This window comes from Oncorhynchus masou, chromosome 20 (assembly GCF_036934945.1).
Source record: "Oncorhynchus masou masou isolate Uvic2021 chromosome 20, UVic_Omas_1.1, whole genome shotgun sequence".
NCBI lineage: Eukaryota > Metazoa > Chordata > Actinopteri > Salmoniformes > Salmonidae > Oncorhynchus > Oncorhynchus masou.
In genome coordinates this window covers 17,134,046-17,278,224 of record NC_088231.1, presented here as the reverse complement: position 1 = coordinate 17,278,224, position 144,179 = coordinate 17,134,046, and the positions used below count along the sequence as shown (strand labels likewise).

General features: G+C 44.6%; 6 protein-coding genes and 1 long non-coding RNA gene across 11 annotated transcripts in view; 3 read left to right on the top strand and 4 right to left on the bottom strand.

Annotated features, from left to right (window-relative positions):
* Positions 1–3,902, top strand: part of LOC135506541 (uncharacterized) — a 55,309-nt gene extending 51,407 nt beyond the window's left edge. The window contains exons 2-3 of the long non-coding RNA XR_010450538.1: positions 3,363–3,514; positions 3,661–3,902. This is a non-coding gene — a long non-coding RNA (uncharacterized LOC135506541). The remainder of the gene's footprint in view (positions 1–3,362; positions 3,515–3,660) is intronic.
* A 38,767-nt stretch (positions 3,903–42,669) lies between these two features.
* Positions 42,670–78,281, top strand: LOC135507058 (calcium uniporter protein, mitochondrial-like). 2 transcript variants are annotated; one of them, XM_064926579.1, is made up of 8 exons: positions 42,670–42,963; positions 71,830–71,902; positions 72,197–72,367; positions 72,662–72,793; positions 75,600–75,766; positions 76,031–76,234; positions 77,629–77,745; positions 78,011–78,281. In XM_064926579.1, exons 1-8 carry the CDS (start codon positions 42,853–42,855, stop codon positions 78,086–78,088), a joined length of 1,053 nt encoding a protein of 350 aa, XP_064782651.1. In that variant the 5' UTR covers positions 42,670–42,852; the 3' UTR covers positions 78,089–78,281. The 2 variants fall into 2 exon arrangements, with proteins under 2 accessions (XP_064782651.1, XP_064782652.1); XM_064926580.1 differs by having other exon boundaries at positions 42,671–42,963; positions 72,662–72,766.
* A 172-nt stretch (positions 78,282–78,453) lies between these two features.
* LOC135507059 (caspase-6-like) lies at positions 78,454–83,775 on the bottom strand. 4 transcript variants are annotated; one of them, XM_064926581.1, is made up of 8 exons: positions 83,668–83,775; positions 83,145–83,186; positions 82,480–82,522; positions 82,093–82,245; positions 81,886–81,962; positions 81,588–81,763; positions 81,161–81,311; positions 78,454–80,817 (listed from the first exon to the last, which is right to left on the bottom strand). In XM_064926581.1, exons 1-8 carry the CDS (start codon positions 83,696–83,698, stop codon positions 80,579–80,581), a joined length of 912 nt encoding a protein of 303 aa, XP_064782653.1. In that variant the 5' UTR covers positions 83,699–83,775; the 3' UTR covers positions 78,454–80,578. The 4 variants fall into 4 exon arrangements, with proteins under 4 accessions (XP_064782653.1, XP_064782654.1, XP_064782656.1 ...); XM_064926582.1 differs by having other exon boundaries at positions 82,093–82,242; XM_064926584.1 differs by having other exon boundaries at positions 82,093–82,242; positions 83,145–83,180; positions 83,668–83,753.
* An 8,548-nt stretch (positions 83,776–92,323) lies between these two features.
* LOC135507060 (group XIIA secretory phospholipase A2-like) lies at positions 92,324–97,316 on the bottom strand. Its single transcript, XM_064926585.1, is given in 5 exon segments — positions 92,324–95,132; positions 96,030–96,195; positions 96,559–96,635; positions 96,929–97,168; positions 97,171–97,316. Coding segments are annotated over 5 exon segments (624 nt in total). The 5' UTR covers positions 97,193–97,316; the 3' UTR covers positions 92,324–95,013.
* Positions 97,317–98,497: 1,181 nt separating this feature from the next.
* Positions 98,498–112,086, bottom strand: LOC135507057 (dnaJ homolog subfamily B member 14-like). Its single transcript, XM_064926578.1, has 8 exons — positions 111,902–112,086; positions 109,068–109,251; positions 102,470–102,615; positions 101,300–101,488; positions 101,045–101,130; positions 100,468–100,577; positions 99,905–100,077; positions 98,498–99,456 (listed from the first exon to the last, which is right to left on the bottom strand). Exons 1-8 carry the CDS (start codon positions 112,032–112,034, stop codon positions 99,332–99,334), a joined length of 1,146 nt encoding a protein of 381 aa, XP_064782650.1. The 5' UTR covers positions 112,035–112,086; the 3' UTR covers positions 98,498–99,331.
* Positions 112,087–114,169: 2,083 nt separating this feature from the next.
* Positions 114,170–130,259, bottom strand: LOC135507056 (tetratricopeptide repeat protein 39B-like). Its single transcript, XM_064926577.1, has 18 exons — positions 130,045–130,259; positions 122,696–122,736; positions 121,993–122,097; positions 121,588–121,719; positions 121,069–121,145; positions 119,860–119,989; positions 119,167–119,272; positions 118,848–118,913; positions 118,445–118,553; positions 117,836–117,903; positions 117,696–117,755; positions 117,275–117,436; positions 116,131–116,222; positions 115,798–115,918; positions 115,588–115,699; positions 115,311–115,428; positions 115,036–115,152; positions 114,170–114,940 (listed from the first exon to the last, which is right to left on the bottom strand). Exons 1-18 carry the CDS (start codon positions 130,075–130,077, stop codon positions 114,826–114,828), a joined length of 1,764 nt encoding a protein of 587 aa, XP_064782649.1. The 5' UTR covers positions 130,078–130,259; the 3' UTR covers positions 114,170–114,825.
* A 748-nt stretch (positions 130,260–131,007) lies between these two features.
* Positions 131,008–143,877, top strand: LOC135507055 (snRNA-activating protein complex subunit 3-like). Its single transcript, XM_064926576.1, is given in 10 exon segments — positions 131,008–131,268; positions 131,568–131,651; positions 131,787–131,868; positions 132,270–132,374; positions 132,616–132,765; positions 133,723–133,737; positions 133,739–133,806; positions 137,249–137,407; positions 143,407–143,514; positions 143,644–143,877. Coding segments are annotated over 10 exon segments (1,149 nt in total). The 5' UTR covers positions 131,008–131,038; the 3' UTR covers positions 143,792–143,877.
* Positions 143,878–144,179: the final 302 nt, after the last annotated feature.

The window sequence follows — 144,179 nt, the reverse complement described above, 5'->3', positions numbered from 1 at the left end:
TAACCAGGCCCTGTGCCCCCAGGTCTATCTCTTTCACCCCCTCCCATCTCTCCTGTGTTGGAGACATTTTGGAAGGAGGGGAGACACCACCTGCTTTGATTTATGGACCTGGGCCTCCTCCTGGATTGGGACGGATGGTGTGAGTCTAGCCAGGGACTTCAACAGAGCAACGTCCTCCTGGCCTTCATTGCTAGCGTTAGCCATTATATAGTCTTGTCACGGTGCTGGGGTCACTCAGTATTTTGAGAGTTAGTAGCATGTAGTGTAAATGCTACATTTATGGCATAAATCCAAACCTTCTTCTGAATTCTTTAATCCGGGTTGTGGTAACCACATCCACCTGTCATCATGCCCACAGCCTTCATCATACATCAGCTATTGATGTGGAAAGGTGTGAGGAGGTGGGGAGGTGAGGAGATACTGAGCCTACTGTCGAGCTAGGAATGATGAAAACCACAGCTTTACTTTCTTAATGATTGCTGGGTCCTCTCTGCTTCTCTCTGCTCCTCTCTGTTCCTCTCTACTCCTCTCTACTCCTCTCTACTTCTCTCTGCTCCTCTCTGTTCCTCTCTCTACACCTCTCTGTTCCTCTCTGTTCCTCTCTACTCCTCTCTGGTCATCTCTACTCCTCTCTACTCCTCCCTACTCCTCTCTACTCCTCTCTGGTCCTTTCTGTTCCTCTCTACATCTCTCTGATCCTCTCTGTTCCTCTCTACTCCTCTCTGGTTCTCTCTGCTTCTCACCACTCCTCTCTGTTCCTCTCTACACCTCTCTGGTCCTCTCTGTTCCTCTCTACACCTCTCTGGTCCTCTCTGCTTCTCACTACTCCTCTCTGGTCCTCTCTGTTCCTCTCTCTACACCTCTCTGTTCCTCTCTGTTCCTCTCTACTCCTCTCTGGTCATCTCTACTCCTCTCTGGTCCTCTCTGCTTCTCACTACTCCTCTCTGGTCCTTTCTGTTCCTCTCTACATCTCTCTGATCCTCTCTGTTCCACTCTACTCCTCTCTGGTTCTCTCTGCTTCTCACCACTCCTCTCTGTTCCTCTCTACACCTCTCTGGTCCTCTCTGTTCCTCTCTACACCTCTCTGGTCCTCTCTGCTTCTCACTACTCCTCTCTGGTCCTCTCTGTTCCTCTCTACACCTCTCTGGTCCTCTCTGTTCCTCTCTACACCTCTCTGGTCCTCTCTGCTTCTCTCTACTCCTCTCTGGTCCTCTCTGTTCCTCTCTACACCTCTCTGATCCTCTCTGTTTCTCTCTACCCCTCTCTGGTCCACTCTGTTCCTCTCTACCCCTCTCTGATCCTCTCTGCTTCTCACCACTCCTCTCTGCTTCTCACTACTCCTCTCTGGTCCTCTATACTCCTCCTGGTCCTCTCGGTTCCTTTCTGTTCCTCTATACTCCTCTCTGGTCCTCTCTACACCGCTCTCGTCCTCTCTACACCTCTCTACTCCTCTCTGGTCCTCTCTGGTCATCTCTACACATCTCTACACCTCGCTGGTCCTCTCTGTTCCTTTCTGTTCCTCTCAACACCTCTCTGGTCCTCTCTGTTCCTCTCTACACCTCGCTGGTCCTCTCTGCTTCTCACTACTCCTCTCTGGTCCTCTCTGTTCCTCTAAAAAAACCTCTCTGGTCCTCTCTGGTCCTCTCTGTTCCTCTCTACACCTCTCTGGTCCTCTCTGTTCCTCACTGCTCCTCTATACTCCTCTCTGGTCCTCTCTAGTCCTCTCTACTCCTCTCTGGTCCTCTCTACACCTCTCTGGTCCTCTCTGTTCCTCACTGCTCCTCTCTACTCATCTCTGGTCCTCTCTAGTCCTCTCTAGTCCTCTCTACTCCTCTCTGTTCCTCTCTACACCTCTCTGGTCCTCTCTGTTCCTCACTGCTCCTCTATACTCCTCTCTGGTCCTCTCTAGTCCTCTCTACTCCTCTCTGGTCCTCTCTGGTCCTCTCTGTTCCTCTCTACACCTCTCTGGTCCTCTCTGTTCCTCACTGCTCCTCTATACTCCTCTCTGGTCCTCTCTATTCCTCGCTGGTCCTCTCTAGTCCTCTCTACTCCTCTCTGTTCCTCTCTAGTCCTCTCTACTCCTCTCTGGTCCTCTCTAGTCCTCTCTACTCCTCTCTGGTCCTCTTTAGTCCTCTCTACTCCTCTCTGGTCCTCTCTAGTCCTCTCTACTCCCCTCTGGTCCTCTTTAGGCCTCTCTACTCCCCTCTGTTCCTCTCTATTCATCTCTGCTCGTCTCTGTTCCTCTATACTCCCCTCTCTTCCACTCTACTCCTCTCTACCCCTCTCTGGTCCTTTTTGGTCCTCTCTGGGATCTGCATTCGAAGCTAATTCTCTCAGGACCTCAAGGCAGCTCCCATTGTTTCACCTCCTGTACTATCTCGACACCCACCAACTAGAAGAGAGGCATGCCGTACCACACTCTACCGCACTTAACCCTGGGATAGTTCTGTGATCCTGCCACCGATAGGCAACGGCAGCGCCACAGATTCATTAAGCTGAGAATTAAAGCAGACACATCAAAGAGTCAGAGGGGAGAGGCAGCATGGAGACGTGACACGGGGAGAGAGAGGAGAGGGATCAGAAGGCAGAGAGGGGAAAGGGAGTGCTGGGGAGAGAGAATGAATGGGGAGGGGGACAGAGTGAAAGGGGGAGTCGAGAACGCAAAAGAGACGGAAATGGTGAAAGAGAGAGGGTACAAAGCCTCATTTACGCAATCCCTGAACGTGACAGAAACGAATCCAAATCAATATCTGTGAGTAGAGCATTGTTACCATGCTGGCGTAGCGGAGGCTGTTAGCTGATGATGAAAGCATCAAAGCGGTTCACTACAGATGAAATTAGAATGTCTTTTACATCATGGGAAATAATTAGAAAATCGGGCCAACTGGATATTTGACATAGATTCTTTGCTATGGAACATCATGGTCTTGTTGGGAACCGGCTACACCTGAAGTAAGTGGTACCAATCATTTATTTTGGCACCAGAAACAGGACATTATGTATAAAAACTGTCAACGATATGACCTGAATGACAAGTCATTGTACCTGCCAAAAGAAACCACCCCAAAATACACAGCACTAGTGCCAGTCACTCTCTACCCTCTGGAACAACACACACACACCCACACACCCTCACCCACACACACCCACACACACACACCCACCCACACACACCCACACACACACACCCACACACCCTCACCCCCCCCCACACACACACACCCACACACCCACACCCACACACACCCACACCCACACCCACACACACACACACAGACACACACACAGACAAACAGAAGATCTGAAATGTAGATTTGGTCTCAACCATAACTTCGTCATCCGTGTCTTACTATTCCCCACAGCACACAGCTTTTACAGAGACGTGCATCACATCTATGGACCCCATCCATGGACCTCAGAGCGCTTTCACACTACCGTCCAACCCAGACCATAACTACAGTGTATAAGTAACCAGGCCAGCGCTGAACAGCTCGGCACGACTCGGCTCAGTAAGGTGAAAAATGGTACAGGTGTTTTCCTGGAAGAACGAGACTCTGTATCTGTTGTTCCATCAGACTGTACAGTAACTTAACAGTAACTGGTTGACCCACGGGAGTTGCTTTGTCTCTATAGATCATCTCTGTTTATTTCTCTGTCCAGGGTGGAAAATTTCAGGCTGATCCCTTGGGTTCCTCTGATATCATTCAGAGATTCTTTGAGAGATCCCCAGATGTTCTCGGTGATTGGGAAGACTCTCTACATTACACGCTCCGCACGAATCACAAGCCTCCAGCCTCCCCAAGCCCATCCAGGATCTCCATCCAGGATCTCCTCCCCAAGCCCATCCAGGATCTCCTGTCCTGTCTCTCCTGTTCAATCTACACATCTGCACAACCAGGGACCTTCTAGGTTCAGATCCAGACGATGGTGAGTTTAAAAAGGGTGCGTGTGCGAAAGTGTGTGTCTGTGTGTGAGCATGTGTGTGTGTGTGTGCATGAAAGTGTGCACGTGCGTATGTGTGTGGAAGAGTTAGAGGGCGATGTTTGTGAACCTACAGCGGTCTGCCTGATTGCATCGCCACACAAGCGTGGCTTCAAAGCCGTCTGTCCGTTCCCCCACCGCCCAGTTTCAACAGATAAGAGCAGTCAGACCATGGTTCAGTTAGCGGACAGGAAGACTACAGAGGGGTCAGCGTTAGTACCATCTGCTCCCCGCTCACTCTGTGTACCAGATACATCAACAAACGTTGTGTGTGTGTGTGTGTGTGTGCGTGTGTGTGTGCGTATCAAAACAGACCATCCTGCCTATGGACCATACTGTATTGTATGATCAGGCTATAGTGTTTTTATATGAGCATATGATGTGTAATACATCTGGGGAATGTTTAGAAACGTTTGTCCGGGTGTTTCTATGTGTTTTAAAGGGGAGGTGTTTAGAAACAAGTTTGTCCGGGTGTTTCTATGTGTTTTAAAGGGGAGGTATTTAGAAACACTTGTCTGGGTGATTCTATGTGTTTTAAAGGGGAGGTGTTTAGAAACATTTGTCTGGGTGATTCTATAGGTTTTAAAGGGGAGGTGTTAAGAAACATGTTTGTCTGGGTGTTTCTATAGGTTTTAAACAGGAGGTCGTCAGTTGGATGGAGAATGTTTGAATGTTTGTTCCTCTTGATGTACTGTGCATCAGCTGTGAGTGACTGGGACTTTGATGCGGTAGGGAGGTCAGTTGCCAGAATTCAACATTTGCTCATTCAGTAGACACGATTCCATTTGACACACACACACACACACACACACACACACACACACACTGTAATGTATGACTTGATTTCAAAGGCAAATGGAATGGCGACCCTGTGACCCCCTCCGTGTTTGCGGGCTGTATTGACGGCTTGCTGAAAGAGGGTCGCCCTCAGATGACATCACATTCTGCAGTGTCGCGAGTCGCGAGCAGATTGACACGTGCAACACTACCCCGCTAAGCCTCTCTAGCCATTCCTAGAGTTAAAGGACTTGTGAATACTTTGCAAACCAACTCTGTCAATACTTTAAAAAAGGGGAATGGTGATTCACAAGCCTGGCATGGAGTTCTCCCCTCCCAGACCTCTCTAACCATTCCCCTCTAGACTGTGGCTCCTCAACCTTTGAACCCTAACATCAATACTGTGTCAGCACCTGCCAAAGATCCTGTATCACCTGTAAGAGATAGTATATCATGCCGTGCAGACGGCCAGGCAGGCCAAGCCCTCTAGGCTGGAGCGTTAGTTCAGTGTGAGATGTCTCTCTCTCTCTCTCTCTCTCACGCAAAGCCTTTTCATTCTCTCTCTCTCTCTCTCTCCCCATTTTCTCTCTCTCCCTCCCATTTTCTCTCTCTCTCTCTCTCCCATTTTCTCTCTCTCTCCCATTTTCTCTCTCTCTCTCTCTCTCTCTCTCTCTCTCTCTCTCTCTCTCTCTCTCTCTCTCTCTCTCTCTCACATTGTCTCTCTCTCTCCCTCTCCCTCCCCGTATCTATCTATGTCTCCAACTCCCTCTCTCTAGCTCTCTTCCACTCCCCTCTTTCTCCCCCTTCCCCCCTTCTCTCCCCTCTCTCGCTCTCTTTCTATCCACCCCCCCCTCTCTCCCTCTGTAAATCATAATGCTAGGTTGACTCCTCCACCTCCCCTACCTCCCTGGCTGCTTACAGAGATTATCAAGACAATCATCAGACAATGACTATCATCTGGATTCATGCTTAATTAAACAGAGGCTTTCCAACCGATCCTAACAACACACCCCTCTTTCTTCTGTCTTCAATCACCTCCTACCACAAAGAGCAGCTCCAGGATGACTTGAGGTACTTTCAGAAAGGTGCTTTCCATTTTTCGGTGTAGGGCAGGTATTAGGTAAGACCTCAGGCATGTTTGACAGATAGGGCCCCCCGGAATTAATGAGGTGGAAGGATCATACTAAATAGGCCAATTACGTCTGAGTGCGGTAGGAACTGTTTGATAGATTAATTTGTTTCCCTTTGGAACGACGCATTTGTTTTTTTTTGTCCCCGAATTCTATAAATACTCAACGTTCTATGCTCAATTTCTTGCATCCTACGACTTTGATATCAAAACTCATTCGACTGTCTAGTAAATATACATTTTTGCAGCATAGCTGTACAACTGGATACAGTCTACAGTCACAAAGGCAAGGTGATTTGTTCCCTGTCTTTCACTGTCTTTCACTGAGGAAACTATCACGTAGGACCTCAAAGAGCCAAAGACAACACACGACTCCGCTTATTGCACAAGTACCAGTTACACAATACCTGTTAAAACAAACTAGTGATTTATGTGTATGAATACAATTACCAACTGGTTTGAATAGGAGAGAGGTACCACAAATGTTTTAGATGGTATTTCTAGGAGCGCCGGGCAGCAGAGGGGAGATATGGAAATGATCCTCACCCTGCAGTAATCATGTTGTGTTTGGAAAAGTCTCTCTTATATTATAAGTAATGGGAAACAAATTGAGCATGTTTTTCCCTTCAACCACGGGATTCCCTAATCTAAACTCCACCACTGGCACAGTCAGTGAGAGAGAAAGAAAGAAAGAGAGAGAGAGAGAGAGAGAGAGAGAGGAGAGAGAGAGAGAGAGAGAGAGAGAGAGAGAGAGAGAGAGAGAGAGAAAGAGAAAGAGATAGCATTGGCTCCTGGCATGGGAACCACAACATGAATAAATCACTTCATAATCCTTGTCACCACAAGAAGAACGAAAAAATATTAAACAGGGCCAGTCATATGGCTGAGAGAGAGAGAGCTACAGTAAAGTTGGAAAGAGAGAGAGAGAGAGAGAGAGAGAGAGAGAGAGAGTTTTCAGTGATAAGCACAATTAATATTGGCAGCACAGATGTGTAGCACGGTTGTGTTCAGCAGTGGGAAGGACCCGCCACACCCAGCCTACATCCGCTGGTGATCTGCGGGGGAGCAAGCGGTGAGCGTGGGCAGACAGGCTCCGCTCTGACACCGCCTCCGCTCTGACACCGCCTCCGATCATACACATCACACAGGCGACTCTCTTGCTTCCCCACAGCTAACCAGTCTCCACCAGCCATCTAGTTAGATACCCTTTGCCTGGTCAAGAAACACAATCTGCTTTACGAAATTAAACACAATAGCAGCATTAAGTTTAATATTAAAATAACATTCTAGCTATGTTTTTCTCTCCCTTGAGTATAGAAACGTTTCCGAATGTGTAACCTCGCTCAACCCCTGCACTTTCCCCACTGCATTTCATAGCCAGGTTTCTTAGCCAACGTACGAGCCAATTCGTCTTCCTTTCCTCAGAGAAAACAGATTTGATTCTAGCCATTACCGTTCAAAAGATATAACCCATAACACCGGTGGTACCTGTTTATTGGCAGGCCGCATTTTACATTCATATAACTAGTTGTGGACCGGACAGTTAACCATTTGTTTAGGCTATACCATGTTCAGTCATGTTAGCTCATTAGCTATATAGAGTTAACAACCTGGGGACCTTCAGCCATAGGGACTAGTGACTCGACTCATGACCCATTCGTGACTCGGACTTGGACTCAAGCACAGCGGACTCGATTCAGACTTGAGGTTTAGTGACTCGACTACATCACTTGCCGAATCAGTCATTAGCTCCCGTTGAAAGTCATTAGCCCCCAATCTACTTTTGTTACTGTGGCGTCTGTGGAACGATGATAACAACGGCGATGACGCCACCGAGTGATGGAGGTCCAACCCGTACTACCTTGTCACCATCTGGTGACTGTGCTTCTGTCTGTCTGTCTGTCTGTCTGTCTGTCTGTCTGTCTGTCTGTCTGTCTGTCTGTCTCTCTCTCTCTCTCTCTCTCTCTCTCTCTCTCTCTCTCTCTCTCTCTCTCTCTCTCTCTCTCTCTCTCTCTCTCTCAAATAGTACAAAAGTAAATAAACATAAATATGGGTTGTATTTTCAGTGGTGTTTGTTCTTCACTGGTTGCCAGTTTGTTGTGGCAATGGGTCACAAATATTGCTGCTGTGATGGCACACTGTGGTATCTCATCCAATAGATATGGCAGTTTATAAAAATTGGGTTTGTTTTCGAATTCTTTGGGGGTCTGTGTAATCTGAGGGAAAAAATGTGTCTCTAATATGGTCATACATTTTGCAGGAGGTTAGGAAGTGGAGCTCAGTTTCCACCTCATTTTGTGGGCAGTGTGCACATAGCCTGTCTTCTCTTGAGAGCCTATGGCCCAACAGCATTCTAGTTTGCTCAGTTTTTTTGTTAATTCTTTCCGATGTGTCAAGTAATTATCTTTTTGTTGGGTCTAATTGTGTTGCTGTTATGGGGCTCTGTGGGGTGTGTTTGTGAACAGAGCTCTTGGCCCAGCTTGCTTAGGGGACTCTTCTCCAGGTTCATCTCTCTGTAGGTGATGGCTTTGTTATAGAAGGTTTGGGAATCGCTTCCGTTTAGGTGGTTGTAGAATTTAACAGCTATTTTCTGGATTTTGATCATTAGTGGGTATCGGCATAATTCTGCTCTTCATGCATTATTTGGTGTTTTACGTTGTACACGTGGGATTTTTTGCAAAATTCTGCTCGCGGAGTCTCAATTGGGTGTTTGTCCCATTTTGTGAATTCTTGGATGGTGAGCGGACCCCAGACCTCACAACCACAAAGGGCAGTGTGTTCTATAACTGATTCAAGTATTTTTAGCCAGATCCTAAATGGTATGTCGAATTTTATGTTCCTTTTGATGGCATAGAAGGCCCTTCTTGCCTTGTCTCTCAGATCGTTCACAGCTTTGTGGAAGTTACTTGTGTCGCTGATGTTTAGGCCAAGGTATGTATTGTTTTCTTGTGCTCTAGGGTAGCGGTGTCTTGATAGAATTTGCATTCGTGGTCCTGGCAACTGGACCTTTTTTGGAACACCATTATTTTTGTCTTACTGAAATGTTATTTCAGGGCCCAGGTCTGACAGAATCTGTGCAGAAGATGTAGGTGCTGCTGTTGGCCCTCCTTGGTTGGGGACAGAAGCACCAGATCATCAGCAAACAGTAGACATTTGACTTCAGATTTCTATAGGTTAATGAATCAATACAAATGTGATGTGGCTAAAATTAAAGGGCATTTACTTGACTGAAAAGTGATCTCTGTTTTCACCATTTTGACAATAATTAAATAATTATTAAAATGACAAAGATGTGACTAAGACTTAATAACATTTAATCAAAATTACTAAATCTAGAGTTCCATAATTTAGACTGGTGTGTGTGTGTGTGTGTGTGTGTGTGTGTGTGTGTGTGTGTGTGTGTGTGTGTGTGTGTGTGTGTGTGTGTGTGTGTGTGTGTGTGTGTGTGTGTGTGTGTGTGTGTGTGTGTGTGTGTGCGCGCGTGGTGACAGGGTGGGGTGTTCGTCAGAGGAGGCCGCTCTAGCCCAGACATGAAAAGGCATTCTTTCATCACTGCTAATCTCCCAAACATAAACATGAGAGCATACACACACACACACACACACACATGCAGACACACACACACGCAGACACACACACACACCACAGCTGGGGATAGGTGTGTATGTATGTGTGTATGTTGCATGAGAAAGCCTCAATGTTAGTTTACTCTTAAGGAGAGTCACACTGTATCAATCAACAAGTAAATGTTATTACCGTTTAAGTGCTTGTCGTGTGAGTCATCGTGAATAAGTGTCTAGTGTCAGTGTTTGTGTGTGTATGTGGGGGGGATTAGGGGTTAAGGGTTAGGGTTAGAATTAGGGTTAGGGTAAGAATTAGTGTTAGTAGTTAGGTTTAGGTTTAGGTTTAGGTTTAAGGTTAGAGTTAGGTTTAGGGTTCGTCCCAGTGTGTTTTTGACACAGTGGTACACAGTGGTAGTTGCTGTGTAATTCAGGGTTCGGAGCCGGGACGCGACTCAACTTGTGAGGCAGACAGTTTCATCCACAACAACCCACAATTAGTTCTTTTTCCACACTAATCATGTAAACCATAATTACAACTCGGGTTCAGCAACAGGAAAACGCGGTAAAAGCGTATTAGGCAGAGAGACAGAGAGACACAGAGACTGACTGCATAGAGATTTGATATCTCACTATGCCGATTGGTTGGACCAAATTCCAAAAAGCCCAATCATTCACTGCTGCCATCAGAAAAGTGAGGATGGAAACTGTATACTCTGGGAATGACCTTCCTCCCTTGGAGAGAATGGCCATTGTTGGGGCTCGGGGAGAGGTTGAGCCAGAATGGAGGCTCAGTTAACGAAGGGCTACTGAGACTGAGTGGGTCTGGTGGTGGTGGTGCTTTCCTCAATATGGGGACACAGTATGCCTGTCTGACACTGACTGTATACTGCTGGCATAAAATGAGCCCAGCTCTCCTACACACACACACACACACATGCATGCACACACACACACACGTCAAGCCTCTCCACCGCCACACTCCCCCTGTACACGCCAAAGCTGTTTTTGCAGCAGAGTATTGAAGAGATAAGGCCACTGAGTTAATGCAGACGTGCTGCCGTAATCCAGTTTTCCCCTCTTCCCACTCTCATCCCCCTCTTCTCTCCTCTCCTCTCTTCCTCTCTCCTCAGCGATTCAGCTCCTCGTATCTGTGGCAGATTAGGACAGATCACTGAGGATTACCTTCTCCAGACACAGCCCCTGTATCACTGACCGGGAGCCCCCATTTCCCCCCTCCCTCTCTCTCTCTCTCCCTCCATCCCTCTCTTTCTCAATGTCTCCTCTTTTCTCCTTTCCTCTCTCCCTCCATCTCTCTCCCTCCATCCCTCTCTTTCTCAATGTCTCTTCTTTTCTCCTTTCCTCTCTCCCTCCATCCCTCTCTTTCTCAATGTCTCTTCTTTTCTCCTTTGCTCTCTCCCTCCATCTCTCTCCCTCCATCTCTCTCCCTCACTCTGCAACACAGTAAGCAGGCGTAATGCGGTCTTGGCCGGTGCCACAGTCACGGCCTCGTCCTCCACACAGCTGGTGCTGGTCAATGTGTTTGTGAGTTGCCCTTTTCTGCCCAGTCAATAAGAGGATGGAGACACAGTGGCTTGCAGGCTGCAGCCACACGACTGCCTGGGCTTCCGGAGGCTGCAGTAGGGAGAGGGATTATCCTCTCTGTTGTTTGAACCATTTAGAAGGCTCCCTACCAGGGCCATGCCTGGTCTTGGACACAGTCACAGAGTCCTGTGCAAGTGCTGCTGTCTGGGGTAGTGTAGCGTACTGAGGCTGGGAGCTGGTAGACTATCCTAGTTCATCATGGTAATCCAGCCAGGCACAATCATTATCTCTTTCCAGCTATTCACATGAGGCACACTACGGCCAAAGCCTAGCTACCTTTCTTAGGATAGTGTGTGTGTGTGTGTGTGTGTGTGTGTGTGTGTGTGTGTGTGTGTGTGTGTGTGTGTGTGTGTGTGTGTGTGTGTGTGTGTGTGTGTGTGTGTGTGTGTGTGTGTGTGTGTGTGTGTGTGTGTGTGTGTGTGTGTGTGTGTGTGTGTGTGTGTGTGTGTGTGTGTGTGTATATAACTAGATCAGAGCCCGTTGTTGCTGTTAGTGGTGTTTGTCAGCAGGTTTCACAGTGCCCATGTCTCCCCCTGTTCCTTACTAATGATCAGCCATTATAAAACACACTAGAAGCACCTGGCCCCAGCAGCCAAATATCTGACAGACAAATCATTACTGGGCTTCTCTTTGTTCTCTCCTCTACAACTTCATCAGTTCACCTCTGTGTAGAGCACGTGTGTCAAACTCATTCCACTAAGAGTCGAGTGTCTGTGGGTTTTCGCTCCTCCATTGTACTTGATTGATGAATGAAGGTCACTGATTAGTAAGGAACTTCCCCTCACCTGGTTGTCTAGGGCTTCACTGAAAGGAAAAACCTAAAACCAGCAGACACTCGGTCCTCCGTGGAATGAGTTTGACACCCCTGGATTAGATGAACATCTATTGGTCACACAGGAGGTTGGTGGCACCCTAATTGGGGAGGACGGGCTCGTGGTAGTGGATGAAGCGGAATGGGTGGAATTGTATCAAACGCATGTTTTAAACGTGTTTGATGCCATTCCATTCCAGCCATTATTATGAGTCGTCCTTCACTCAGCAGCATACACTGAGTGGTCATGTAGAGGGACATCTAGTGGTCATTCTCTGTACTGCAAGGCATACAGCCAGAGAGACGTAGGGCTTGTTCGTCATCGCAGCCAGTGCAGTGCAGTCGACTGCAGACTTACTGATCTACAAATCACCTTGCATCATAAATAACTACTCATTATTATTTGTAGATCAGTCAAGTTAGTCAGTTGTCATTTACCCACAACGCATCGTGGAACGGATGTTCTCGAACACGGCCGTAGGCTCTTTCTCAATTGACTAAAATGTCTGTCCTCTCCCTTCTTCGCCTCCTGTCCTTCATTGCACTGACCTGAGAGAACTGACCAGGTGAAAGACTAGCGGTGGGATCCACCATATTGTTTTTTCAGCTGTCAACTCTTTTCCAATCAGTGCAGATGAAGATGGCGTGACGAGGAGAGGATTGATTTGGAAGTAATTCAGAGCTAGAGCCTTATCGAATCACAATGATTTGATGAAATTGGGAGATTATAAGTTGATTCTATATCTCTCCAATTTGAAATAAGTAGCTTTCGGGCATTTTGGGGACAAGTTCAACTGATCTGTAATGATATTTAAAGCATCCAGATTTAAAAGGAATAACTTTGAACTTACAACATTGAGCTTTGCAAATCACAGAATAGCCCTGGAAGAGACGTTTCCTCTCTTAACCATCCCTGTCATCTCTTCAGAGCTGTGACCCTAACACATACATACGTAGTGTTCATGTGTGTGTTTACATTGTATGTATGTATGTATGTGTGTGTGTATGTATGTATGTATGTATGTATGTATGTATGTATGTATGTATGTATGTATGTATGTATGTATGTATGTATGTATGTATGTATGTATGTATGTATGTATGTATGTATGTATGTATGTATGTGTGTATGCATGTATGTGTGTATGCATGTATGTATGTATGTATGTATGTATGTATGTATGTATGTATGTATGTATGTATGTATGTATGTATGTATGTGTGTGTGTGTGTGTGTGTGTGTGTGTGTGTGTGTGTGTGTGTGTGTGTGTGTGTGTGTGTGTGTGTGTGTGTGTGTGTGTGTGTGTGTGTGTGTGTGTGTGTGTGTGTGTGTGTGTGTGCGTGCGTGTATGTATGTACAGTGCTGTGGAAAACTATTTGCTCCCTTTCTGATTTTCTCTATTTTAGCATATTTTTGATACTGAATGTTATCAGATCTTCAACCAAAACCTAAAATTAGGTAAGGGGAACCTGAGTTTACAATGAAGAAAAAAATATTCTTATTTTATTTATTTAATTAGCAAAGGTATGCAACACCCAATGCCCCTGTGTAAAAAGCAATTGCCCCCTTACACTGGTTGTGCCACCTTTACCTGCAATGACTGCAACCAAGTGCTTCCTGTAGTTGTTAATCCATCTCTCACATCGCCGTGGAGGAAATTTGGTCCACTCTTGCATGCAGAACTGCTTTAACTTTTCAAGCATGAACTGCTCGTTTCAAGTCCTACCACAACATCTCAACTGGGATTAGGTCTGGACTTTGACTAGGCCATTCCAAAACTTCAAATTTGTTGCTTTTTAGTCATTTTCCTGTAGACTTGTTGTGTTTTCGATCATTGTCTTGCTGCATGACCCAGCTGCGCCCATGTGAATATGTGTGTATGCGTGTGCTTAATGGTGTATGTGTGTGTGTGCCTGAGCGTAAGCACGAGTGTGTGTATGCGCTTGTGGGGTTAGGTGTGTATGTGTGTGTGTGTGTGTGTGTGTGTGTGTGTGTGTGTGTGTGTGTGTGTGTGTGTGTGTGTGTGTGTGTGTGTGTGTGTGTGTGTGTGTGTGTGTGTGTGTGTGTGTGTGTGTGTGTGTGTATGTATGTGTGTGTGTCTGTGTCTGTGTCTGTGTCTGTGTGTGTGTGTGTGTGTGTGTGTGTGTGTGTGTGTGTGTGTGTGTGTGTGTGTGTGTGTGTGTGTGTGTGTGTGTGTGTGTGTGTGTATGTATGTATGTATGTATGTGTGTGTGTGTGTGTGTGTGTGTGTGTGTGTGTGTGTGTGTGTGTGTGTGTGTGTGTGTGTGTGTGTGTGCGTGTGTGTGTGTGACCACCAGAGAGACCAGACCCCACCTGGACCCAGCCAGAACACGGAGGGGACTGACTGGGGACCAGAAACACAAAGCGAGACGAGACGAGACGCACGAACGCCATAACACCAACTCAGTCCCATTGTTCTGCCTCCGTTTCATCTCTCTCCGTTCTCTCCAAATATTTGGACGAATGCTCAGAATAACATGCTGGTACTGAGAATATTGCCCTCTGTATATTGTTGAAAGGAACCCGATGTTTTTCTTCAAAGATCTTTTTCTTTGTTTTGTTTTGAGGGTTGTGTTCTCCTGTACTTGAAATGCAGAACTATGATTTTGTGGATATCTCATTGTTCCAGGAGAGTTTGGTGTTTTTGGACAACGGAGCGCCCCATTGGCTCATTTATTTTCTAAAGATCATGTGATTCATTGTAATTCCAAGATGCTGGGAAGAACCTGAAATGAGGCATAAAAATAAGAACTACCGTATTTATGTCCCAGATGGAACCATATTCACTTCTTAGTGCACTACTTCTGTTCCCTATACTGGGAATATGGGGGCTGTTTGGGATGCATCCTATGTATCAGCTCAGTGCTGTACAAAAAAAATAGTCCTTCCAAGAAGAGGATCAATAGATTCAGATTCACTCTAGATTCAGAAGGAAGGTTCCCTAGTAATAGATTTCCAGAATGTTTACTACATACAGTGTCTCTCCATTGAAAAGCTAAAAGGAAGCCAATGATTATAAAACCAAAGAACCCTTTGTGAAACACCATTGAAGGGGAAGAAGACCGGAGCAGACTGACTGTAAACTATTAATCATGTGATCAATTGGAGAGCCGCTCTGAGTGAAGTTGAGAAACCTTACGGACCCGGCTGCACTGTGGTATGGGTAATGGGCGCCTTCTCTCCTGGTTAGGGCGTTTGATGGCCTGTTCCAGGGGACCCCTGCATTGATTGGGCCCTGAGGGCGCCCTGTGGCACGGCCCCTGTCACCAGGGCGATGACTGACAACGCTAATGATGCATGCTATCGCCGGGCAGAGTCAGGCACTGCGCCAGAGCTGCTGCAGCAACTTCAATCGGCCTGCGTGACTTCCAAAGAGTTTCTGATTTCTCCTCGGGTGCGGCGGTGAGGAGAAGAACGGAGGACCCTAGTGGGAGACAGAAGGCAAGGCCCCTGCCCCAGCCCCATCCCCTGCCTGCCTTTGAATATTTCTCAGTTTACCACACATCAGTTCTCAGCGTAGGAGACATAGAAGAGAGAGGGATGAGAGAGGGGGCTGTGGTGAATTTTTCATAAGCTACAGATGAGACGGATGGAGCCGAAAGGGACCGTACCCCCCGTGGGAATTTTAGATGCTGTTATCCAACCGCAGTCATTGTACAGTAGCTGCCACTGAGACAATTTGCAATGCAATGTATTCATGGGACAATTTTTGGTGGAATCTTGGTGACTATTTTGTTGAAATTATACATGAAGAACATGATGCTTTTCCACTTCACTTTTACTCTTTAAAAAATATTTGTCTTGTTTATGGAAGATGAATGAAGACGTTGTGCTCCGTCTCTCTCTCTCTCTCTCCCTCTCTCTCTGCCTCTCTCTCTCTCCCTCTCTCTCTCTCTTTCTCTCTTTATCAGTCTCTCTCTCTCTCAGATAGATGAAGATGCCTTGCTCTCTTCTCCTCCTCTCTGTCTCCCTTCCTCTTTCCCATAGATGGATGATGAAGAGCAGTGGAACCTCTGAAGGCTGCGTCCTCACTTTGTTCTATTATTCACCATCTCAGGCTTCACAGCTCTCCAAGATCTCCATCTCTCTCTCTCTCTCTCTCTCTCTCTCTCTCTGTCTCTCTCTGTCTCTCTCTCTCTGTCTCTCTCTCTCTCTCTCTCTCTCTCTCTCTCTCTCTCTCTCTCTCTCTCTCTCTCCATCTCTCTCTCTCTCTCTCTCTCTCTCTCCATCTCTCTCTCTGTCTCTCTCTCTCCCTCTCTCACTCTCTCTCTCTCTCCATCTCCTTCTCTCTCTCTCTCTCTCTCTCTCTCTGTCTCTCTCTCTCTCTCTCTCTCTCTCTCTCTCTCTCTCTCTCTCTCTCTCTCTCTCTCTCTCTCTCTCTCTCTCTCTCTCTCTCTCTCTCCATCTCTCTCTCTCTCTCTCTCTCTCTCTCTCTCTCTCTCTCTCTCTCTCTCTCTCTCTCTCTCCGCTCTCTCTCTCTCTCTCTCTCTCCATCTCTCTCTCTCTCTCTCTCTCTCTCTCTCTCTCTCTCTCTCTCTCTCTCTCTCTCTCTCTCTCTCTCTCTCTCCTCTCTGAAAGACTCCGCTCCCCATCGCGCTGGCTCTGTTAACTCCCTGGCCCAGCTCCCCTTGGCCCACTGGAGTATACAACCAGTCTCTTCTGCCTCCACGTTTCACAACGGAAGGTCCATCAAAAGTCAATCAAAACTATCCATTGGCACTGAGTCATTTGTTAATGTTGTTCACTGAGACTTCACTGACTGCTACTCCCATTGGCTGCATCACTCTCAGCAGCCGCAGCCTCCAAATGCACCCCAAACGCCTCGTCTCCCGTCTGAGATTGACAGTCCATCGAAGTCAATTGGTGTCTGTTTAAGACGACACCATTGGGGAACAAAATGAATAACGGTAGACTTTCGCCTGGGACCGTCTGACTCTAACTCCCACCTCGACAATGTTCCTTGTCCTCCTTTTGTCCGACTGATTCCTCACATCTTCTCCTGCTCCGACACAATCTAGAAAGTTCCTCAGCGTGTTCATTTGCATAAAGAGTTATTTGAGCGATAAAAGCAAACATGTTTGTTTTTAGTTTTTTCTTCAGCTAAATCCCCAAAGGCATTTATGAGCACTTTGGTAATAAGTACCAGAGAAGGATGTAGCTGAAGACGCAGCCGAGAGGTGCTTTGATGTGCTCTTAGATGCTGTGAAGTCTACAGCGATGTCTACAAAAATACTGGATATACACTGAGCACAACTCAACCACCCCTCTGTGTTGGTCCTTCCTCTATGGTCCCAAACGTGTGAAGCATGAAAGACTGACTGGGCCGTCTGTGCGCTCCATGGTAGCTGGAGACTAGTACGGACCTTGTCGACGACTTCTGACGAACCAATCCCCAAAGAAAAGCCAAACCGAAGACAGTCTCGTGGAGAGATCTTTTTCTAACTTGTTTTTTGTCCCGACAGAAATGCACCCCACTAAAAACGAACTAAACTTTACAGTAAAAGATGGGCTCAGAGCGGTACTTCTCATGTTGCTCTGCTTAAAAGAGATTCATCAACTAGCCAAAGCTCTGAGGAGAAACACTGCAGAAATGTCCTCTTACATTACCAATGTTTTGAGATCCAACCGTTACCATCGACACTTACAGAACAGACCTGGGCCCCTAGTCACAGAGCGTCTTAGAGTAGGAGGGCTGTTCTAGGACGAGTTTTGCCTTAATGAATACAATTATATGGACAGATAGTAGATCATTACTCCTGCTCTGAGACACTTTTTTAGGAGGATTTAAAAAAATATTTGTATTATTCTTCATTTTCACCAAATTTACAAGGGAAGTCAGTTCTGTTCACCCTTTCCTACCTGAACAGGCCTCAAATGGTGCGTATGTTTACCTGTCATGTAAAGTTTGATAACAAACAGGCTTGTGAGAGCACGATAGGCAGGACTAAACTATTTAGACTGGCTTGAGTAGGAAAAGCACACCGGAGTCTACACGGTAGTCTATCACATATCACAAGGCAGACATTTTCTTGTGGAAATATAAGCCTACGCTGGCTGGCACAGAGTGTTGCTGCTTTGATTCCCCCAATGCTGTGCATTTTGTATTTGTTTAGAGTGTTAATGAAAGGGTGCATTAATAATTCAACATAAACAAAGCATGTGACTCCAACATAAGAGCAGCTGCTCACACAACACGAGACAGACACCAAGAGAGAGGATAGACTCTGGTCTATTACTGACCTCTAGTGGAAGACTTAGATATAGCATGTCCATCTGCCATACTCTGCAATATGGAAGACTGGGGACAAATGAAACACCCTTTTGGATCTTTTTTCTCTAACACTGATTGGATGAATTTGCAGGCTTTAGTTCCAGCCCTAATAAAACCCCTGATTCGCCGACTAGAGGGCTTGATGAGAATTTGTTAAATGTGATGTGTCCGTGCTGAGCTAGAACAAAACTGTGGAAGTCCGCAGGACCAGGATGGAAGAACGAACATTTCCATATACCTGCGGTGTTTACTTCAATGGTGGGCTGTGTTCTATTGGTACTGTAACGGCCTTTTCAACAATGACACCTTTACAACAACAAAAAACCGATACAAATAGAAGCCAGAAAACAATCCCAAATCATTGGCTTCCCCCCACCACACTTCTAAGTGTCTAAGTTCATCATCTATCTACCCCAGCTCAATTAAAAGTAGCTCTACATACCACACACATACATCCCGCCTGCCTTTCCAGGGTGTGAATTATTTAGCTGTGAATTATTAATAAATAATAACAAAGGACTCGCGGGAGACGCGGACGGTCAATTAGTCTAGGAGCAGAGCGAGCGCGAGCAGCGGGGGGGCATGGCGCATTAGGAGCAGAGCAAGGGGATCTTCAACACTGATCTGAACAGCGTCTCTGTGCGCCTCATCATTATCACCACTGCCCGTCAGACACAATTACCTCTGCCGCCCGCGCTCCATCTCAATGTCGGTTTCTCTCCACTTCAAACAGCAGCCCGTCCCTCGATCTCGTAGCTCTATCCTGACTGGCACTGACGCCTTGGCTTTGACATCCCTCCATTTTCTACTCCTCCTTCTCCTCGCTCTCTCTCTTTTTCTGTGTGTCTCTTTTACTGTCGATTGATTCAGTGTTTGTGTCTTTCAGTTATTTCTTGCTTTGGGTTGCTTGTCTCTCTCTCGCTCGATCTCTCTCTCTCTCTCTCTCTCTCTCTCTTCCCTCTCTCCCTCTCCCTCCATCTCTCTCTCTCCCTCTCCCCTCCCTCCCTCTCTCTCTCTCTCTCTCTCTCTCTCTCTCTCTCTCCCTCTCCCTCCGTCTCTCTCTCTCCCTCGCGCTCACCTTCTCTGTCTTTCTCTCTCTCTCTTGGACTAATTAATAAGAATTTGACTTATCATAGTTTGTCTGTGATGTTCCACAAACCTTTGATGTCTCCCACCTCAGTCAGTTTCTAGATATAATTAGACATTTCTGTTTCCTGTGTTCACCCCATTTTTGTGTGTGTGTGTGTGTGTGCAATTGTGTGTGTGTGTGTGTGTGTGTGTGTGTGTGTGTGTGTGTGTGTGTGTGTGTGTGTGTGTGTGTGTGTGTGTGTGTGTGTGTGTGTGTGTGTGTGTGTGTGTGTGTGTGTGTGTGTGTGTGTGTGTGTGTGTGTGCGTTAGTGGGCATTTGTTTGTGTGCATGCGTTAGTGGGCATTTGTTTGTGTGTGTGTGTGTGTGTGTGTGTGTGTGTGTGTGTGTGTGTGTGTGTGTGTGTGTGTGTGTGTGTGTGTGTGTGTGTGTGTGTGTGCGAATACGTTAGTGGGCATTCGTTTGTGTGTGTGTGAATTTGTTTGTGTGTGTGCATTTGTTTGTGTGCATGCGTTAGTGAGCATTTGTGTGTGTGTGTGTGTGTGTGTGTGTGTGTGTGTGTGTGTGTGTGTGTGTGTGTGCGCGAATACGTTAGTGGGCATTCGTTTGTGTGTGTTGTGTGTGTGTGAATTTGTTTGTGTGTGTGCATTTGTTTGTGTGCATGCGTTAGTGAGCATTTGTGTGTGTGTGTGTGTGTGTGTGTGTGTGTGTGTGTGTGTGTGTGTGTGTGTGTGTGTGTGTGTGTGTGTGTGTGTGTGTGTGTGTGTGTGTGTGTGTGTGTGTGTGTGTGTGCAGTTAACTAATTTCAACCTTTATAAATATGAACCGTGTCATTTTATTTTAATTGCAGATTTTCTGTGAAGCCACAACATTAGTGATATTTCACTGCCACACTTACATCCATTAGAATGACGGAACATCGTTTATTCGTCAATTAACGTTGTTCTTTAATGTGCTGGCTCAAACATATCCAAACTAAGAGAATCCTCCCTCTGTAATAGGACTTTAGCATACAGTTTTTCTGCTGAAAAGAAGGAGTGTTTTATTTCACACTATCACTTAACTTGTTAGCTATAGAGCTAAGTAATAAGAACACATTGGACTCTGATTTTCCACATGTCAGTTGATGCCACCTATGATTATGGAAGTAAGGAGAAATGAGGAGAAGAAACCACTAGATGGAGCTAAATATACACGTCCAAGTGGGTTTATCAATGTAGTGTCTGTGGTTCCGACTTTTCTGGACCTCTCTTCCCGAAGCGTATGTGTTATTCTCTACTTTACGCACAGTCTCTGCTCTACTTGTAGAGAACCCGCTACTCTGTTCAGTCAAGTTAGATCAAAGCTTAATCAATGTCTGCAAGATCACATAATGAGAGCATTCTATATAGAACCGAATATAGCAAGGTAGTATAACGTTACTGTAAGACAAAAACACCACCTAATTTCTTAAGATTTTAGGAGGATTGTGAAAATGGTCGATTTTTTTTACAATGTGGCTACAACTCATCAGCACTCCCCATCACACAAAATATGTGCTTTGATTGATACTAAATACAGGTAGGCTACGCTACAGTTTATTATCGCTGTCTGCTCTAATGATGCATTCATAGCCAAGTGGGAATGTGGTATTTACCACATAGGACTGGGCAAAATCCACCTGGAGATGTCCTACTGGTTTGAAGGAAGCGAGACGGTGGATGCTGGTTGGAAGAGCGTGCTGCTTTGAAATGGAAAAGCATTGCGGTAGCTATGGATAAGGAAGAACATCAAGGCGAAGCAGCTGCTTTATAAGTGGGATGCACTGTAGGAGATTGTGACAGCCGGTTAAATGACGTCCCCTCAGAAAGCAAGAACAAGGTGCATGTCAGGAGAAGTGCAGTGTTATCATGAGGAGATGTTTACTTGGAAGACGGAGGAGGAATGGAGGGAAAAGGAGAGGGAGAGGAGGTCTAAGAGGGAGGGAGGAAGAGGGTGAGCTTGAGTCGGTTAAAAATGTCGGGGAAAAGGGAGATGGTTTGTTAAAGAAGAATGGAAGAAAGTGTAAGCAGAGGGAGCTGAAGACAGGAGGACACATGGAAGGGAATGAGGTTGATGTATCAGAGGTGGCAGGTGGGGTGAAGCTCTCGGAGGACGAGGCTTTGTACCGAGGGTCTGGATAAAGACGAGTCTGTGCCTTTTGGCTGATCCATTTGTGGTTTCAGGGTGGGTGAAAACAGAGTTGGGTGCTGTGGAATCGGTGAGGGTAACCAGAAGTGGTCTTGAGATAATTGTTTGTGTTTCTGCTGGTCAGAGGGAGAAGGCGCTCCACGTTAAACGAACGAGGGCAAGAAATGTGAATTATTTTGCTCTCAAGAAAAGGGCACCATTGAAAGGTATGATTACTGGGGTAGCAGTAAATATACAAATTGACCAACTGAAGGGGGAGATTCCCAGTGTTTGTGATGCTCGTAGTTTGGTGCAGCGCAGACAGGGTGCTGTGAGTGGTGAAACAGAAGAGTCATTTTCTGTTCTTTGAGTTTTGATGTTGAGTCTTTGCCCGACAAAGTGATGTTAGGATGTATAAGTTATCCCGTATGAGCTTTTGTGTGAAATACAGTACATTGTTACAGGTGTCAAAGACTCAACCATGGAGACTCTTACTGACAGTTGTGGCTGCTTGGCGTGATGTATTGTTGTCTCTACCTTCTTGCCCTTTGTGCTGTTGTCTGTGCCCAATGATGTTTTTACCATGATTTGTGCTGCTACCATGTTATGCTGCTGCCATGTTGTGTTGCTACCATGTTGTTGTCATGTTGTGTTGCTACCATGTTGTTGTCATGTTGTGTTGCTACCGTGCTGTGTTGTCATGTGTTGCTACCATGTTGTTGTCATGTTGTGTTGCTACCATGTTGTTGTCATGTTGTGTTGCTACCATGCTGTTGTCATGTTGTGTTGCTACCATGTTGTTGTCATGTTGTGTTGCTACCATGTTGTTGTCATGTTGTGTTGCTACCGTGCTGTGTTGTCATGTGTTGCTACCATGTTGTTGTCATGTTGTGTTGCTACCATGTTGTTGTCATGTTGTGTTGCTACCATGTTGTTGTCATGTTGTGTTGCTACCATGTTGTTGTCATGTTGTGTTGCTACCATGTTGTTGTCATGTTGTGTTGCTACCATGTTGTTGTCATGTTGTGTTGCTACCGTGTTGTTGTCATGTTGTGTTGCTACCGTGTTGTTGTCATGTTGTGTTGCTACCATGTTGTTGTCATGTTGTGTTGCTACCGTGTTGTTGTCATGTTGTGTTGCTACCGTGTTGTTGTCATGTTGTGTTGCTACCGTGTTGTTGTCATGTTGTGTTGCTACCATGTTGTTGTCATGTTGTGTTGCTACCATGTTGTTGTCATGTTGTGTTGCTACCATGTTGTTGTCATGTTGTGTTGCTACCATGTTGTGTCATGTCATGTTGTGTCATGCTTGCTACCATGTTGTTGTCATGTTGTGTTGCTACCGTGTTGTTGTCATGTTGTGTTGCTACCGTGTTGTTGTCATGTTGTGTTGCCACCGTGCTGTGTTGTCATGTTGTGTTGCTACCATGTTGTTGTCATGTTGTGTTGCTACCATGTTGTTGTCATGTTGTGTTGCTACCATGTTGTTGTCATGTTGTGTTGCTACCGTGTTGTTGTCATGTTGTGTTGCTACCGTGTTGTTGTCATGTTGTGTTGCCACCGTGCTGTGTTGTCATGTGTTGCTGCCATGCTAAGTCGTTGTCTGAGGTCTCTCCTTATATAATGTTGTGGTGTCTCTCTTGTCGTGATGTTTGTTTTGTCCTATATTTGTATTTAATGTTTAATCCCCCTGTTCCCACAGGAGGCCTTTTGCCTTTTGGTGGGCCGTCATTGTAAATAATAATGTGTTCTTACATTGTTTTAAATTTACAAAGACAAAAATGTACGTGTGGCAGCAGTGTAGAAGGGAGGTTCCTACCTAGGTGAGAAGTATGCAGAGGTCCTGAGAGGGGTGGTGTGACTAGTAGATCTGTACCAGTACAGAGGGATGGGTCCTGAGAGGAGTGGTGTGACTAGTAGATCTGTACCAGTACAGAGGGAGGGGTCCTGAGAGGAGTGGTGTGACTAGTAGATCTGTACCAGTACAGAGGGAGGGGTCCTGAGAGGAGTGGTGTGACTAGTAGATCTGTACCAGTACAGAGGGGGGACTGAGAGGAGTGGTGTGACTAGTAGATCTGTACCAGTACAGAGGGAGGGGTCCTGAGAGGAGTGGTGTGACTAGTAGATCTGTACCAGTACAGAGGGAGGGGTCCTGAGAGGAGTGTGGTGTCTGAGTACAGAGGGAGATCTGTACCAGTACAGAGGTACCAGGGGGGGGACCTGAGAGGAGTGGTGTGACTAGTAGATCTGTACCAGTACAGAGGGAGGGGTCCTGAGAGGGTGGTGTGACTAGTAGATCTGTACCAGTACAGAGGGAGGGTCCTGAGAGGAGTGGTGACTAGTAGATCTGTACCAGTACAGAGGGAGGGGTCCTGAGAGGAGTGGTGTGACTAGTAGATCTGTACCAGTACAGAGGGAGGGGTCCTGAGAGGAGTGGTGTGACTAGTAGATCTGTACCAGTACAGAGGGAGGGGTCCTGAGAGGAGTGGTGTGACTAGTAGATCTGTACCAGTACAGAGGGAGGGGTCCTGAGAGGAGTGGTGTGACTAGTAGATCTGTACCAGTACAGAGGGAGGGGTCCTGAGAGGAGTGGTGTGACTAGTAGATCTGTACCAGTACAGAGGGAGGGGTCCTGAGAGGAGTGGTGTGACTAGTAGATCTGTACCAGTACAGAGGGAGGGGTCCTGAGAGGAGTGGTGTGACTAGTAGATCTGTACCAGTACAGAGGGAGGGGTCCTGAGAGGAGTGGTGTGACTAGTAGATCTGTACCAGTACAGGAGTGGTGTGACTAGTAGATCTGTACCAGTACAGAGGGAGGGGTCCTGAGAGGAGTGGTGTGACTAGTAGATCTGTACCAGTACAGAGGGGGGACTGAGAGGAGTGGTGTGACTAGTAGATCTGTACCAGTACAGAGGGAGGGGTCCTGAGAGGAGTGGTGTGACTACCAGTAGATCTGTACCAGTACAGAGGGAGGGGTCCTGAGAGGAGTGGTGTGACTAGTAGATCTGTACCAGTACAGAGGGAGGGGTCCTGAGAGGAGTGGTGTGACTAGTAGATCTGTACCAGTACAGAGGGAGGGACCTGAGAGGAGTGGTGTGACTAGTAGATCTGTACCAGTACAGAGGGAGGGGTCCTGAGAGGAGGGACTAGTAGATCTGTACCAGTACAGAGGGAGGGGTCCTGAGAGGAGTGGTGTGACTAGTAGATCTGTACCAGTACAGAGGGAGGGGTCCTGAGAGGAGTGGTGTGACTAGTAGATCTGTACCAGTACAGAGGGAGGGGTCAGAGGGAGGGTACAGAGGGAGGGGTCCTGAGACAGAGGGAGGGGTCCTGTGGTGTGACTAGTAGATCTGTACCAGTACAGAGGGAGGGGTCCTGAGAGGAGTGGTGTGACTAGTAGATCTGTACCAGTACAGAGGGAGGGGTCCTGAGAGGAGTGGTGTGACTAGTAGATCTGTACCAGTACAGAGGGAGGGGTCCTGAGAGGAGTGGTGTGACTAGTAGATCTGTACCAGTACAGAGGGAGGGGTCCTGAGAGGAGTGGTGTGACTAGTAGATCTGTACCAGTACAGAGGGAGGGGTCCTGAGAGGAGTGGTGTGACTAGTAGATCTGTACCAGTACAGAGGGAGGGGTCCTGAGAGGAGTGGTGTGACTAGTAGATCTGTACCAGTACAGAGGGAGGGGTCCTGAGAGGAGTGGTGTGACTAGTACAGATCCTGAGAGGAGTGGTGTGACTGTACCAGTACAGAGGGAGGGGTCCTGAGAGGAGTGGTGTGACTAGTAGATCTGTACCAGTACAGAGGGAGGGGTCCTGAGAGGAGTGGTGTGACTAGTAGATCTGTACCAGTACAGGGGAGGGGTCCTGAGAGGAGTGGTGTGACTAGTAGATCTGTACCAGTACAGAGGGAGGGGTCCTGAGAGGAGTGGTGTGACTAGTACTAGTAGAGGGATCTGAGAGGAGTGGTACCAGTACAGAGGGGAGGGGTCCTGAGAGGAGTGGTGTGACTAGTAGATCTGTACCAGTACAGATACAGAGGAGGGGTCCTGAGAGGAGTGGTGTGACTAGTAGATCTGTACCAGTACAGAGGGTCCTGAGAAGGGTCTTGAGAGGGGTGGTGTGACTAGTAGATCTGTACCAGTACAGAGGGAGGGGTCCTGAGAGGGTGGTGTGACTAGTAGATCTGTACCAGTACAGAGGGGGGGTCCTGAGAGGAGTGGTGTGACTAGTAGATCTGTACCAGTACAGAGGGAGGGTCCTGAGAGGAGTAGATCTGTGTGACTAGTAGATCTGTACCAGTACAGAGGGAGGGGTCCTGAGAAGAGTGGTGTGACTCGTAGATCTGTACCAGTACAGAGGGAGGGGTCCTGAGAGGAGTGGTGTGACTAGTAGATCTGTACCAGTACAGAGGGAGGGGTCCTGAGAAGAGTGGTGTGACTAGTAGATCTGTACCAGTACAGAGGGAGGGGTCCTGAGAGGAGTGGTGTGACTAGTAGATCTGTACCAGTACAGAGGGAGGGGTCCTGAGAAGAGTGGTGTGACTAGTAGATCTGTACCAGTACAGAGGGAGGGGGTCCTGAGAGGAGTGGTGTGACTAGTAGATCTGTACCAGTACAGAGGGAGGGGTCCTGAGAGGAGTGGTGTGACTAGTAGATCTGTACCAGTACAGAGGGAGGGGGTCCTGAGAGGAGTGGTGTGACTAGTAGATCTGTACCAGTACAGAGGGAGGGGTCTGAGGAGGAGTGGTGTGACTAGTAGATCTGTACCAGTACAGAGGGAGGGGTCCTGAGAGGAGTGGTGTGACTAGTAGATCTGTACCAGTACAGAGGAGGGGTCCTGAGAGGAGTGGTGTGACTAGTAGATCTGTACCAGTACAGAGGAGGGGTCCTGAGAGGAGTGGTGTGACCTGTACAGTACAGGTGTGAGAGAATTGGTAGATCTGTACCAGTACAGAGGGAGGGGTCCTGAGAGGAGTGGTGTGACTAGTAGATCTGTACCAGTACAGAGGGGGTCCTGGAGGGGTCCTAGTAGAACCAGTGGTGTGACTAGTAGATCTGTACCAGTACAGAGGGAGGGGTCCTGAGAGGAGTGGTGTGACAGTAGTAGATCTGTACCAGTACAGAGGGACTAGTCATGAGAGTGTGGTGTGACTAGTAGATCTGTACCAGTACAGAGGGAGGGACTGAGAGGAGTGGTGTGACTAGTAGATCTGTACCAGTACAGAGGGAGGGGTCCTGAGAAGAGTGGTGTGACTAGTAGATCTGTACCAGTACAGAGGGAGGGGGGTCCTGAGAGGAGTGGTGTGACTAGTAGATCTGTACCAGTACAGAGGGAGGGGTCCTGAGAGGAGTGGTGTGACTAGTAGATCTGTACCAGTACAGAGGGAGGGGTCCTGAGAGGAGTGGTGTGACTAGTAGATCTGTACCAGTACAGAGGGGGAGGGGGTCCTGAGAGAGAGTGGTGTGACTAGTAGATCTGTACCAGTACAGAGGGAGGGGTCCTGAGAGGAGTGGTGTGACTAGTAGATCTGTACCAGTACAGAGGGAGGGGTCCTGAGAGGAGTGGTGTGACTAGTAGATCTGTACCAGTACAGAGGGGGGTCCTGAGGGACTGTACCAGAGGGGAGTGGTGGTGACTAGTAGATCTGTACCAGTACAGAGGGAGGGGTCCTGAGAGGAGTGGTGTGACTAGTAGATCTGTACCAGTACAGAGGGAGGGGTCCTGAGAGGAGTGGTGTGACTAGTAGATCTGTACCAGTACAGAGGGAGGGGTCCTGAGAGGAGTGGTGTGACTAGTAGATCTGTACCAGTACAGAGGGAGGGGTCCTGAGAAGAGTGGTGTGACTAGTAGATCTGTACCAGTACAGAGGGAGGGGGTCCTGAGAGGAGTGGTGTGACTAGTAGATCTGTACCAGTACAGAGGGAGGGGTCCTGAGAGGAGTGGTGGTGTGACTAGTAGATCTGTACCAGTACAGAGGGAGGGGTCCTGAGAAGAGTGGTGTGACTAGTAGATCTGTACCAGTACAGAGGGAGGGGTCCTGAGAGGAGTGGTGTGACTAGTAGATCTGTACCAGTACAGAGGGAGGGGTCCTGAGAGGAGTGGTGTGACTAGTAGATCTGTACCAGTACAGAGGGAGGGTCCTGTAGAGGAGTAGATCTGTACCAGTACAGAGGAGGGACTGAGAGGAGTGGTGTGACTAGTAGATCTGTACCAGTACAGAGGAGGGGTCCTGCGTGGGGTGGTGTGACTAGTAGATCTGTACCAGTACAGAGGGAGGGGTCCTGAGAGGAGTGGTGTGACTAGTAGATCTGTACCAGTACAGAGGAGGGGTCCTGAGTGGGGTGGTGTGACTAGTAGATCTGTACCAGTACAGAGAGGGGTCCTGAGAGGAGTGGTGTGACTAGTAGATCTGTACCAGTACAGAGGGAGGGGTCCTGAGAGGAGTGGTGTGACTAGTAGATCTGTACCAGTACAGAGGGAGGGGTCCTGAGAGGGTGGTGTGACTAGTAGATCTGTACCAGTACAGAGGGAGGGTCCTGAGAGGAGTGGTGTGACTAGTAGATCTGTACCAGTACAGAGGGAGGGGTCTGAGAGGAGTGGTGTGACTAGTAGATCTGTACCAGTACAGAGGGAGGGGTCCTGAGAGGGAGTGGTGTGACTAGTAGATCTGTACCAGTACAGAGGGAGGGGTCCTGAGAGGAGTGGTGTGACTAGTAGATCTGTACCAGTACAGAGGGAGGGGTCCTGAGAGGAGTGGTGTGACTAGTAGATCTGTACCAGTACAGAGGGAGGGGTCCTGAGAGGAGTGGTGTGACTAGTAGATCTGTACCAGTACAGAGGGAGGGGTCCTGAGAGGAGTGGTGTGACTAGTAGATCTGTACCAGTACAGAGGGAGGGGTCCTGAGAAGAGTGGTGTGACTAGTAGATCTGTACCAGTACAGAGGGAGGGTCCTGAGAGGAGTGGTGTGACTAGTAGATCTGTACCAGTACAGAGGGAGGGGTCCTGAGAGGAGTGGTGTGACTAGTAGATCTGTACCAGTACAGAGGGAGGGGTCCTGAGAGGAGTGGTGTGACTAGTAGATCTGTACCAGTACAGAGGAGGGGTCCTGAGAGGAGTGGTGTGACTAGTAGATCTGTACCAGTACAGAGGGAGGGTCCTGAGAGGGGTGGTGTGACTAGTAGATCTGTACCAGTACAGAGGGAGGGGTCCTGAGAGGAGTGGTGTGACTAGTAGATCTGTACCAGTACAGAGGGAGGGGTCCTGAGAGGAGTGGTGTGACTAGTAGATCTGTACCAGTACAGAGGGAGGGGTCCTGAGAGGAGTGGTGTGACTAGTAGATCTGTACCAGTACAGAGAGGAGTACAGAGGGAGGGGTCCTGAGAGGGGTGGTGTGACTAGTAGATCTGTACCAGTACAGAGGGAGGGGTCCTGAGAGGAGTGGTGTGACTAGTAGATCTGTACCAGTACAGAGGGAGGGGTCCTGAGAGGAGTGGTGTGACTAGTAGATCTGTACCAGTACAGAGGGAGGGGTCCTGAGAGGGGTGGTGTGACTAGTAGATCTGTACCAGTACAGAGGGAGGGGTCCTGAGAGGAGTGGTGTGACTAGTAGATCTGTACCAGTACAGAGGGAGGGGTCCTGTACCAGTAAGAGGAGGGGTCCTGAGAGGAGTGGTGTGACTAGTAGATCTGTACCAGTACAGAGGGAGGGGTCCTGAGAGGAGTGGTGTGACTAGTAGATCTGTACCAGTACAGAGGGAGGGGTCCTGGAGGAGTGGTGTGACTAGTAGATCTGTACCAGTACAGAGGGAGGGGTCCTGAGAGGGGGGTGGTGTGACTAGTAGATCTGTACCAGTACAGAGGGAGGGGTCCTGAGAGGGTGGTGTGACTAGTAGATCTGTACCAGTACAGAGGGTCCTGAGAGGAGTGGTGTGACTAGTAGATCTGTACCAGTACAGAGGAGAGGAGTGGTGTGACTAGTAGATCTGTACCAGTACAGAGGGAGGGACTAGTAGATCTGTAGTAGAGGGAGTCCTGGAGGAGTGTGACTAGTAGATCTGTACCAGTACAGAGGGAGGGGTCCTGAGAGGAGTGGTGTGACTAGTAGATCTGTACCAGTACAGAGGGAGGGGTCCTGAGAGGAGTGGTGTGACTAGTAGATCTGTACCAGTACAGAGGGAGGGGTCCTGAGAGGGGTGGTGTGACTAGTAGATCTGTACCAGTACAGAGGAGAGGGGTCCTGAGAGGAGTGGTGTGACTAGTAGATCTGTACCAGTACAGAGGGAGGGGTCCTGAGAGGAGTGGTGTGACTAGTAGATCTGTACCAGTACAGAGGGAGGGGTCCTGAGAGGAGTGGTGTGACTAGTAGATCTGTACCAGTACAGAGGGAGGGGTCCTGAGAAGAGTGGTGTGACTAGTAGATCTGTACCAGTACAGAGGGAGGGGTCCTGAGAGAGAGTGGTGTGACTAGTAGATCTGTACCAGTACAGAGGGGAGGGGTCCTGAGAGGAGTGGTGTGACTAGTAGATCTGTACCAGTACAGAGGGAGGGGTCCTGAGAGGGTGGTGTGACTAGTAGATCTGTACCAGTACAGAGGGAGGGGTCCTGAGAGGAGTGGTGTGACTAGTAGATCTGTACCAGTACAGAGGGAGTGGTCCTGAGAGGGGTGGTGTGACTAGTAGATCTGTACCAGTACAGAGGGAGGGGTCCTGAGAGGGGTGGTGTGACTAGTAGATCTGTACCAGTACAGAGGAGGGGTCCTGAGAGGAGTGGTGTGACTAGTAGATCTGTACCAGTACAGAGGGAGGGGTCCTGAGAAGAGTGGTGTGACTAGTAGATCTGTACCAGTACAGAGGGGGGGTCCTGAGAAGAGTGGTGTGACTAGTAGATCTGTACCAGTACAGAGGGAGGGGTCCTGAGAGGAGTGGTGTGACTAGTAGATCTGTACCAGTACAGAGGGAGGGGTCCTGAGAAGAGTGGTGTGACTAGTAGATCTGTACCAGTACAGAGGGAGGGGTCCTGAGAGGAGTGGTGTGACTAGTAGATCTGTACCAGTACAGAGGGAGGGGTCCTGAGAGGAGTGGTGTGACTAGTAGATCTGTACCAGTACAGAGGAGGGGTCCTGAGAGGAGTGGTGTGACTAGTAGATCTGTACCAGTACAGAGGGAGGGGTCCTGAGAGGAGTGGTGTGACTAGTAGATCTGTACCAGTACAGAGGGAGGGGTCCTGAGTGGGGTGGTGTGACTAGTAGATCTGTACCAGTACAGAGGGAGGGGTCCTGAGAGGAGTGGTGTGACTCGTAGATCTGTACCAGTACAGAGGGAGGGGTCCTGAGAAGAGTGGTGTGACTCGTAGATCTGTACCAGTACAGAGGGAGGGGTCCTGAGAAGAGTGGTGTGACTAGTAGATCTGTACCAGTACAGAGGGAGGGGTCCTGAGAGGAGTGGTGTGACTAGTAGATCTGTACCAGTACAGAGGGAGGGGTCCTGAGAAGAGTGGTGTGACTAGTAGATCTGTACCAGTACAGAGGGAGGGGTCCTGAGAGGAGTGGTGTGACTAGTAGATCTGTACCAGTACAGAGGGAGGGGTCCTGAGAGGAGTGGTGTGACTAGTAGATCTGTACCAGTACAGAGGGAGGGGTCCTGAGAGGAGTGGTGTGACTAGTAGATCTGTACCAGTACAGAGGGAGGGGTCCTGAGAGGAGTGGTGTGACTAGTATCTGTACCAGTACAGAGGGAGGGGTCCTGAGAAGAGTGGTGTGACTAGTAGATCTGTACCAGTACAGAGGGAGGGAGAGGAGTGGTGTGACTAGTAGATCTGTACCAGTACAGAGGGAGGGTCCTGAGAGAGTGAGAGTGTGACTAGTAGATCTGTACCAGTACAGAGGAGGGGTCCTGAGAGGGGTGGTGTGACTAGTAGATCTGTACCAGTACAGAGGGAGGGGTCCTGAGAGGAGTGGTGTGACTAGTAGATCTGTACCAGTACAGAGGGAGGGGTCCTGAGAGGAGTGGTGTGACTAGTAGATCTGTACCAGTACAGAGGGAGGGGTCCTGAGAGGGTGGTGTGACTAGTAGATCTGTACCAGTACAGAGGGAGGGGTCCTGAGAGGAGTGGTGTGACTAGTAGATCTGTACCAGTACAGAGGGAGGGGTCCTGAGAGGGGTGGTGTGACTAGTAGATCTGTACCAGTACAGAGGGAGGGGTCCTGAGAGGAGTGGTGTGACTAGTAGATCTGTACCAGTACAGAGGGAGGGGTCCTGAGAGGGTGGTGTGACTAGTAGATCTGTACCAGTACAGAGGGAGGGGTCCTGAGAGGAGTGGTGTGACTAGTAGATCTGTACCAGTACAGAGGGAGGGGTCCTGAGAGGAGTGGTGTGACTAGTAGATCTGTACCAGTACAGAGGGAGGGGAGAGGAGTCCTGTAGATCTGTACCAGTACAGTCCTGAGAAGAGTGTGGTGTGACTAGTAGATCTGTACCAGTACAGAGGGAGGGGTCCTGAGAGGAGTGGTGTGACTAGTAGATCTGTACCAGTACAGAGGGAGGGGTCCTGAGAAGAGTGGTGTGACTAGTAGATCTGTACCAGTACAGAGGGAGGGGTCCTGAGAGGAGTGGTGTGACTAGTAGATCTGTACCAGTACAGAGGGAGGGGTCCTGAGAGGAGTGGTGTGACTAGTAGATCTGTACCAGTACAGAGGGAGGGGTCCTGAGAGGAGTGGTGTGACTAGTAGATCTGTACCAGTACAGAGGGAGGGGGTCCTGAGAGGAGTGGTGTGACTAGTAGATCTGTACCAGTACAGAGGGAGGGGTCCTGAGAGGAGTGGTGTGACTAGTAGATCTGTACCAGTACAGAGGAGGGGTCCTGTACCAGTACAGGGGGGTCCTGAGAGTGGTGTGACTAGTAGATCTGTACCAGTACAGAGGGAGGGGTCCTGAGAGGAGTGGTGTGACTAGTAGATCTGTACCAGTACAGAGGGAGGGTCCTGAGAGGAGTGGTGTGACTAGTAGATCTGTACCAGTACAGAGGGAGGGGTCCTGAGAGGAGTGGTGTGACTAGTAGATCTGTACCAGTACAGAGGGAGGGACCTGAGAGGAGTGGTGTGACTAGTAGATCTGTACCAGTACAGAGGGAGGGGTCCTGAGAGGAGTGGTGTGACTAGTAGATCTGTACCAGTACAGAGGGAGGGGTCCTGCGTGGGGTGGTGTGACTAGTAGATCTGTACCAGTACAGAGGGAGGGGTCCTGAGAGGAGTGGTGTGACTAGTAGATCTGTACCAGTACAGAGGGAGGGGTCCTGAGATCCTGTACCAGTACAGGGGGAGGGGTCCTGGAGGAGTGGTGACTAGTAGATCTGTACCAGTACAGAGGGAGGGGTCTTGAGAGGGGTGGTGTGACTAGTAGATCTGTACCAGTACAGAGGAGGGGTCCTGTACCAGTACAGAGGGAGGGGTCCTGAGAGGAGTGGTGTGACTAGTAGATCTGTACCAGTACAGAGGGAGGGTCCTGAGAGGAGTGGTGTGACTAGTAGATCTGTACCAGTACAGAGGGAGGGGTCCTGAGAGGAGTGGTGTGACTAGTAGATCTGTACCAGTACAGAGGGAGGGGTCCTGAGAAGAGTGGTGTGACTAGTAGATCTGTACCAGTACAGAGGGAGGGGGTCCTGAGAGGAGTGGTGTGACTAGTAGATCTGTACCAGTACAGAGGAGGGGTCCTGAGAGGAGTGGTGTGACTAGTAGATCTGTACCAGTACAGAGGAGGGGTCCTGAGAGGAGTGGTGTGACTAGTAGATCTGTACCAGTACAGAGGGAGGGGTCCTGAGAGGAGTGGTGTGACTAGTAGATCTGTACCAGTACAGAGGGAGGGGTCCTGAGAGGAGTGGTGTGACTAGTAGATCTGTACCAGTACAGAGGGACCTGAGAGGGTGGTGTGACTAGTGAGATCTGTACCAGTACAGAGGGAGGGGTCCTGAGAGGAGTGGTGTGACTAGTAGATCTGTACCAGTACAGAGGGAGGGGTCCTTAGAGGGTGTGACTAGTGTGACTAGTAGATCTGTACCAGTACAGAGGGAGGGGTCCTGAGAGGAGTGGTGTGACTAGTAGATCTGTACCAGTACAGAGGGAGGGGTCCTGAGAGGAGTGGTGTGACTAGTAGATCTGTACCAGTACAGAGGGAGGGGTCCTGAGAGGAGTGGTGTGACTAGTAGATCTGTACCAGTACAGAGGAGGGGTCCTGAGAGGAGTGGTGTGACTAGTAGATCTGTACCAGTACAGAGGGAGGGGTCCTGAGGGGTGGTGTGACTAGTAGATCTGTACCAGTACAGAGGGGAGGGGTCTTGAGAGGGAGGGGTAGAGGGGTGGTGTGACTAGTAGATCTGTACCAGTACAGAGGGAGGGGTCCTGAGAGGAGTGGTGTGACTAGTAGATCTGTACCAGTACAGAGGGAGGGGTCCTGAGAGGAGTGGTGTGACTAGTAGATCTGTACCAGTACAGAGGGAGGGGTCCTGAGAGGAGTGGTGTGACTAGTAGATCTGTACCAGTACAGAGGGAGGGGTCCTGAGAGAGTGGTGTGACTAGTAGATCTGTACCAGTACAGAGGGAGGGGTCCTGAGAGGAGTGGTGTGACTAGTAGATCTGTACCAGTACTAGTAGATCTGTACCAGTACAGAGGGAGGGGTCCTGTACCAGTACAGGGGAGGGGTCCTGGTGTGTGGTGTGACTAGTAGATCTGTACCAGTACAGAGGGAGGGGTCCTGAGAGGAGTGGTGTGACTAGTAGATCTGTACCAGTACAGAGGGAGGGGTCCTGAGAGGAGTGGTGTGACTAGTAGATCTGTACCAGTACAGAGGGAGGGGTCCTGAGAGGGTGGTGTGACTAGTAGATCTGTACCAGTACAGAGGGAGGGGTCCTGAGAGGAGTGGTGTGACTAGTAGATCTGTACCAGTACAGAGGGAGGGGTCCTGAGAGGGTGGTGTGACTAGTAGATCTGTACCAGTACAGAGGGAGGGGTCCTGAGAGGAGTGGTGTGACTAGTAGATCTGTACCAGTACAGAGGGAGGGGTCCTGAGAGGAGTGGTGTGACTAGTAGATCTGTACCAGTACAGAGGGGGGACTGAGAGGAGTGGTGTGACTAGTAGATCTGTACCAGTACAGAGGGAGGGGTCCTGAGAGGGGTGGTGTGACTAGTAGATCTGTACCAGTACAGAGGGATGGGTCCTGAGAGGAGTGGTGTGACTAGTAGATCTGTACCAGTACAGGGGGAGGGGTCCTGAGAGGAGTGGTGTGACTAGTAGATCTGTACCAGTACAGAGGGAGGGGTCCTGAGAGGAGTGGTGTGACTAGTAGATCTGTACCAGTACAGAGGGAGGGGTCCTGAGAGGAGTGGTGTGACTAGTAGATCTGTACCAGTACAGAGGGAGGGGTCCTGAGAGGAGGTGGTGTGACTAGTAGATCTGTACCAGTACAGAGGGAGGGGGTCTAGTGATCTGTACCAGTACAGTCCTGAGTGGTGTGACTAGTAGATCTGTACCAGTACAGAGGGAGGGGTCCTGAGAGGAGTGGTGTGACTAGTAGATCTGTACCAGTACAGAGGGAGGGGTCCTGAGAGGAGTGGTGTGACTAGTAGATCTGTACCAGTACAGAGGGAGGGGTCCTGAGAGGAGTGGTGTGACTAGTAGATCTGTACCAGTACAGAGGGAGGGGTCCTGAGAGGAGTGGTGTGACTAGTAGATCTGTACCAGTACAGAGGAGGGGGGTCCTGAGAGGAGTGGTGTGACTAGTAGATCTGTACCAGTACAGAGGGAGGGGTCCTGAGAGGGGTGGTGTGACTAGTAGATCTGTACCAGTACAGAGGAGGGGTCCTGAGAGGAGTGGTGTGACTAGTAGATCTGTACCAGTACAGAGGGAGGGGTCCTGTACCAGTACAGAGGGAGGTCCTGGAGGGGTGTGTGACTAGTAGATCTGTACCAGTACAGAGGGAGGGGTCCTGAGAGGAGTGGTGTAGACTGTACCAGTAGATCTGTACCAGTACAGAGGGAGGGGTCCTGAGAAGAGTGGTGTGACTAGTAGATCTGTACCAGTACAGAGGGAGGGGTCCTGAGAAGAGTGGTGTGACTGTACCAGTAGATCTGTACCAGTACAGAGGGAGGGGTCCTGAGAGGAGTGGTGTGACTAGTAGATCTGTACCAGTACAGAGGGAGGGGTCCTGAGAAGAGTGGTGTGACTAGTAGATCTGTACCAGTACAGAGGGAGGGGTCCTGAGAGGAGTGGTGTGACTAGTAGATCTGTACCAGTACAGAGGGAGGGGTCCTGAGAGGAGTGGTGTGACTAGTAGATCTGTACCAGTACAGAGGGAGGGGTCCTGAGAGGAGTGGTGTGACTAGTAGATCTGTACCAGTACAGAGGGAGGGGTCCTGAGAGGAGTGGTGTGACTAGTAGATCTGTACCAGTACAGAGGGAGGGGTCCTGAGAGGGGTGGTGTGACTAGTAGATCTGTACCAGTACAGAGGGAGGGGTCCTGAGAGGAGTGGTGTGACTAGTAGATCTGTACCAGTACAGAGGGAGGGGTCCTGAGAGGAGTGGTGTGACTAGTAGATCTGTACCAGTACAGAGGGAGGGGTCCTGAGAGGAGTGGTGTGACTAGTAGATCTGTACCAGTACAGAGGAGGGGTCCTGAGAGGAGTGGTGTGACTAGTAGATCTGTACCAGTACAGAGGGAGGGGTCCTGAGAGTGAGTGGTGTGACTAGTAGATCTGTACCAGTACAGAGGGAGGGGTCCTGAGAGGAGTGAGTGGTGTGACTAGTAGATCTGTACCAGTACAGAGGGAGGGGTCCTGAGAAGAGTGGTGTGACTAGTAGATCTGTACCAGTACAGAGGGAGGGGTCCTGAGAGGAGTGGTGTGACTAGTAGATCTGTACCAGTACAGAGGAGGGGTCCTGAGAGGAGTGGTGTGACTAGTAGATCTGTACCAGTACAGAGGGAGGGGTCCTGAGAGGAGTGGTGTGACTAGTAGATCTGTACCAGTACAGAGGGAGGGGTCCTGAGAGGAGTGGTGTGACTAGTAGATCTGTACCAGTACAGAGGGAGGGGTCCTGAGAGGAGTGGTGTGACTAGTAGATCTGTACCAGTACAGAGGGAGGGGTCCTGAGAGGAGTGGTGTGACTAGTAGATCTGTACCAGTACAGAGGGGAGGGGTCCTGAGAGGAGTGGTGTGACTAGTAGATCTGTACCAGTACAGAGGGAGGGGTCCTGAGAGGAGTCCTGGTGTGACTAGTAGATCTGTACCAGTACAGAGGGAGGGGTCCTGAGAGGAGTGGTGTGACTAGTAGATCTGTACCAGTACAGAGGGAGGGGTCCTGAGAGGAGTGGTGTGACTAGTAGATCTGTACCAGTACAGATCTGTACTAGTAGATCTGTACCAGTACAGAGGGAGGGGTCCTGAGAGGAGTGGTGTGACTAGTAGATCTGTACCAGTACAGAGGGAGGGTCCTGAGAGGAGTGGTGTGACTACAGAGGAGGGTAGATCTGTACCAGTACAGAGGAGGGGTCCTGAGAGGAGTGGTGTGACTAGTAGATCTGTACCAGTACAGAGGGAGGGGTCCTGAGAGGAGTGGTGTGACTAGTAGATCTGTACCAGTACAGAGGGAGGGGTCCTGAGAGGAGTGGTGTGACTAGTAGATCTGTACCAGTACAGAGGGAGGGGTCCTGAGAGGAGTGGTGTGACTAGTAGATCTGTACCAGTACAGAGGGAGGGGTCCTGAGAGGAGTGGTGTGACTAGTAGATCTGTACCAGTACAGAGGGAGGGGTCCTGAGAGGGAGGGGGTGGTGTGACTAGTAGATCTGTACCAGTACAGAGGGAGGGGTCCTGAGAGGAGTGGTGTGACTAGTCTGTAGATCTGTAGATCTGTACCAGTACAGAGGGAGGGGTCCTGAGAGGAGTGGTGTGACTAGTAGATCTGTACCAGTACAGAGGGAGGGGTCCTGAGAGGAGTGGTGTGACCTGTACCAGAGAGGAGGGGTCCTGAGAGGAGTGGTGTGACTAGTAGATCTGTACCAGTACAGAGGGAGGGGTCCTGAGAGGAGTGGTGTGACTAGTAGATCTGTACCAGTACAGAGGGAGGGGTCCTGAGAGGAGTGGTGTGACTAGTAGATCTGTACCAGTACAGAGGGAGGGGTCCTGAGAAGAGTGGTGTGACTAGTAGATCTGTACCAGTACAGAGGGAGGGGTCCTGAGAGGAGTGGTGTGACTAGTAGATCTGTGGTGTGACCAGTACAGAGGGAGGGGTCCTGAGAGGAGTGGTGTGACTAGTAGATCTGTACCAGTACAGAGGGAGGGGTCCTGAGAGGAGTGGTGTGACTAGTAGATCTGTACCAGTACAGAGGGAGGGGTCCTGTAGAGGAGTGGTGTGACTAGTAGACCAGTACAGAGGGAGGGTCCTGAGAGGAGTGGTGTGACTAGATCTGTACCAGTACAGAGGGAGGGGTCCTGAGAGGAGTGGTGTGACTAGTAGATCTGTACCAGTACAGAGGGAGGGGTCCTGAGAGGAGTGGTGTGACTAGTAGATCTGTACCAGTACAGAGGGAGGGACTGAGAGGAGTGGTGTGACTAGTAGATCTGTACCAGTACAGAGGGAGGGGTCCTGAGAGGAGTGGTGTGACTAGTAGATCTGTACCAGTACAGAGGGAGGGGTCCTGAGAGGAGTGGTGTGACTAGTAGATCTGTACCAGTACAGAGGGAGGGGTCCTGAGAGGAGTGGTGTGACTAGTAGATCTGTACCAGTACAGAGGGAGGGGTCCTGAGAGGAGTGGTGTGACTAGTAGATCTGTACCAGTACAGAGGGGAGGGGTCCTGAGAGGAGTGGTGTGACTAGTAGATCTGTACCAGTACAGAGGGAGGGGTCCTGAGAGGAGTGGTGTGACTGTATCTGTACCAGTACAGAGGGAGGGGTCCTGAGAGGAGTGGTGTGACTAGTAGATCTGTACCAGTACAGAGGGAGGGGTCCTGAGAGGAGTGGTGTGACTAGTAGATCTGTACCAGTACAGAGGGAGGGGTCCTGAGAGTGGTGAGTGGTGAGGAGTGACTAGTAGATCTGTACCAGTACAGAGGGAGGGGTCCTGAGAGGAGTGGTGTGACTAGTAGATCTGTACCAGTACAGAGGGAGGGGTCCTGAGAGGAGTGGTGTGACTAGTAGATCTGTACCAGTACAGAGGGAGGGGTCCTGAGAGGAGTGGTGTGACTAGTAGATCTGTACCAGTACAGAGGGAGGGGTCCTGAGAGGAGTGGTGTGACTGACTGTACCAGTCCTGAGATCTGTACCAGTACAGAGGGAGGGGTCCTGAGAGGAGTGGTGTGACTAGTAGATCTGTACCAGTACAGAGGGATAAACCAATAAGTGACATATGTTTCAGTAAGATTGGATTTTTTGCGTTTACAGCGATGGTTATCAACAGGGATGGAACGTAAGTCACAGAACATAGAGGTTGTGGTGGCAGCTGCAGAGAGGTATTTGGGTGTGCAAGACATAACATCAGAAGAGTTACATGGTGTGTTAAGTGGTGGTGTCCCATCCCTTCAGGTTCTTGGCCTGAGGTAGGACTAAATACATTTAAATAGTGGAGTAGGGTGGTGGTGTTGTTATTTTTTTCTTCTGGGTGTAGTGTCAGATTGTAGGGTATTTGATTATTTGATTATTTATTTTTTCATGCAAAGTATAAGGGAGTTGTACTCCAGTCTAGTAGGTGGCGGTAACATTTATTGGAGGCCAACCGCAGTTAAACCTCTTCAAAGAAGAAGAAAAAGTTAAAAAGAAAGAAAAAAAACAGTTGAAGGGCCCTCTTACTGGTAATCACTCGTGGGGAGCTCATCTCAAATGCTTGTTCTCCGACTTCTCCCACGTGCTGAACACGGACGTCACATATTAATACAATTACCAGGATAACGGCATTTATGGGAGTTAAATGCAACAAAACATTATTTATAAAGAGCAATCTATTAATACGGTTTATGAACACTATAATTTGTTTGTGAACCAGATAGCTGTACTTTTAATTTATGGTTGACGCAGCTTGTCTCTCAGGAGCCCATTGGCATTTCTCAATGAGTTCAAAGCACGTGAATGCATCCAACTTGCATTTACCCGTTCACAACTGGTAATTACCACCTTCCCACTTGGGAAGGCAGCATAAAATTCGATCATCGTCTATAATTCGAAACAACACTGTATAACACAATAATATCTAAATGGATATCCCCATGAAACTGACTGAGATGAAATGGTTCGTATGAAGATGAATTATCCTTCACGATTGACAGTGAGAAATATGGAGTGAGGGTGACGACAAAAATCTGTGTGTAAAGTCGAGGTAAAGAAACACGTGCACATAACGTGATTCAAATCTCTGGGGGAAAGGGATCCAGGAGTCGAGACAGTAAAGTTTACATACTGATCCGCAGCCTCGGCCGTGTCAAGAATATGTTCGTTATATTTTAATGTTTATATGTGTCCACAGGGTGGCAGTGTAGACTAATGTTGGCGGGAGCTATCAATAATATATTAATTATACTGTCATGCTTATCTGTATCCACAAGATGTCACTGTAGGCTTCGAACCGATTTTAATAATGTCGGGGAAGCTAAATCATCGTTACTGCGCTACGTATGAGGTGTTCATTTGCTCAAGTCTATGACCAAATGGGCTATACGCATGATGACATTATAATATAACTGTTCAAATGTTTATATGCATCGAATACACTTTTCAACCCCGAATACATTTAATAGGCAATTAATTTGTGGATAGGATATTTACAGTAAACTCATTAAATAGATTTACATTTACATACATTTAAGTCTTTAGCCGCTCTTATCCAGACTTACAAATTTGAATTCACCTTCTGACATCCAGATAGATCAATCTTCTCCTGAATTTGAGGCTCACAAATTGTTCATGGTCACTACAGTTAGAAAGTCTTTACAGTTATCCCCCGGTCTCCTTTTCAATACAAACCCATCAACTGAATAGGAAACCTGATGAGGTCTTTCTCGATTAATATGGAACCGGCCAGACTCCTCACCTCAGAGTGCTAAGCATTAAACAAGTTTAAAACCATTAACCTTTTATTGCAGTGGGCTAAATCAGGGTCACACAGTGATTCTTGGGAGTCTTAAACAAATCTACTTAGAAACAGAAGAATGCACCTCACACACACAGTTATGGGCTTAAACAAGAAGACACATGGACCATGTCAGATAGAGAGTTGAAATGGATTCCATTTTGAGTTTGCATCCCAAAATTACACTTCATCACAGAAGGCTAAAATATAACAAAACGTTTTTGGCATAGAAACACTGTTGTTTTTTAATCGTCTTAATCAATTATGAAATTATGAAAATATTAACATTCCACCCATGAGGCAACTACAGGGTGCTTTTGGTCATTGACTGGAGGAAAGGGCTAGTACAATGTGGTTGATATCAGAGTCTCGTAGTAAATAACTTTGCTGAGTACATTCTCCTAGTCGCCCCACTCTCAGCGCATCATATAAATCCGGCCAGTGGAATAGCTGGCAGACAGCGTACCGTAGCTGGCCACGGTACTCTGACCTTAATTTCATTACTTTCCGACTGTGTCCCAATTGGCACCATACTCCCTATGTAAGTGAACTGTTTTTGACCAGGGCCCTGGAATAGTAGTGCACTATATATAGGGAATGGGGTGCCATTTAAGATGTACTTCTCTCTCTCAAAGCAAAGTAATGAATGATGGTTTAGAGCTGAAGTGGTCATTAATCTTGCCTGTGTGTCCTGATACTCTTCCTTTCACTTTCTTCTTTCATCAGTGACAACTGATTGCTGTTAACCCATCATGTCACTTCAGTTCAGTGATTGTAAAGGGATAGATTATAAGTCAGGGGTCAGGGGTCACTGATGGAAGAAGTCAGTGAAAGGAAGAGTAATGGGATTGCTGTTAACCCATCATGTCAGTTCAGTGATTGTAAAGGGATCAATTATAGATCAGGGGTCAGGGGTCACTGATGAAAGAAGTCAGTGAAAGGAAGAGTAATGGGATTGCTGTTAACCCATCATGTCAGTTCAGTGATTGTAAAGGGACAGATTATAGAGGTAGCTTCTTGTACTTTGTGTATGACATGTTTTCTCTTTGCCTCTTTTCTAAGCCTTTCTAGTTTACAATCTGGGAGAGTAGCCTAGTTGTCTCTGGCCCTGTTAAGCTCGGGCACCGCCCGACTGACCTTCTCTATTTTTATAATAAGGTGATAGACTGAATGTCATTTGTCCTGCTGGCTGTCCCACTGCTCCCTCATTCACATACAATTCATTTAGCAGTCCCTTTTCATAGCAGCAACTGCTGCTGGCCTTGAAGTCAGTATCTGTCTGATAAAAGACATCACAAAATACCCTGTATTAGGCCTACATTCTAGGATATAGACATTGTAGGGTATAGAGATGTATTAGCTACACACACACGTACACACACACTCTCTCTCTCTCTCTCTCTCTCTCTCTCTCTCTCTCTCTCTCTCTCTCTCTCTCTCTCTCTCTCTCTCTCTCTCTGTGATGTTAAAATATTAATGAAGCACATGCAGTGGCTGGATCAATAGGGTGGGCAACTTTCCCAGTCTGTACAGGTTGGCTGTGCTACAGTAGATTGCCACTTTGTACCACCGACCAGATGGATGACGATATTAATAGTTCATATAGCTGGGAATGAGGCCCTTGCAAATGACTCTGCTATTGACCACCACACACACACACACACACACACACACACACACACACACACACACACACACACACACACACACACACACACACACACACACACACACACACACAGACACACAGACACACAGAGAGAGAGAGACACACACACACACACAGAGAGAGACACACACACACACACACACACACACACACACACACACACACACACAGATACCTTTTTGTTGGGTAGTCTATATTATCCCAGCCGTGGGTTTGAAATATGATGTAATTGTATATGTCATTGTACGTCCTTAACCTCCAACAGAATAGATTGCTTTAATAAACCCTCTACTGGAAGCTCATTCTGTTGATTGAACACTCAAATCTTCTAAAAGGAATCCACTCTTCATGTTGTATTATAGAAGATACGGTATTATGCCATGTACATGCATTCTGTTCTGACGTGTCGCCATGCTGCATGGCCCATTCATACCCGACCTCTACTATTGTGACATCCACTAAAGGGAAGAGAATAAAGTCTGTCACGCGGGCGCGCTCTGCTTGTCACCATTGACTGCTGCACACGGAGGAAACGGTACGCTGCTCTCTCTCGGGCACTATCTCTTATCTCACCCGCCTTCCAGTCCATTGTTGACTGGAATACGATACGAAGATCCTGCTTCCAGGCAGGTTTTCTACAAGTGTTCTACTGCTCAGTATGCCAGAACGCATGGACTAATTTAACGACGATGGCTTCGTTGCGAATGGTCGCCAAACTCCGGGCTGGAGTTGTCGGATGTACTAAACCGTTCCGCTACGCACTCAAAACAACCCGACCTCCGGTGAAATTACTGCATACGGTAAACTGAAACTACTGTGTGGGAGTAGTGAAAGGAGTGTGCTACGCTGTAGCAATACTTTATAGATGGGACCGCCGCGTCGTTATGTAGACATCCAAACTAGGGCTTTGTGTCTTCACAAGTTTTGCACAGTAGTCTGTTGTTGTAGGCCTGCACTGTACATGCTCTGTTGGTTTGGGAAACCGGTAGAGTTCGAATGAACTGTCAAATAGTGAGATTGTTGAGCGAGGGTGTCATGCACGTCGCTGTTTCAAATATTTAGTCTTCGTTTCCATCTTAAACGGCACTACTTTGAAGTACACTAGATTGTAACAGAATTACAGACCCTTGAACTAATCAATTGGCCTACCGTGAAAAAGATATAGGCGGTCTAGAGAATACAGTGATGCATTTCAATTAGCAAAGCATTGAATCAAGAGAGGGTTTTCCCATTCATTTCATCACGTCTTGACATGTTGTTGAATGAGGACTAAATAGGTTTCTTCTCTCTGAATATATTCATATAATGTAGTGAAACTGAATGCAGAAGACCGGTTGGGGATCACACACACACACACACACACACACACACACACACACACACACACACACACACACACACACACACACACACACACACACACACACACACACCCTTGAATTGAATGATTCTCTCTCTCTCTTTGTCCTCCTTTTCCCCTCTTGTTCTCCTTAGCTTCAGATGACTGCACTAAAGTGTCACCTATCCCATGCATAATTAATAAGTTACTGTAAGAGCTCAGTGATTTCCCAACTAGAATGTCAACACCATGTCACCCAGAGTGTTGGCATGACAATTAATAATAATACCTAGTCCCCAAGGGCTAATGAGGACACTAATGAGGTTCTTCTCCAAGTTAATGAAGAATGCAATGTGAATTATGTGAAACCTCACCCGTGTGTCAGATTAATATAAACATTGTGTGTGTGTGTGTGTGTGTGTGTGTGTGTGTGTGTGTGTGTGTGTGTGTGTGTGTGTGTGTGTGTGTGTGTGTGTGTGTGTGATGTCTGGCCTCCTTAATGAACTGTTTACTGTTTCATTAGAATGATGGCCGTCTGGCAGACACCAGTCAGCAAAGCACAAGAGTGTTGTTAAGGAAGGTGCAGCCAGCCTTCCAATATCACATAGGAAGTCTTGGCCCGAGGCCTGAGGGGTCATTTAATGTGCTTTGATCCCAGTAGACGTGTCCCTGTACCACCCATACCTTACTACTGCTGCTGTGCTGTATCTCTGTCTCTCTGACCCTGCACTTCACTTCGGTCATTCTGTGGGGAATTACATTTGTGCAACGTCATCACATATGGTGAATAAACTAAGTGTACAAAATATTCCATGACACAGACTGATCAGGTGAATCCAGCTAAAAGATATGATCCTTATTGATGTCGCTTGTTAAATCCACTTCAACCAGTGTTGACGAAGGGGAGGAGACCGGTTAAATAAGGATTTTTTTAAAGCCTTGAGACAATTGAGAATGTCTGCCATTCAGAGGGTGAATGGGCAAGGCAGAATATTTAAGTGCCTTTGAATGGGGTATGGTAGTAGGTGTCAAGAACCGCAACGCTGCTGGCTTTTTCACGCTGAGCAGTTTCTTCTTTGTCTCAAGAATGGTCCACCACCCAAAGGACATCCAGCCAACTTTACACAACTGTGGGAAGGAAGCATTGGCGTCATGGGCCAGCATCCCTGTGGAACGTTTTCGACACCTTGTAGAGTCAATCCCCCACGAATTGAGGCTGTTCTGAGAACAAAAGGTGGGGTGGTGCAACTCAATATTTAGGAAGGTGTTCCTAATGTGAGGGTATACTCAGTGTACAATTACCCCACATTTTCTACACAGCACCACACATCACTGTCAGCCAGAATGGAAGGGGGAGTTGAGTTTTCATAGTCACACATCAATGACTATCACCACAGAACAGCTGGGTAGATTGATACTTTTGTGAACGCAGCCCGGCTTCCGGAGGGGGAAGGACCTCAAAGTGTAACAGTATAACTTTAGACCGTCCCCTCGCCCATACCCGGGCGCGAACCAGGGACCCTCTGCACACATCAACAACAGTCACCCACAAAGCATCGTAACCCATCAGCAAGGGGAACTCCAAGGTCTCAAAAGCGTCACGATTGAAACGCTATTTAGCGCGCACCACCGCTAACTAGCTAGCCGTTTCACATCCGTTACAAAAGCAACAACATGACACTGATGGAGCATCGTCATCTGGTTGTCACATAGCCCCCCCCACCAGACACTGACAGATGCGCACACACTGTTTATCTGCTCCTGACAGGCCCTCTTGTCTGATGAGTCAGTGTGTAATTGAGAGGCTTTTATCCATCTAGAGCCGTGATTGGAGGAAATTACAGGAGTCAGTCGTCCAATCAATAGATCTGACTGGCTGCCCATCTATCTGTTTGTCAGGGCCGTGTTCAGCAGGGAACCGTTTGTGTAATTAATGCTTGGATAAGCTTATTTACTATTATGTATTGATTTATTTTCCCCTCTTTATGCGGTGCGCGCTGCACCGAACACCGCAAGAATTTTCACAGTGAATAATTTTAATGTTTGTTTATGTGTCAATTAATCCCGTAAAGGATGGGTTGCCAACTGGTGATTTGACACGAAAATAAAAAGTCACTCATTCATTCATACATTGTCTTCTCAATGGACAATATGGGTAGTAGCTTATCCCCTGGTCTCCTTTTCAAAACATATCCACCAACTGAATAGGACCCCTGATGCAATCTTTCTCGATTTAATATGGAACAGGCCAGACTCTTCACCTTAGAGTGCTGAGCATTAAGAGTTTAAAATCCAGAAGTGCGTTATTCGCTACCGCAGACTGCAGTTAAAGGATGTCGTGTTTGGAAATGAAAACCCCTGGGGTTATTTTTAACTGGATGTATTAGTCATTGTAGCATGATTCCAGACTGTCAGTGCCACTTCCCATCTCTATCTGCCTTTGTGAAACAAGAGCACCTTGGTTCGACCCAGATAAGCTAATATGAAAAATGCTGAGTTGAGGAGTAACGGGGTATATGAATATGGGCGTTATGTCCTTCAATATGCCCTTCCACATGACCAGGGGGTATAAGCCAAACATTAACAGCAGGAAGCTAGGAGCTTGGTTCTACTCTCCCTCTCTCTCTCTCTGCTCTCTCTGCTCTCTCTGCTCTCTCTGCTCTCTCTCTCTCTCTCTCTCTCTCTCTGCTCTCTCTCTCTCTCTCTCTCTCTCTCTCTCTCTCTTCTCCCTCTCTCTCTGCTCTCATCTCTCTCTCTGCTCTCATCTCTCTCTCTGCTCTCCTCTCTCTCTCTGCTCTCATCTCCCTCTCTGCTGCTCTCCTCTCTCTCTCTGCTCTCCTCTCTCTCTCTTTCTGTCTGTGGCTATTAAATCAATGATGACGCAGATAGATAATAATAATAATAATAATAATAGGAAAAATAATAATACTCAGTGAGTAATAAAAATGAACAGGACAATAAAGAAAGAAATGAATGAGGACAACAATGAAATAGTTAAGAAAAACCGTTAGCATTGTTGTTATGGGTGTGGCAGGAGGTTCCATATACTGCAGGTAATCTGGCACAAAGAGGTCTCTCTCTCAGCACACCCCACACTGCAACAATGTGTGGTGGCTGTAGCAACACAGGTCATATTTCACTCCAGTATGACAGTAATTGGGAGACTGGGGAGCCAGAGCACCATGGTATCTAAACCACTCAACCACTCTATCCATCCATTGTTATTCTAGCCATCCATGCTGCCTTCTGCATGGCATTTGCCTGAGGCCTGAAGCTATAGTAACTCCTTTGTCAGATCTCAATTGGATAAAATCGGCTGTTGTATAGTGGGCTGTCATTTTAAAGGTTTATGGCTGCATATTGCTACCACTGCACTCCCATATTCCTTCTTTATAACCAGAGCCTATTGGGGATTTATCCTGATTTAATGGGAAATGTGGGTTGCCAAATTATATCCTCCAAAAAGCCAGGAGAATGGAGTTGTAATTTCACTCGCTGCTTAACTGTTGGCCCACACAACAACAAACTATGAGGATGGTAATGATGGATGTTCCTATTAATCTGTATTGTGAGAGTGAGTGAGACCCCCCACCCCCCCACCCCCCAGCTGCAGAGCAAGAACTAGCCAGCTCACTGTCACTGATTCACCTCCAGCTAAAGCAGACTTGTCAGAACCCATTAGTTGTAGTATCCAGCCTTATTCCACACTCAATGTAACCAACATTGCTTTCTTCAGTTCTATACAGCCTCCTAGTCAAGTGTCCATCCTGCTATTCCATTTGTGTAACCAACATTGCTTTCTTCAGTTCTATACAGCCTCCTAGTCAAGTGTCCATCCTGCTATTCCATTTGTGTAACCATCATTGCTTTCTTCAGTTCTATACAGCCTCCTAGTCAAGTGTCCATCCTGCTATTCCATTGTGTAACCATCATTGCTTTCTTCAGTTCTATACAGCCTCCTAGTCAAGTGTCCATCCTGCTATTCCATTTGTGTAACCATCATTGCTTTCTTCAGTTCTATACAGCCTCCTAGTCAAGTGTCCATCCTGCTATTCCATTTGTGTAACCAACATTGCTTTCTTCAGTTCTATACAGCCTCCTAGTCAAGTGTCCATCCTGCTATTCCATTTGTGTAACCAACATTGCTTTCTTCAGTTCTATACAGCCTCCTAGTCAAGTGTCCATCCTGCTATTCCATTTGTGTAACCATCATTGCTTTCTTCAGTTCTATACAGCCTCCTAGTCAAGTGTCCATCCTGCTATTCCATTTGTGTAACCAACATTGCTTTCTTCTAGTTCTATACAGCCTCCTAGTCAAGTGTCCATCCTGCTATTCCATTTGTGTAACCATCATTGCTTTCTTCAGTTCTATACAGCCTCCTAGTCAAGTGTCCATCCTGCTATTCCATTTGTGTAACCAACATTGCTTTCTTCAGTTCTATACAGCCTCCTAGCCTCCTAGTCCATCATTGTGTCCATCCTGCTATTCCATTTGTGTAACCAACATTGCTTTCTTCAGTTCTATACAGCCTCCTAGTCAAGTGTCTATCCTGCTATTCCATTTGTGTAACCAACATTGTTTTCTTCAGTTCTATACAGCCTCCTAGTCAAGTGTCCTTCCTGCTATTCCATTGTGTAACCAACATTGCTTTCTTCAGTTCTATACAGCCTCCTAGTCAAGTGTCCATCCTGCTATTCCATTGTGTAACCAACATTGCTTTCTTCAGTTCTATACAGCCTCCTAGTCAAGTGTCCATCCTGCTATTCCATTTGTGTAACCATCATTGCTTTCTTCAGTTCTATACAGCTTCCTAGTCAAGTGTCCATCCTGCTATTCCATTTGTGTAACCAACATTGCTTTCTTCAGTTCTATACAGCCTCAGTCAAGTGTCCATCCTGCTATTCCATTTGTGTAACCATCATTGTTTTGCTCAGGTCTGCACCACTAGCTTCAATCACGTAGGCCTTTAAATGCCTTGCAGATCTTAGGCCATTGACAAACCGCTTTTAAACCAGCCTCCTAGTAACAAAAATATCCATTGTAGTCCGAGGCCAAATGCAAACTATTAGTCTAGACTTAATTCATCGCACCCTGGATTTTACAATGCCCAGGGAACCAATGTAATGAATGTGGTGTGTCCGTTTAGAGACTCTTCATTAGTATTCCCTTCCCCCATCGGACCGCACCACACTCCTTTATTATAGAGTAGGGATGTGTCCCAAATGGCACCCTATTACCTATTTAGTGCACTACTTTTTTCTTTCTTTTTTTTACTGTTTTCAGTTTTACACACAAGATAACACAAAACAATATTAATAATATATATACATTTTTTTTTAACCTTTTTAAAGATACTGTACTTTAGACAAGTTAAACACACCGGGCAGAAGGCTATAAAGGTTAAAGGGCAATCTGTAGTACAGGGACAGAGCAAACACCATTGTTCCTGTAAACCACATTGTCAGAGTCAAGGCCCGCGGGCCACATCCGGCCCGCGAGAAGGTTTTTTACGGCCCCTGGGATGATCTTGATTTATTATTAGAACCGGCCCGCAGACCGCAGAAAACGGAAGCCCGCAGATCTTTTACACGCACCAATACTACATTTCCCACAATGCAACGGTGACGCACCGAGCAGTGGCTGCTTCATTTCAATATTTATTGGCACAGCAGTCGTCAGCATCACAGTAAAATTAACTTTCAGATACCCATCAAAAATGGCAAAACGGAAGGTGGACACTGAGAACCGGGGTTTCAAACAAGGTGGGAGTCGGAGTATATGTTCACGGAGGTAGCTGGAAAACCTGTGTGTCTTCTGTGTGGAGAAAGTGTGGCGGTACTGAAAGAGTATAATCTGAGACGACATTATGAAACGAAACACGCGGACAAAAACAAGAATATGGACATGGAACAAAGGCTACAAAGGCAGAGGAATTAAAACGAGGCCTCAAATCTCGACAGGCTCTGTTCAAAAAAGCCAAATCACAAGGCCAGGCTGCTGTCAAGGCCAGTTTTATTTTGGCAGAAGAGATCGCTAAATCAGCCCGGCCATTTACGGAGGGGATTTCATCAAAAACTGCATGATTAAAGTTTGTGACTAAGTTTGCCCAGAAAAAAGGCAACTCTTTTTAAATGTGAGTCTGAGCAGAAACACCATTGCCGAGAGAGTAGACCAGTTGTCCATCAATCTAAAAGAGCAGCTTGTGAAAAAGGGAAAAGATTTCATTGCATATTCCTTGGCTGTGGATGAGAGCACCGACATTTCTGACATTGCCCAGTTGTCAATTTTCATCCGCAGAGTGGACTCCAGCCTAAGCGTGACAGAGGAGTTTTTGGCTTTACGTCCTATGCATGGCACAACTACGGGGCATGATTTGTATGAAGAGGTGTCAAGATGTGTAAATGAGATGGAGCTGCCTTGGGAAAAACTCGTGGGTTTGACAACCGACGGAGCACCTGCGATGTGTGGACACAGGAGCGGACTGGTGGCGAAGATACGGGAAAAGATGCAAGAGGAAAATCGACAGGTGAGCTGACAGCTTATCATTGTATCATACACCAGGAAGCGTTGTGCGGTAAAGCCTTGAAAATGGAGCATGTAATGAGCATCATCACGCGCACAGTTAACTTTATCAGAGCCAAAGGTTTGAATCACCGCCAGTTCAAGGCATTTCTGACGGAGTTAGAAACGGAGCATGGTGATTTGCCTTATCACACAGAGGTGCGATGGCTAAGCCAGGGAAAGGTGCTTCAAAGATGTTTCGAGCTTCGTGAGGAGATTTGTCTGTTCTTGGACAGCAAAGGGAAAGACACAACACAACTCCGAGACGAAATGTTTCTGTGTGAAATGGCTTTTCTGTGTGACATTACGAGTCATCTGAATGCAATGAACTTGCAGCTGCAGGGTCGGGATCATGTCATCTCTGATATGTACAGTACAGTGAAGGCATTTAAAACCAAACTGACTCTGTGGGAGACGCAGATGCGGAAAGAAAATTTGAGCCACTTTCCCAGCTGCCAGACCATGAAAGAGAAGCTCTCTACCAGTGCGTTCCCGAGCGCACAGTTGGCTGATAAAATAGGTATGCTTGCCGCTGACTTTCGACGCCGATTTGCTGACTTTGAAGCACAAAAAAGCAGGTTGGAACTGCTCGGTAACCCATTTGCTGTTGACGTGGAAAGCTCACCACCAAACCTCCAAATGGAGTTGATTGACCTCCAATGCAATGATGCACTGAGGGCAAAATATGCGGCAGTGGGTGCTGCGGAGTTCGCCCGTTTCCTCCCCGACACAATGCCCCAGCTGCGCATCCAGGCTGCTCAAACGTTGTCTATGTTTGGCAGCACATACCTGTGTGAACAACTTTTTTCTTTGATGAACCTGAACAAAACATCACACAGAAGTCGACTTACTGCTGAACACCTCCACTCAATTCTGAGGATTTCCTCAGCTCAGAGCCTTACCCCGAACATTGATGAACTTGTGGAAAAGATGGGACACCACCAAGTATCACCCTCAACCTCAAACAAGTGAACATTACTGTGCAATCACATATTTAGAGTTTTTACTCAGTTCAAGTTTAAAAGTTAAAGTTTAATATTTGTTTTCACTGCATGTTACTTCTCCTTAAACAAAGTGTTGTTTTTGATTAATAGATTTTTGCACTTTATTTTATTGTATTTCAATCCAATTATATTTTAAAAATATTTCAGTTGAGTGGATGATAGAAAATTGCTATTATTGTTTTTTTCTTTGAAGTAAATTTAGCCCACTTTTGCTAAAATAGAAAATATAGGCTACTGATGGTGCCTTGAATACCGGTTTCTTTCATTTAATGTTCATGTTATGGGGATTTTTATATAAAGGAAATTTGTCTTTTGTGTCTGTTGAAAATTAAAGATTACTGACAGAGCCATAAGAAAATATTGCTTTATTTATCTGATCATATTGGAATATATTTGTTAGGTTTTCAGTAGGTTCAATTAGGTTCACTAGACTATATCGTCATTTAAAAATTTTTCAATGAACATTCGAACAGTCCGGCCCTCGGCTTGTAGCTAAATTTTTATTTGGCCCTCCGTCCATTTGACTTTGACACCCCTGCTGTAAACAGTCAAGGGATGGGGGTGGAGAAATGCAACCACTCACAGACAGTCAGACCGACCATCTACTGGACCAAAAATCAAGTTTACAATGCTTTAAAAGAAAAAAAATGAATCGTATAATTTCATGTAAGCGTGAACAAAATGTTTAAAAAAAACAAAAAAACAGGGCAAAACAAGCTCACATTTTAGTCGCTGACTGGGCAAGATGAACAAGGCATCCGCAGGTCAATCAATAAGCACATCATCTTCACCTTAATGCCCAGTTCTGTAGTATTAGCCGTCTAGCTAAAAGAGTTGTATAAGCATCAGTGTCCGACTGGATTCTTGATAGGGGGGTACCTAAGGGCAGTACTCCAAAAAGGGCTGTAAGGGGAGATGGATCTATAACAGTGTCATATATATCAGAGAAACATTTAAATATTAATTCCCAGAAACCTGACAGTTTATGACAGCCCCAAAACATATACTCAACAGTGTGGCTGGTTCCATTTTACATCTGACACAGGTAGGATCAAAATCAGAGAATATTCTTCCAAGTTTGGCCCCAGACCAGTGGATACGGTGAACCACCTTGAATTGAATGAGGCTGTGTCTAGTGCTAAAAGAGGACGAGTGCACCCTGTGCAGCACAGATTCCCAGGCGCCTTCCCCAAGTTCCTCCCCCAAATCCTTTTCCCATCAACTCTTTAAAGACACCAAATAGGGGTTCTGTAAGTCATTAACGATTGCATATACATCTGAAATTGTGCCCCTAGGAAGCTTGTTCAGCTCAAAAATGCTCTCTATAGCTGTGTTCGCAGGCCTATGGGGAAATTCAGGTATGTTAGCTCTGACAAAGTTCCTAGTCTGGTGATAGTGGAAAAAGTGGGATTGGGGGAGGTTGAACTTTTCCTGTAGCTGAGCAAAAGAGGCAAATGTATCATCAAATAATAATTGGGCTAGCGAGGAGAGGCCTAGTGAGTGCCAGATGGCAAAAGCCCCATCATTCAAAGTTGGAGGAAATAAAATGTTCTGATTGATTGGGCCTGATAGAGAAAAGCCTCAGAGGCTAAAGGCAAAACGGAACTGATTCCAAATTTTAAGAGACTGCTTTACAATTGGGTTGACACACCTTTTGCCTAGGGACACTGGGACTTTCTACCAATCCGTGGTACCTTTCCATCCAAAATAAAATACATGAATGTTTGATCTAGTGAATTAAAAAAAGATTTTGGAATAAAAATGGGTAAACATTGAAATAAATATAAATATAAAAATTTGGGCAAAACATTCATTTTAGTGACATTTATCCTTCCAATAAGAGAGGTAGCGAATTCCAAAAAGTAAAACATTGTTTCAAACTGTCTGCTAGAGCAACAAAGTTTTCCTGAAACAAATTTGAATATTTCCTTGTCACTTTAACTCCCAAGTAGTGAATTGATCCCGGACAATCCTAAACTGAAAACTTGCAAAAGAGCACTTTAAAGCAGCCTTATTTACAGGAAAAATCTCACTCTTGCCTAGATTCAGCTTGTACCCTGAGATTGATCCAAACTTTTTAAGAACAGATAAGGCACGTGGCAATGAGGTATCAGGGTTGAAGATGAACAAAAGGAGGTTGTCAGCATATATCAAAACTTTCTGCTCTAAGCCCGTCCTGATTATACCTTGAATGGCATCATTAGAGCGTAGTAGAATGGTGAGCGGCTCGATTGCCAAAGCAAACAGCAAGGGGGAGAGTGGACAACCCTGTCTGGATCCGCGGTGCTTTAGTACACTACTTTTGACCAGAGCCCAACAGTTGGGACGCAGCCTAGCATTCAGAAGATGGATGGTGGGACATCACTCAGGCAGAGAGGTTTATGTGTCTACTGTGCTCCCATTCTGTGTCAATACCATTCTCTGTGACTGCATCACTACTCGTCTTTGTGAGAGGAATTGACGTGTTGAACGCACCAAACTGTCTGTTCAAACTAAAACACAGCTCAGACACCCATACATACCCCACAAGACATGCCACCAGGGGTCTCTTCACAGTCACCAAGTCCAGAATAGACTCTGGGAACCGCACAGTATTACATAGAGCCATGACTACATGGAACTCTCTTCCACATCAAGTAACTCAAGCAAGCAGTAAAATCGTATTTAAAAAGCACAAAGTGCACTGTGAAGACACACACACACACTGTGATATTGTAGTATTGTGGATATTATATTGTAGGTTTGTAGTATTAGAGTAATGGTGTAATTATGTGTTGTAACTGTTTAATCCTGTTTGGAACCTTGGCAGCAGCTGATGGGGATCCTAATGTTTGAATACTAAATGGACATTAATACCTACTATTTCATAAATGGGTTGTGACAGAAAAACTGAGTGGTGATATCCCCTGAGAGGCTATTTGTTGCCAGTTTCCTTAGGATTTCAGTCCTGTGGTATCCAGTAGAGGCTCAGTTTCCATGGGATTTCAGTTCTGTGGTATCCAGTAGAGGCTCAGTTTCCATGGGATTTCAGTCCTGTGGTATCCAGTAGGGCTCAGTTTCCATGGGATTTCAGTTCTGTGGTATCCAGTAGAGGCTCAGTTTCCATGGGATTTCAGTCATCCAGGGGCTCATTTCCAGGGATTTCAGTTCTGTGGTATCCAGTAGAGGCTCAGTTTCCATGGGATTTCAGTTCTGAGGTATCCAATAGAGGCTCAGTTGAGGAACTATCGACATGCATTCTCCTCCAATTGGAGTTTCTGCCTTTTTGAAGTTCTTTACCTCAGGGAATAAAGTTCCATGACTGTAAAATGGGTTTTGCCTGTCCATATTCTAACCTTCAGAATGATACACTGGTGTTAAAGATTTGATCAGATATAGTTAGCCTACAACAAAGAGGAATTACAACAGTAGTGACATAAACATACTATTTTCAGGCGATGTCAAGTAGTCTTGGACGGTGTACCATGTATCGGGTTTATTTTAAAGTACCGACGGTATGCTTTTCAATACCGCCAATTAAAAACATTTCTATTGTATGTTTACAAATGGCACAGGGAACAACCGTGACAATTCACTGTTGAGCAGCACAAGAGAGGTGATTCACTACTAATGTTTGCCTGCTAAATATCTTAACTAGAAGTTAACTATCTAACTATTTTCTCCAGCTCAGGGCTCCAGCTATACATTTGGCTTGCTAACTTGCTGGCTTGCAAGATCACCCTGTGTTATAGAAGTTCACAAACACTCTTCAAAAGTTGTCTAAACTGTCACCCAACAGAGAAGAATGTCTTATTGCCTCAGTGTCAGATTGCTGTCCGGCTGGCTGGCTGGCTGGCTGGTGCCCTGTGGCTAAATCTGCTGCCTCACTCCTGTCAGTCAGCCAGTGCCACAGTAACCACTATCTTAAGGAACACCCTGTTTGGGTAATAATGAATATAAACATGCAGTGCTTGACTTGGGCTGGAGCTGTCCGGAGCGCTGTACCAACGATAGACCACAGCCAGTCATTTCAAATGGGAACAAATGAGCCAAAGGGTGGGTAGAACAAGCAAGGAGGTGGGCAGAGCCAAGCACGAGCTAGTGAGATCCTATTGTTGCGCTCGAGCATGTATTTGCATATTTCCATTTGAACACCTACTCTGAAGTGCGCCATTCTTTGAAACAGGCAAAGGGTAAAGTCTACAAAACATAGTCCACTCTGTTCATAACAGATTATATTTTTGGGAACAGAACTATATTCAGATCAAATGTTTCATCGTTGAGTAAATGATCAGAAGGTCGGCCCAGATCCATCTCATTCCATCTTCTCCCACTGCTGTTCACAACAGTGAGCTTCCTCTCACTAACATATCTGCAGGGTTTGATGGGGATGGGTACAACTAAACTCAGTCTGATGGGGTTCTGATGGGGGTACAACAGTTGAACTAAACTCACTGTCTGATGGGTTCTGATGGGGGTACAACAGTTGTACTAAACTCAGATCTGATGGGTTCTGATGTCTGGGGTTCTGACAACAGTTGAAAACTAAACTGATGGGGGTACAACAGTCTGATGGGTTCTGATGGGGTACAACAGTTGAACTAAACTCAGTCTGATGGGTTCTGATGGGGTACAACAGTTGAACTAAACTCAGTCTGATGGGTTCTGATGGGGGTACAACAGTTGAACTAAACTCAGTCTGATGGGTTCTGATGGGGGTACAACAGTTGAACTAAACTCAGTCTGATGGGTTCTGATGGGGTACAACAGTTGAACTAAACTCAGTCTGATGGGTTCTGATGGGGGTACAACAGTTGTACTAAACAGTCTGATGGGTTCTGAAAACTTGAACAAACTCAGTCTGATGGGTTCTGATGGGGGTACAACAGTTGTACTAAACTCAGTCTGATGGGTTCTGATGGGGTACAACAGTTGTACTAAACTCAATCTGATGGGTGATGGGGTACAACAGTACTAAACAGTTGATGGATGGGTTCTGATGGGGGTACAACAGTTGAACTAAACTCATGAGGCATTTAAGTTATATTCTTCAAGAATAAATAGTTACATATCGTTAACGTATAAGTCCAAAAATGAATATAGCAACTGCAGATTGCCCTTTTTTAACTATCTATTAATGAAACACTGATGTCAGTAAGGAATGTATCTGTGACGGGAGGTGCACTGACACATTCTCAATGACCCTGGCTAGCTGTCACCCTGCTCCTAATCAATTCCAGATATTCCAGATTTGTAATGGTGAATCTGAATCCATGATGAAGGGTGAGGAGTAATGAGTCAGCTCAATGATTGGCCAAAAATCAAGGAATAGAATTGGATTGACACTCCGTTAATGGCTGCTGATGAGAACCGATCAGTGAAATGAATGCTCTTTGAAATGTCAAGTAGCCCAGGGCCCTGTATTCATAAAGCATCACAGTCATAGGAGTGCTGATCTAGGATCAGGTTCCCCCTGTCCATGTGATCTTAGGAGCGCTGATCCTAGATACTCTGAGAGCCTGGGGTCTTTTCAAATCAGAGTAAATTGTTCCTGTTTTGTAGACACCTTTTGTCTCTCGGCTCTCACTTTTGACTTTGTGTAGTAGACTTGGACTGCCACAGTTATAACTATACAGCAGTGGAGGCTGCTGAGGGGAGGACGGCTCATAATAATGGCTGGAATGGCAAACGTGTTTGATACCATTCCATTGAATCCATTCCAGCCATTACAAATCAAATCAAATTTTATTTGTCACATACACATGGTTAGCAGATGTTAATGCGAGTGTAGCGAAATGCTTGTGCTTCTAGTTCCGACAATGCAGTAATAACCAACAAGTAATCTAACTAACAATTCCAAAACTAATTTCTTATACACAGTGTAAGGGGATAAAGAATATGTACATAAAGCTATATGAATGAGTGATGGTACCAGTAGATGATATAGAGTACAGTATATACGTATACGTATGAGATGAATAATGTAGGGTATGTAAACATTATATTAGGTAGCATTGTTTAAAGTGGCTAGTGATATATTTTACATCAGAGCCGTCCTCCGCTCAGCAGCCTCCACTGCTATGCAGGTTAGCGGGTTTGTGTGGTCAACCTGCTATCGTTGTTTAGGCCTATAACTACGGAGTTAAAAAGGACATAGCTGGTTCAGTTGCTCTATTAGAATGGGAACCTTTTACTGCCAAGTGTGATAAATAGTTTAATTTGCATATACATTTTGGAATGAATCTAAAATGTTTTATTGACGATCTTGGAACGCAGGCAAAATTATGCGTCAAGTATGCACACGGTTCTACAATGGTTATTGTATGCTCTCATATGCCATGCTACCAACTGACTGACAGTCTGAATGTACCTCCAGTAACTCAAGGAAGGAAGCTGACAGGTTAGAAATGTGCTTGTCATTTTCCGCCTGTAACTGTCATTGTAAGAGACAGGCCACTGGCCATCCAATGTGCAGTTACATATTTTAAGAGGAATCTCCTGAAAGAATATCTATTTGTGAACAATTTAAAAGGTGGATTCTCTTCAGTTTTTCAACCTCTTTTGGGAAGCAATTGACAGTGACACTGTCCAAAATCAAATCAAGTTTATTGGTCACATACACATTTAGCAGATGTTATTACGGATGTAGCGAAATGCTTGTGTTCCTAGTTCCAACAGTACAGTATTATCTAACAATACACAAATCTAAAAGTAAAAGTATACAATTAAGAAATATATAAATATCAGGACGAGCACTGTCGGAGTGGCATTAACTAAATACAGTAGAATAGAATACAGTATTTACATATGAGAGGAGTAACGCAGTATGTAAACATTATTCAAGTGGCCAGTGATTCCATGTCTCTGTATATAGGGCAGCAGCCTCTAAGGTGCAGGGTTGAGTAACCGGGTGGGAGCCGGCTCGTGATTGCTGATGAATATGTTTGTGTGGTTTTGGTAAGAAAGGGTGAGTTGTTACGAAACCCACTTATCTAGGCCTAGCTACCGGCCAGTTAACTACTACCCACTTACCCACTTCTATTCCTGACACACGCTTAATATATTGTTGATCTACTCTGCATTTCAACTCGGACTTGAATACAGCAGCTGACCCTTAGCTACTGCAGTCTGTTGTCTTAACAGTAACCTCCCTGTAAAGAGTCATTCAAAACAATGAACTGCTCCAAACGGTTTCAGAACCGAATTCAGACCAATATGTAATATGTCTGTTGCAGTACCTTAGAGGAATAAAAGCTCTTCAAGTTCCAGCTCTCTATCATTTCTGCTTTATCACCATGTCCCCTGAAGTCTGCTTTATCACCGTGTCCCCTGAAGTCTGCTTTTTCACCATGTCCCCTGAAGTCTGCTTTATCACCATGTCCCCTGAAGTCTGCTTTATCACCCCCTGAAGTCTGCTTTATCACCATGTCCCCTGAAGTCTGCTTTATCACCCCTGAAGTCTGCTTTGTCACCATGTCCCCTGAAGTCTGCTTTATCACCATGTCCCCTGAAGTCTGCTTTATCACCATGTCCCCTGAAGTCTGCTTTATCACCATGTCCCCTGAAGTCTGCTTTATCACCATGTCCCCTGAAGTCTGCTTTATCACCATGTCCCCTGAAGTGTCCCATGTCCCCTGAAGTCTGCTTTATCACCATGTCCCCTGAAGTCTGCTTTATCACCATGTCCCCTGAAGTCTGCTTTATCACCATGTCCCCTGAAGTCTGCTTTATCACCGTGTCCCCTGAAGTCTGCTTTATCACCGTGTCCCCTGAAGTCTGCTTTATCACCATGTCCCCTGAAGTCTGCTTTATCACCATGTCCCCTGAAGTCTGCTTTATCACCATGTCCCCTGAAGTCTGCTTTATCACCATGTCCCCTGAAGTCTGCTTTATCACCATGTCCCCTGAAGTCTGCAGAACACTCGTTTGGAGAGCTGTCATGGGGAGGACGTCCTATACTCATCCAACCTGCCTGACTGTTACATCCGCCTCTCTCTGCCTGCTGCCTTTTTTCCTTGTTTTAGTCTTTCTGCTCTCGCTCTCTCTCTCTCTCTCTCTCTCTCTCTCTCCATGTTCTCACTCAGCTGTCTTTCCAATCTTTCTTCTCTCTCTATATTTTTGCTCCCTCTCTCTCTCTCTCTATGTTCTCACAGCTGCATTTCCAATTGTTGCCCCCTCCCCCTCTCTCTCTCCCACTCTCTTTCGCTCACCCTCCCTCTTTTTCTTTCTAAGAGAACGTTGTGGAAAGGAAAGCGAGAAGATAAATGCCTTGACTCGAATCACTTTCATGGTACAGTGCAGCCTGAGCTCATGACAGCAGCCGGTAATTTGGTTTCTCCATCCCTCTGTTTTCCATCCCTGGCCCCTAGAACTGTTTATTACATGGGAACCATTCAGAAGGTCAAATAGGGGGGGCTTGTATTTGTCCTGTTTCACACGTGCAAATGTCTAACCTGTACAGTGTAATGAAATTTAAATGTTTTTTTTGCATATCCCACTTCCCACTCTAGAGTGGGGTCACGGCCAGGGGATTAGCCACTCGTGATGGCGACTCTGGAGCAACTAGGGTTAAGTGCCTTGCTCAAGGGCAGATCAACCAATGTTTCACGTAGTCTGCTTCACGTAGTCGGCTCAGGGATTTGAACCAGCTTGGCCTGCCATGCAGTTTCCTCGTGGAATGCAAATGCCGATTACTGATTTGTTATGAAAACTTGAAATCGGCCCTAATTAATCGGCCATGGCGATTAATCGGTTGACCTCTACTTGATATTGGTGGGAACTGAAACACGCTGTCGATCCAGACCATCCCAAACATGCTCAATGGGTGACATGTCTGGTACTCACCATGCTAGCCATGGAAGAACTGAGACATTTTCAGCTTTCAACAATTATGTACAGATCCTTGCGCGCCGTGTATTATCCTGCTGAAACATGAGGTGATGGCGGTGGATGAATGGGACGACAATGGGCCTTATCTCTGCGTTCAAATTCCTTATCCCTGCCCATACCATAACCCCATCGCCACCATGGGGCACTCTATTCACTACGTTGACATCTGCAAACCACTCGCCCACACGACGCCTTACACATGAGGCTCTCGAGTGGCACGGCGGTGTAAGGTACTGCATCTCAGTGAAGAGGCCAATTGGCCCAGCATCATCCGGGTTTGGCAGCGGTAGGCTGTCATTGTAAATAAGATTTTTTTTCTTAACTGACTGTCCTAGTTCAATAAAGTTTTAAAACAATATACAATAAAAAAATAACACTTAGTCTGCGGTTGTGAGGCCAGTTGGACGTACTGCCAAATTCTCTAAAATGACATTGGAGGTGGCTTATGGTAGAGAAATTAACATTAAATTATCTGGCAACGACTCTAGTAGACATTCCTGCAGTCAGCATGCCAATTGCTGCTGTGCTGAACCTCAACTTGAGACATCTGTGGCATTGTGTTGTGACAAAACTGCACATTTATTATCCCTGCACAAGGTGCTGCTTAATCAGCTTCTTGATGTGTCACATCTGTCAGGTGGATGGATTATCTTGGAAAAGGAGAAATGCTCACTAACAGAGAAGTGAACACATTTGTGCTGACAATTTGAGACAACATTTTCTATTATGCACATAGCAACATGGTCTAGGAAAAGGCGACAATTAAACTGCGCACTCTGAACCGTGAACAGCAACCCCTGTCTAACGGGGATGAAAGCGCATTTGTTATTAAATTATATCATTTTTATTTGTGTTGCACAATTGTTGTTAATATTACCATCTAGAATTTCAGTAGCACATGTCTTAGTGATGGACTGCCTTCCCCACGGGCTCCACAATGGATCAGTCAGACGGGCACCAGTCACGTTTTTGTTGTTACTGCTCTACTATTGACCAAACAATCGGCCAGTCGACTAAATGGGTTTAGCCCTAGAACCAGCAACGCTCTAACCGCTAGGCTACCTGCTGCCAGATAGTCTTTGTTTCCCGGGCCGTGTCCTGCTGCACCCAAAAGGATAACTCTTCCTCTTCTGGTCAGTCAGTCAGGGTTGGGTGGACCCAGACTGGTCACGCCATTGGTTGGTGCTAAATTCCAGTACAGATCGCCCCATAGCCCCTCGTACTGTACCACCTAGACACTCTTCTAAATGAGAAAGGATTTGTCAGAGCTGGGTGGGTGTGAGGTGGACCCAGACTAGACACACTATTGGTCTGTTGGTGCTGAATTCCAACTCAAACACCAAGCCCCTTGTCCTTAGACACTCCTGTAGATAGGATTTGATAGGTTTAAGCCAAATGCAATTGCTCAACCGTTCCTTCTGATAGGTTGGTATGCTGCTCGCACCCATCAGAGACTTTCAGATCTACAGGAGTGGCAGAGGGACCATTCAGCATGAGATGGTGTTAGAACCCTGGGTTGTGGTATAGTGGGTGGTGGGTACTGAAACAGAGCTCACATGCAGGGCCCCCACGAGGGGCCATAGCTCAGCCTGTGACGGGAGCCATAATAACTGGGTCTGGTCCTGCCTGACTGTCTGCCTGGGTGCTGGGCTCTAGGCGGCCTGCCACTAGAGATATTAACCAGACAGCCTGTGACTCACCAATCAATCACCATGATGTCCCCTGATGAACACTACTGGCTGCTCCACCTTACTAAGGAGGAAAGGACAGTTTATCACCAAGCTGCTGCTGTACTGACCCTCTGAAAACCAACTTAAATTCTGGCCTGGACTCCAAACTGTTAGTGGTGAAACGGACATATCACTTTGAACGCCTGGTTGACTGTATACAAGTGAAGGAGGAAAGGACAGTTTATCATGATGCCACTGTGCTGTGGCTGACTCTGAGAACAAACCACTCAAAGTGAATATAGTTCCTCTGGGGTGGAATCTGTTCCATCATGCAGTCTATTGTTTTGAGATATGGAATATTACATTTGGATATAAGAAATGAGAGATGAAGGAACAGAAGTTGAGAAATATCAGCTGTAGCTACTAGCCTCTGTTCCTTGAATGAGTCACAAAATGTGTGAATGTCATCGAAGAGTCAGGGCGTTGTGGCTGCAGCAGTTACCTCAACACCGTGCATATTGATTGGATGAGGGAGGCAGGGGAGAGAGGGAAGAGTGCAGGGATTTGTGTCTTCATATCACAGGCGGCTGGGAGATGTTATTCATTCTGAGGGAAGAGTGCACGTATTAATTGAACGCCGCTGGTGATGCTGATGGAGTCGTCCCTCTTGTTTGAATTGCACTTGACTTGGCCCGTGGCTGAAGGGAATAAATGAGTGGCTCATTAAACCCCTTAATGGTGCCAATGGTTCTGTCACCCATTGATATAGAAAATACTGTATTACGGATTAATTCTATAGCTCTTAATGAAGGCCAATACGTTCTGTCACCCATTGGTATATGAAGGGAATACTGTATTACGGTATTAATTCTATAGCTCTTAATGAAGGCCAATACGTTCTGTCACCCATTGATATATGAAGGGAATACTGTATTACGGTATTAATTCTATAGCTCTTAATGAAGGCCAATACGTTCTGTCACCCATTGATATATGAAGGGAATACTGTATTACGGTATTAATTCTATAGCTCTTAATGAAGGCCAATACGTTCTGTCACCCATTGGTATATGAAGGGAATACTGTATTACGGTATTAATTCTATAGCTCTTAATGAAGGCCAATACGTTCTGTCACCCATTGATATATGAAGGGAATACTGTATTACGGTATTAATTCTATAGCTCTTAATGAAGGCCAATACGTTCTGTCACCCATTGATATATGAAGGGAATACTGTATTACGGTATTAATTCTATAGCTCTTAATGAAGGCCAATACGTTCTGCCCCCCATTGATATATGAAGGGAATACTGTATTACGTATTAATTCTATAGCTCTTAATGAAGGCCAATACGTTCTGTCACCCATTGATATATGAAGGGAATACTGTATTACGGTATTAATTCTATAGCTCTTAATGAAGGCCAATACGTTCTGTCACCCATTGATATATGAAGGGAATACTGTATTACGGTATTAATTCTATAGCTCTTAATGAAGGCCAATACGTTCCACCCATTGATATATGTCATTTTAATTATGTTTTGTATGATGGGAACGGGGAATACTGTATGCAAAGTGGCATTGAAACTGACTGCTTACAGATTTCCCAGGTGTTGAATCCGCTGTCGTCAGCGGTATATCCTCTTATGCACAGCGCGTCTTCACCCCAGAGATAAATGACCTCGGCCTCTGAGTTTGACGCTCGGCTCCTTAGCCGTGCACTTTTCATATGTATAAAACAAACACACAACAGACAAACGCACACATGCATAAACACAAATGTAGACAAATAAATGAAACACAAATGTAGACAAACAAATGTGCACACACACACACCACAGTCACACACGCGCGCACACACTAACACACAAACAAACGTCACAGTGCTCAAATGCCTCTCCAGTCCCTGTCACCACAAAAAGCATTTCACAAATGAGAACGATAAAAGTGAGGGAATATTTTGTCCCTGAATGCGGCTGTGGCCACTAGCGCTTGACTGAATGCACAAATCTGACCGCTTTCCAACAGATATTTTTATCATAACCAACACAATGCCCCATATACGTATATTCACTGGAGTAAATGATTGCACATTTACATATATTCCAACAGATCACAATAGTGCCTAATTTATCATAACCATTACAGATAACAAATCCTAATTGCTAAATTGCCCCATATACTAATATCAACTGGTTATATTCAGTCATTAAAAAAACAAGTGCTATTTAAGATTAATTTATTGAATCTGTAATATCAACTGGTTATATTATATCCTGGAACACAGTCTGTAATATCAACTGGTTATATTATATCCTGGAACACAGTCTGTAATATCAACTGGTTATATTATATCTGTGGAACACAGTCTGTAATATCAACTGTTATATTATATCCTGGAACACAGTCTGTAATATATATTATATCCTGGAACACAGTCTGTAATATCAACTGGTTAGTCTGTATATCAACTGGTTATAATATCCTGGAACACAGTCTGTAATATCAACTGGTTATATTATATCCTGGAACACAGTCTGTAATATCAACTGGTTATATTATATCCTGGAACACAGTCTGTAATATCAACTGGTTATATTATATCCTGGAACACAGTCTGTAATATCAACTGGTTATATTATATCCTGGAACACAGTCTGTAATATCAACTGGTTATATTATATCCTGGAACACAGTCTGTAATATCAACTGGTTATATTATATCCTGGAACACAGTCTGTAATATCAACTGGTTATATTATATCCTGGAACACAGTCTGTAATATCAACTGGTTATATTATATCCTGGAACACAGTCTGTAATATCAACTGGTTATATTATATCCTGGAACACAGTCTGTAATATCAACTGGTTATATTATATCCTGGAACACAGTCTGTAATATCAACTGGTTATATTATATCAACTGGTTAACACAGTCTGTAATATCAACTGGTTATATTATATCCTGGAACACAGTCTGTAATATCAACTGGTTATATTATATCCTGGAACACAGTCTGTAATATCAACTGGTTATATTATATCCTAACACAGTCTGTAATATCAACTGGTTAACCTGGAACACAGTCTGTAATATCAACTGGTTATATTATATCCTGGAACACAGTCTGTAATATCAACTGGTTATATTATATCCTGGAACACAGTCTGTAATATCAACTGGTTATATTATATCCTGGAACACAGTCTGTAATATCAACTGGTTATAACTGGTTATATATCCTGGAACACAGTCTGTAATATCAACTGGTTATATTATATCCTGGAACACAGTCTGTAATATCAACTGGTTATATTATATCCTGGAACACAGTCTGTAATATCAACTGGTTATATTATATCCTGGAACACAGTCTGAACAACTGGTTATATCTGGAACACAGTAATATCAACTGGTTATATTATATCCTGGAACACAGTCTGTAATATCAACTGGTTATATTATATATAACACAGTCTGTAATATCAACTGGTTATATTACAACTGGTTATATTATATCCTGGAACACAGTCTGTAATATCAACTGGTTATATTATATCCTGGAACACAGTCTGTAATATCAACTGGTTATATTATATCCTGGAACACAGTCTGTAATATCAACTGTCTGTAATATCAACTGGTTATATTATATCACAGTCTGTAATATCAACAGTATATCCTGTAATATCAACTGGTTATATTATATCCTGGAACACAGTCTGTAATATCAACTGGTTATATTATATCCTGGAACACAGTCTGTAATATCAACTGGTTATATCAACTATATCCTGGAACACAGTCTGTAATATCAACTGGTTATATTATATCCTGGAACACAGTCTGTAATATCAACTGGTTATATTATATCCTGGAACACAGTTAATATCAACTGGTTATATTATATCCTGGAACACAGTCTGTAATATCAACTGGTTATATTATATCCTGGAACACAGTCTGTAATATCAACTGGTTATATTATATCCTGGAACACAGTCTGTAATATCAACTGGTTATATTATATCCTGGAACACAGTCTGTAATATCAACTGGTTATATTATATCCTGGAACACAGTCTGTAATATCAACTGGTTATATTATATCCTGGAACACAGTCTGTAATATCATATTATATCTGGTTATATCAACTGGTTATATATCCTGGAACACAGTCTGTAATATCAACTGGTTATATTATATCCTGGAACACAGTCTGTAATATCAACTGGTTATATTATATCCTGGATCCAACTGGAACACAGTCTGTAATATCAACTGGTTATATTATATCCTGGAACACAGTCTGTAATATCAACTGGTTATATTATATCCTGGAACACAGTCTGTAATATCAACTGGTTATATTATATCCTGGAACACAGTCTATCCTGGAACAATATATCAACTGGTTATATTATATCCTGGAACACAGTCTGTAATATCAACTGGTTATATTATATCCTGGAACACAGTCTGTAATATCAACTGGTTATACAACACAGTCTGTAATATCAACTGGTTATATTATATCCTGGAACACAGTCTGTAATATCAACTGGTTATATTATATCCTGGAACACAGTCTGTAATATCAACTGGTTATATTATATCCTGGAACACAGTCTGTAATATCAACTGGTTATATTATATCCACAGTCTGTAATATCAACTGGTTATATTATATCCTGGAACACAGTCTGTAATATCAACTGGTTATATTATATCCTGAACACAGTCTGTAAACTATCAACTGGTTATATTATATCCTGGAACAGTAATATCAACTGGTTATATTATATCTGTAATATCAACTGGTTATATATCCTGTATATCCTGGAACACAGTCTGTAATATCAACTGGTTATATTATATCCTGGAACACAGTCTGTAATAATATCAACTGGTTATATTATATCCTGGAACACAGTCTGTAATATCAACTGGTTATATTATATCCTGGAACACAGTCTGTAATATCAACTGGTTATATTATATCCTGGAACACAGTCTGTAATATCAACTGGTTATATTATATCCTGGAACACAGTCTGTAATATCAACTGGTTATAGTATATCCTGGAACACAGTCTGTAATATCAACTGGTTATATTATATCCTGGAACACAGTCTGTAATATCAACTGGTTATATTATATCCTGGAACGCAGTGGCCTGGAACGCAGTGGCCTGGAACGCAGTGGAGCTTGCTTATAGACGCCTATGGCTGTGCAATGGCATAGCCTTGTTTTGTTAATTTAGCAGACAAGATGCTCTTATTTCTTGAGCCCTTACCACAGTCAAGACACAACTATTTTATAGAAAAAAAGACATTATGTAATACAACAGAATGAAATGGAACAGAATATTTTTTCCAAATAATTATAGTTGCCTGTGTGAATGATGCACATCTCGTGCCTGGTACAGTTATTCTCAGTGATTTATTTAAAACGGGGCTCAATTGGCGAGTTGAAATCGGTCTTTTCCATGTACAGATGTTTGATTTAGTTTATTCTGCCTGCTTCTTTGGGATGTTCAAAATGGATGAACAATTCCACTCTGAACACTGCATGGTGATGAGTTACGGCCACAACATCTGTTTGGAGAGTAAGTATACAGTATGCAGTTTTTGGGAATTGGATGTTAAACGGGTGTCCTGAGTCTCTGTGGTCACTAAAGATCCCATGTCACTTATCGTAAGAGTAGGGGTGTTAATTAACCCTGGTGTCCTGTCTATATTCCCAATCTGGCCTTCATACCTTCACGGTCACCTAATCATCCCAAGTTTACAATTGGCTCATTCATCTCCCTTCCTCTTCCCTGTAACTATTCTCCAGATTGTTGCTGTAAATGAGAATGTGTTCTCAGTCAACTGACCTGGTAAAATAAGGGTTAAATAAATAATGATGCTGAAGAAAATATGCTCTTTGTCTTTATCAAAGAGTTTTTGCATATGTTCAGTGTGGATCTATGTTTAGGGGGTTTATAGCTCAGGTCAGGGATAGGGATGGGCAACTGGCAGCCCATTTTATATCTACCTTTTTACATTTTGGAACTCAGTCGGGGTCTCAACCTACTGTTGACAGTTAGAATAATAGAATACACAAGGTGCATTTCAAAATTTGGATGTGCATCAGCTGTCACTCATTTAGCCCATATCAGCTGTATTTTTTTATATTTTTGTAAAGATTGGTAAATTACTCTAGTGGCCAGCTATCTAAACTTGTAGTAAGCAAGGTGGAATTACCGACCGGGGGGGAGCCCGTTTGATCATCAGTTGTCATATTAAAAACTGCAAGCATTTGCCTCCACCCTTGGCAGAATGTGTAGAATTGCAGGAAATTTGTTGTAAAATTGCTAGCTCATCCGTTCAAGTACAAAATTACACATGTCCATCCCTAGACGCAAGATAATGAGTTTCAACTAACATCCAGTAGAGTTTCTACTGAAACCCATTGTTTGTTGATTATGAATCAAATTATTGAATTGGATTACATTACTGATTACAATTTTGGACAGTTAACTAGTAGGGCCGGAACTATACCAGTATCGTGATTCTAACGGGGCAAGGAAACCGAACACAACGCGGATTTAACTTCTTTAGAAAAAGAGCCCTAATGTTGGAAACAAACCATTATTATTATGTTGTCATCCAGAGTCACATTTATTTTTTTCCACCAAGCAACAGCACACACTATTTTACATACAGCAGTTTTTTGAAGGACCTTTGCGATATTGGTATCTTCCCGGGCCCTCGTAACTATAGCGTTACATTTCGAAAGTAACCCACACTGCTTATTGCTGGAGCCTGCACCACTCGAGGCATGGATGTCTCATCTCTTGTCAGTTTTTCCTGCCTTCTTACTCTTAACCTTAACCACTGATGTGTAAGTCTATAGATCTCCCATCCAGTGGCGATTTTAGCATGTAAGTCTTGGTGGGGCAAACAAATGAAAAGTGGGATGCTCCCAGCAAAGTCACTTCACAACACTGAACAATACATTAATTACACTATAATGGTGACCAACAGTGCCCACAAACTGTTAGGGAATACATAAAGCTGTCCCAACAGCAGTCCCAACATCTTACCACTGCTACACCTGGCTATCAGCAGAGCCTTGTCTGGCAGCGAAACAGTTCATTCAGCCTCATTTACTGCCTTTAAAAAAAAAACATAGCTGATATGGCTGACTTGCTTAAACAAATGTGGTTTCTACTGACAATTGAGATGTACAAACTATGGCATAAGGGGATGACAAGTGGATAAGAGGCAATCTGTAATTTCAATTAAGACATTAATGAGCGAGCTAGGAAAGGCGTAGTCAATGTAACTATTTGTTCAGCACTTTTGAAATGTACAGCGACAGAATTCAGAACATGGGCCGTTCTTAGTGTTCTCCCTGTACACCAAGTCAGAACTGTAGGATAAATAAAGCAGACAATGGCAGCTCTTTGAATATTTGATGATTACATTTCTCTAAAACAGGTTATAGGCTACATATGCACCACCAAGTCAGAACAGTAGACGAAATTAAGAGTGATAAATTATTAGGGTGAGGCACATGGGCTACTAACAGCTTACTAAACAATATTAAAAAGAATGGTTTGATTCATGATGATTACTCTTAGCTAAGACTTAGCTAAGTATGATGTTGACATGATCAGTCCAATCAAAGCTACTGTACATATAACATGATTTGATGTCATTTTATCTGTAGCAAATGACCTTGATCCTTCCTGGATGGGCACTTCTAATGTAACTCTATGGCAGCACCCAAGGGGCTAGAATTTTCAGCTCTACCCTTTGACTTGGTGGTGACTAGTGACCCCATGAGTGACACAACACTGAGCCAATCACGGCGCAACGCTCCATATTTTCTGCTGGCTTGCCCCACCACCACAGAAAGCGCTGAGCAAGGCTAAAATACCTGCATTGTAGAGCTGCATTACTCAAGAAAACAAAAAAGAGACCATGTTTGTATGGAGACTTTATTAACTCAATGATATATATATATATATATTTTTACATTGTTTGCAAACTGTTATGGAACATGTATTAATGGCCCCCTCTCAAAACAGGTGGGGCTCTAATAACGGGTCGCCACTGCTCCCACCCCTCTGACCATATTCCTGTCCTTTCCTTTGTGCGGTGTCTTTGACCTGTAGCTGTAGCAGTGTACTGATGGCTCCAGCACTCTGCTTCTTTAACTTGATATTGATTGGCTGACAGCCCAGGCTACGGACTGGAGGGTCGAAGAGGAGTGGCTGTCAGACACGCATGCACACCCACTCTGTCAGGTGGCTGTCAGACACACACACACACACACACACACACACACACACACACACACACACACACACACACACACACACACACACACACACACACACACACCCACTCTGTCAGGTGGCTGTCAGACACACACGCACACCCACCCTGTCAGGTCCCTGGATGTCACTGCCGCTGGGACAGACTCACCGATTCATTCAACCTTTCTATTAAACTGTTATTTTACAGGAGGAGGAATCCATTTAGAAGAAATCCATTTTTTCACTCTTAAGCTCCTAATACTGACCTTTACGTGCGGTCAGAAAGTAGTCTACATTTAGTTGAGTCGATATTGACATTTGATCACTTTAAAGTCACGAGGTCACACATTAGGCTTCTAATGCCATCAGAAAGGAAGGTTTTATATTTTGAATAGTCTTTTGGCATTTGACCACTTTAAAGTCCCTCACTGCAGCCACACGCTTTACAGGCTTCCAATACAAGAGGACCAACTTGGTTTTGCTGGCCAGAAGGTGCTGTAGTGTTCACTAGGCATCGTTGGCAAACCCTCCAAGTCCTCTTCTTACCGGGTGGGGTCATTTCCATTTTAATGGTGTGGATGGGGGTAATGTTCTGTAGCAGGCACATCATTAATTCAACAGTTATGACCTAAAACCCTTATTCATTTCTCAGATTTAACACGACCATGTGTCTTTGCCCACTGTGGTTGTGCGTGTGAGCATGTGTTTAATAGTGGCAGAATGCATGCCTAAGGCATCACAATACCTATTGGGAGTTGTGTTGGTATAATTGTAGCACTATACAAAATCTCTTTACAAACACAGGTGTGTGCGCACACACAAATACATATGATATATATACACACACACACACACATTTTCACAGCTATTACTCTACGTTCGTATCTTACCAGCTCCTTTCATTACTCCCAGCTGCAGTGCCAGCAACATATTCCCAACCATTAAACCTAATACTCCAAATCATTGTATTACTCAGCATGGGATCAGAAGGGGATGAATCTGTAGTGGGGATGTTGATATGGAAACCTGGAGGCTTTCTGTCTTCAAGCATCATCATTCAGTCTGGTTGAGCTAGGCGACGTCTCTGTGGAGATTGGTGAGAGCCAGCCTTTTACCCTTACCTCAGTGAGATTGGATAGTGATGAAGGATATGATTGTGAATATTAACACGGAACGGTTTTCCATCTTCCATCCAGGCCAAGGAGGTATTGAAATCAGATGGAGAAATGTTGCATCAGCAGAAACTTTGACATGGTGTCGTCAGCAAAACAAATCTGTAGGCTGTTCTGTGGTTCATGGGGGGGGGGGGTAGCAAGATAGGCTGCGGTAATATGATGATGATGATGCAGTTTCTTGGAAATGAGATTCTGGAGATATGTCCTTCTCAATGTTTACATCGCACAGTATCTCAGTAAAAATGACTTGCGATGACTGTCTACATTTGAAATGATAATCAAGCCATTCCCTGGCAAAACAAGGATGTCACGTAGAATAGAAGCTGGTCGTTTTCCGACTCTCATTTTATTCATGTAGAACTTCAAATGTTTGTCTTTCTGTCTTTGGCAGCATGATCGTTTGCCAAGGGAGGGCTTCTGTTGATACTGAGCTGATAGGCCGCTAAGACATTCTGTTTTTAGTTGCTTTGCCGTCCATGTATGGAAAAATCTACAGAGTTCCTTGTAACAGTATGTTCTGGTGCCTCTCGCGCTGTTCATAATGTTGATTGGAGACCTATTTGCTGATTTAATGTTATTTGTGTTTCTTAAATGTACCGTATCTGTATTTTGTAAATTGTGTACAAATGGTTCCTTCTGAAAGGGACCTTGGTCTGAATGGGACTCCCTGTTTAAAATAAAGGTCAAATAAATCCATTCTGTAATGTGTTCTCTCTCATTTCAGATCCATCCCAGACAGCCACAGTGGAGGTGTCCTCCCCAAGTGTTCTTCTGCAGTACTGTAGCACCCTCTCGTGGTATGATACTGGCATTACAGTGAAACTTTATATTAATGTAGTACTCTGGCTGCCTTGACTTTACACACAGTGCCGTTCTTTATTCTAAAGTGCCAGCCGATGATGAAAGGCTTTAGAATTGTAGTCTTTGGTAGACTGTTCATATCACTATTAATAAACGCAGAGACAATCCATATATTGTTGTATGCAATGAGCTCAGTTATTTAAAACGGTGAGAATGAGCTGCATTGTACTTTAAACACAAGGCCATTAAACTGCCCATTTTACCTGTGTTGTTCTCTGTCTGCGGTCTAGATGTGGTGTTGCAGTATAAACATGGACGACCGGTGCTGGCTGTGCCGCTACCCTCCAGGCAGGAGAGCTGTCTGTTCTTCCTCAGGCCCATGTTAATGACTGTAGGAGACCTCATCCACGACCTGCAGAGAGAAGACCCAGGAGTCACCTCTGCCTCTGTGCTCACCAAGGGTAGGACACACACACAAATATGTTGTACACACACACAAGTATGTTGTACACACACAAATATGTTGTACACACACTCAAATGCAAACATTTGCCCGTATTCATAAAGCATTTCAGAGTATGAGTGCCTATCTAGGAGCAGTTCAGCTTTTTAGATAATAATGAATATGATTTAATGGACAGAGCATAACTGATCCTAGATCAGCACACCTACTCTGAGATACTTTATGAATATGGGCTACTGTCTGTCGTGTACACAGACACTATATCCATCTGGTATCCTCCTGTCTCCTACAGATGGTGCACGGGTAGCTAACAGCACCTCTATAGACAGTCTCCTGGACAAAGACTTCCAGCTCCTCATCAATGATGCTGTATACAACATCCACTCCCCTGAAAGAGGTGAAGCAACTCTTTCCCAAAACATAGGTAGTTTAAACTGTTTAAGAGATGATGATGATATAATAATAAATGCCATTTAGCAGCCGCTTTATTCTGAAACAACTTAGTTGTGCGTGTTTACATTTTAAATATGGTTGGTCCCGGGAATCAAACCCACTATCCTGGCGTAGCAAGCACCATGCTCTACCAACTGAGCTACAGAGGACCACAGTCCACACAGCTACAGAGGACCACAGTCCACACAGCTACAGAGGACCACAGTCCACACAGCTACAGAGGACCACAGTCCACACAGCTACAGAGGACCACAGATCACACAGCTACAGAGGACCACAGATCACACAGCTACAGAGGACCACAGATCACACAGCTACAGAGGACCACAGTCCACACAGCTACAGAGGACCACAGTCCACACAGCTACAGAGGACCACAGTCCACACAGCTACAGAGGACCACAGATCACACAGCTACAGAGGACCACAGATCACACAGCTACAGAGGACCACAGTCCACACAGCTACAGAGGACCACAGTCCACACAGCTACAGAGGACCACAGTCCACACAGCTACAGAGGACCACAGATCATACAGCTACAGAGGACCACAGATCACACAGCTACAGAGGACCACAGATCACACAGCTACAGAGGACCACAGTCCACACAGCTACAGAGGACCACAGTCCACACAGCTACAGAGGACCACAGTCCACACAGCTACAGAGGACCACAGTCCACACAGCTACAGAGGACCACAGTCCACACAGCTACAGAGGACCACAGTCCACACAGCTACAGAGGACCACAGTCCACACAGCTACAGAGGACCACAGTCCACACAGCTACAGAGGACCACAGTCCACACAGCTACAGAGGACCACAGTCCACACAGCTACAGAGGACCACAGTCCACACAGCTACAGAGGACCACAGTCCACACAGCTACAGAGGACCACAGTCCACACAGCTACAGAGGACCACAGTCCACACAGCTACAGAGGACCACAGTCCACACAGCTACAGAGGACCACAGTCCACACAGCTACAGAGGACCACAGTCCACACAGCTACAGAGGACCACAGTCCACACAGCTACAGAGGACCACAGTCCACACAGCTACAGAGGACCACAGTCCACACAGCTACAGAGGACCACAGTCCACACAGCTACAGAGGACCACAGTCCACACAGCTACAGAGGACCACAGTCCACACAGCTACAGAGGACCACAGTCCACACAGCTACAGAGGACCACAGTCCACACAGCTACAGAGGACCACAGTCCACACAGCTACAGAGGACCACAGTCCACACAGCTACAGAGGACCACAGTCCACACAGCTACAGAGGACCACAGTCCACACAGCTACAGAGGACCACAGTCCACACAGCTACAGAGGACCACAGTCCACACAGCTACAGAGGAGCACAGATCACACAGCTACAGAGGACCACAGATCACACAGCTACAGAGGACCACAGATCACACAGCTACAGAGGACCACAGTCCACACAGCTACAGAGGACCACAGTCCACACAGCTACAGAGGACCACAGTCCACACAGCTACAGAGGACCACAGTCCACACAGCTACAGAGGACCACAGTCCACACAGCTACAGAGGACCACAGTCCACACAGCTACAGAGGACCACAGTCCACACAGCTACAGAGGACCACAGTCCACACAGCTACAGAGGACCACAGTCCACACAGCTACAGAGGACCACAGTCCACACAGCTACAGAGGACCACAGTCCACACAGCTACAGAGGAGCACAGATCACACAGCTACAGAGGACCACAGATCACACAGCTACAGAGGACCACAGATCACACAGCTACAGAGGACCACAGTCCACACAGCTACAGAGGACCACAGTCCACACAGCTACAGAGGACCACAGTCCACACAGCTACAGAGGACCACAGTCCACACAGCTACAGAGGACCACAGTCCACACAGCTACAGAGGACCACAGATCACACAGCTACAGAGGACCACAGTCCACACAGCTACAGAGGACCACAGTCCACACAGCTACAGAGGACCACAGTCCACACAGCTACAGAGGACCACAGTCCACACAGCTACAGAGGACCACAGTCCACACAGCTACACAGGACCACAGTCCACACAGCTACACAGGACCACAGTCCACACAGCTACACAGGACCACAGTCCACACAGCTACACAGGACCACAGTCCACACAGCTACACAGGACCACAGTCCACACAGCTACAGAGGACCACAGTCCACACAGCTACACAGGACCACAGTCCACACAGCTACACAGGACCACAGTCCACACAGCTACAGAGGACCACAGTCCACACAGCTACACAGGACCACAGGCTACACAGGACCACAGTCCACACAGCTACAGAGGACCACAGTCCACACAGCTACAGAGGACCACAGTCCACACAGCTACAGAGGACCACAGTCCACACAGCTACAGAGGACCACAGTCCACACAGCTACAGAGGACCACAGTCCACACAGCTACAGAGGACCACAGTCCACACAGCTACAGAGGACCACAGATCACACAGCTACAGAGGACCACAGTCCACACAGCTACAGAGGACGATGATGAGATATCAATTGATCTTTATCAGTAATTCTAAAAAGAAACATCATTAGTCACTTGAGTATCAGCAGGATCCTCCTCCTCATCCTCCTCCTCATCGTCATTATCAACCTCCAGTCTGGGGTGGAATTGGTGGAATAGTGATGCATGTTCCCAGTGTAATAATAATCATTTTGCCATGAGTTCCCAGAGTGACTGTGTTGTAATGAATTCCACCCATGTTGTGTGTCCAGAGGCGTCCAGTGTGTCCAGTGAGCATGTGGTGGACGTGGAGGACATGAAGCACATGGTGCAGCTGCTCCACACGGCCCTCCACCTGCCTGACCACCACCTGCTGAAGGAGAGGCAGCTGCTGGAGAGACTGGATGGACTTAAACAGGACCTCTCGCCTCTGGAACAGGTACCGGAGGGGTGGACTTCTGACTCCGTTTCTCTCTTGTTCTTTCTCTTTCCTTCTGTCTGTCTGTCAGTATCTCCTCTCTTTATTTCTCTCTCTTGCGTCTCGTCTCATCTCTCTCGTCTCTGTGTGACTCCTACTACCTATCCCTTTGGTTGACAACCATAAAGCTGTCGCGGTAAACCTTCAAAGATAAGATTGCATGAGTGTGAGAGTTTGTTTTAGCTATCATTAGTAACCTCTGTCTCCCGTGCGTTCCCTGTACAGGTGAAGGCACAGCTGGTGCGCAGTGCAGAGTTCCACTCCTCCAGGACTCTGTGGACAGGTGTGGCCCTGCTGTCTGTGCAGGGTGGGGCCTTGGCCTGGCTCACCTGGTGGGTGTACTCCTGGGACGTCATGGAGCCCGTCACCTACTTCCTCACCTACTGCACCAGCATCGGAGTCTTCTCCTACTATGTCCTCACCAAGCAGGTACAGTACAGGACAGGAAGACCCATGTCCAGCACGGTCTCAATACAAGTAGTCAAGACAGTGTCTCCCCCTTGTGTGCACAAAAAGTACTGTCACTACTGGGCACTTGAACAAAAGGCTTTCATTTTCATTTCAGTCACACCTGGTCTCCTTACAACAACTTGGAGTAGTGAAGTTCCCATATGTGACCTTCATTGCCATACGCTGTACAGTATGAAGGCAGTAATTATCAGGGTTGAATTCTAACGTTAGATAACTGTGTGCAGTCAAACCTCTACAAACCGCTGCATTGACATCAATGGTAGATGTAATCAAAACACAGGTGATAAGCACTTAGAAGTGTAACAGAGAAATCTCCACGTGTCTGCCCTCCTGTGGCTGCATTGTGTATAGCATGCACTGTATAGAAGAAGCACGACATGGTCTGACCGGGAAACCTTCCAGTTGGTCCCACAGCACCTGTGTTCTGCGTCTAAATGATTTTATAAGACTTTTGTAAGTATTTTATAAAAGTACAGTACGAACTGTGTACATCCATGCCACAACAAGGAGGCTGATACAAACCAACATTCCTCTGTTACACTTCGAGGTGCATCACCTGTATTCTGATCATATCTCCTAATGACATCCGTGCATCATTTACACAGAGGTTCACAGTTATCTCCAGTTAGAATTTAAACCCAGATAACTAGAGAAGTGATACACAAGTTAGTCTGCACCAGATGGATCATAGTTGTTGTCCTCTGTAGGATTATGTCTGTCCAGATGGATCATGGTTGTTGTCCTCTGTAGGATTACGTCTATCCAGATGGATCATGGTTGTTGTCCTCTGTAGGATTATGTCTATCCAGATGGATCATGGCTGTTGTCCTCTGTAGGATTATGTCTATCCAGATGGATCATGGTTGTTGTCCTCTGTAGGATTATGTTTATCCAGATGGATCATGGCTGTTGTCCTCTGTAGGATTATGTCTATCCAGATGGATCATGGCTGTTGTCCTCTGTAGGATTATGTTTATCCAGATGGATCATGGCTGTTGTCCTCTGTAGGATTATGTCTATCCAGATGGATCATGGCTGTTGTCCTCTGTAGGATTATGTCTATCCAGATGGATCATGGCTGTTGTCCTCTGTAGGATTATGTCTATCCAGATGGATCATGGCTGTTGTCCTCTGTAGGATTATGTCTATCCAGATGGATCATGGCTGTTGTCCTCTGTAGGATTATGTCTATCCAGATGGATCATGGCTGTTGTCCTCTGTAGGATTATGTCTATCCAGATGGATCATGGCTGTTGTCCTCTGTAGGATTATGTTTATCCAGATGGATCATGGCTGTTGTCCTCTGTAGGATTATGTCTATCCAGATGGATCATGGCTGTTGTCCTCTGTAGGATTATGTCTATCCAGATGCCAAAGACAGGCAGTTCCTGTATTACTTCCACAAGGGTGCCAAGAAGGAGCGCTTCAACGTGCAGAAGTACAATGAGCTGAGAGAGGAGTTGGCTTCGGTATGTTGCTATACTTACTTATACAAGGCACTGCCGAATTTCTGCTCACTGCTTATTGGACTTTCCACTGATGTATTCAGTCTATAAAGGGGCTTCTGCTGATCGTGTGTGTGTGTGTGTGTGTGTGTGTGTGTGTGTGTGTGTGTGTGTGTGTGTGTGTGTGTGTGTGTGTGTGTGTGTGTGTGTGTGTGTGTGTGTGTGTGTGTGTGTGTGTGTGTGTGTGTGTGTGTGTGTGTGTGTGTGTGTGTGTGTGTGTCATCCTTAGGTGGAAGAAGATTTGAGACGTCTAAGGAATCCAACCCAACTTCAGCTCCCTGTAGAACAGATCCAGAGCCAGCCATGAAGAGCAGCACCACACACACACCGTCAAACTGAAGGACTACTGAGCAGCAGCATTTTTCCCCATTTATTTTGATAACAATGCATTTTTCTTACTAACCCTGCAGATCATTTTAGAGTTTTGGTTTACACCGTTTACAATATTGGAAGTCATTTGCGGTAATAGAAGTATAGTAATAAATATATGAGAAAACATCTTCCTGAATACTAATCATATTTTCTCTGCATTCCTGGCCATTGCAGTAATTCAATATAGTAGCGAGTGTAATTTCTATAGAAGAGCAAAGTTATGAATAGTGATGTGTATATAATGAGATGATCCATTCTGAACGTTTACAAAGATTAAGAGGAACTGAGACTGAACACAAATTACATTTCAATATTTTATTGCACCTCAATTCAGACTTTTGTTTCAATCATCAAAACCCCAAACATATTTCAACAGTTTTACAACTGTCATTTTATAAATGAGAGATTCTAACTCAATAGGAGCCCCACGCACCTCTCCAAATGCTATTAGTGCAAACCCAATCTCCCAAAAGGTCAAAGATACATTTCCCTGGTGGACCACAATACAAGTACATTACTTTTACTAAGCAGTGGTTTCTTATATTCACCCATGGAGACTAAAATGGTCCTCATTTTCTTGAGCAATTCAGAAATAGAAACATGAATTGGTGTCCAGCACTCAGGTTCACATACAAATGAGTAATACCTCATGCATTGTCATTGCTTTAGTAAATATCTCCCAAGTGACTAACAATTATTTATTTTTTAAACATGAGATGGTCGGTTGATTGGTACCCTGAGTTGTCTTATCTGAGTTATATAATGCACACTTGCGCATATTTTCTGGCTGAAGAATATGCCTGTAGTCATGTGGTGTACAAAAAATGGTATTTAAAAAGACTGGTAGTGTTAAAGTTGTTCAGTATTGGAGCGACAGGTAGCCAAGTGGTGAGAGATGTGAGCCAGCAACCGGAGGGTTTCCAATCCCAGCCCAGATGGGATGTGGGGGGGTGTAATTGACCAATAAAGTGATCTTATCTTAAGTTGAAAACAGTTGTCAAATACCCTCAATAACAAAGAACAATGGTAAAAAGCTGTTATTTTTTTATAGTTAATTAATGACCAATTTGAATGACCAAACAAAGGCACCATAGTGGCAGTAAACAATGTATAGGACTGGTTTTCCTGAGTCAGAGTAGTACACTAGGTCATGTGACCAAACCTGCAGTATTTACTTAGTCTTTGAAACACTAGACACTTGACTCCCAGAGGTACTTTCCACATTGGAGTTGTTTGTACACATTTAGCCTGCCGCTTTCAAAACATGTAAAACTACATTTGAGTTGTAAAGGCTAAGCACATCCAAGTACAAAGAGAAATAACACAAATTCCCTTTTTGACAGAACAAGGCAACATATTATTATTTACCCCCTTTTCTCCCTAATATTGTGGTTTCCAATTGTTACTAATTACTATCTTGTCTCATCGCTACAACTCCCGTACAGGTTTGGGAGAGATGAAGGTCGAAAGCCATGCGTCCTCCGAAACACAACCCAACCAAGCCGCACTGCTTCTTCACACAGCGCGCCTCCAACCCGGAAGCCAGCCGCACCAATGTGTCGGAGGAAACACCGTGCTGGACGGTATTGATATGGTATGAACCCACATCCTCTTGGTTGCAAGGAAGACGTTCAACCCCAGAGCCACCCACTCTTTACCCCAATCGGCACTTTTCTTCCTATGTCGGACAAAGACAGTTGCACAAGAGATAAGGATCAAAGCCACACCTTTTGGATGCAAGGTAGGGATTTAACCCCAGAGCCACATCCTCCTTCAAACAATGTGCACATGTCTTTGTATATTTGACACAGATAGTTGATGTAAACAAATCAAGCCCAGGGAACCACTACTCAAGGCTAAGAGTTAGCAGTATTCTCTCGAGAAAGGCCTTAAGGGACTGGTGATGCAAAATCCTTTACTGACTGAGAATCCCCTCTTAACAAACAGCTATCCACAAACAGACTGAGAATAAAGTCATTTGAAATGTTAATGCTCAGTTACCATTCTCATGTCACTCTTTTACCTGCCCTGCAGGTACATTCCATGACCTCTGTCAACACCAACAGGGAAAGCCTGAAGCTGAGCAGCCAAGCAGGTTTCACCAGTATAGTACCATGCTTTGTTTTAGGTCAGTTTTGCCACCACAGAATGTGTGTTAAAATAACACTGCATACACAATCATCAGCCAATGACATGACCTCCATTTGGTTTCATATGAAAGAAGATTAGAATAAAGGGAATATGCACAGCTTGATGAAGTGTATTTCATGGTTCTCAAGACAAACATCGAAATAATGTAGACAAGCATTTAACAAAAAGAACCACCAGACATTATAGTCAAGGACAACCTTTCTCCCCAAAAACTTTCAAAACAACTACAGCAGGATTCAGGAATGACGTAATAGCTGCCCAGTGGATGGAAACCTTACTGCTTCTTGGGTCGGAAGTAGAGCTTCCTGGTGAGCATGGAAGCGAAGCAGGGGATCTGTTTCTTCCCGATGGCAGTCTTGTCGTTACAATTCCCGACGCTCCTCATGGACACCTTCCTGTTGACCAGGGTCAGGAGCTCCGTGAACTCCAGGGAATCTCCGAACTTCCGCATGGCCCCACACAGGTCCTGGATGTACCAGGAGCCGTTGATGGTCTCGCGGTGGGAATAGTAGCCTGCACAGGGACACCGGGAACAAGCATGGCAGTTAGATCTGTGTTCCATTCATCCAAATGAATAGCAAAGGATAATCAAGTGATCAAACACCATTACACAAACTCAGGGAAACAGTTATTTAGGATATTGTCTAAACAGCATAACTGTATACAAGTCACAGTAAGAAGGAGTTGGGTACTAAATAGTAACTGTGAGTCTGTTGATAAGGAATTAAAATAATGAATGTCTTTATTCTCCATGTATCACTGATCTATGCATCTATCCTCATTTACGACCACAAGGTTTACAGTATTTCTTCTTGTTTTCTGTAATGGACTATCAGCTGTGCCATGTGTTCCTCACCTTCAGCCACAGAGTAACACATGATGAAGTCAGCGCCAGCAGGGAGGGTGTAGACCACCCCAGCATCCACCACCACCTCGTTGGTCTTCACTTCGCTGTCCACCACGTCCATGGGGGTCACTGGATCGTCATGCTTATCCCCACGGCACGCCTGTTGGTGTCAATCAAATCAGGAACCAAAAACAGTCAAAACGTTAATATGATGGTGGTGTTATATATAAAAAATGTATATATTTTGCAGTAAATATTTGTGGTTATGTGGATAAATGTTTACAAATAATAGTATTGTGTCTGAGGAAGATATGCCTTCACCGGCCCCCAAACATCAGATATGGTCTATAGGTCTATGAGTCAACAGTACTGAATGTCAAAGGTTTCCATCTAAAATGGATCTATTCAAAAGGCATCTCATCATCTGACCTCTTACCTGTAGTATGAAGATCTTGGGCTTGCCCACCAGGCTCTTACACTTGTCTCCTTTGAACAGGGCAGTGATGTCCTGGATAGCGATCTTGTCGTCGTAAGCATAGACGTGGTCGTTCTCTCCGTGGCTCAGAAAGACGCACACGAAGCAGTCTGCATCAGCATGGTTGGCCTCAGCAGCTATAGAGTATCAGACATGTATCATTTATTATTCTGAAGTATAATACCGACTGTGACTGACACAGTATCTGTGTTAAGCGGATTATTTGAGGTGGTGTCGAAGGACTAGAAGTGCTGCTTACCCTGACTGATTTGATCCAGAACATCCTCCACCTTCAGATTATCAAAGGCCTGCACTTCAAAGTTCAAGTCCTCAAATCTGAATCAGAAAAATCAAGTGTCAAACATGGTTAGGCATGAACATTTTAAACAACTCCATCAGCACTACAGTTGACTGAACCGGTCTATAGGGAGTCATGAAGCACGGTCATATCTGATGCCATGTATACCTTTTGACCAGATTGCAGCGGTCAGCATTGGTCCCGTTACGGGGGGGCATCCTCAGATGCCAGTAGAAGTGCTCCTGGTTGAAGATGAGAGCCAGGCCTCGCCGCTTGTGGTTCATCTTATACTCCTCCGCAGGGTCCATAGAGAAAGAATTGCTGAAGGAAAAACACATGCTCCCCTGTCAATACCAATACCTTGTTATGCCATAGTGGGTGTAGCTGAACGAGAGACATTTGTTAAGAGAAAGTGTAGCTTATCTGTTACCACAAGAAATTCGGAAGAATATGTTCACTTCAACTGTCAACAGACTTGAACTTATTTCAACCAGGTGTTCATTCCATTCAAGTCATTTATAACACTGTAATGAGTAATATTTTACTAATAGTTACCTGCAGAAATACCCATCTGTTTCTGTATGGTTCTCACTAGGACCTGATAAAGAGAAAGGAACATACAATCTGAACAGGTATGACAATCATGCATGAATATTTATCTTATGACTTCTCATAGGCCTTGTGGTTTTACAGCTTTCTGATATCTCAACATTCGGCAGTTTCGATGCAAATTGTCTCCAAAGCTTTTGGGATCAGATTTTTTTTTTTTAAGCTCTGCAAACAGGTTTGTGAATTAGTAGCCTCAGCTACAACTCCAGGGCCAAGTGATTGTTCAAAGCTCTCCTATCTTACATGCTCTTTACTTGTGCTGCTGTTGCAGGTGTGGGGTGAAGCATGAAGGGAAAGTCTGCTGTTCCATTTCCTCATGTTCCTTGTGTTAAGGGTTATTATTGAGAGCACAAGAGGAGGGTATACTGCTTTTGATTCAGGTGATTGCTCAGTGCAAACGCCAAACGGAGAAATAACTACATGTTTGTGTTAACCATTACATAATTTGCGTGTACTTTGAGTCTCGTAAAAATTCGTGAGATAAGGTAGTTTCGTTGAAACAGTACCTCAAACAGTCTTTCTGTTTTGGTTTTAAATGTACATCTGCTTATGTCTCTACAGGCATTGGGCACCTCGACCTACCTAACCTGATATCGGCCGTACATACTCACCTGTCGTCTGGGATGTTTTGTCTTTTTCCAAGCTTCCTGCGACTTGGAAGAGACAAAAATCCCACATGAGACAATACAGTAAGATTCCACAGACCTGTGAAACAAGTCTGTACACTGATAACATTGACATAACACCTGATATAAAATCTGGTCTGTGCTTATCTGTCAGTAACTTAGTCCCCAGGCAATTGCGTAGTGACGCGATTCTTCTGACAGTGAACAACAATCTTGGCTACTGTAACAACAGTACAAACAGACACATAATGCGGTACATACACCTTATAAACATATTAGAACAGTTAAGGATAAGCGAGGTACATGGAGGGGGAATTGTGAAATCATTCAGCAAGTGATGTATTATTCTTTTGTTTCCTTTCCCAGGGAGGATCCGAAATGTCTTCTGAGAGTTCTTCTTTCATATTTGTCTTATATGATTTCCGTGACCACAACATTACATTAAACTGCAAGACTACTAATACCACTACATAGTATTTTATAACTTCCAAATAGGACTTTTTCTTACCTTTCGTGTCTTTATTCCCTGGACACGACATGGTTGCTGTCTTATCTCCTTTCAATGTGTACACGCAAGTGTAAAATGTATCGGTTTCACAAACACTGATGGAGAATTACACTTCCCGCCCCTTTCAGCTGATTGGCGGATCTACTCAAAAACTGGATACAATTGGCAACTGGGCATGGCAGTCAAAGCTTTGCTCGTTACAACTTCCGTATAATGCCACATTGTAGCCACTGAGAACCGTATAACAGAGTGAAACATACTAAACAAAAATATAAACGCGACATGCAGCAATTTCAACGATTTTGCTGAGTTACAGTACATATAAGTAAATTAAAATAAATAAATTAGGCCCTGATCTATGGATTTTATATGACTGGGCAGGGGCAAAGCCACAGACGGACTTTTTCCCCACAAAAGGGCTTTATTATAGACAGAAATATTCCTCTTGTCCGGGTGGCTGGCCTCAGACGATCCCGTAGGTGAAGAAGCCAGATGTGGAGGTCCTGGGTTGGCGTGGTTACACGTGGTCTGCGGTTGTGAGGCTGGTTGGACATAATGCCAAATTCTCTAAAACGACGTTGGAGGTGACTTATGGTATCGATTTATATTTTTGTTCAGTATAATATAAAACATGTTTCAGGGTGTGACATGCAGAGGGATACTGTAAAAACAAAATACATGTTTCAGTATGCCTGTGAATGAGGAAAGCTCAACAAACGTCAAATGTCAGCTAAGTGTGCACTTTAAAAAATATATATATTTCACCTTTATTTTACCAGGTAGGCGAGTTGAGAACAAGTTCTCATTTGCAACTGCGACCTGTCCAAGATAAAGCAAAGCAGTGTGACACAGACAACAACACAGAGTTACACATGGAGTAAACAATAAACAAGCCAATAACACAAACAAGTCAATGACACAGTAGAAAAAAGAAAGTCTATATACAGTGTGTGCAAACGGCATGAGGAGGCAGGCAATAAATAGGCCATAGGAGCGAATAATTACAATTTAGCAGATTAACACTGGAGTGATAAATGAGCAGATGATGATGTGCAAGTAGAGATACTGGTGTGCAAAAGAGCAGAAAAGTCAATAAAATAAAAACATTATGGGGATGAGGTAGGTAGATTGGGTGGGCTATTTACAGATGGACAATATACGGCTGCAGCGATTGGTTAGCTGCTCAGATAGTTGATGTTTAAAGTTGGTGAGGGAAATAAAAGTCTCCAACTTCAGCGATTTTTGCAATTTGTTCCAGTCACTGGCAGCAGAGAATTGGAAGGAAAGGCGGCCAAATGAGGTGTTGGCTTTGGGGATGATCAGTGAGATATACCTGCTGGAACGTGTGCTACGGGTGAGTGTTGTTATCGTGACCAGTGTACTGAGATAAGGCGGAGCTTTACCTAGCATAGACTTATAGATGACCTGGAGCCAGTGGGTCTGGCAAGGGCCAGCCGAATAGAGCATACAGGTCGCAGTGGTGGGTGGTATAAGGCACTTTGGTAACAAAACGGATGGCACTGTGATAGACTGCATCCAGTTTGCTGAGTAGAGCGTTTGAAGCTATTTTGTAGATGACATCACCGAAGTCGAGGATCGGTAGGATAGTCAGTTTTACTAGGGTAAGTTTGGCGGCGTGAGTGAAGGAGGCTTTATTGCAAAATAGAAAGCCGATTCTAGATTTGATTTTGGATTGGAGATATTTAATATGAGTCTGCAAGGAGAGTTTACAGTCTAGCCAGACACCTAGGTATTTATAGTTGTCCACATATTCTAGGTCGGAACCGTCCAGGGTGGTGATGCTAGTCGGGCGGGCGGGTGAGGGCAGCGAATGGTTGAAAAGCATGCATTTGGTTTTAGTAGCGTTTAAGTGCAGTTGGAGCCCACGGAAGGAGTGTTGTATGGCATTGAAGCTCGTTTGGAGGTTAGTTAGCACAGTTTCCAAGGAAGGGCCAGGAGTATACAAAATGGTGTTGTCTGCGTATAGGTGGATCAGGGAATCGCCCGCAGCAAGAGCGACATCATTGATATATACAGAGAAAAGAGTCGGACCGAGAATTGAACCCTGTGGTACTCCCATAGAGACTGCCAGAGGTCCGGAAAATATGCCCTCCGATTTTACACACTGAACTCTGTCTGCAAAGTAGTTGGTGAACCAGGCGAGACAGTCATTAGAAAAACCAAGGCTATTGAGTCTGCCGATAAGAATATGGTGATTGACAGAGTTGAAAGCCTTGGCCAGGTCGATGAAGACAGCTGCACAGTACTGTCTTTTATCGATGGCGGTTATGATATCGTTTAGTACCTTGAGCGTGGCTGAGGTGCACCCGTGACCGGCTCAGAAGCCGGATTGCACAGCGGAGAAGGTACGGTGGGATTCGAAATGGTCTGATCTGTTTATTAACTTGGCTTTCGAAGACTTTAGATAGGCAGGGCAGGATAGATATAGGTCTGTAACAGTTTGGGTCTAGGGTGTCACCCCCTTTGAAGAGGGGGATGACCGCGGCAGCTTTCCAATCTTTAGGGATCTCGGACGATACGAAAGAGAGGTTGAACAGGCTGGTAATAGGGGTTGCAACAATGGTGGCGGATAGTTTTAGAAAGAGAGGGTCCAGATTGTCTAGCCCAGCTGATTTGTTCTGGTCTAGGTTTTGCAGCTCTTTTTCAGAACATCTGCTGTCTGGATATGGGTGAAGGAGAAGCTGGGGAGGCTTGAGCGAGTAGCTGCGGGGGGGCGGAGCTGTTGGCCAGGGTTGGAGTAGCCAGGAGGAAGGCATGGCCAGCCGTTGAGAAATTCTTATTGAAATTTTCGATTATCATGGATTTATCAGTGGAGACCGTGTTACCTAGCCTCAGTGCAGTGGGCAGCTGGGAGGAGGTGCTCTTGTTCTCCATGGACTTTAGTGTCCCCCAGAATTTTGGAGTTAGAGCTACAGGTTGCGAATTTCTGTTTGAAAAAGCTAGCCTTTGCTTTCCTGACTGACTGTGTATATTGGTTCCTGACTTCCCTGAACAGTTGCATATCGTAGGGACTATTCGATGCTATGGCAGTCCGCCACAGGATGTTTTTGTGCTGGTCAAGGGCAGTCAGGTCTGGAGTGAACCAAGGGCTATATCTGTTCTTAGTTCTGCATTTTTTGAACGGGCATGCTTATCTAAGATGGTGAGGAAATTACTTTTAAAGAATGACCAGGCATCCTCGACTGACGGGATGAGGTCAATATCCTTCCAGGATACCCGGGCCAGGTCGATTAGAAAGGCCTGCTCGCAGAAGTGTTTTAGGGAGCGTTTGACAGTGATGAGGCGTGGTCGTTTGACCGCGGACCCATAGCAGACACAGGCAATGAGGCAGTGATCTCTGAGATCCTGATTGAAAACAGCGGAGGTGTATGAGATAGTCTCTCTGGCTGTCAATGTAGGGTTTACACCTCATGCACATGACAGAATTAAACAGCAGGGTTGCAGTATTGTCACACTCTGAAAACACAAGCAGATCATGTTATACAGACACACAGAAAATTAATAACAATCATGTTATTTGTCATGTATACAGTTTACAGCAGGTATAAAAGGTGCAGTGAAATTCTTAGTGTAACAGTATAGCTTCCTTCCCTCTCCCCTTCCTGGGCTCGAACCAGGGACCCTCTGCACACATCAACAACAGCCACCCTCGAAGCATCGTTACCCATCGCTCCACAAAAGCTGCGGTCCTTGCAGAGCAAGGGGAACAACTACTTCAAGGTTTCAGAGCGAGTGACGTCTCCCATTGAAACGCTATTCGCGCGCACCCCGGTAGCCATTTCACATCGGTTACACTCACCCCCCTTTTGACCTCCTCCTTTTCTGCAGCAACCAGAGATCCGGGTCACGGCACCAATGTAACAGTATAGCTTCCGTCCCTCTCCTCGCCCCACCCTCAAAGCATCATTACCCATCGCTCCACAAAAGCCGCAACCCTTGCAGAGCAACTACTTCAAGGTCTCAGAGCGAGTGACCTCACCGATTGAAACGCAATTAGCGCGCACCCTGTTAACTAGCGAGCCATTTCACATCGGTTACACTGGCTCCCTCGACACTGCAGTTCTATAATCAATCTTCAATTATTTTTTTTACCTTTTTATTAAACTAGGCAAGTCAGTTAAGAACAAATTCTTATTTTCAATGATGGCCTAGGAACAGTGGGTTAACTGCCTTGTTCAGGGGCAGAACGACAGATTTTTACCTTGTCAGCTCTGGGAATCAATGTTGCAAGTCCAATGCTCTAACCACTAGACTACCTGCCGCCCCGCCCCGGTATCAATATCAATAATAAGAGTCAAATATAAAAATGACAAGTAATAGAAGAGGTAATACACATAGTAATATGGATGAGTTGTATGATCTTCTCCACCAGCAAGATTGTTAGCCTGGTTAAACCAGAATGCTGAACTCACCAGTGAAGTGAAACAATTGACAATGGTGAGTGCAGCATTCAGTATGATTTAACCAGGCTAAAAGATTGTGGACACATTATTGAATTAACTGTGAGGAATGCTTGACACTGGGAGCATGTCAATACATTAATCAGGGTTGTGTTCATTAGGCACCACACGGAAGAAAACAGACAAACTACCTGGAGTTCTCCAATAAGAAACACTCCTTTTTGTATTCTGTTGTAAAACGTTTTCTGTTGCATGCCCTATTGAACACAATCCAGATGCCATTTTACCTTGGAAACTCTCGGCAAGTCCCAACATATTCTGTAATCTCCTACAGAAATCTCTCTCCAGGCATTCCTGGAACTCATCGTCACAGTCCTGTTTATCACAGATACAAGTGGCATAGCAACAGTTGTGCTTGTTACAGAACTTGGTCAAGGATGGGTTGTCGATGTCAACTTGTAGAGTAGACAAAAGAGATGAACATTAGATCAATGCTCACAAATATTCAATGCAATATGTAATATGACAGGTGTAATCAAATCAAATTGTATTTGTCACATGCACTGAAAACAACAGGTGTTGCGTGAAATGTTAACTTACAAGCCCAGTTTTAAGAAAATAGAGTTAAGAAAATATTTACTCAAGTAAAAAAAAAACGATAAATAACAATAATGAGGCTAGGCTATATACAAGGGTACTGAATCAGTGTAGGTGTAAAGTGACTATGCATAGATAATAAGCAGTGAGTAGCAGCAGTGTAAAAAGAAAGGGGGGGTGTCAATGCAAATAGTCTGGGTGGCTATTTGATTAATTGTTCAGCAGTTTTATGGCTTAGGGGTAGAAGCTGTCAAGGAGAATTTTGTACCTAGACTTGGCGCACCGGTACCGCTTGCAGTGCGGTAGCAGAGAGAACCGTCTATTACTTGGGTGACTGGAGTCTTGGAAATTTGTAGGGCCTTCCTCTGACACCGCCTAGTACAGTATATAGTTCCTGGATGGCAGGAAGCTTGGTCCCAATGATGTACTCGGCTGTACGTTCTAACCTCTGTAACACCTTACGGTTGAAGGCCAAGCAGTTGCCATACCAGGCGGTGTTGCAACCAGTCAGGATGCTCTCGATTGTGCAGCTGTAGAACGTTTTGAGGATCTGGGGACCCATGCCAACTCTTTTCAGTCTCCTGAGAGGGAAAAGGCATGGTCGTGCCCTCTTCACGACTTTCTTGGTGTGTTTGGACCATGATAATTTGTTGGTGATGTAGACACCAAGGAACTTGAAACTCTCGACCGACTACATTCCACTACAGCCCTGTCGATTTGAATGGGGGTGTGTTTGGCCCTCCTTTTCCTGTAGTCTACGAGGGAGAAGTTATGGTCCTGGCACCACACTGCCAGGTCTCTGACTTCCTCCCTATAGGGTGTCTCGTCGTTGTCTGTGATTAGGCCTACCACCATTGTGTCGTCAGCTAACTTAATGATGCTGTTGAATTCATGCCTGGCCATGCAGTCGTGGGTGAACAGGGAGTACAGGAGGGGACTAAGCACGCACCCCTGAGGGGCCCCCGTGTTGAGGATCAGCATGGCAGATGTGTTGTTGCCTACCCTTACCACCTGGGGGCGGCCCGTCAGGAAGTCCAGGATCCAGTTGAAGAGGGAGGTGTTTAGTCCCAGGGTCCCCAGATAACATTCCTGTAAAGAGTAGTCTTCATTCCCAGAAATGCCATCAGGGGGAGTTGTATGATCTTCCCCACCAGCAACATTGTTAGCCTGGTTAAACCAGAATGAATGCTGAACTCACCAGTGAAGTGAAACAATTGACAATTGTGAGCGCAGCATTCAGTATGATTTAACTATGCTACAAGATGGTGGACACATTATTGAATTAACTGTGAGGAATGCTTGAGTCAAGTCCTGCTCTGTGTTCAACACTGGGAGCATGTCAATATATGAATAAGGGTGGTGTTCATTAGGCATCACATGGAAGAAAACAGACTGAAACAGGCAAACTAAAATCAGAAACACTCATTGTCGTGTTCCGCTGTAAAACGTTTTCTGTTGCATGCCCTAATAAACACAACCCAGTTGCCATCTTACCTTGGACACCCTGGGCCAGTCCCAACATCTTCTGTAATCTTCTACAGATGGTCTCCAAGCATTCCTGGAACTCATCGTCACAGTCGTGTTTATCACGGTTTACAGGTGTCATAGCAACAGTCGTGCTGGTTACAGAACTTGGTCAAGGACGGGATTCCAATGTCAAACTGTAGAGTAGACAAAAGAGTTGACCATTAGATCAATGCTCACAAATATTCAATGCAATATATAATATGACAGCTCTTACAACATTCCTATAAATAGTAGTCTTCATTCTCTATGTTCTTGACCTCAGCTGAATCTGGTAATGAATGGTGTGACTGTTGAACAAGTAGGGGACACTAAATTACTTGGTGTTACCTTATATTTAAACTGTCATAGTCAAAACATATAGATTCAATGGTTGTAAAGATGGGGAGAGGTCTGTCTGTAATAAAGAGATGCTCTGCTTTTTTGACACCACATTCCACAAAGCAAGTCCTGCAGGCTCTAGTTTAGTCTTATCTTGATTATTGTCCAGTCATATGGTCAAGTGCTGCAAAGAAAGACCTAGTTAAGCTACAGCTGGCCCAGAACAGAGCAGTACTTCTTGCTCTTCATTGCAATACTATGCATGCCAGTCTCTCTTGGCTAAGAGTTGAGGAAAGACTGACTGCGTCACTTCTCATTTTTATCAGAAACATTATTGTGTTGGAAATTCCAACTTGTTTGCATAATCAACATACACACATCACTGACAAACACACACTTACCCCACCAGACATGCCACCAGGGGTCTTTTCACAGTCCCCAGGTCCAGAACAAATTCAAGAAAACGTACAGTATTATACACAGCCTTGAGTGCATGAAACTCCGTTCCATCTTATATTGAGCAAGTGAACAGAACCTGGTTTCAAAAAACAAATAAAGCAACACCTCATGGCACAACGCCTCTCCCCAATGTGACCTACTTGTTGTTTGTATGTACCGACATGTATGTGTAACTGACAGATGCACACACACACATTACATGTTAATGTTCTTAAATGTATGTCAATTGTAAAAGTATTTTGTCTGTAATGTATTTTTCGTTTTGTGTCGGAACCCAGTAAGACTAGATGTCGCCATTGGTGTCGGCTAAAGGGGATCCTAATAAATGTAAAAAGCTCATAAAAATGTCTGGTCCTGAAGAGCCACATCTGTAGCTATACACTATAGTGTGTGCAGGCTGGGACAACAGTCTGCACACACTGCGCCCCCCACAGGACTAGTAGGGAAGACCACTGCTATAGATCAAAGTCATACATGACACGAGCTCACCTGGAATCCTAACAGGGGCGTCCCACATCCATTGGGAGGGGATGGTCTGTAACCAGGCCGGGCTTCTAGTTTGTAACCTGCAAGGCAACAGCAAAGGTAGATCTCTTTGAGTTCTCCCACCTTCTTTTATCTTGTTGAAAGAGTTAACCTGTTCAGAGAGACTACGGATAGTGTTGGGGGGTCACCCTGTGCCAGTTTAATGATTACAACCCAAGATACAATAGAGTGGTGCTTATCTTTTTTTGTCTGTGGATCATAATCACTTTCAACTGTGCTTTTGAGTAAATGGATTATCCACATAGCATAAGCAAAGTAGTTATTACCATGTTTTTTCCCACTACAAACAAGTAATGGGGGGGGGGTGTGTGTGTGTGTGTGTGTGTGTGTGTAGCCTGAGGGAGGGACTTTACCATCAATGCATTCGTAGTATATAGTATACACTCGGTGTATATAGATGTCTAATTTGATAGCATTCTGAAGTTACCTTATCCATATTGTCCCTGATTCATTGAATGAATCTCGCAAATGGAAACTCGGCCGAAACCCTCCTTCCGCTAATTTCGTTGTCTATGTACTGATTCACATACACACACATTGTTTTTAACTTTATGTAAATTGTGTGTCTTTTTCGTTATGGGTCTTGGCCAAAACCCTCCCTCTGCTAACTTAGCCAGTGTTTATCATGGCCAAAAAGCTTCTTTTTTTTAAAGATTACAAACAATTTCTATTTTGTGGCTGTTGAATCTAGTGGAAACCGTTTATCATCCACACAGGGGCTTGAAAACCACTGCACCTGTCAGGGGTGCGTACTGGCGGCAGAGAAGTCAGACGCAGGAGAGCAAAACTGTGCTTCCAACGGCTCAGTTTAATCATCAAAACCCACCGGATACAGAACAATAAAATAAATGGGTACATAACCCAACGTGCACAAGCACTGACAACAAACAATTACGGACAAGGACCTGGGGGGGTAACAGAGGGTTAAATACACAACACGTAATTGATGGAATTGGAACCAGGTGTGATGGAAGACAAAACCAATGGAAAATGAAAAGTGGATCGGCCATGGCTAGAAAGTCGGTGACGTCGACCGCCGCCGGAACAATGAAGAGGGGCCGACTTTGGCGGAAGTCGTGACAGCACCAGTTAAAGCAGCAGTCGAAACAATAATAAAGCGGTTGTCAGTAAAACGCTGAGGGATGGGGTTTGAGGAATGTATCCTCTCTCAAAATCATAGACAGAGCTATGGATGCAAGGACTGAACAGCTATTATATCAACATGATAGTTTAAACCATGTTTTGAGGCTGCTATTTGTTTGACATGTTCTTTGTTTACAAACATTGCAGTAAAACAAGCTTATAATTGGGGTTTTGATATTGTATACCAGTTGAACTAAGCTCGTGATGCATTTATAAATTATATAGCCTATTCAAGAATCAATGTGTGCATATCATTAATTTATACGTTTTAAAAAATGATGTAACTGCTGATTAGCACTTTATGCATGCATTTGCCCAATCCTGATTCGTCCAAATAAACAACAAAAAAACAAATCCAGAAACTACTGGGAGGATTGATTATATGTAAGTGTTCATCTACTAAACCCTTTTGTGTAAACTCCCTCTTCATCTATGTAGTCTGGTCTCCTTCACCACCAGCAGTTACCATACCCGGTCTGATGAGCAGTTGTTACTTTAAAAATAAACATTTATTTAACTAGGCAAGTCAGTTAAGAACAAATTCTTATTTACAATGATGGCCTAGGAACAGTGAGTTAATTGCCTTGTTCAGGGCCAGAACGACAGATTTTTACCTTGTCAGCTTGGGGATTCAATCTAGCAACCTTTCTGTTACTGGCCCACAGCTCTAACCACTAGGCTACCTACTTAAAGTCCTCAGGACATTTGCACTATTTAGCAAGACTGCCGCCTTGTCTTGTGCACCGGAGGTATGGTGTAGTCTACAATCCATACTTCATCTAGATATGTTAGTGCCACTGAATGAATTTAAATGTTCATGGGAGACTGTTACAGAGTAGTGTAAATGCTTTTTTGGGGCTGGATCAAATTGTTGCATGTTTTAATTCTGTAATGTATTGATTGTTACGGCATTTTCGGCCATGTATCCCTTGAAATAGCGACTCTGGGTCTCAATGTTAAAAAAAGTACACATTTTTAAATAAAATGGTGAACCGCGGGGCATCGGTATGTCCTTTGACGTGAATTGGCAAAAGCACTAAGGGAGGAGGAGTGCCTTTTCAAGTCAAACAGTAGTCTGTGCCGCTCTGTCAACAAGGTGCATCACCCAGAAACATACATAGGCCTACATCTCTTTTCCATTCAAAATATGTTTGCATTTTCAAACTAGTTTTTATTAATAAAGCAGATGCTTTTTTTGGCAAAAGCAAATCACTTTTACATGTGAAAACACAGAACCGTACTCTTTACTCCACGTGCTAATTACGTTTTGAGCGGATTTCTCCGTGGGCTTTGAACCGGCACCTGTCTCACACCCAGGAGGCAGGCCGGTTCCAAAACAAACGCAATCAACTTTCACCTGGTAAAAAAAACACGCATTGTCGGGCGCCCGGGCAGATGAATTGAACCCCTCAATGTTGCTCATCAACCACATAATCCTACATGTGCATTGACAGATTCTCGCCGTTTCATCTTTCCACATGAATTAGTCCCCGCGAGATTATAGTCTGGTGTCACTGAAATAGAGTAGGCTGCCTATGCGTGGGAGGAGAATCAAGTGGCAGTCGTCTTTTCAAGAAAATTACATTAAATATGATTAGACTAGTGTCTGTAAATAAATTATAATGGAAAGAAGTGGAGGACGCTCAACCAACGTTAGTCAAGGTGCAATAATAAAAATTATTGAAAAGGCGTAACGCGCGGATAGGCTATGGTGAGCGATCCTTTCATTTTCAATAAATATTATTTACCCATTTATTTGTCTCCGCCTGCAAATTATCCTCCTAAAAGGGAGGCTATACCCTATATGCAAAACGTAGTTCAAGAGAATGTACAAGTGTCCACTCTCATCGTTGTCGCTGCTCATATTCAGTAGCCACACATGCGAAATAAAGCAGTCTATATAGCCAATGCATGGGCGGAGAAGTGTAACAGTATAACTTTAGTCCGTACCCTCGCCGGGCTCGAACCAGGGACCCTCTGCACACATTGACAACTGACACCCACAAAGCATTGTTAACCATCGCTCCACAAAATCCTCAGCCCTTGCGAGTGACGTCACCGATTGAAACGCTATGAGCGCAAATGGCATACATGACAACAACCACTAAACAACCTTTGCATAGGAGAACAATTCTACAAAATTATCAAATAGCAATTTAAAAACTCAGATCACCCAACGTTCATTAATTGAGAGCACATCCAGGCCCCTTCACAAGGCTTCGCACATTGTTATCAATGGAAACTTCCACAGCTCTATCCCAAGATATTGGGAAGATATTGACTTCAATATTTCTCTGGTGGCTTGACTATTCCAGAATCCCCTCTGGATGGCAGCTCATAGATCCCTCTTGACTTCAAATTTGCATATGCAGGAGTCTCTCTGGCTGTCCATGTAAGGTTTACACCCCATGTGCATGACAGCCTCAAACAGCAGGGTCACAGTATTCTCACATGCTGTATAGAGAGAGACATGGAAACACGACTTGATCATTATATACAGACATATGAAACACACAGAAAAATGAATCAATATCAAATGTTATTTGTCACGTGCACAGTAGGTATAAAAGGTGCAGTGAAATGCTTGTGCTAGCTCCCTCAACATTGCAGTACTATAAGCAATATGGCCCGAGGGGGTGTGGTATATGGCCAATATTCCACGGCTAAGGGCTGTTCTTATGCACGACACAACACAGCCGTGGTATATTGGCCATACACAAAAAAAACAGGGTGACTTATTGCTATTATAAACTGGTTACCAACTTAATAGGTGCAGTAAAAATACACATTTTTTTCATACCCGTTGTATGATATGATATACCACGGCTTTCAGCCAATCAGCATTCAGGACTTGAACCACCCGTTTTCTGTTGCATGCCCTATTATGGATATAGACCTCACCCTAAATTATAGACCTCACCAGAAATACCATCAGGGGGAGTTGTATGATCTTCCGCACCAGCAAGATTGTTAGACTGGTTAAACCTGACTGAATGCTGAACTCACCAGTGAAGAGAAAGTGAAACAATTGACAATGGTGAGTGCAGTATGATTTAACCAGGCTACAAGATGGTGGGCACATTATTGAATTAACTGTGAGGAATGCTTGAGTCAAGTCCTACTCTGTGTTCAACACTGGGAGCATATCAATACATGAATCAGCGTGGTGTTCAATAGGCAACACATGGAAGAAAACAGAAAGAAACAGGATGGAAGAAAACAGAAAGAAACAGGATGGACGAAAACAGACTGAAACTGGCAGGAACTACAATAAGAAACACATTGTCGTGTTCCGCTGTAAAACGTTTTCTGTTGCATGCCCTAATAAACACAACCCAGTTGCCATCTTACCTTGGACACTCTGGGCCAGTCCCAACATCTTCTGTAATCTCCTACAGATGGTCTCCAAGCATTCCTGGAACTCATCATCACAGTCGTGTTTATCACGGTTACAGGTGTCATAGCAACGGTCATGCTGGTTACAGCACTTGGTCAAGGACGGGATGCCGATGTCAAACTGTAGATTAGACAAAAGAGATGACCATTAGATCAATGCTCACAAATATTCAAAGCAATATATAATATGACAGGTGTAATAACATTCCTATAAACAATGGTCGCCGTACAGGGGAGCCGCCCTACTATGGCTAACCCTGTAAAACAACACATTTCACTGCACATATGTGTGACAATAAAATAAAATACATTTTGTGTGTGTGTGGGGGGGGGGGACCTGAAACACAGATCTCTGCTAATCATAAAAAACATGAGTTGCTAAACCAGGTGGGTCAGTGCTGGACTGGGACAACAGTCTGCCCACACTGCACCTCCCACATGACTAATAGGGAAGACCACTGCTTCATACATGACACTAGCTCACCTGGAATCCGAACAGGGGTGACCCGCATCCATTGGGTGGGTTTGGTTTGTAACCAGGCCGGGGTTCTGGTTTGTAACCTGCAAGGAAAGAGCAAAGGTAGAGGTGTTCAGAGATCTTCTTTCATCTTGTTGAGAGAACCTGTTCAGAGAAACTACAGTGTGTGTTGGAGGTGGCACTGTACCAGTTTAATGGTTTTACAACCCAAGATAGCTACAGTGGTGCTTATCTGCTTTGTATGTGGAACATAATCACTTTCAACTGAGCTTTTTAATAAATGGCTTGTCTGCATAATAAGCAAAGTAGTTATGGCCATGTTTTTATTGCCATTACCAACAAGTACTGACTGTGTGTGTGGCCTGAGAGACCTTACCATCGCTGCATTCATAGTGACACAGTCCATCTTGTCCTCCAAATAAGTCCAGAGCAACGTTGAGGTATTTGTCAATGTTATGGATCCCATTGCGAATGGTTTTTAAAGTCATCCGCCAGTCCGGTGTTTCAGGTTCCTTACTACATGACACACAGCTCAGACATCCATAGAAAGATAGTAAGCCAGTGAGAAAAACCGGGATACAACTGTTATGATGCATGATGACAGCACCGGCGCTAGAAAATAGTTGCAATTGGTCGGCATGTGAATCCAAAGTTAAATGACTGCACCAAACGTCGGTAAAAAAAACAATTTCACACTTTCCCAAATGTTACACTATTGGTCCTATTCGGTGTCAACACATCGTCTGTCATGCAATTCCCTTCCCGGATGTGGGATTAGTCACGTGACAACAATAAACCTATCAGTGCCAATAGATACATGGCACTTACAGTACACGTGGTCACTCAACGCCCACAGATGTTCGAAGTTCATGCATGCCACGAACAAACGTATATTCATGACCGATTTTATGGTTTTTACTGATAAATTGGTCTTGCTTTCTATTTTAAGGCAATATTAATCAGTGTAGTACTTAAGTATTTTTACTTAAGTAGGTTTTTTTTTTTTTGGGGGGGGGGGGGTATCTGTACTTTACCATTTATATTTTTGCCAACATTTAATTTACTACTTTTCTAAAGAAAATAATGTACTTTTTTACACCATACATTTTCCGTGACACCCAAAAGTACTTACATTTTGACAGGAAACTGGTCCAATTCACACACATCAAGAGAACATCCATTGTCATCCCTACTGCTTCTGATCTGGCACTCACTAAATACAAATGCTTCCTTTGAAAATTGTCTATGTGCCCAGTTATGTCAATTTAAAAAATTTAAAAAAGGCAAGAAAAGTGTGCTGGTTTGCTTAATATACAGCATTTGAAGTGGTTTATACTATTACTACCTACGTACATTTTAGCAGTTCCATTTAGTTTTGCTACATTTAAAACCATTTACATTTAACACCAAATACTTAGTATTTTACTGGGTGACATACCTTCATAGAAAATTACAAAGTATCTTTCCTTTTACTCAAGTATGACAATGGAGTACTTTTCCCACCACTGATCAATACACGTGATAATCACTGTAGGCCTATAACTTGTGTATTTTTCAGAAACACCACAATTCTCATGGACTTCCAGGAAAAACAGCAAAGTCTCCTTTCTAGTTTACTTGCATTTCAGTTTTAAGAATCACAGTACCAACCTGTTTGGGTACCAAGCCGGAGCATGTAGCCATACAAATCCACAACATCTTTTGCAAGCCTCATATGGTGAGGCCATATTAGGTTGAGAACAAGGCTTCTTGCAAAATGAAAGTGAGACTGTATACAAACTACTAGAGTAACAGATCTGTATGCCAGGGAGAACATTATGTGGAGAGAATGGGCCTACAGTCTGAGTACTATGAACACATTTTAAAAGGGTGTTTAACCTGCCCTTCCATCTGCTTCATACACACAATTGCACAAGCTCTTGTGCTCGAAACAAATCAAAACTGCTTCTGGTAATAATTTATTGTTTATTCAAATGATTAAATCGAGCAATGAAGAAAAACCTGGTTTTTCTACTTAAATAACTCCATAAATTTTCAAACATTCGAAATGAAAAATATACAATTGATGAAGATTATGGTTCCAACTTCACATTTTTTCCCAGGCAAAAAAAAGTTCAAGTGAGACCGTGGTCATTTCTTCATCTGTGGAATGAACTTCAAGGTCCATGTAACTCCACACAAGGTTCCACTGTGGGTTCCACTGTGGTAGCTAGGAAGCATTCTCTGGGTTCCTCACAATACTAGCACTGCTAACGCATGGATTGGAAGGAGGGCAGCATCTCCAGATGAGCCTAAAAATCTTGTTTAAGTCAAGCAGGTGAAGTAGTTATCTAGAGTGAAGACGGTGATTTGCTTGTTACAGCAGAATGCTTGGCGCTTCAATACTCGAGGCACCACCACAATGCCTTCTGCTTTTCCAGTCAGTGTTCATTTCCAGAGTGGGTTCTTATTTCCAGAAAACACAAAAAGACAAGCAAAGATAGAAGAGAAAAAGTTGTGGTTCAAGTGTTTTGGGAGGTTGGTCTATTCTTCAGTTGGTTCATTGAGATGCAGCAAGGCAGTTCCCAGGAAGGAGGGGGTGATGAGGAGGATGGAAAGATGGGTACTGGGGGAGGGATGGGGACAACTTATAACGTCAACGGTAAGGCTATTTTTATTTTTCCTCCTTTCAATCTCCATGGTTTTCCTAAAAAAACAAAAACATTTACATACATATTATATATCTATTCATATATCTCTTCTAAAAGCGTCCTGTGGGAGCCTGCGGCATCGGGCGGGCTCAGCCCCCCCTGAACAGGTCATTTAGTCTGTCCAGCTCCTTGCAGTTATCCATGGTCATCAGCTCAGCCTTCTTACGCAGGCGGTCGTCCCTGTAGACCTTAGCAGCATACAGCAAGTCTGTTTCTGAGAGAGAAGGGGGAGATGAACAGAAGACTCAGTCAATATCAACCATGTCACACTAAGCTACGTCGAGGGAATGCTTTCGTCACTAAATAAAAGGAAATTAATGCGTGTTTTGTACGGGTAACTTGTATTGCTTTACATGGGGCTAATTTGATTGAAGTCCTCACTGTAATTATACCTTGCAGGGGCTGCGTGCTACGCCACTGCTTATACCTATAAGAAATCTGTGTCAAATTAATTATATCCAGGTCAGAGCTTCAGCTAGGCATTTGGTTTTCTAACTTGCTAGGTACGTGGCTAGATTACAGCAGAGACATTTAATCTCCTCCGGGATCAAGATCCCCGTTGCCTAAATTGTTTTAATACTTCTGGTAGTACCTGGTATGGTACAGAAACGGTATGAACATCGGAATACCGCCCAACTAATAGAGGCATGATGGACACCTACTCGTCTGCCTCTCCTTCCAGCAGTTGTTTCTGACATTAGACACGTAGTCCTCCTCCACGTTCTTCTCAATCTTCTGCAGATTGGAGCCCTTGTACTCTGTCTTGAAGTCTCTGTTGACGTAGTAATCCACACGCAGGTTCTCCGTCTGCCGTCTCACCGTCTGGCCCGTGGACCTGGAGAGGACAGAGGACAGGCATCAGGTTACATACGGCTGTTCTGAGAGCAGCGAGATGTATAGCTTTTTATACCTGGTGAAGAGAAGAGGCAATGGGAATGATCAAACGCACACAAATGCATCAGTACTTTACTGGTAGGTGTGTCCGTTACATACACCAACCATGTCACCATTGGACAGTATTTTTCAGCACCGTGCATGTGGAGCAGGGGTACAGAATAAAAGGCCTGGGCCATGTTCAGGTGGGAGAAAACATTTTGAAACTGAGTGGTACCACTTAAATGCATGATGTGTCCAATATGAACACAGATTTTCATTTTCTGTGGCAAAACCTTTAAGTACTGTGATCCATACTGAGCACGACCCCAGCGTGTGTGTGTACACGTACGGTCTGGAGTAGAGGCTGTAGGGGGGGGTAGACACCATCAGTTGGCTCAAGATGGACACCAGGATGAGTACAACGATGGGTATCAGCTGGATAAACATGGAGAACCCTCCCTGGAAAACAGATGACAAAAATCACTAAGCATACACTATTTTGTCCTGCAGCTCAGTTGGTAGAGCATGGCACTTGCAACGGCAGGATAGTGGGTTTGATTCCCAGGATCACCCATACGTAAAATGTATGCACGCATGACTAAGCCGCCTGGGATAAAAGAGTCAGCTAAATGGCATATATTACTATTTCATATTTTAAGACATGTACTGTCCTGTTCGTGACTTTGCATGTTTCCCTGCTTTACTATGTAGCACACCGAAATTAACCAGAGCTCATCCCAGTCAAGGCTGGAACGGTTGCGTCCTTCACTAAAACAGAGCCTGCAATATGCTGCCGAGACTCCCATAGCTTGTAGAGGGGGGTCTGCTATGGAGGTCTGACCTGAAGTTACCCCAGACTCACTAGGTATTATATTGACAGTCACAGTATACATGTGGCAGTGTAGATGCCAGACATGCATGCATACCTCTCCCCTCTCCTCTGCTCTCTCCCGCCTTTGGTCCGTCTGCTGGCTGTATCGCGCCCTGCCGTTGGTGAACGTGTGGGCAGCCGCTGTGGAGAGGAGGTACCCTGTTATTGACTCGGCAAAGACTTGCAATACAATACTCATTTAATAAACATTCATGTTTGAGCAAGACAATTGTATTTAATTGTTAAACTTAGAGACAAACTCGACAATCACTGGATGAAATTAACTTCAAAATGTATGCGTGTCTCTTACAAGAGGGGAATCCTCCTCCGAAGAACATGTTGAAGAGGTCCTCGGGAGTGATGTCGGCCTCGAAGCCCCGGTGGAAGTCAAACCCTTGGCTGTGGGCGTGGCCAGGGCTGGTCGGCTCCTCCGCCCCCGTGAGGTCATACTGCTTTCTCTTGTCTGGGTTGCTAAGCACGGCGTATGCGTTGCCGATCTCTGTTAGAACCACAACACACTCATGGTCAATAAGTGTCACATTAAGTCAGCGAAAAAGTAGACATTGGTTCGGATCCGATGCTCCATTTAACACTGATCTGCAAACTTCACGTCGGAGTGCCAGACGTAGATACTCTGCCAGTCCTCAATCTATTCCAATTCAATTAATGTCAGGTCAAATTTAGGCTGCTAACAATGCTGTAGGGGCTCACTTGTTCCAGACCCGGTCCGATCAGTGAGGTGAAGCAGAAGAAGTCATTTTTGAAAGCTACTTTATTAACCAGAGCTGAGTGAGAGAGACCATTCTAGCAGGCGGGAGGGAGAGACAGCAACCAACCAAGCTGACTGGCACTATAGTAGACTAATAGCTGCCATAGCTGGATTATTTATCATCAAATATGATTACGTAGTGCTCGTCTTAACTGCATCAAACCGGGAAAACTAGTTAAGGAAGGCTGAGGCTGCAGTGCATACGCTTCTTGATCCTACAGTTAAACAATTCTATTCAGATAAGTAGCAGCCTGCCTACCTATTGGTTCTTGCAGACTATTCTTCTCTTTTAACTCAGTCATTTTAATTCCATCTTCCATTGATTAGATATCTCCTAACTTTTGCCACACACGGAGTAAGGCTCGATGGCTGTAGCCCATTGCCACTGATGACTAATGATTGGCCAACAACCTACACCGCCACTCGTGAAAACAAGAGCAGCAGCATAAATGAGACAATCTCTCCCTCTACTGCAGCAGTTGCGTTCGGATTTGTACCTTCCGGACAAGTCGGTTAAATTTACACATACCTGAGACCTGTGTCAATCATAACAGATCCAACCCAGACCTGTGACATTAGAATTCTGGTTCCGGACTCGCCCAGGTCCCGAAATCGGGTACAGGTGGATCTGTGAAGACCTGTAGCCTACATTACAGCCAAATAAATGTGATTGGCACTGAACACAAAAACAATGCATGTGAAACTTCTTACTTTTGAAGGCCTCTGTAGCTCCGGGGGCTTGGTTTTTGTCTGGGTGGAACTTGAGTGCTAGTTTCCTATAGGCTTTCTTCAACTCCTCCTCATTGGCCTCCTTGCTGGTGCCAAGGACTTCATAGTAGTCCTTACACCGCTTTATCCTTTAAGAAGAGAGATGACAGTGAGTGATTCATCAGGGCTATGTTACACATGTCCAGGAAACAGATATAGACCTAGTTTATTACAATGCAGTGGATCTGATTAATCATGAGGGCTGTAGCACAGATCACATTTGGCCCACAAGCAATACAAAAAACCTCTAATGGATATGTTTTGCTTCAATAGCTAGTGTTTGGAAAGTATCTAGGTTGTGCCTTTACATTTAGAGAAAATAAACACCCAAAGTGAATAATTTTCACTTCTGGTCTGTTTCGCAAGCGTTCCAGGAAGTCTCGCAAAGTTGCGCCTCTGGGTTTAAAAAAAACTGTGCTCCTGGAGTACCATTTGAAACCACAAGAGGGCAAATCAACATTGGTGGTAGAACAGAGCAGGAGAGTTCAAACGCAATCGACTCTGTGTATTGCATGACCTGCAGAAGAGAGATTGCCTCCAGTCTCCAAGGAGAACCACCTGAGATACTTGCCAGACTGTTACATTAACATTCAATTAGAATAATCAAATATATGCTGATGTCACTGTGTACCTTTCAATTGGAGGTTAAACCCTACACTGCATGTAGGCCTGTTTTAACAAAAAAATACAGGTTAGTCTCTAAACAAACACAGCATCTTAGTAAACAAACATACCGTCTTACGCTCTTTACAATGGGACTAGATGTTGGTCAGGCCTACCAAGCACTATGTGAGTGTTGCCATAACAAGATGTGTCACAGCTCTCTTTTGTCTCACTCTCAGTCCCTCTCCCTTCCCCTCTCACTGGCCTTATGGGCACCTTGCCGAGTGAGGTTCCCATAGGGGTAGTATGGTGTGTAGAAAACTGCAGTGTCCTCATTGAGCAGTTGATTAATGGCCCACACACACACCACCAATGGCACAAAGCCGACCACAACAAGCCACCCAAACAGCTCTGCCATGAAAGACTCGCATACAAATACACAGACAACCAGTCTGCTGTCATTAGCTCAGCAAACACTGCAAATATTCCACAGGCTTCAACTTCAAACCCAACTCCAAAATGTTGAGCTGAGTAAGTGTTAACAGCAGCCTTCTCTACATAAAAAAAGTGTGTTATTGGCTGGCTCATAGTACAGTAGAGAAGTTTAACCCCTCTGAGTACACCACACTGGACTGGGGGATTATGAGTGATCCTGTCGGTCAACTGCAGGGTTAATTAACGAACCATAAAGATGCTAGAGAAAACAAAACATGGAGCCCAATAGAACCATCTAACTACCGTCAGACGACCTCGCTAGGGGAAGGTGGTGGAGGCCTAGGCGACACTCGGCCCATTATTAGCAACACTTCTGTTCACCAGGGACATCAGTCGCCCGGAGCTCCCAGTCCCAGCCACCTACCCTGGCCTATGGGGACAGCAATGATGAAACAGTGACACAGAAAGGTGTTTAACAAGAACTCTCAAGGGAGATCATTCTAGAACACCCCTCCCCCCAAGGTTGGTATGATTCAGGGTCCAACAACAATCAGTGGCCAAAGACCCATACTAGCTAACATACTATTTAGCACGTACCGTTCAGGTTACTGATTGGCCGAGTGGGTGGGGCTGCATGCGGGTCGACCCCCCCCCCACCAAATTCAACAGAGATGAATTTCATTAACCAATCTGATAATAGCACATTTCCAATTTGATTCATTTCTCTAATCAGGAATGGAGTTATAGTCTCTCTATAACCAGCCTCAGTAGGCCTATCACATTCAACCTATACTGCAGTAGACCATATAGCCCAGTGGTGTATAACTCATTCCATTTATAGCCTAGTGTCTGCTGTTTTTTCTTCTTCTGTTGAATTAAGACCTGGACAACCAGGTGAGGGGAGTTCCTTACTAATCAGTGACAATTAATCAAGTACAAGGGAGAAGCGAAAACCCATGGAATGAGTTTGACATATGTTATATCTCTCATTTAAAAAGGACTGAAGACAGAAACCGATCATTTAGTTCAATTTCAAAATATTTATTAGTGAAATCAAAGTGCTGTAGCATATATAAATTAAATGGTGTAGTACACACACAAGAACTCAAAATGTTCAAATCAAAAGACTATTGAACAGAAGAAAAAAAGTCAGGTGAATCGCAAATTCAGAACCGCTGGACAGTAACATAGCACTGATCATTGGGAACAAGATCAGAATGACTGCTAAGGCTTGATCCCTAGATTAAATAGTTTGTTTTGTAGACTACCTATCTATATGTTCAAATCAAAAGGCCTGATTAACATGACATCAATAATGCAGCCACATCCCGAGTCCCTAGTGCAGACACACTGACAAAAGATGGTTTATTATTTAGTTTAAAAGCGCTGATGGCCAAGAGAACAAGAAACTGAGAAGCCAGAAATTCCACTCCCCCCAAAAAAGAATAACACTTCCGTGTTCAAAGATGTAGCCTACAATGCAATACTCGTGATCATTTTAAGGAGTACAAACTCTACTTAGCCTACATTTGAAATGCCACGCAGAAGCTTCGCTATTTAGCATCTTCCCAAATAAATAGCTTTGTTAGGCCCAAGTTCTCTTCGAGTAGCCAATCCCTTGCAGCCCACCTCTTCCAATGTATAGTGGAAAGGTGTGCCCACCAAATGCAACTAGATGAGCCCAAATGAGTATAACATCCTGGCATTTAAACCATAGCTTACTTTAACATTTCCCACGACCCCCTCCCCCCAAAACAATCTAAACGACAGCCTTAATCTGGAAAATCTCATTTTTACATCAAAAATAACCTTCTATTGATAGCCTTTTCATCTCTTATCAAAAGAACCCAATACATACATTTACTCAGTAAAATTATATTTCTCAAATGATTCTTAGCAACAATTATATATTGTCCCAAATAATAATCTGTACTGTTAATTATTAGTCCCTCCGTAAAAAAATAGAGGTTTATTTTGGGCGACTACACTGACCCAGACGTTGAATACCGCTGCTTAACACCAGGATGGGCATCTGGACACAATGGATCGTTTGACATCACTTGACTTTCACGTATTCGACCGCAAACTGTCAAACAATCTCATAAGTATCACACACCGTAAACTCCCAGCTAATATCTAATCAACGCAACATTATCCCACCCCTGGTTATCCACTATTAACAAACAATTGTTTCATTTTTATTATTATTTTTTTTTAAATAAGGCAATATCTGCCAATTAATTTCCAGCAATATTGCCTGTGTGTCTATGTGGTACATGAGTTTATCACTCTGTGTGTAGCCTGTTGATGTCATAACTGTCTTGTGGGTTGCCATAAATACAGTCCCCAAAACCATCACTTAAACATTAACTGCAAAGATCAGAATGACTGCTAAGGCTTGATCCATAAATTAAATAGGTAGCCTAGCTTACAAAACTAAAACTATCTACATGTTCAAATCAAAAGTATATCATGAGTAAGTATATCATTTATATCTATTATTTCTCATTCGCAAACTTTGCCATGAAATGAGTAGTAGAGAATCATCGCTAGACCGGCACGTCATAGATGGCAAATTCTCCAATCACTAGATGCATAAATTAAAAGGCCAAAAGCGCAATTATAATTTTTTAAATTGTCTTGATGTGATTTAAGCATTCACATGGACTCAGAACATCCCATTCCGTTGGTTCCCTATGAACAATAGTCATTTTAAGAGTGAAAAATTTAACAGAACATAATTTGGGGAAAATAGTCCATTTATTTTGGGAGCGGAATCGCAGATTTTATAGGGCCCCCCTTAGAGTTGTTTATTAACTGGGTGCTTTGAGCCCTGAATGCTGATTGACTGAAAGCCGTGGTATATCAGAAAGTATATAAAAACATGTTATTGTTCTAATTACTTTGGTAACCAGTTTATAATAGGAATAAGGCAGCTCAGGGGGTAGTGGTATATGGCCAATATACCACGGCTAAGGGCTGTGTCCAGACACTCCATGTTGCGTCGTGCTAAGAACAGCCCTTAGCCGTGGTATAGTCGCCATCTACCACACCTCAGCCCTCATTGCTTAATTATTTTTACCAGATATATGGACAGAAAATGAAACACTACTTTCTCTTTTACACTAAGGACCAGGGAAGAGAGTTGCAGGGGAGAGATGAATGTGCCCATTTGATAGCTAGAAAATAAAATGCACCTTGCGCTGTTGATTTTTTTTTTAAAGTAGCTCTCATGCTAGAAAAGGTTGGAGACCCCTGATCCACAGGCTAATGAAAGGGTTTGAGAGGACATGGATTTCAGAGCCCAGGTGTAAGGCATGGGGGTCTTACCATGGTAAAAGACTAGGGGATCAGGCTAGTACGGGTTAGCCTAATTGGAAAGGTGTTCAGGATGTTGTTTAGTTCATTCTGGACTAGCTGGCGTGGCTCACCATATCTGGCCTTCAGGGCCTGGAGAGCTGCAGTGTATGGTGTTGGGGAGTGCATAAAGGATTGGGCCAGACTGTATGCACTGGGAAACCGTAAATTATCCATTAGTACTTGGTATTTGTAGCGTTCTGACAGTTGACTGTGAATACCCAGTAGGCTCTCCAATGCCATTTCCAAAAGGACAAATTCACTCTCCTTTCCGCTCTCAAAGTATGGCAGTTTGGGTCTGGGAATTCCATAGGCTGAGGATACTAGAAGTTTCATAATGTTGGCTCCCTCTTCTGGTTGCGTGAAGGATAAACCCGGGACTTCTGATGAACCCACTGAGGCCTCATTGGGCCGGTCCCCTACTGTCCCAGACCCTCCATTGGTGGCAGACGGAATTGGGTGAGAGCCCTCCCACCTGATGTTTGAGGACTGGCCTGGCCCTGGATGAGAGGAACGATTTGCCGTGGTTGGTAATTGGCGGAAAGGCGAAGGAGTGATGCTTTGTCCAGATGGGGGAATGCTAACTTGTGTCACTGGCATAGAGGGCGTTGGTGGAGCGGCCTGTCCCCCGTGCTGGCTGTTGACCCCGGAGCCTCTGGGAACTGTGTGCCTTGCGGTACCAGAGGGGCAGATTGGGAAAGAAAGGCAGACAGGTCAGGTCCATGTGGAGGGGTGGTCAGGTCAACTCCCTGTTCATTCCTCTCCAGGAAGGATGAGACCATCCGTGCCTCCTCCAATTCCCTTCTGGCTTGACGGTGCCGTCGCTGCTGTGCCAGGTCCTTGGCAATGAATTCCTGTAGAGCTCTACGGGCCTGCACATCCAATTGGTGACATCGTTCATCAGCCTGTCGTTCCTCCTCAATCTGACACTCTCCTCCAAAGCTAATAGTTTCATCCTGTCTTGTAGGACAGCGGTCTGTGAATTGCTGAGGGCTAGTGAATGGCGACTGCCATGGCCACTTCCAAAGGGGTATCCACTGGTCAAACTCCCACTCCGTCTAGAGTGCTTCACGATTTCCCATTAGTTAAGGGGTGAGTGGAGCCTGCCTCAGGAAGCTGGTCGACCTGTGCTGTGGGAGTCACCTCCATGGGTTCTTCATGTAGACCACTTCCCTGCTCCAAAGCAGTTTCCGGTCCTTGGCTCAGAGGGGATGGTTGATGGCTGAAACGTATAGTTGATCCATCAACACTGAGCTCTGGTGGACTTGCCCTTTGATGTCGGAAACTCAACCACATAATCCTTAAGATAACCAGGTGCTGCTGGTGGTTGAGGATGAAGGCTTTGTTGCTTTTGGCTTAGCTCCTGGGTATTTCCTTTGTTCCTGGATATTTCCTTTGTTCCAAGACCTTTCCCTCAGCTGCTCTCTCCTCCTCTCTTCTTCCTTCCAGTGGAGACAATTCTTCCCTCTCCGCCTCCATTTCCTTTTCACCCATCTTTGGTTCAGTCATCATCCGGTTCGAAGGACCGGTTACTGTCAGAATGTCAAGCATAAAGCACTGACTAATGGTCCCTCGATTGAGACAGAATGACACGGAGTACATAGGTTAATTATTTTGGTGCGAAGTATATACGTCCAGTTTCATCTAAAATACATCTGATTTGTGTGAGAGCTCACGTGATGTGTGACAGATCCTTATCAATTTCCTGTTGTAGGAAGAACCACCATCAGGTTCATTAAAAAAATGTAACTTATGATCTATTTTACACACACAACAGGAAATTCAGGTGAGTAAGGGAATTTTACAATCCTCCATTTCCTCATCTTAACAGGTAGCCAAACAAAAAAGAACACCCAAAAGTGTCAGTCTCCCAAATTCACATTGATAACAAAAACTCAGGGTCAACAACACCAACCAGGCTGAAAGTGGCTCTCCCGCCCTAATCGCCACATGAGAATGCACCAGAGTGAAGCAACAACTACACACACAGGCCTGCCTGCTGCACACATGAGAAGTGGGACAGAGGATTGTACCATACGGCCGTCAGGGAGGGCTGAACAGAGATTTTACAAACAGATAGCCAATCCCAAACAGATTACGTGAGTGAGCAATCAAGTGGAAAAAAAGTCAAAAGCCTCCTGATCACCTCTGCACTCCTTCCACCTGGTCCTTGGTGAAGCCCTTGGTGCTGGGCTCGCCCCCTCCGGCCTCCTGGTCCTGCCCACCAGCCCGGGCCTTGGTGCTCTCCGAGGAGCTGTCTGTAGTACGCTGTCTGCAGTGCGCGCCATTCCCCGCAGAGCTGCCGTTCCTCGTCAAGGTGTCCAACAAGGCTAGGAGGGAAGAGAGAGAGAAGACAGAACAAAGCATGACATGGCACATTCAGAAAGAGAGACAAAGCTAAGCACTTCAAAGGCAAATTTCACAGAACATGATTAAAGACGGGTCCTCGACTAAAAAGCGTTCTCATTTTCAATCGAAAGTGTTTTTTTAGTCAAGGACTCGTCTTAATCTGGTTTTGGAAAACTGGCACTCAATCTTACAAGGGGAAACACTAGGCTCTTGAAAGTCAGACCACCATGCAAGGGAACATCAGTGGTTCACACAGAAACTAAGGTTGCATTGTTCCCAGCATCCAGTTGGCTTCCATAGACGAGCTGTAGTGGAGATCTGGTCATGCTTCCATGAGAGCCGCAGGCGAATATATCCAGCTCTGGTTGCTCAATGAGAATGTGCTAAGCTTTTCCAATGACACAAAGCAGCGCTCTGTGTCAGTCTACCCATGACCACTGCAGCAGCAGCCTAAGCAACAGCCTGAGTATACTGCCTACTGCATCGCTGTTCTCTCTGGCAGCACCCAGACTGTGCAATACAGCTCTGCAATTCGTGTGAAAGTTTACACAGGTAACTGAACACTATGTTGGATAGACACGCCAGAGTGAGAATCTGGCATGTCGGGAAAGATAATCATCTTAATGGTTGAAGTAGTAAATGTATTATTGCATGACACTGAACTGAAGACGGTGGCTGTTTTTCTTCAATCAAGATGCAATCTTCCAGAATCCTCCTTGAATCCACTATTCTTTCTTGTTGTGAGTTAATGAAATAAATAAAAACTGAAATTAAAAGGTGAATAGGATGATTTGGTTTTCCCTGGCCCACTGCCCTATCATTCCTTACCGTGGCCCCAGCTTAGCCCTGGCTAATGCGCTACCATTGTTCCCTCAGCTCTGGGTCAATCATTCAATTAAGGGATTGAGGTGGACAAGTCTGTTCACCTCTCTAACCTCATCCTGCACGAGCCACGTTACCTCCTCTGCGCTCAATGGAATCCCTACAAACACCTTCATGTCCTGCACAAGCCACGTTACCTCATCTGCTGACAGTGGAATCCCTACAAACCCCCTTACCTCATCCTGCACGAGCCACATTACCTCCTCTGCACTCAATGGAATCCCTACAAACACCTTCATGTCCTGCACAAGCCACGTTACCTCATCTGCTGACAGTGGAATCCCTACAAACCCCTTACCTCATCCTGCAAGAGCCACATTAACTCCATTTCCAAAAATGATTCTCAGCAGAAGTTGAGAATGCCACTTGACTACTTCCTTCCATTTTTTATATTGAATAAGGCATTGGTGAGGAAGAGCTCGCAAGTAAGCATTTCACTGTACTGTTTGCACCTGCTGTATCCCATGAACATTACCAAATAAACATTGATTTGAGTGAGGTGAATAGGCTGCTATAGCCATCTCCTTGGTGACCATTATAAACACTATTTAACCAAACCTTGAGTATTCACTACAACTAAATGTTCCTAGTGAATGTAAATGGTCATGTTTAACTGCATGATGTGAGAGTTAAGCCAACATGAGGAATAATTGCTTTCACATAGCCAACCGTTCAGCTAATACGTGTTCTATTAGCTATGGCTGCTGTGGAAATTGCCATTTACCTTCATAACAAGGTAAATATGTCTCCTGCCTGACATACTAGTATTGACAATTTCAGAAGCTTTTAAATATGATTGGTAGGTGGCAGGCTGCACAATTGACCATAATGCAAGCAGCCTCTTGCAAACACACAATTCACTCACAAAACATAAGTGTTTGATTACAGACAAGCACTTTCAACAGACAAAGCAATGAATTACAAAACATCACGGCAGCTGAGAGCAATAAGCAGATCAATTGCTTATGGCCCGAGGTAGCTGCTGGATCATCATCATGCATCAATACAACCACAGCCAGGCATGGCTTGTGTCCGGCAAGTTAGCCAAATCCCTTACTAAGCTAGTATCAGGCCTACATTGATACCCATTTTAAAATTACATTTCTGTCATGAGGACACTGGAAACAACCCCTAGCTGGCTAATTTACTGGTGCATAGGCATCACTTGCTTAGTCAGTTGACATTGTTATTGCGAAAGACCATACATGTGGGGAAATAACATCCCCGATTGGGAACTTCGCTCCACTGACCACATAATGCAAAACTGAATTTGTTGGCTATCCAACATTTAGATATGTCATATAGGCTAGCTAAAGTTAGTTAGCAATAGCTTTGCCAATTGGCTAGTTAGCATAGCCAGTCCACATTCGTCACTGAGCTAAAACACTGAGCTAAAATGAAACATAGCTTGTCAAGTGAGACATTTAACCGTGGATAATGTCAACCTTATCAAATCAACAAAATGGGCTAAGAAATGGCTAACGTCAAGTAGTTAACGTTAGCGACATAGTACACACTGATAGCATGCTAACGTTAGTTAGCAATTTAAAGAAACGTCACTTCTTCCTTTGCCCTGAGCAGTTTAAAGCGTTAATGACGTTACTTAACCATTTCATCATGTATTCGTTTACGTATTATCCGTGCATTGCGAGTGACAATATTCCAAGGCAAGTTGCCAAATCTTATTGTAAATCGATGTTTAATGTGTAACGGGCAAATTAACTGACATATGGTAACGTAGATATTTACCTTTCGCTTTGTAGGTTGGATAGAGCTTCTCTGCTTTGTTTAAGAATTTCACCGCCTTGTCTTTGTCTCCTGCTTCAAGAGCTTTAGTGGCTATACTTATACATTTTTCTGCTTCGTCTCTGTTCCCTTCCATCTTTCTTCCTCCCCCCCGGCTCTCAGCTGACAGTAGTGATGGGTAGTTCGCGAACGAACGGATCTTTTTGGTGAACGTCGGGAACCGAATCAGTGAAATCTGGTCCATGCAACAAAAACAATTCAGCGCCATCTAATAATCCAGCCAGGTAAACATTTATTTGGAGGTGCATTTACTGATTTGACATAATGGAAGCCTACCTTTTGGGCTTTAAATCGGAAATGTGTTATTTTTTCACTGGTTCTAGTTTTACATTTCTAAAATGTTCAACTTCATATTCATCATCTCCAGCACCACGCTAACATATGTAAAAACAGAGTGTTTATATGTTTTGCAGTCAAAAGGATTGGAAACACATCTTCCCATGACGTTCACCAATTAGACAATTAGTAGGCACTAATAATTGGTTAAAATCATGAAGCACATCAATGATGTCACTGGAAACACTTACCTTCCTTTCTTTATCTATTAAACATTGACACGTGCTGCCATTTTCACATATATTGATGTTGGTGTGGTGCTGAAGATGAATCTGAAGTAAAATCAAATACAAAAAAAGTTTAACTTCCCTTCAAGCATTTTTAACAGAGCCGGTTGGGGGCCAAATGAGCCGGCTCTTTTACGTGACGGAGCCAAATGATTCGGCTCACCGAAAAGACATCTGAACGTTCGGAGCAGCACTTTCGTCAGTGATCCTCGGAAGCTGCAATTATTCTGATCTCATATAGTGGGGTTGTTCTGCATTTCTCAATATTAGAGCATGACTTCCAACCCACTGAAATATACACGACATGACAATGTGGACACCTGCTCGTCAAACCTCTCATTCCAAAATCATGGACATTAATTTGGCGTTGGTCCCGTTGCTGCTAGAACAGCCTCTACACTTCTGGGAAGGATTTCTATTAGATGTTGGAGCATTGCTGCGGGGACTTGTTTCCATTCAGCCAAGAGCATTAGTGAGGTCGGGCACTGATTTTGGGCAATTAGGCCGCGTTCCAATTCATCCCGTAGGTGTTCGGTGGGATTGAGGTCAGTGCAGGCCAGTCCAGTTCTTCCACACCCATTTCATTATGGACCTCGCTTTGAGCAACAGTGGCACTGTCATGCTGAAACAGGAAAGAGCCTTCCCCAAAATGTTGCCACAAAGTTGGACGCACAGAATCGTCTTGCATGTCATTGTATGCTGTAGCGTAAAGATTTCCCTTCACTGGAGCTAAGGGGCCTAGCCCGAACCATGAAAAAACAGGCCCAGACCATTATTCTACCACAACTTCAGGTAGCATTTTTCCTTGTATCCGCCAAACTCCAATTAGTCCGTCAGACTGCCAGATGGTTTAACTGCAACCTTTACAACACTCCAGCCGACACTTGGCATTGAACATTGTAATCTTAAACTTGTGCGCGGCTGCTCAGCCATGGAAACCAATTTCATGAAGCTCCTGGCGAACAGTTATTGTGCTGACCTTGCTTTCAGAGGCATTTTGGAACTCTGTAGTTTGTTGCTACTGAGGACAGACGATTTGTACGCGCTACATGCTTCAACTCACGGCGTCCCGTTATGTGAGTTTGTGTGGCCTACGACTTCACGGCTGAGCAGTTGTTGCTCCTAGACATTTCCACTTCACAATAACAGCACTTAGTTGACGAACTTGTTGGAAAGGTGGCATCTACGACGGTGCCACGTTGAAAGTCACTGAGCTCTTCAGTAAGGCCATTCTACTGCCAGTGTGTGTGAATGGAGATTGCATGGCGGTGTGCTCGATTTTATACACCGGTCAGCAACGGGTAGCTGAAATAGCCGAATCCACTAATTTGAAGATTGACCACATACTTTTGTTTGTATATATACACACACACAAACCACCTGAAACACATATCGGTTTGGAGTTTGATTGTACAGTAAACGCGCTATAACAACCTCTGATTTGGATACAGTACTGAATAGTAACAAAAAGCATCCTCTGAAAACTGACTGAACAGTTATAGTTTTCTGCGCAGACAACAGTAATGTGCAGTTTTGTAGGTGTGATGCGTTTTGTTATTGAGATCTGATAGTGACAAGTGGGCTCATTGTAGGATCTAATTGTGAGTGAAGACAGACAATTCATGCAAAAAAATCTAAATCTCATTCATCCATTCCAACAGTTTTATTTGTCGAAATCTTTTAGAGTAATCACTTAGTACAATGACAGGTAAAACTTCGCATTTCCAGTGCACCTTCATATGTGGATAATAAAGAACCATTTGTTCAAATGTAAATTATTTGGTTAAATTAGCAGAAAATTAAACAGAGTAGAATGTATTACAGATTACATTTACATTACATTTAAGTCATTTGGCAGACGCTCTTATCCAGAGCGACTTACAAATTGGTGGATTCACCTTATGACAGCATAATGTGTATAGAACATAAGTATAAGAGAACAGAAACCGTACAGGTACATGTCTTTACAGACTAAAATCAGAAGGCTAAACCCAAAACATTTAGGCCATATCCTAACTTAAGGTCCAAGTGTGTAGCTCACATGTTTCTTGTAAATCATGCATCGATTACAATAGAAGATTTGTGCTTAAAATGAGTTATACGCTCAAATCTCTAGTCATGAGTCGGCCCTACAGAAAAGACTCAAATTGTCATATTGCAACGTTTACATTTTAAGTGCAGGCTTTTTCTACCTGTACTATAATCAAGACTCTTTCAAGTCTGTACACCTCCATATCAAGGTAGAATGGAACCAAGATATTCAGCAATTCCTCGTTGGCAGTGGTGCCTTTGACCTTCACGTCCTCAAGCTGACGTGCGGTGGGGTGGAAGTTTGGCCACCGAGGTCCCCATTGTGTTAAGGGCAGCATGGATACGGAAGTGTAGCCTCGACTCCATGCTATAACCCTTGTAGTTCAGCCTGTAAACATCCAGATACGTCTTAATAACATTCCCTCTTCATCCAAGGCAGCAAACAATGCATCTAAAGTAGTGCTGGTTTCAATTGACACTTACTTGGCATTTTCTATGGTGGTGGTAGCCTTCCCCAAGTCTCCTTGCTGCTTGTAGAGAAGACCCAGTTCATACATGCTGTATGGCACAAGGTAGCAGTCATGCTTGATCCGGTTTTCACTGTCAAAACAAATCACCACAACAATCAGATTGTAAGAAAGCCAACAGATCTATTACATTTGGGTGCATCAATAGTCTTAGTGGATGGTGGGCTGCCCCCTGAGGAGCCACACAAACCACATTCCTCAGTGATCAGTGAATGGTGATAATAGCCTTACCTGGAGATGACGTGTGTGAAGCAGAGTTGGGCCTTGTCCAGATGGCCCAGGTGTCGCAGACACAGCCCCTTCAGCATCTGGACCATGCACTGGTCATCCACGTGGTACTCTGATGGATCTGGGAGAGGAAAGAAACTTGATTATTCTGTATTAGACAGGGGCTGACGGACCAGAAATCAGCCCTGGCATTTCTACCACACCTGACCATTTTTTCCCCCCTTGAGACCCCCACACCATCCCATAGATTAGACCTAGAGCATTGTGAAGGTAAACTCACTTGGGTCATTCTTCAGTTGCTCCTCTGCTTTCTCGATAGTGACCAGAATGCTCTCTGTCAGTTCAGGCCTTTTGCCAACGATGGTGAAGCCATTCCAAACGTATATCATTTCCTGTCATGAGGAAAATGCATTTTAGACCTAAATACCACATTTTAAAAGTTCACGTATATTGCTTTGACTAAAAAATACAAAAAAAGAAGAGTTCTCACCACGGCAGGAATCACCAGCATCACTGGGGTTGCGGCGCTGTATCGCTGAGCCTTCTTCGCGGCGAACTTCTCTGTTGGGATAGACTTCCCTGCAATCCGTAGCCGCAGGCTCTCCACTTGCCTAGAAGACACACGAAAGTAGCCATAGCTATAAACCTTAACAACCCACCTTCCCTTTGTAATAGTGTCTTCTGTTCAGTTTATGATGTAAATATTACATTTATGCCATCCTGAAAATAGTCATCTTTTTTTTGGTGTGGTCCTACTTTCTTTCAAGTTGTATAGTATCTTTGGGTGCCATACAAATAAAATATCTTTATTGACAACACATACCTGAACAACTGTTCCACATTCTCCCCAGTTTTCTTCACCTCCTCCTCTGACATCATGCTGAGGATGGAAGCTTTCTGGAACACGTAAACAGCCTGCCAGGAGAGAACAAAAGTCACAATGAATATGAGCCATCTGTACCCAAACCTCCAGGGACTATACCAGTTTTAGAACATGGGGGAGCTGTAAAGAGCAAGGAGGGAAGACCGTAAGGGATGGATAAAAACATTTTTTTAAAGTGTAGAAGGAGAGTTACTGGAAAAGGACCTTAATTTGTGACCGGGAAGTTAAATGGTTTTAGTTAGGCTGCTAGGGCAGCAGGTAGCCTAGCGGTTAGTGTTGGGCCAGTAACCGAAATGTCACTGGTTCATGTACACAAGGTGAAAAATCTATCGATGTCCACTTGATCCTAATCTGCACCAGAGGGCATCGTACCACTATGGCAGACCTTGTAAAATAACACATTTCACTGCACCTTTCCAGTGTCAACATCAACAAAAAGTGTGTGTACTATACCTGGGACCTCCATCCTAAATGTTTTAGTCAGGCTGCTACAGGTGTACTAAACCTGGGAACTCCATCCTAAATGTTTTAGTCAGGCTGCTACAGGTGTACTAAACCTGGGAACTCCATCCTAAATGTTTTAGTCAGGCTGCTACAGGTGTACTATACCTGGGACCTCCATCCTAAATGTTTTAGTCAGGCTGCTACAGGTGTACTATACCTGGGAACTCCATCCTAAATGTTTTAGTCAGGCAGCTACAGGTGTACTATACCTGGGACCTCCATCCTAAATGTTTTAGTCAGGCTGCTACAGGTGTACTATACCTGGGACCTCCATCCTAAATGTTTTAGTCAGGCTGCTACAGGTGTACTATACCTGGGACCTCCATCCTAAATGTTTTAGTCAGGCTGCTACAAATGGTGTACTATACCTGGGACCTCCATCCTAAATGTTTTAGTCAGGGCTGCTACAGGTGTACTATACCTGGGACCTCCATCCTAAATGTTTTAGTCAGGCTGCTCCATCAGGTGTACTATACCTGGGACCTCCATCCTAAATGTTTTAGTCAGGCTGCTACAGGTGTACTATACCTGGGACCTCCATCCTAAATGTTTTAGTCAGGCTGCTACAGGTGTACTATACCTGGGACCACTTGCTCTCTTTGCAGAGAAGGTCTGCATACTGGTATGCCTCCAGCCAGTCCTGCTGGAAGGAGTAGGACCACATAAGCTCCCAGTAACACAGATGGTGGATCTGACGCCACTCCTGCTGCGCCGCGATGCACTCCAGGAACTTCTTCTGGGCCTGGCGGACAGATACACAAAACAAGGAGACATGGTTCTTGTTAGACAAAGGGGTCGATTTTATAACTTGTAACATAGCAGACAGGGTCATATTCATTAGGGCACAGCATAGCAAAATGCTTTGCAACAGAACACAAGCGTTTCTCATTGGACAAGTTTTGGAAGTTGCTCCCTAAGATGTTCTCTTCCATTTGGTACCTAATGAATACTACCCAGGAAAATGTATGAAGATGCCATTCTTAAAAGGGGAGATTACTCACAAATTCAAAGTTGCCCTTGAGCACAGCAATCCTGGCCTGGTAGAAGAGAATGAGGGCCCCCTAGAGAACAACCACAGTCGATGTTAACGGAGGAGAAGGGCAAGTGGGAAGACCTTGCAGGAGGGGGACTGTTCACTTACATTGGGGAACTTTTCAATGTAGGGCTCCAGAAGAACATCAGACTCTTCCAGGTTTGCCTCACCAGTACCTATAGAGAAGGAAAGACAAGGCATCAATCAACCCTAATGGCTGTTGTAAATTAAAACCCATTATCTAAGTATACATTTAAACAGGCAGTCCAATTTTGCCTGTCTTTTTCAATAATTCATCTTTTGTCCAATCATGTCAGTTGTTGAAAAATATTTGATGTGAAAAGACCTGATTGGTCAAAAGATAAATGAGTGGAAAAGAGATCACAAATGGGCTGCCTGTGTAAACACAGCCTAATAGGCCATACAAATGGATTAAATGCTCTTCACATAAGAAACCAGCTGAAGACAAAGTGACTTTGTAAAGAGTGACTGCGACAGTTGATGATCACAGTACTGTAGTAACAATTGAGCAGTTTAGCATCATCACCACCAGAGGACATCCTTTATCCTCAAAACTCCAGTGGCCTGTGTGGCATTTAAAGAGTAGGTCAAATGTTGCCCTTAGACACAGGTCTTGGGTCCTTTTTGGGTTTTCCCCAATTTAGGGTTATGGTAAGGTTTTGGGGAGGGAAAGCTGATCCTAGATCTGTACCTTACCCAGTATGACGCTGATGTAGAGGTGGTACATCAGGAGGCACAGAGTGCTGAGGATGGAGCGCAGGCTGTTGCTGGCTGCCCCCTCCCTCAGCTGGGACAGACCCACTTCCTGCACAACAAGCCTCTATCAACAACATCCACTTCATTGCATCATCATTGGCTTAATTATGAGACATAATGGGAAGTAAACTAAAGAAATGTTTCATTTCAAACATTTACAGATGTATTATTTTTTTACATATGCAAGCACTCAGTTTTTGGGGGACAATAATTACTTTGAAGAAAAATAGACTCTCCCACTCAGACTATCCAAGAGAAAAGGAGTATTTTGCAAGGCGACCGGTGTGTGATGCTGAATAGTCTGTCAGAGAGAGGAGTGGTGAGACTTATCCTCGTAACCTACCCGGTCTCCAGAGAAACCCATCCACTCCAGTAGTCTGAGGACCTTGCTTGGCAAGAGAGACAAATACTGAAAGAGGAAAACCAAATGGTGAAGATAGTGACCTCAGCATCTGAGGACCACAAAACAAAAATCCCCCTTCCATGTCAAAGAAAAAAAACAGCCAATAGAAAATAACAATTCATAATTTTTTGAGTTGAGAAAAAAACATTTGTAATCTTACATTTGACCGCTTTAGCAACTCTTATTAATCTGCCTGTCCTACCATCTTCTACCTCACCCATAACGCTGAAGCCGAAACACTAAACACCAACGCTCTTACCAAGTTAAATGAACCAATGCCCATGTTCACACCGCTCCTGAAGTGAGTTTGTGTGCTCATCTGGTCAGACTGGTTCTTTGCCATGGTTGACATAACATCACATTCCCTTGTAGAGAGGAGCCAAACAGGCAGTTGGTTATTTTATAAGGATCCACATTAGACATTGCTAATGAAGCAGCTACTCTTCCTGGGGTCCACACAAAACATGACATAATACAGAACATTCATAGACAACAGCAGCTCATGGACAGAATGACATATTGAACTATGAACTTGAGTACACTATCAACCATGCAAGATCTCCCAAAATACTTGACTCTCAAATGTGACCCTGCTAAAAATAATCACTGCTTGATAACATCTGATTCATTTCTTTCTAGTGCATCAATTCTGAGAACAGTCATTCATATACTGAAAGCACAGGAGGCTGGTGAGAGGATGGTAGAGGCGGCTAATAATAAACTGGAATGGAGTGAAAGGTATCAAAAGTATGGAAACCACGTTTGATGTGCTTGATACCATTCCAGCCATTACTTTGAGCCTGTCCTCCCCAATTAAGGTGTCACCAGCCACCTGTGGCTGGACTAACCAAACACGAAACATAATATCCTTTTCACATTATATCATCAACCAGTTCATGTGAAACCAGGCAAGACCAGGGTAAGTCGTGTGAAAAAATAAAAAACTGCCCACTTGTAGATCAGAAAGCTGTTGCGGATCTTCATGCCTCCTTTGATGAAGCTGATCATGCTCTCGTCCAGAAAAGTGATTACAGCCGTCTGCAATAGCGTCTCAGCATAGCACAACTCCGCATGCATCTCCTCTGCAGCGGGCAAGGAGCAAAAAAAGAGAGATCCCTGTCAGTCAAAAGTCCAGAACAGACCCACACATTTAAACCAACGTGGATGTAGTACATGTAAACAGTGCATTCGGAAAGTATTCAGGACCCCTCCCCTTTTTCCACATTGTTATGTTGCCTTATTGTGAAATTTATTAAATACATTTGTCAATCTACACACACAATAACAGGTTTAGACATTTCTGCAGAACATAGAAATGTATTTACAAAAGTATTCAGAGCCTTTGCTATTGACCCTTTGAAATTGAGCTCAGGTTCATCCTGTTTCCATTGATAATCCTTGAGCTGTTTCTACAACTTGATTGGAGTCCACCTGTGGTAAATTCAATAGATGGGGCATGATTTGGAAAGGCACACACCTTTCTATAAAAGGTCCCACAGTTGACAGTGCATGTCAGAGCAAAAACCAAGCCATGAGGTCAAAGGAATTGTCCGATGAGCGCCAAAACAGGATTGTGTTGAGGCACATACCCAAGAAGAATCAAGGCTGTAATCGCTGCCAAAGGTGCTTCAACAAAGTACTGAGTAAAGGGTCTGAACATGTACGTAAACATGATTTTTTAATTTTTTAATTAGCGAACATTTCTAAAAACCTATTTTTGTTTTGTCATTACGAGGTATTGTGTGTGTAGATTGAAAAACAACTTAATACATTTTAGAATAACTTAACAAAATGTGGAAAAAGTAATGGTCTGAAAACTTTCCAAATAAACTATACTGTGCATAAAGTGGGGCAAAAGTATTTAGTCAGCCACCAATTGTGCAAGTTCTCCCACTTAAAAAGATGAGGCCTGTAATTTTTTTGCCCCACTGTATATTATAATTTTGCTACAGAAAATAGTATTTTAACCCCATCTGTGCTGGGCATCCTGAAGCATGACAACCCAAACAATAAACACATGAAATCAATCAAAAGGCCAGTCATGAAACATGTATATTTTAGTATGGATGACTCATACTACATGTATGGATGTCTAGATGTCGACATATTGAGATCATCCTTTATAACCTACAACCATCACGGAGATGGTAGCCAATCACACCTTCAGTTAAGTCGTCAGCTGGCTGCTTGTAAAACATCTCAGTGATGGCCTCCACCATGGTAGTCTTCTTCCGGAACCTGTGATGAGATAACGTACTGTGTTAAAGTTAGAATCCTTAGTTGCTACATCCACCTTTGGACAAAAATGTATGTACACTACGATTGATTCTTGAAGAATATAACACAGATAAATGCCTCATGAGCTTAGTTCAACTGTCATAACCAAATTTACATTTTGGGTTCTGATGGGGTAACTCCAATGTTTGCAAACTAACAGTCCTTGCATCATCCATTGTTGCATTACTCCAGGTCCATCCTTCAGCTTTTTACCAAAACAGAGGCAGGGTGTCCACAAAGCTATTGTTTCGATTCAAGACTCTAGCTCTAAGTCCTGCCATTGCCCAACAATATCTGAATATGACGTGTGAGATAAAGCTTCTTCAATGCATTGGCAATTGAAACTCTATAGAACGAGATGCCCTACATTCATGTCATTTCTATGAGAGAAGCAAAACCGTACATCTGGCACGTCTGCAGAGACTCCTTCAGAGAAGTCATGGCCTTTTCAACATCCTTGGGTTCAAAGGTCATGCCTGCCTGCATGGCCAGCATGCTGCTGTAGCCCACAGCGTGGTACATACTCTGGCTCCTCCTGAGAGAACATGACAAAGCCCTTCAGAAACAGAAGAAACTCGAGAAGCATTTTTATTGAGAAATGGATCCAATGTGATCAACCAATGAATATACACAGAAAGTGGGACAGTTTCTGGTAGCCAATTAGGACAATTTGTGTTGGCAATATTGCAGTAGAATACACTTTACCGAACAGGTCACCACCAATCACTATTAGAGACAGACATGAGCAGTTCATCTTAAAGCATGTAAAGCCTCAAGGCAAGCTATGATGAAGTTGACTGGGACATACCAGGGTCTGAGGAGATCCAAGGCGTCTGAGAACCGGTTGTTGAGGAAGAGGTCAAGGGCTTTGGCACTATCCTGCAACGCAGTCTCTAAATCCATCTGGGATTTCCTGGGAAGGGAAACAGAAGTGCAGATCAGGTCTAGTATTTCTCCAGTAATGTTCCACACATGGATGTCATTTCTAGAGTCCTGTCAAAATCAGCCAAAGGGTTACTCAAGTACTATTTGAGAAGGTTGGGTAACAAAATGTCCTAGGCGGCAAAGGTCATTTATTGGCGTAATAAAATAAAACTCACAACCCATGCGATTCCAAACTGTTCAAACCCCTCTTGCTGGCGTTGAGAATTTAGAAACTTTAAAAGCTACTTTCCTGTAATTCGACACTCTTCCATGTCTTGTGTGTTTATATGATACCAGGAGTCGAATCCCAACAGAGTTCCTAAAGAACTTGAGTCCACATTGACCCTGTTCTGGGTCCGGATTGCAGTCCACCAGTTGAGTATGGGGGCTATAGCAATCACAGCATGTGGCAGACCGTATTAAATATCTATTTAAACACAGAACACAATGTTGAATGTGTCTGCATCGGCTGAGACTTGTGCTGTAGGCATTAATACTGTAACTATGGTTACATAGCTCTTTTTACATAGAGGGAAGATCTAAATCAGTGTGTATCTTAGCATAGACTTGTGAAGTAGGAGACTTACATCTTATCAGGTACCAGGAGAAAGGGATCCTCTGGGTCCATCTGAAAGGAAATCAAGTTTATCAACTGCACAAGGAGCCATCATCAGTGCCTAGCCAAACTGCTAGCCCTTTGGTTGTGTTTATACAGGCAGACACATTTTCATACTTCTCTCCACTAACTGGTCTTTTGACCAATCCCATTGGAGCTTTTCACATCAGTTATTTTTCAGAGCTCTTTTTCAGAGCTGATCTTATTGGTCAATAGGCCAATTAGTGGCCAAATATAAGACATGGGATAAGTGTAAACGTAACCTCCTGAGAATCAATCGAAATACCATCGCAGTGAATTTATTTTTCTTCTTTGGTATAGCAGTGCATTTGTCACAGGATTCCCATTGGATAATTGAGTGTTGGGCCTCGTTCAAGTTCCTTAAGTGTATCCTTCCTTACCCTCTTCCCTGAGGTGTTTCTAATCAGTTACTACTTCAAAGGGAAGGCAATAACAAAGAAGTCCCTTACAATGAGGGGTTTATTAATCCTTGTTCACACTGCAGGCCTTTACACTCAAATCAGTTTTGCTTTTCAAATCCGCTTTGGAATACTGACTGTCCAAACCGCAAGTTACAAGTGACCAAATCGGATGGGTGTGTGTCCAGACTGCAGTCATTTGCTGACATGGCTATGATAGTTGTCATAGTAATGACGGGTGTGTGCGCAGTGGTGTAGGCTGATTGGTGGTGGTGCTCGTGGTTCCTATCACTCAGAAGTTATATAACAAGCTAAGGTGACAACAATGCCTGCCATGGACGTTTTCCAGGTGCTTGGAATACTCAATCAGTGTAAAGAAATGTTTAGAGCTTCAAAGAATAAGACAGTCCAACTTTCAAAATAGTTGACTGCTAGCCACAGTTGACTGCTAGCCTCAGCAGTCAACTAGCTAGCTGTTTAGCTCTCTGGCACACAAACTAATTTGTTTGTCAACAATTAACAAGCTAGTTAGCTACCACATGTTCTTGTCAAACTGTCGTAGCTCGCAAATAACAAGAAATGCAGAATAACAGTCTAAAAACCTTCAGGGCAAATAAATCAGATTTGACCGTTAAGACAAGTCACAGCGCCAGGAATCAGATTTGTACCGGACTTCAAACGACCTACAAAGGGGGTTTGAAGCGGGTCTTGAAATAACCGATTCCATGTGCTTTTTGGCTGTTCAGAATGCAGGAAAAAGAAAAGACTCGTATCAGAAATGTAAAAAAAATGGATTTGAGTCATTTCAAACTGCCAACATGAACAAGGTTTAATACCCCAGGCCCCAGGTGAACCAGGTTACTGTTGATTGCATTCGTTTTGGAACTGTGCTGCTTCCTAGGCGTGAGCCCGGTGCCCCGTTTTGGCCGATGGCAAAGTTTTAAAACAAAAGTGACGAAGGTTAGCTCTTTACACTCATATCCATATACCGGTTCTGAAAAGCCAATTTTGACAAGTGTCACTGATAACTGAACTAAATGACTACCACCCCATAGCACTCACTTCTGTTATCATGAAGTGCACTGAGAGACTACTCAAGGATCATATCACTGCCACCTTACCAGCCACCCTAGACCGACTTCAGTTTGCATACCACCCCAACAGGGCCACAGGCGACGCAATCACCATCCCACTGCCCTATCTCATCTGGACAAAAGGAATACCTATGTAAGAATGCTGTTCATTGACTACAGCTCACCATTCAACACCATAGTACCCTCCAAACTCGACATCAAGCTTGAGGCCCTGGGTCTCAACCCTTCCCTGTGCAATTGGGTCCTGGACTTTGACGGGCCGCCCCCAGGTGATGACGGAAGGAAACAACATCTCCACTTGGCTGACCCTTAACACTGGGGTGACACAAGGGTGCGTGCTCAGCCCCCTCCTGTACTCCCTGTTCACCCACGATTGCGTGGCCATGCACGCCTCCAACTCAATCATCAAGTTTGCAGATGACAAAACAGTAGTGGCCTTGATTACCAACAACGAAGAGAGCCTATAGGGAGGAGGTGAGGGCACTCGGAGTGTGGTGTCAGGAAAACAACGTCAACAAAATAAAAAGGAGATGATCGTGGACTTCAGGAAACAGCAGAGGGAGCACCCCCCTATCCACATCGAAGGGACAGCAGTGGAGAAGGTGGAGATTTAAGTTCCTGGGCCTACACGTCACAGACACTGAAAAGGTCCACACACACAGAGAATTTGGTGAAGAAGGATCAACAGCACCTCTTCAACCTCAGGAGGCTGAAGAAATTTGGCTTGTCACCCAAACCCTGACAAACTTTTACAGAAGCACCATTGAGAGCATCCTGTTGGGCTGCATAACAGCCTGGTACGCCAACTGCACCGCCCTCAACTGCAAGGCTCTCCAGAGGGTGGTGCGGTCTGCACAATGCATCACCAGGGGGCAGACTACCTGCCCTCCATGACACCTACAGCACCCGGTGTCACAGGAAGGCCAAAAAGATCATCAAGGACAACCACCACAACCATCACTGTCTGTTCATACCGCTATCATCCAGAAGGCGAGATCAGTCCAGGTGCATGAAAGCAGGGACCGAGAGACTGAAAAACAGCTTCTAAAACAGCCATCACTAACTCAGAGGCTGCTGCCTACATTGAGACCCAATCACTGGCCACTTTAATAGATGGATCACTAGTCACGTTAAATAATGTATACATACCTTACATTACTCATATCCTACACTGCTCAAAAAAATAAAGGGAACACTAAAATAACACATCCTAGATCTGAATGAATGAAATTCTTATTAAATACTTTTCTTTACATAGTTGAATGTGCTAACAACAAAATCACAAATTATCAATGGAAATAAAATATATCAACCCATGGAGGTCTGGATTTGGAGTCACACTCAAAATTAAAGTGGAAAACCACACTACAGGCTGATCCAACTTTGATGTAATGTCCTTAAAACAAGTCAAAATGAGGCTCCAGGCACTTGTCATCTCCCGTCTGGATTACTGCAACTCGCTGTTGGCTGGGCTCCCTGCCTGTGCCATTAAACCCCTACAACTCATCCAGAACGCCGCAGCCCGTCTGGTGTTCAACCTTCCCAAGTTCTCTCACGTCACCCCGCTCCTCCGCTCTCCACTGGCTTCCAGTTGAAGCTCGCATCCGCTACAAGACCATGGTGCTTGCCTACGGAGCTGTGAGGGGGAACGGCACCGCAGTACCTCCAGGCTCTGATCAGGCCCTACACCCAAGCAAGGGCACTGCGTTCATCCACCTCTGGCCTGCTCGCCTCCCTACCACTGAGGAAGTACAGTTCCCGCTCAGCCCAGTCAAAACTGTTCGCTGCTCTGGCCCCCCAATGGTGGAACAAACTCCTCACGACGCCAGGACAGCGGAGTCAATCACCACCTTCCGGAGACACCTGAAACCCCACCTCTTCAAGGAATACCTAGGATAGGATAAGTAATCCTTCTCACCCCCCCCCCCTTAATGATTTAGATGCACTATTGTAAAGTGGCTGTTCCACTGGATGTCCGAAGGTGAATTCACCAATTTGTAAGTCGCTCTGGATAAGAGCGTCTGCTAAATGACTTAAATGTAAATGTTAAATGCTCAGTAGTGTGTGTGGCCTCCACGTGCCTGTATGACCTCCCTACAACGCCTGGGCATGCTCCTGATGAGGTGGCGGATGGTCTCCTGAGGGATCTCCTCCCAGACCTGAACTAAAGCATCCGCCAACGCCTGGACAGTCTGTGGTGCAATGTGGTGTTCGTGGATGGAGCAAGACATGATGTCCCAAATGTGCTCAATTGGATTTAGGTCTGGGGAACGGGCGGGCCAGTCCATAGCATCAATGCCTTCCTCTTGCAGGAACTGCTGACACACTCCAGCCACATGAGGTCTAGCATTGTCTTGCATTAGGAGGAACCCAGGGCCAACCGCACCAGCATATGGTCTCACAAGGGGTCTGAGGATCTCATCTCGGTACCTAATGGCAGTCAGGCTACCTCTGGCGAGCACATGGAGAGCTGTGCGGCCCACCAAAGAAATGCCACCCCACACCATGACTGACCCACCGCCAAACCGGTCATGCTGGAGGATGTTGCATTCAGCAGAACGTTCTCCACAGCGTCACCAGACTGTCACATGTGCTCAGTGTGAACCTGCTTTCATCTGTGAAGAGCACAGGGCGGCAGTGGCGAATTTGCCAATCTTGGTGTTCTCTGGCAAATGCCAAACGTTCTGCACGGTGTTGGGCTGTGAGCACAACCCCCACCTGTCGACGTCGGTCCCTCATACCACCCTCATGGAGTCTGTTTCTGACCGTTTGAGCAGACACATGCACATTTGTGGCCTGCTGGAGGTCATTTTGCAGGGCTCTGGGAGTGCTCCTCCTTGCACAAAGGCTGAAGTAGCGGTCCTGCTGCTGGGTTGTTGCCCTCCTACGGCCTCCTCCACATCTCCTGATGTACTGGCCTGTCTCCTGGTAGCGCCTCCATGCTCTGGACACTACGCTGACAGACGCAGCAAACCTTCTTGCCACAGCTCGCATTGATGTGCCATCCTGGATGAGCTGCACTACCTGAGCCACTTGTGTGGGTTGTAGACTCCGTCTCATGCTACCACTAGAGTGAAAGCACCGCCAGCATTCAAAAGTGACCAAAACATCAACCAGGAAGCATAGGAACGGAGAAGTGGTATGTGGTCACCACCTGCAGAACCACTACTTTATTGGGGGTGTCTTGCTAATTGCCTATAATTTCCACCTGTTGTCTATTCCATTTGCACAACAGCATGTGAAATTTATTGTCAATCAGTGTTGCTTTTTAAGTGTACAGTTTGATTTCACAGAAGTGTGATTGACTTGGAGTTACATTGTGTTTAAGTGTTCCATTTATTTTTTTGAGCAGTGTATGTATATACTGTACTTTATACCATCTACTGCTCCTTGCCTATGCTGATCGGACATCGCTCATTGATATACTTACATGTACATATTCTCATTCAGCCCTTTAGATGTGTGTATTCGGTAGTTGTTGGGGAATTGTTAGATTACTTAGATATTACTGCACTGTCAGAACTAGAAGAACAAGCATTTCTCTACACTCGCGTTAACATCTGCCAACCATGTGTATGTGACCAATAAGATTTGATTGAACATTGGGACACAGGGGCTGTACAGTAACATGCTCATAGAATTAGAATATCAGAATGGCCATCAATCTTCTTATGATAGAATAAATGTCAGTCATTTTGGTCAGGGAGTTGGTCAACCATCTTTGTCAGCGCTGTGATAATATACTGATTAAAAATATAAACGCAAACATGTAAAGTGTTGGTCCCATGTTTCATGAGCTGAAATAAAAGATACCATCAATGTTCCATTTGCACAAAAACCTTCTCAAATTTGAACACAAATGTGTTTACATGCCTGTTAGTGAGCATTTATCCCATTTACCAAGATAAATTGATCCATCTGACAGGTGTGGCATATCGAAGCTGATTAAAGAGCTTGATCATTACACAGGTGCACCTTGTGCTGGGGACACCAAAAGGCCACTGCAACATGTGCATTTCTGTCACACAACTCAATGCCACAGAGGTCTCAAGACTCGAGGGAGTGTGCAATCGGCATTCTAAGTGCAGGAGTGACCACCAGAGCCTTTGCCTGATAATTTAATGTTAAGTTCTTTACCATAAGCCACAGCCAATGTCAAAACTCATTCTGATTGGATGGGCATGGCTCCCAAGTGGGTGGCCCCTGCCCAGTCATGTGAAATCCATAGATTATGGCCTAATGCATTTACTGATGTCCTTATATGAACTGTAACTCAGTAAAATCGTTAATTGTTGCATGTTGCCTTTATATTTTTGTTCAGTATATATGCACACCAAAATGACGATCTGCTTCTCTGAATTGCCTTGTGAAAGTTTAACACTGTAAGACTGTATTTAGTAACTTAACTAGCCATATTGGCAATAGAACACACTTTCAAATGCCCACCTGACCAGTTTGCAATTTAGTATGGACCTTTTAGAATGCGTAAACAGTAATTGTGTGATGGCGGGGATGCAGGTTTGTGTTCCATAGAAAACAACTCAGCTTGCTCTAGTAGTTCCTCAACAGGACAGCTAGGAGAGCCCTATTGGTATGAAAATAAGCAACTGAACAACTTGCTATTTAGAGCATTTACCCAAAATGCATGTCTTGTTTTTGGCTTCAAAGACGATAACAATTGTAGGCTATAACAAATGTGCATTGTCACGCGATAATTGAGAATCCAAATAATGAATGCTTACCTAGTTGGGCAAACTTTTACTTCTTGCTGTAGGCCCACATCATGCTCTTCCTGCATCCCTACTTGTAGCCTACCTGACTGGTATAATGCACTTTCACCTCTCACTATCAGTCTTGCATGTGCATCTTCCTGAATTAATATGAGATATTTTAACAGATCAATCTCGCTGGTTTAACGCAAAATCATTTAGCTATAGTGGGGATGTAGGGCTGTTTTTGTAATAATGAGTTTATGAATGCATTTAATCTATAACCTATAAACTGCACGGTTTCCCGACTTTTAGTGGGAGGACAACACACCATATCTAGAAAATATTAACTTATTTTAGAAATTGACTCCAATTTTACGTGGATATGGTGTTTATTCTATCAATAGATGCGCTTACAGCCCTTTCCAATGCCATCTCTCGCATAACGAATTTTACGACACAAAAATATCCTACCATGTCCAACGAACAAATTAGGCCTGTCTGCATGCATAAAATTGTACCGAAACCTATTTCCATCACAGCTGTCTTTGTTGATTTGTTTAGAAGGTGGCATATGACTTTAATAGCATAACAACTGGGGATGGAAACGTGGTTAGTAAAGCAGCCCACTTAATTGTTACCCAGAAATTATTTGATATTGAGATATAAAAAAGGCAACATTGGACCTTTAAAGAACAAAACAATGAAGCTATTAGGCAGCTTCGACCAAATTACACTTTCCAACTCTAAAGTAATGTGTATGATGCTATACAACAATTATATTGAATGCTTCTATAGAAAGTAGGATTTGGCCAACAACAACAAAACATGTTGGTCAGTCCCATGATAGCAGATTATTTTAGTGGACATACAAAATACCCCCCAAAAAATTATCACAATTTTATCCATAGAAGGGTCCTTTGGAAGAAGGACTGTTGCCATATATTTGACACCGTTATTGAAATGTAACCACTTTCAAATTCATGGACAGATCTACAAAGACTAAATCTGTAATGTTGACTGATGATCAACCTTTAAATAAAATGTAGGCCTATTGAACATTCAAATAAAAATAAGTAAAGGCTAAAAACGTCTTACCTTTTGGATGTTCCCATTCTTCACGTGAGCCATGTTCGATAGGTCAGGAATTATTATAAAATAAAGAAAACGTATTTATAAATACATTGGGGGGAATAGGTCTAAAAGATAACAGTTGTTGAAAGAAAGAATAGTTCTCTCTGAATTTAGACGAAAAAAAATAGCTATTGGGCTTTGGAGTTAATCTTTCACCAGAAGGAAGAGAATTTGCCCATTTGACACCTTTATAAAATAGCCTACCAAATTATGCATGGTGGGGTTACATAATCAAGACACACCCACCTAAATTGCAGGGCTCCGGAGTGGCGCAGCCGTCTAAGGCACTGCATCTCATTGCAAGAGGCGTCACTATAGTACCTGAGTCGAAACAAGGCTGTATCAAATCCGGCCGTGAATGGTGGTCCGATAGGACGGCGCACAATTGGCCCAGAATTAGTTCTTAACTGACTTGCCTAGTTAAATAAAGGTTAAATACAAATAAAAATGCAAAACGCAGCCCCACAATTAGCCTTTATTGGAGAAGGGGTTCGATTCATCTCGCCCGGGCACCCGTTTAGGCGTGTTTTTGCTCGGCTGAAAGTTGATTTGCATTCGATTTGGAACCTGGCTGCCCCACTCTGTTTTATGGCGAAGTCGGCGCAATGCAAAAGTGACGTAATTAAGCACGTGTATAAATGTATTAGGATTCTGTGATTGCTTTGGATAAAAACGCTTATCTGCCCTCCCAATGAAAACTAGTCATGGAAAGAGATGTATGTTTCTGGACGGTGCACTATGTTGACAAAATTACCGAGCAGCACAGATTACCCTTCCATTTGAGATGGGCACTCCTCCCTCCCAGTTGTCGCTGGATGACGTGCCGGGTTTCGCCCGGTTCAACCCGGGCCAGTGTAGAATAACTCAATCAATTGGTAGTTTCTCTTGTATTTTCCCATCTCGAGACACTTCATTACCCAGCGTTACCTGGGAGTTTTGACGTCATTTAGATGAAAAAATGGCGGCGGGCAGCAGCTCAAACGTGAACGAAAATATTCCAGTTTTTGAGTATAAAGACATAAACACCAAACCATTCCACGTTGGCTCATTCAGAACCGCATGGCTTGAGAAATTGAAACCAATTGACTATTCCTACGAGGATAAATACGAAGAGACTGAAGATGCCGACTTTGCAGAGGAAATGGGAATCGCACCAGAAACGTTGGATGAACTGAAAGCTATCTGCAGGTTTGTACAGTAAGGGGTAGTTATAAATATATTTGGTACTCTAGCTAGGTAGCTGAAAATCCATTTTGTCTGTCTAGTTGACAAGCAGTGACTTCTCAATATGCTAGTTATCGTTTGTCAATAATAATATGTTGTTGAACTTCAGCGTCTATAGTAGTGGACCAGGGATGTAACTTCCCTTTGTTTTATAACGCATTTTAGAGTATTGGTCAGAACTAGTGGTATCAGAGATGTTTTTTAAAAAGAGAAGGTTCGGACCTTTTGCTGTCAAATGACCCATCTGTTTCTTTTTCTTCCAGCGTTGACACTCTTCGGTGTCAAGCTGAAGACGAGCCTCTTGACACCAACGTTGTGCCACCTGACCCCACTCTTCAAACACTCATGTAAAACATTACAACGTTGTTACTCTACAAATGAAATCGTAGACCATTTATACATGACAAATGCAGCAATTCCATGTTCTGCAGACAGTTACTCCTGAACTGCATTTAAAAAAGTGTTGCCCTGTTGATGTTCAGACAGAGGAAGAAGAAGCAGGACTACAAAGGCACCCTGAGGATCGATAAGATAAGCAGAGTTGACCACTACCAAGACGAACTGGTTAGTTATACCCTGTGAAAGCAACCGCCCCTTCCGCTTTACTTCCGTGGGATTCATGATTATATTATTTAAGTCATTTAAGATATATAAACTTATATTTGTGTTTGAGGATGAATTTACTTCTACCAGGTGTTTGCGTTGCAGACCATTGCACACATTTTTTTGCCCATTGAATATAATTTTTTTTAAACTACAAAAGTTCAGAAACTTCAAGGCTACTTCTTGGAAAACAATGCGTCACTTGCATAGAGTATAACCTGTTGATGTAACCTGTAGCGTGACTGACACCCAGACCCCTGGGTCATATTCTTCAGTTTGGTGCCAGGTGAACACGACCGACAAGAGCTAAGAGGGGGGCTGTTTTTAGAAATTTGATTGACTTGTGTGTTTGATTTTTCTAGGAGAGCCTCGCGGTGGGGAAAAGGCCTGAGGACCCTGTTGACTTGGTGCCAGAAGGGGAGATCATTTTGAGCATCAACGTTCTCTACCCAGCCATATTTGAGAGAGTACGTGCAGTTTCACTTCTTCGATTCCAAGTCTTTGTGAGAATCACCAAAAGTTGAAAAGCCTAATTCCAACAATCTCCATCATTAAACACAACAATAGATGTGCTTTTGTAAGACATGTACATTATCTTTTCCTATTAATCTTATTTATACCATGGCATTGTTGAATACCAGTTTCTGATTGGCTTAAAGGGCATTCTGGAGTGTGCGTTATTTCCCTATAACGTACGTTCTCTTCCAGTTTAAGTATGTGAGGCCCCACATGACCCTTCAGATGCTGGGCTCCCATAGTCTGGTGGACCTGAGGGACGCTATCTGCTGTGTCAGCGACCTGCAGGTCTTTGGAGAGTTCAGCAACACGCCCGACATGGCACCGGACTTCATCAGCAAGGTGACACGCACACAAAGAGATACTCGAGCTCAAACCATACTATTGTAATGGTAGGTGGGTGCTTATATTTCCCTGTTTCACACATGTACAAGTGTGTGTTATACATGTGTGAAATGGAAATGTATTTTTTGCGTATCCCAACTCCCCCTGAGACGCCCTCAGAGATTGGGGTCACGGCCAGGGGTCATCCATTATCAGCGGCGACCCTGGAGCAATTAGGGTTGAAGTCTTTGCTCAAGGGCACATAGGCAGGTTTTTCACGTTGTTGGCTCGGGGTTGAACTAGCAGCTGACGCAAGGCTTCCGTCGGAATGTGTATCCATAGTCGGTAGACAGTTCGTCTTAAGAAGTCGTCCCTTACGTCACCGAGCAGTGCACAACAAACTAGTGAATCCAAATGTTAGACGCTTACCACCCCACTTCCAAAACCCAACATTCAGTAGATGTGTAACGGATGTGAAATGGCTAGCTAGTTAGCGGTGGTGCGTGCTAATAGTGTTTCCAATCGGTGACGTCACTTGCTCTGAGACCTTGAAGTAGTGGTTCCCCTTGCTCTGCAAGGGCCGTATTTTTGTGGAGCGATGGGTAATGATGCTTCGTGGGTGACTGTTTTTGATGTGTGCAGAGTCCCTGGTTCGAGCCCGGGCAGAGGCGAGGGGACGGACTAAAGTTATACTGTTACAGATGCCAGTAGATTTCTTGTGCACGGCTCGGTGACGTAAAGGACGACTTCTCAAGAAGAACCGTCTAGTCATCATGGATATACAGCTACACAGGTTGTCATTGATTGTGAGTCTTGGAACACATTGACTATGGAATACAATGAGTAACAAATGAGATAATAAGGATGTCTAAGTTGGGAGCTACTCAGCCACACACTCAGAGAGCATAAGCCTACATAATAGACTTGATCATCATGTCGGGTGTTGGGTGAACCTTTTTCACTGTCTGTTTTCAGGATCACTTCAAATCCAGCCTTCTTCTACTTTGAAGGGGTCTTCTACAATGACATGCGTTACCCTGAGTGTCAGGACATGAGCGAGTAAGTGGCTATCTCTTCTTTCTCTGACATCCAACTGTCATCTGGCTACATCGACTGGACTGACTGAACCATCATGTCATCTGGCTACATCGACTGGACTGACTGAACCATCATGTCATCTGGCTACATCGACTGGACTGACTGAACCATCATCCCCTCTGGCTACGTCGACTGACTGAACCATCATCCCCTCTGGCTACGTCGACTGACTGAACCATCATCCCCTCTGGCTACGTCGACTGACTGAACCATCATCCCCTCTGGCTACGTCGATTATTTGAACCATCGACTGGACTGACTGAACACTTCAGACTAGGCTTACTTGAACTCACCTTAGCTGATCCTGTGAGAGAACATCTGGAAATGGGCCTGTAGAAGCCAGGGAGTAACCCGAGAAAGACAAAAGCCAGGCCTGTATATTGCAGAGACAATACTGTCGAGGTAGGAGCAGATCCACAAAGATCCATTAAGACAATAGTGTAGAGAGTGAGAGGTAGGGGCAGATCCATTAAGACAATAGTGTAGAGAGTGAGAGGTAGGGGCAGATCCATTAAGACAATAGTGTAGAGAGTGAGAGGTAGGGGCAGATCCATTAAGACAATACTGTAGAGAGTGAGAGGTAGGGGCAGATCCATTAAGACAATACTGTAGAGAGTGAGAGGTAGGGGCAGATCCACAAAGATCCATTAAGACAATACTTTTTTCAGCCATAAAACTCTATATTGGATCGGAGATGGAGGTTTTAGGTGCAGAATATTGCATTCGGTTTGCCTAACTGACTCAGACTCAACTATATGCCTGGGTTAACCTTGGATGTATCAGCGGAATCAACAGATGTTAGATTGTAATGGGCCACAATCCAGTTCTTTAAAATGTCAAACCAGGCCACAAGACCCATTGGAAATAGAAAAATATGTTCACTATGCTCCCCTCTCATCCACTTAGCCATTTGCTTAGTATCTGCTATATCTAATGGATATTCATGTGCATTTTATTGATGAACTGGAAACAACCTTTTGAGTTTATTTGTTGAGTTTATTTTATTTTTACAGGGACCAGTGCACATTAATCAAAGTTTCAGTAAAAGTGGCGGTTTTAGCCAGCCGGCTAATTTTCAACCGCAGTCCCTGGACAGGTTATTAAAAACAATTACAATATAGACAATCATTGAGCAGTGAGCACACGCAGAGCAACATAGGACAAGCATGATGGAGCATACAGACAGGGCAACATAGAACAAAAAGCAACAAGACAAAATCCATAAAGCAACAGTGTTCCACACCTCACAAGCTACAGACAACATGGAAAGCGGCAATACACAGCTAGGGACCATGTTCACAAATCTGATTGGCCTTTAGCCATGTCTTAATGTTTTTGTGAAAGTGTGATAGGTGGTGCAGTTGTGTGTCTGATGGCAGTATATTCCAGACATGGGAAAGCTCTCACAGAGAAAGTGGATTTACTAAAGGTGATTTTCCTTAAGGGAACTATACAGTCACCTCTCATGGCAGACCTTGTGGATCTGCTGCCATATGTTTGGGTTTTCTGTTTAACAAAAATACTGAGTGGAGAGAGAGCCAGGCCATTTTAGGATCTTGAATACAAGACATGTCAGTGTATTGCAAGATTTCCCAACTCAGGAACTCGTGCTTTCTGAGGATGTAACAGTGATGATGATGGCTATTGGGCTTCCTATCAAGCACTGAGAGCCTGTTTGTAGACAGACTAAATGGGTTTTTAATGTTGTACAGCAAGCTTGGGCCCAAGTAGTCAAGCAGTATGATAAGTGGGGGAGTATCATAGATTTATAGTACAGTTTGCTACCTCTGTAGTCAAACAATTTCGTATCAATCGGAAATCAGCTTGGTTGAATTTAGTTATTTGAATTACCTTTTTCACCTGCTCTTTTAAAGAGCGGTTGGAATCAAGTATGATGCCAAGGTACTTAATCAGATACCACCTGGAGCTTCTCACCTGACACATAGACATCTGTCTCAGTAGCATCTGTTACCCTCTTTGTGAAGAACATGCAGACAGTTTTTTTCACATTGAGATGCAAACACGAGTCACTGAGACACTTTGTAACCTGGACCATTACAGTAGTGAGTTCTTGTGCAGCTTGTTGTTTGCTCTTTGCATGCACATATATCACTGTATCATCTGCATATATTTGAACTTCAGATCCAGTACAGACAGAAGGCAGATCATTAATGCACAGGCTGAACAGGAGGGGCCCCAGTATTGACCCTTGGGCACGCCCACATCATAGCTTAGAGTGGGCGACAGCTCATTGCTCACTTTGACACACTGAGTTCTCCTTCAAGGTATGATTTCATCTATCTCAAGGCATCGAGGGGAAAAATTGAACTTGGACAATTTTGTGATGAGAATCTCATGGTTAACAGTATCAAAAGCCTTCCTTAGGTCCAGAAACACAGCCCTAACAACGCCCCCTTTGTCCATCTTGGACTTCACAATTTCCAGAAGAAAGCAGTTGGCCTTTTCTGGAGTGTTTCGCTCTGAAGCCAAACTGCATGGAGTGTAATGTGAAGGGGCTGTTGTTGAGGTGGGCATCAGTTGTTCTGCTTTACACTTTTCCAACAACCTTTGACACCACAGGTAGTATACTAATGGGCCTGTAGTTACTCACGTTAGCAGAGTTGCCCGATTTAAAGATGGCCGTTATTATGGCTGACTTCCATACCCTTGGAAACACCCCAGACCAATAGATGTGTTGGTGACCTTGGTAATTGGGCCAATGGTGACTCTTTGTAGGTTCTAAGAAGGTAAGTCCAGCGTTTTTTAGTGAGCTAATCACCTTTAAGCCCAAGTATAATCAAATAATTTCTCAGACAATGCTAGTAAGTATACTGTACAAAAATATGAACACAACATGTAAAGTGTTGGTCTCATGAAACATGAGCTGAAATAAAAGATCCCAGAAATCTTCATACACACACAGCCTATTTCTCTAAAATGTTGTGCACACTTTTGTTTACATCCCTGTTAGTGAGCATTTCTCCCATTTTCCAAGATAATCCATCCACCTAACAGGTGTGTCATATCAAGCTGATTAAACAGCATGATCATTACACAGGTGCACCTTGTGCTGGGGAACAATAAAAGGCCACTCTAAAATGTGCAGTTGTGTCACTCAACACAATGCCACAGATATCTCAAATTTTGAGGGAGTGTGCAATTGGCATGCTGACTGCAAGAATGTCCACCAGAGCTGTTTAGGGCCTAATTTATTTATTTCAATATGAACTGTAACTCAGTAAAATCTTAAATTGTTGCGCTTTTAGATTTATTTTTTTCTGTGTAAATTTTAAGATGAATTTCCAAAGCGTATTTTCTGGGTGTTGGAGTTCATTTCTCTTCTTCTACTTTCTACTGTACTTTTCAAAATGGACAATAAAGTTGCATTGTACTATATTTCCAGGACCACCATTGATTGGGCAAAGACCAGAGACTTCCCCACATTCCACAAGGCCAAGATGGAGGAAACCAGGTTCTACGACCTGAAGGTGAAGGTGGGCTACCCCTACCTCTTCTGTCACCAGGGAGACTGCGAGCATGTTGTCATCATCACCGATATCAGGTCAGAGGTCATTTTGTCATCCATATTGATACCTGGATTTTGAGCTTTGACTTGGTATGTTGTTTCCCCTACATTGAGCTCCAAAAGTATTGGGACAGTGATACGTTTGCTGTTTTGGCTCTGTACTCCAGCACTTTGGATTATAAATGATCCATCTATGAGGTTAAAGTGCAGACTGTCAGCTTTCATTTGAGGGCACTTTTATCCATATTGGGTGAACCATTCAGAAATTACTGCACTTTTTGTACATAGTCCCCCCATTTTAGGGGACCAGGCGTACAGACAAATTCACTTAAAATATTTAGTATTTGGTCTTATGTTCATAGCACTCAATGACCATATCAAACTTGTGACTCTACACATTTTTGGGATTCATTTGCTGTTCGTTTTTGTTGTGTTTCAGATTTATTTTGTGCCCAATAGAAATTCATGGTAAATAATGTGTCATTTTACAATAAAAGTGACTCAAATGACACACTACATTATTTACCATGAATTTCTATCGGGCACAAAATAATCTCAAACACAACCAAAACAATCAGCATATGCAAGAGCGAATATAGTAGACAGTTGCTGTCAAAAACGGATTGATGTGCTTTGCTGTGTCCTGTTGGTGGACCTGTTCATGACATCCTCTGGATGTTCTCACTTTATTTAGTGTGTCATTAGGTAACTTGACAGTACACCTGTTTCTTTGAAGTAAAAAATGCATTTGAAGTTTGAACTCTTAGTGACATCCTCTCAGGTGATGTGTAGTGAACTTGTTGAACTTAAAGAAATTTGTTTAAAACTTTTTCGGAGGCTTGAGTTTGAACTTTTGATAGTTCAAACAGTTGGTAAGTTTTGTAGTGTACTTGTGGAAGTGTTGTGAGCGTGTGACCCCTTGTAGAATGAACATAAAAGCAATTTCAAATCACATTTGAAATGTTTGTTTCAGTTCTGACAGTGCAGCAATATCTAACATGTAATCTCACAATTCCACAACGACTACCTAATACCCACATCTAAGTAAAGGAATGGGATAGAATATATACATATAAATATATGGATGCGCAATGGGAGCAACCATAGGCAAGATGTAATAGATGGTATAAAATACAGTTTATACATATGAGGTTAGTAATGCAAGATCTGTAAACATTATTAAAGTGACTAGTGATCCGGTTATTAAAGTGGCCAATGATTTCAAGTCTGTAGGCAAATGCAGCCACTCTGTTAGTGATGGCTGTTTAGCAGTCTGATGTCCTTGAGATAGACGCTGTCTCTCGGTCCCAGCTTTGATGCACCTGTACTGACCTTGCCTTCTGGATGATAGCGGTGAACAGGCAGTGGCTCGGTGGTTGTTGTCCTTGATGTTCTTTTTGGCCTTCCTGTGACATCAAGTGCTGTAGGTGTCCTGGAGGGCAGGTAGTTTGCCCCCTGGTGATGCGCTGTGCAGACTGCACCACCCTTGTGAGAGCCTTGCGGTTGAGGGCGGGTGCAGTTGCCGTACCAGGCTGTGATACAGCCTGACAGGATGCTCTCAATTGTGCATCTGTAAAAGTTTGTCAGGGTTTTAGGTGACCTGTTGTTGCGCCGTCTTCACCACACTGTTTGTGTAGTGGACCATTTCATTTTGTCTGTGATGTGTACGCCCAGGAACTTACCTTTCCACCTTCTCCACTGCTGTCCCATTGATGTGGATAGGGTGGTGCCCCTCTGCTGTTTCCTGAAGTCCACGATCATCTGTTTTGTTGACGTTGAGTGAGAGGAGGTTTTCCTGACACCACACTCCGAGTGCCCTCACCTCCTCCCTGTAGGCTGTCTTGTGGTTGTTGGTAATCAAGCCAGTACTGTTGTGTCATCTGCAAACTTGATGATTGAGTTGGAGGTGTGCGTGGCCATGCAGTCATGGGTGAACGGAGTACAGAAGGTAAGCACGCACTCTTGTGTTGAGGATCAGCGAAGTGGACAGTGCTGTTTCACATTCTGCAGGCGGCCCGTCAGGAAGTCCAGGACCCAGTTGCTCAGGGCGCGGTTGGACCCAGGCCTCAAGCTTACCAATGAGCTTGGAGAGTACTATGACGTTGAATGCTGAACTGTCACGAACAGCATTCTTACAAGGTATTCCGCTTGTCCAGATGGGATAGGGAAGTGTGCAGCGTGACGGCGATTGCATCGTCTGTGGACCTATTGGGGCGATAAGCAAATTGAAGTGGGTCTAGGGTGACCGGTAAAGTGGTGTTGACATGATCCTTGCCTAGTCTCTCAAAGCACTTTGATGACAGAAGTGAGTGCTACGGTGCGATAGTAATTTAGTTTGGTGCCTTCTTAGGTACAGGAACATTGGTGGCTATCTTGAAGCATATAGGACAGCAGACTGGGTTAGAGAGATAGAATAGCCAGCTGGTCTGAGTATGCGGTCTGGGCCGGTGGCCTTGCAAGGGTTAACATGTTTAAATGTCTTACTCACGTCGTCCACGGCGAAGGAGAGCCCACAGTCCTTGGTAGCGGGCAGCATCGTTGGCACTGTATTAACCTCAATATTATCCTAGTTTGTATTATCCTAGTTTGTCTGGAAGCAAGATGTCAGTGTCTGACGTGGCTGGTTTTCCTTTTGTAGTCTGCGATTGTCTGTAGACCCTGCCACGTATGTCTCGTGTCTGAGCCGTTGAATTGCGACTCCACTTTGTCTCTATACTGACATTTCACTTGTTTGATTGCCTTGCGGGGGGAATAACTACACTGTTTGTACTGATATCCAATAGTTCTTCCTGGCTGTATGCATGATTTTTTCTGGGCTAACGATGTAAGGAATGATACATAAAAAAAAACAAAATACTGCAAAGTTTCCTAAGGCCTAGAAGCGAGGCAGCCCTCTCTGACAGCCATTTTGGTCAACTTGGGTAGGTCTGCCTGTGTATAAGTAAGTCTTAGGCTTGTCCTGTGAACACTACGAGCGAGAAGAAACCTAGAGAGAGGAACAGAACTCTAAAGAAGAAAAAAACCATGGAGTTGTCACTTACTGACACACACGTGATGACCGTAACATCGGAGGTAGGATGATGCAGGCTTCAACAGAAAAAGGGCTTAGTGTAAATCAGCACTACAAAAAATAGTTTTCTACATTTGTGCAGAACCCAAATACTATCCATAAAGGTGCTGGGAGATCAAGTGGTTATGTCTCATGGACAGCTATGGGGTTTGATTACCCAGCCTGTAGAGTGAAGCTCTTTACCTTAGCCGAAGGAGAAGAATATACAGACCAAATCTTGAGTGGAATACAGGCTTGAGGACTAGGATGTGTTTCACAAGGTGGTGTGTTATGAGTTGAGTTAGCTAAAAATGTTATTTATACCTTGGTACAAAGGGGTAGGGAGGGCAAGTGGGTTATTTATACCTTGGCAAGGGGTAGGAGGGTAAGTGGGGGTGTTCAGTTACAGTCAGTCCCAGGTCAAAGACAGACATGCTCTTCTAAGAACAGTAATTAGAACAGTCTTTTCATATTGCATAGAAAACTTTAATTGTAATATGTATGCTACATTTCTGTACCAAAGATTTAAGAAAATAAAAGGTTTTTAAAGAAAATGTTATTTAACTTTTAACTTTCTCCCTGTTTCCTTTGTCTCTACACAAGAGCCAATGGGTTCTTGGGATGTGTGTCAAATCAAAATCCAATTATATTTGTCACATGCGCTGACCAAAGGTGTAGTTCTTACTGTGAAATGCTTACTTACAAGCCCTTTAACCAACAATGCAGTTAAGAAAATTGGATTAAAGAAAATATTTCCAAAATCAATAAAAATGTAACAATAACGAGGCTATATATAGGGGGTACTGGTGCGGGGGGGGGGGGGTTACAAGCAGGAAATTATTTTAGCAAACGTGACGTGTCTGTAAGCTCAGAACTCTAGGCTTCTAACAGAACGCACCTTATTGCGTCCAATATTATGAACTTAGGTGACCCTAGGTTCACAACATGCCTAATGACCTGTGCAGCCACAATGTTTCTGCTTATGAAGCAATAAATGATTGACAGCCTTAAACCACCTAAAAAATATAATTGTACTCTTTAACGGTGTGTTCTTTACTAATGACTTAAACAGATAATTTTACTCCCTTTTAATAACCTTTTACTGCAGTGGGCTAAATCAGGGTCACAGAGTGATTTCTTGGGAGTCTTAAACAAATCTACTTTGAAACAGAAGTATACACATGACACACTGTTATGGGCTTAAAAAAGACACCTGTACCATGTCAGAGTTTACATGTATTCAATTGAGTTTGCATCTCAATATACCATTGAATTGTAACAATGCCTGGTGTGTTTATTGAGCTGTAACACCTATGCTCATTTGGACAATATTCTCCAGTGATTCCCCAACATCTTGTCAACATATGCTTTTCCACATTGTTACATTAAAGCCTTATTCCAAAATTGTATTAAATAAACAATTTTCCTCATCAATCTACACTCAATACCCCATAATGACATTAGTGAAAACAGGCATTTTTAAAATATTTGCAAATGTATTAAAATGAAACGCCTTATTTACAAAAGGGTCTAAATGCTTGAGAAATGAAATATTACATTTACATATTTTTCAAACATTTCTAAAAACCATTATATGGGGTATTGTGTGTAGATTGAGTGGGGGGAAACCATTTAATCCATTTTAGAATAAGGCGGTAACGTAACAAAATAAGAAAAAGTCAAGGGGTCTGAATACTTTCCGAATGTACAAAAAGTGTTAATTTCTAAACAGGTCACCTGAAATGAATGAAAATAAGCTGAAATTTAAGTTGACAGTCTCCCACTTTAACCTCAGTCATTAAATCATTTAAGAATCAAAGTACCGACGACAGAGCAAAAATATGTTGCTGTATCTCAATGTGTCAGAAATCGGTTCACCTTACTCATATCAGTACTGTGAAGAAGGCCAGATTTCTGGTAAGACAGCAGGTCAGGGGAAAGTGCTGCCCTTTCTAGATGAATAGGATAAAGTCATATCTTTGATCAATTCACTCACATGATAAAGAGCCTTGAGGCTTTCCAATTGATCTATATTGTAGGTCGCCTTTTCAGCTTTCTGAGACTGGGATTTGATTTAAGTTTTAGCCTTCCTGACTGGTTTTCTTTGCTGGAGGCACTAACTGTGCATGAAGGCTGGTTTTGTGCGGATGTTTCCAAGAAGGCCTCAGCCTCAGTACTGCCAGTAAAACTGTTACAAAACTGTGCTGGCTCAGATATTTTCCCATCACTTTGTCCTTTTCAACACAATTTTTTGTATTTATTTCACCTTTATTTTGACAGGGAGTCAAGGCTGAGATCAAGGTCTCTTGTCCAGATGAGCCCTGTTTTAATACAGTACAGATACACATTCATTCAAAATACTTGTGATAGTGTTTTGCTTTTCATGTATTGTTGGGTTGTTTTAAAATACATTGTTTCGTAAAAGATCCCCAAGGAGCCATCACATGCCCTAGACCAGTGTTTCCAAACTCTGTCCTCTGACCCCAACGGCACACGTTTTGGTTTTGCCCTAGAACTACACAACTGATTCATCAACCTTTTGATCATTTGAATCAGCTGTGTAGTATTAGGGCAAAAACTAAATGTGCACCCCGTGGAATCCAGAGGACCGCGTTTTGGGGAAAGTGCCCCAGGCCTACAGCACAGGGGGTCAAGCTCATTCCACGGAGGACCGAGGTTTGCTCCTCCCTTGTACTTGATTTAAGGTTAGCAATTAGTAAGAACTCTCCTTACCAGGTTGTCCAGGTCTTCTATTAAAATGAAAAACGAAAACCAGCAGACACTAGGCCCTCCATGGACTGAGTTTGACACCCCTGCACTGAGGCACCAATTCATCATATTTTAAAGTGCATTGGAGATCATTCTATGCTAAAAGTGAAAGGTTCCAGCCACTATGGTAGATGTGTAACAAGGCTAGCTCAGTACAGCTAGGTTTCATTAGTGTGGACATGGTATGTTTATTTTATCCCCTGCCCAATGTTTCCAGACTGGCTCATAAGGATGACTGCCTGGATAGGAAGTTGTACCCTCTCCTTACCCACAAGCACAGGGTCATGACCAGGAAGTGCGCCGTGTGTCACGTCTACATCGGCAGGTGTGTAGAATATCTCATCATTCTCGTTTTACATGACCTGGCCAAAAAAACACATCCCTAACAATTGATTGTACATTAGTTTAAATTCATTACAAGTTGTCAGTGTACTAATTTGACTTTTTTTTTCAGATGGTTAACCACAAATGATCCATTTGCCCCAAATGACCCGTGTCTCTTCTGTGAGCGATGCTTCCGCATGCTTCACTACGACAAGAAAGGAAACAAACTAGGACAGTTCCTGGCCTACCCTTATGTGGACCCTGGGGCCTTCAACTGAGACCGTCCCATTTCTCCCTCCTACTGCTGTGCAGTATTAGTAATGGCACATATTTCTGTTGGCATTAAAGCACTTTATTTACTGTTCTATTTGTCTTGGGATTCATGATCACATGGAAATGTTTTGTTGTAGTCATATAATTGTAAAGCTCATAGACTGTTTGTTTCAGATTGATGAACCTTCAGTGGTGAGCTGGTGATGTCAACAGCTCATGCTACTCATGCGAAGTTCACTTGAATGATTATAGCTCGTACGAAGAATTGGTTTCACTAATTAAAGTGGAAATCAGTGGGACAACACCCTTCTGTCTTCTACCTCTGGATAGGGATATCTGGCCCTGCAAAAGCTCTTGAGTAATGGTGACTTGGAAGGGCACTCTAGCAACGTC

Coding starts and splice junctions, on each gene's coding strand:
- LOC135507056 (XM_064926577.1), bottom strand. CDS start 130,077: ATGGCTCACGTGAAGAATGGGAACATCCAAAAG. Junction 117,437..117,695: donor TCAAGGGCAACTTTGAATTT/GTGAGTAATCTC, acceptor TCTGTCCGCCAG/GCCCAGAAGAAGTTCCTGGA. Junction 115,700..115,797: donor TGCTGGTGATTCCTGCCGTG/GTGAGAACTCTT, acceptor TCCTCATGACAG/GAAATGATATACGTTTGGAA.
- LOC135507059 (XM_064926581.1), bottom strand. CDS start 83,698: ATGTCGTGTCCAGGGAATAAAGACACGAAAG. Junction 83,187..83,667: donor AGGGAATAAAGACACGAAAG/GTAAGAAAAAGT, acceptor GTCTCTTCCAAG/TCGCAGGAAGCTTGGAAAAA. Junction 82,246..82,479: donor ACAGATGGGTATTTCTGCAG/GTAACTATTAGT, acceptor TTTTTCCTTCAG/CAATTCTTTCTCTATGGACC.
- LOC135507058 (XM_064926579.1), top strand. CDS start 42,853: ATGGCTTCGTTGCGAATGGTCGCCAAACTCCGGGCTGGAGTTGTCGGA. Junction 75,767..76,030: donor ACCTCTCGCCTCTGGAACAG/GTACCGGAGGGG, acceptor TTCCCTGTACAG/GTGAAGGCACAGCTGGTGCG. Junction 77,746..78,010: donor TGAGAGAGGAGTTGGCTTCG/GTATGTTGCTAT, acceptor TGTCATCCTTAG/GTGGAAGAAGATTTGAGACG.
- LOC135507057 (XM_064926578.1), bottom strand. CDS start 112,034: ATGGAAGGGAACAGAGACGAAGCAGAAAAATGTATAAGTATAGCCACT. Junction 102,616..109,067: donor CAGGTGGAAGGAGTGCAGAG/GTGATCAGGAGG, acceptor CTCTTCTTAAAG/GATAAAGCGGTGTAAGGACT. Junction 99,457..99,904: donor CTGGAAGGAGAGGCAGACGA/GTAGGTGTCCAT, acceptor CTTCTCTCTCAG/AAACAGACTTGCTGTATGCT.